We start from the raw sequence: 101,081 nt of genomic DNA on the forward strand, positions 1-101,081 counted from the left end.
CATGTGCTGTTTGCTCTGGCAACAGGAAGTACTGTAGTAGAGCTGCAGACCTAAAACCTGGAAACCAATGAGTCATTTTGAACAATAGGTTCCCCTGAGGAGTTTTGAATGGGTTTTTAGAATGCCATTATTATTTATTATTATTATTATTTTATTTAAGTAAGTAAAATTACCTTCACGTTTTGTTCTACAACATAGATTTCACTTAATGGAATCTTTCATGTGAATGAGTTTCATGACAAAACTTTGTATAGGCCTATGCATGGCTGTACATTTTTCCACATCTTCCACAATAAAAATAAAACATAATAATACTGACATTAAACAATTACAAATAATAACAATAAAAGAAAAAAAGAAAAGAAATGATATATAAATATACACTGCCCAGCCCAAAAAAGGTCGCTGTTTGGATTTAAATAGGCAAATGCTTAAGAGTCTATGATTGGATCATTATTGCAGTGATTATTATGTTTAGCATTTTATGTCTGGCAGCAGTTCTTCTAACCCTAACTGATGGAGTGTGTAGCTTTTCATTTCTTAAACAACCATGTAGGAAGACACATCATGGCCATATTCCAGGATGACAATGTCAAGATTCAATTCTTAAATTGTGAAAGAATGGTTGGGAGGAGCATGAAGGATCATTTTCACACATGAATCGGCACCTCTGAGTCCAGACCTTAAATTCATTGAAAGTGTTTGGGATGTGTTTGAGTAGACTTTACAGAGTGCTCGACTCTTGCGTTGTCAACACAAGATCTTGACCAAACATTTATGCATCTCTTGATGAAAATAACAGCACAAAATTTTCCAATTTAAATCCAAACAGCGACTTTTTTTTTTTTGGCCAGGCAGTGTATACACATTCAGTTGCTCATTTATGTAAATGTAACTTTAAATGTTAACGTTTTTAAAAATAAATTAAGCACACAGTGGATGTTTGTTAATGTTTGCAACTTCATATTTGAAGTGTGACTGTAGTTTATTTTATAGAGCAAAAAGCAAAAGTATCTTCAAGTAATGTGATCGGAATTGAATCACTGCAGTAAATCACTTTCTTAATCAGTATTACTCAAAACATTTTTAATGGGAAGCAAAATTAAATACATATTAAGACTGTTTTCAGATAATCTAAATAAATCTTTAAAATCTTTATTTTTCTTACTGCATAAGGCATTTTTTCATATTTTAAACAAATCTCTCTATATTTAGTCAGACTTGTGCTTAAAATAAGAAAGAAAACTACATATCTTATGGAATTTTGCTCACAAAAACAAAATCTTAATTTATGGATAATTAAATATTTGTGGTGTACAACAAGACAAAAATATGAATTAAGAAAATGTCACTGCGTAAGCTAGAACCCATTATGATTTAGAGTTCCAATTTGAATGAATCCACTGATCAGCACTACAAGAAAATTCACTCTTTCAACATTTGTGTGTAATTATAAATCATCCTGTATTCTTTGTAAGCACAGTGAGAACTTCGATTTTTCAATAAATACGAGGACACTGTGAAAAGCCAATAAGCAATCATGACAGATTGGACAGATCTGTTTATTCAGAACCAAATTGTTTGTTTGGAATCAAAGAGTCAACCTCAAAAGGGCTGACAGTTTGAAATATAGAAAACAGAGAAGTTCTCCTGTGAAACGGGAAGTCACGGTAAAGCCAAACCGGCTGGAGAAAAAGCAAAGATAAAGAAAAAAGGGGACAGTCCTTGCATAGTTCCCCACCCTTCATCAAAAGAGACATCCAAACGTAATATTTATCTAAGCGTCCTTCTTAGAAATGATTGTGTATGACTGGTGACCATCCAGATGCACAACTGACTTTATCTCAGAGATGAGGAGGGGTGGTGACACTTAACCCGAAGTGGATGCTATTTCCTTTTCAGGCTCCTCTGACCCCTAACTTAGGAGGAAAAAAAAGTTTTCTCCCCCTTCCTTCTCTCTCTCTCTCTCTCTCTTACACAATCTCATAGAGGGTGTCTGCAAACTACATGCAGACTTTTTGCATCAAGTGTCAAGCTAGCAAGAAGAAACCTCCTTCTCTCTGGGCTCCCAGCTGGACTCAGAGGATTCACGGTGCTCAGATGGAGTGAAAAGCGACTGGACAGCTTGGGAAAGCGTATGGATATGGCACACACGGTGAAAACTCCACTCAGGAGGTCTTTTAGCGAGCACGTGAAGGATTCCACTAACAAGGCTTGGGATACATTTTGGAAGAGCGCACGTGAGAAGCGTCTCTCAGGTAAAGAGTTTGTGGGTTTCTCTGTTGTGGTCAACAGACCGCCTTGGTGGTCCATTGACGTTCTTGCTGTATGATTTTCTCAGTGAACTTTGCATAACCGAGGTGTAATGACAAGCTAAACGTTTGTTTAAGCATACCAGGAGTGCACATTGGGAATTCTCCGGTTTCAGGGTTTATATGTGAACTGCAGCTAAATATGTATTTTAAAAGGTTGTTATATGAAACTGTGCCTTCAGGTAGAGTTTGATACACTTCACCTGAGTCATCATCTGTATCATCCACTTAACTTCTCAAAGTTTTCAGTGATGATGGCTTTCCAAATGTCTAAAATGGTTTGAAACATTTCCTTTAACTCTGATTGAAAAAAAACAACCCTGACATGTTAACACGAGCCAGTTAATTGCTCGGATATCCACATCTCTGGCACCCAAGAGCATGAAAGGCACCGCAGGAAATGGCCTTTGGTCGATAAGAGGGCTAAATCTTCCTTGATACATTACAAGCCTGTCCTAATATTTACGCCCTGACCCAGCTTGTCATAACTCGTTGTAAACACACACGGTCGTACGCGTGTAGATCACGATGTGCATCCAAGGACCTGTGTTGGCCAGATGCGGCCCATAAACGTGCGAGAACTCTGAAAAACGACATTAGTGGGAGAAAAGCTTTCTGAAAGCCAATTAAAACAGATTGTTGCCAAACACTAACGCACCCCAATTAAATGCGGCACGGCGCCAGGGACTTGCGTTTGTCGTGGCACTTCGAACGAAATCACGGCCAAGTAAAATACAATGCGGCACTTGCAAAAATGATGGTCTGGCATCTGGAGTAAACATCTGGCCTGGAAAGATTGGAGCTTTTATCGATGTGGGCTGATGTGTGAGGTATTGCGGTATCTGGGTTACGTCAAAGTCGGAATACAAGTGCCTGCGCAGCAAAAACAAAGATAATTGCTTTTCCTTCTTTTCTATTGTATTGCTTCACTTATTTTTTACCTGAGGTTTACACTGAACAGATTGTCCTCGCCATTCAGTACGGTCAGGTCTTGTTTCACCCTTGCCAAGAGGCATTACCTCATCGCAGGAACCGGAGCCACGTGTTTTTTGTGTGCCTGTCAGAGCAGTTGTTTGCATGTGTGAACGATAGAGGAACTGTGTATAAAGAGTTCTGAGCTCCATTATGATGCAGAGCAGACCTGTTAGCTCCAGAGATTACTGTGAGAAAGCCTCACCAGATGTTGCAATCTTGGAGAAAAAAAAAGGAAAAGAAAGAAGATTGGGGGGGAGAGAAAAGAAACATACACAGCTGGAAAAAAAAAGAAGGAAATGGGGTCAGATTCCACATTTTCCTAAGTTACAATAACAGAATCTCTGAAAAAAAGAAGAAGTTCTTCTTTTTACCACAGCCATGAATATTTTGCAAGTCGTTTTGAGGAATTGTTTGATTTTGAAACATCGCACATGGGGAATCATTGTTCTTCTGAATTCCTGATTTTAAAATATCATGACTGTTAAAAACAAAAACAAAAAGATTCTTTTTACAGACTCTTCTAAAACATAATTTGCAATATTCTGGGATCAAATTTGTTTTTGATACTGTGCCCTAACCAGAAGTGACAAGTGATTTTGGAGTGGACGTAGCATCACACAAGTGCAAAATTTTGGTTACCATTACCAATGTAGAAATATTATTCAATGACATATTTATCGCATATCATTCATTTATTCTGCCACCAAAACTATGCATCAATTGGGAGGGATGTCCATGTAGATATGAACAAAGAAATGTGAGATATAAAGATAGGAAGTCACAATTACAGGAAATAAATTCTCAATTATGAGATTATAAGTCACAATGAATCTTTCTTTTCTCTGAATAAGTAATGAGCTTCCCCAGCAAATCACAACACCTTTTTTTTTTACGCCCACATTTGGTTTTACTATATCATTTTCAGACCGGAATTCTTTTGAGTCTGTTAATGTTTTTCACAAGTGGCTTTGCTGGAATAACTGCAGGGCATCAGTAAGACTATAAATTCCACTGACTTGTTTTTCAGAATCTTTGCAGGTCTCCATTTCATAGGCTTTACCTAATACGCAAATGTTTCAAAGTATTAAAACATATTTTATAGCATCTTATATGTACAGCAGATTATTAAAGGTTTAGTTCACCGAAAAAATTGTAAGTATGTCACCCTCATGTTGTTCCAAACCTGAATGAGTTTCTTTCTTCTGTTGAACACAAAAGAAGATATTTTGAAGAATGTTGTTAACCAGACAGTTGATAGCACCTATTGACTTCCATAGTATTTTCCCCCCCACTATGGAAGTCAATGGCTAGGTTACCAACATTCTTCCAAATATCTTATTTTGTGTTCAACAGAAGTAAGAAACTCATACAGATTTGGGAAAACTTGTAAATGATGATAACATTTTCATTTTTTAATGGACTATTACTTTAAGAAAGACTAACATAAACAAACATAAACAACAGAAGTCAGCTGACTTCTCTGGGAAAAATACAGACGAACAGTCAGGAAGAAGTTGAGCTAAGTTCTGGGGTATCAGAATGATCATTTGAACTTCTTACAACTGGCTGCCCTGTATTAAACCAAACATTGAACAATCGATCGCATCTGTCAGCAATTTACCATAAAAAAATGCAAATAGCTGATTAGAGTAACAGATTTACGCGTGGACCTCTCTATAAATTGGGCTCAAAGGTTAGGTGGGCATGAGGTAGGCGTTCACACACCCTCATAACCATATATAATCTGGCTTCTCATTGCCGGCCAAGGCTCATTAAACCAGCTGCAACTCAGATTTACTGCTCAGTCTCCCTCTATTGTCCCATGTGACCAGGGGTTGATTGGACAACGGATGTGTTGGAATTTGTGCTGCTCCGGTCAATGGCAGTCTGTACAACTGTTAAGTGAATGAATGGTCTGTGCTAAATGACCATAGCTCATTTTGACAAAGACTTTTTCTAAATGCAGACTTACAATGCACAAGGTGTTGTAACCCCTCAATCGATTAATTGATTAAATAAATGGTTTATTAAATTAATAATTTTATTTAATCCATCCATCCATTCATCAATCAATCAAACAAACAATCAAATCAACCAACCAACCAACCAATCAATCAATCAATCAATCAACCAACCAACCAACCAACCAACCAATCAATCAATCAATCAATCAACCAATCAAATAATCAATCAATCAACCAACCAACCCATCAATCCATCAATCAATCCATATCCATCCAGAACCAGGATGTCTGGGAACCTGGAAAAATACTGATAAACCGGTAACACTTTACAATAAGTTTCATTAGTTAACATTAGTTAATGTATTAAATAACATCAACTAACAATGAGCAATACATGTGTTACTGTATTAGTTCATCTTTGTTATGTTAGTTAATAAAAATACAGCTGTTCATTGTTTGTTCATGTTAGTTCACAGTGCATTAACTAATGTTAACAAATACAACCTTTGACTTTAATAATGTATTAGTAAATGTTGAAATGAACATTAACTAAGAGTAATAAATGCTGTAGAAGTATTGTTCATTCACGTTAACTAAGGTAGTTTACTCATGTTAACTAATTAACCTTATTGTAAAGTGTTACCGATAAACCAATTAAAATTTGCTCGAAGTTCTATTTGAACTCCACTTGGGCCAATAATCGAAGGGTGCATGCCTTAAAACTTCTGCATTCAGAGGTTCGAGAAGCATGTTTCCTGTTTTTCATATCTCGTCAATCGTATATTATTGCCTCAAGACTCCAACAAGATATTTATGCTACATTTTATGAAAACAAGACCAATGCTGAGGATCAGTTTCCAACTTGAAAAATGCAATTCTGTTAATACAATAACATGTTTGCTGATAAAACATTTGAGAATACTGTGCAACCCCACAACTCATAAATTAAAGTTAACATGCTTAATGAGCGCTTAGAGGACTGACCTCTGTAACTGCCGAAATGTCCTCCATATGACTCTCAGGGCACCGTTTATGACTTTTCTCTCTCTAATGACCTCATTTTCCTCTCCTTAAATCGTTTTCAAAAAATATAGTCTCTTCAGCTTTTCCTCGTGTTTATCCAGTTCAAAAGGATCATCTGGAATTATGACCTAATCAAAAGTCTCTTCCCTGAAGGAAGGATCCAGATCCTTCATTACCTTTGATGATGCATAAAATTGTCATCTCTCAGTGCTTGCACAGCCAAGGCAACTGTCTCTACAGCCCCACAAGTTATTAAATCAATATTTTTCAGCTCCACTCTACACCGTTGAGCACATGCAAAATGACCGTCACAAATAAGAGTCTCGGAAAGTCAATCCGACTTTACAATGAAATGAAAAATATTCCTGCGTGCATGCACACTGTAAAGTGCTTCTTTTAACATTCCTTGCCACTTGAAGCCTACAGAGATATATTTTTTATGGAAATTACAGTGCCATGTTGAGATCACTTGTAAAGCTCTTTAGATGAATAGAAATGGTTATGCGAACTTGATCCTTTTGACGCACACCCACGACTTTATGAGATCATCTGACCATGAAAACACAACTTTCTCAAAGTAAACAATGAGCAAATCAGAATAAACAGCTTACATTAGCCAGTGTAGGAGGCAGTCAAACAGACTAGCCATGAGAGTGCACCGAAATTGAATGGCACTTTCCACAAACATGACTTTTTAACAGGGATATTTGGCACAAATCCCATGTTTGTTTGTTTTTATACATAAAATCATCCATCTGTATACTCATTTTGGCCTGTCTCACCTCAGAGGTCTTGTCCTTTTTGACTGCAACCAATAATAAAAATCATTCAACAATGTCATTATTTTCAATCACATAGTCAAAATGTACAATTTTGAAACTTTTGAGTTTATATTCGAAATAAAAAACCTCATTTAATGACCAAACCTTCTAAGTGCAGCTCTATTGATGCATCCTTTTTGTTTACACACTATTTGTTTGTTTCTGGATTGCAGGAAGTGACATTTCCCAGTAAATAATCTCATTCTATTTTCTCAAATGTTAATAATATTGTTGCATTGACATTTTATTGCTATGTATGAATGTCAAGCTCAACCATTACAAAATATTTATTTCATAGAAAATATTCGTTTTTCAGGCTGTATTTTGCACCATATACATTCTGATTATTATTACATAGTATAAAAAGAGCTGGCTGATCTTCAAAATAATGGCTCCTTTTCTTTACATTAAAATAGCGACATCGACATCTAAACCTTAACTTTCACTGTAAACAATCCCAAACTTTTATTACAGAGACATCCAGAAGAGAGCAGAACAGGCTAACCTTCCAAGTTGGGAATCAAGGCTATAGCTTAATTTGAGACCAGAGCTTTATCATTGCTCAATGTAGAGATTACTGGAAGCTGAAAAGTTTTGTCTCTTGTTTCAGGGGCACTGTTCTATTCTGGTTCAAAAGCCTGATAAGTAGCAGTCTTCTAAGACTTACAGAAGTTTGCGTCATCAGTATGAGTTCCAAAGGTGCTGGTTGCCTAATGGTTTTTCACACTGCAATCTGCACAGTGTTTTTAATAGTGTCACTTGGCAAGCATGTCTGTTATTAAAGGCCTGAGCTTCAGTGTCTTTCTCTTAAGCATGGAGAGTGTCATAGCCTTAAATGGCTAGACACCGTCTGGGTGAAATCCAAGAGCCTAGATGTGTAGACTGTTAACCTTCACCAATTTCCTCAAACTTTTTCTGTCTACTTCCTGCATTCACTTACAAAAACAAAATATTAAGCTGCTTTCAAGAGACATACTAAGCAGAAGCTCTGCAATGCTTTTAAAATGTTACAGAATGCAACTCCAACCTTCACCAAACTAAGAATGAGATATTTTTGTTCAGCATATTGAATGTACAGATGCTATGGAAGCTTGTTTCCGCCACAGAATAAAAAATAAGAAAGGTAATTGCGACTTTTTATACTGTATCACAATTCTGACTTTTTGTTTCACGATTGCGTGATATAAAGTCATAATTGTGTGTTATAAAGTCAGAATTGTGTGATATAAAGTCGCAATGGCGAGTTATAAGGTCAGGATTGCATGATATTCTTTCTCAGAATTGCATGTTTGTATTTCGCAATTCTGACTTCATAACACACAATTGGGAGATATAAAGTCAGAATTGGGAGATATAAACTTGCAATTCTGAGGAAAAAAACTGTCTTTTTTTCCTTAGAATTGGACTCTAAAACTCGCAATTGTGAGTTTATATCTCGCAATTCTGACTTTATAACATGCAATTGAGACTTTGGGCCCTATTTTAACGATCTGAAACGCAAGTATCAAACGCGAAACGCAAGTAAATTTGTGGGCAGACGCAAATCTAAAATGGGTTGGTCTGAAGTAGCTACATTACTCATAGGTGTGGTTTGGGTGTAACGTGAAATAAACCAATCAGAGCGTCATCTCACATTCCCTTTAAGAGCAGGCACGCTTGTTCCATGGCGGATTGCTATTATAACGCCGGATTTGCCAGGCGCGCGGAGAGCGACGTTCACAGCCGAGGAGACCGACGTTCTCGTCAAAAAGACAGAGGACTGACATTGTATGGGTTTGGGAGAAACCCACCCAAATAAGCTTTGGTTAAACAGCTGTATAATAATTTGGGTAAATGTGTAAGCTAGATTTATGCCTATTTTTTCACATCTTCATGGACACAACAATGATTTCCCTTGTGTGGTAATATTTTTCCTTGCAATCATGTATGGTTTGTAAAAATGGGAACTGCTGCCTGCGTCTGTGTGTAGATGAGAGAAGCAAAGTGTATGCGCGTTGTGCACACGCTACATTATGGCCAAGCATGCGCCCTTAAAATAGCATCTGAACGCGCCACTGACTTTAGACTAGGTTTTTCCTGGTCTGTGGCGGAATTGTTTTCTGGAACTGCAAAATAGCACCAGGGAACGTTTGTGCCGGAACACGCCTCCTCTTTTCGCTGAAACGCCCCCGGGAACGCAAGTTCATTCCCTAATTTACCGACGTGCGTCTGTCGAGGGAAAAGTCTGCTGTGTGTCAGGTGCAAAATAGGAATGATACATGCATCGGTGTACAAAGTCAATTGCGCTGGGTGCAAGATAGGGCCCTACATATCATACAATTCTGACTTTATATCTCCCAATTGCGTGTTATAAAGTCAGAATTGCGAGATATAAACATATAATTCTGAGAAAAAAAGTCAGAATTGCGAGATGTAAACTCGCAATTGTGAGATAAAAAGTCGCAATTATCTTTTAAAATGTTTTATTCCTTGGCGGAAACAAGCTTCTATAAGATGCAGATATTATTGACAGCAAAATGACTGAAATCAGTCATTGACAACTCTGGCTTTCCATTATTGTGTAGATCTACACTGTAAAAACAAAACATCTTTTGATTTTATTAAACTAATCTTAAAGCTGCAGTATGTAACTTTTTTTGGTTAAAAAGTAACAAAAATCAGTTATTGATTGTGTTCAAAACTGTCTCCCTACCTTATACAGTACTCTGATTCACAACCGTAAGCTCTTAAAAATGACTTATAATTTGAGCTGTCGGGTCTGATTTCTCTTTGCATGGTTATGTCACATCCGTAAACAGAAAAAAGAAAACCAGGCTAATATGACGTGTGCTTAGGATGCAGTTGCTTAGAAAGTTGGTTTCATATGGATTACATAATAAGATCATTTTTGTTTTAGATTTGATTGGTTTAATTTAAAGGTAGACATTTCACATATTTCTCATGTCTGTGTGGCAAGTATACGCTGGGTTGCTGTTAATTTTTGTGACACGCTCCAGAAAGAAGTTCACGGAGACCAAAACGAAAGCAGCAGATATGTGTTTCAGATGATTTTTTTTTTCAGATATATGCCTACAAGGACGTAGGCTACTTATTGTCAAGTCGATGTACAATGACAGTTCCACACTGATGTGGTGATCACATATTCATCCATGCAGAGAAGCAGTGCTGAAGCACAACCCACGTTAAAATAAAATCTCTACGAGCAACTTGCAATTTTATGTTTCAAACAGAGATGGCGACAGAGAGGCAACATTTCTTTACTGCAGCTTCAGAGTACGTTTACACGACAACGATTTGCTTAAAACGGAGAAGTTTTTCCTTTGAGTTTTCCGCTTAGAGACGATAACATTGTCAAAACGATCCCCATTCACACGGATCCGCAAAAACGACTAATAACGCTGTATTCTGCTGCCAGGCCATTAGATGGCGATGAAAGACTATAGACTGAACAAATAATACGCATGTGCATTACGTCAGCGTCTTCAGAGATTCACGTTTTTGTTGTTTACACAGAGACCGTTTTCAAAAGTTTGCGTTTTCAGGCACCCAAAACGGCGTTGTCGTGTAAACGAACGGCCAAAACACATAAAAGGTTTTACGTTTTCAGTTGAAAATGGTGTCGTGTAAACATCCCCTTAATTTACTGTGTTCGTCCAATTGATTTTTTATAAAATTGATTAAAAAAAGTTCTCAACTTTTGGGAGTAAGGAAAACTAAACAAAATGTTTTTTACAGTGTACAGTTCAATACACTTCTGCTCAGTGGGTTACTTCTACTGATGCTCTCTTCAGAAATAAAACTACCCCATTGTTTTGTTTTGTTGTTTTTTTTAGCTTATATAACTTTTATAGTGCCTTGTATTTATTCACTAGTGCTACAGGGCACACTCATAGTTTTCGTTATGTCGTCCTACTGATTGCTGATAACAGAATGTTAGACATCTAATCCCCATTGGTTCCTGAAGAACAACCAATTCTGAGACCAATTCATCTGCATGCCGGGCCGCATGTGGCGGGTGACAATAAAGGAGGAGCCGTTGAAACTGAATCATTGGCGCTTCCCAACGCCTCCTATTAGTTTTGATCTCAATCTAGTTTCACGCACAGCTGGAGAAAGATCGCAGATTATTTCCAGTAGACTCACGGAAAGTAGGAAGATAGCATCCCTTGATTATATTCTAATACTGGGCTTTATGTAAACCCTGAAGCACTATTGTGTGTGCAGAATGAACATGCAAACAGGAAGTGACAGTTGCGTTTTGAGCTCCTGAGCCATTTGACTAAGGCATACTTCCACTTTTGAGACCCAGAGAATATGTGAAACATGGCGTGTTTGTTATCTTGGGGAGTTTCACATAATCCATGAAATGGATTAACAGTATAATCTGGTTAGTAAGTAAAATAAGTCAAGTATCTATAAAATAACCTTCTGTTTATTGGTGATTTACTAATACTGTAAATCCGTAAAATTCATACAATCCTGGCACATTTATTTACAGCAGTGGGAGCTGAGAAGAAGGGCCTGAAACTGATGAAATTTTTTTTTTTTTTCAAAACAATGGTCAGTGAAAGGAACTGTTTGTTGTTGAAAGTCAGCCTGCAGTTATAATAAGTATACTGTACAGTAATAAAGTACTTACAAATCATTAACAGACTATTAGTTTAAAGTTATTTAATTAGTTAACATATTGGGATACTAGCACAGATACTACATTAATATATTAAAAGGCTATATATAAACAGTGAGTTCTTCATTCATTGTCACTGTAATTAACCAAATTATTATTGTTTAATTAGAGCTACTATTAATATTGTTGAAATATATATATTTAGGGGTAGGGTTAGTGTAAGGGGATAGAATATATATACAGTGTGTACAGAACGCCTAAACTTCCTGTGTGTGTGTGTGTGTGTGTGTGTGTGTGTGTGTGTGTGTGTGTGTGTGTGTGTGTGTGTGTAATGCATTTGTAAGCATTTAAAGAAACACTGAATATGAATGCAATTAATGTGCAATGAAGGTTGGTTTAAAGCACTTAATTACCGTAATTACATTTTCCCATTTCCCGTGACCTTATAGTGAGAACTATTTACTCATAAAAATGCCTTTACTACGAGCTAATTAAACACAGTTTAATGAATGAAGAACTCACTATTTGTATATAACCTATTAATATATTAACAATGTAGAGACTACAATATATAAACTATGAATAAACTATAAAGTTTGTTAATAATGTGTAGGTATCACTTGTTATAAAGTGTCACTAAATGTAGTAATAGAGGCACATTTTTCCTATGTTCTCAGGCCAAACATGAGGTTTGTGTCTCGGATGAATAAATGGAAAACCAGATGTACCATATTCATGGAAAGCACTGGAAATCATTTAAGCGTTACAAATAGAGAGCAGTAGCTTGGTGTCATACCTTCTATTGCCAAAATGATGCTGTATCACAGTATGTCTATCTGTGTTTCCTCAGCCTTGAGTCTTTGTGTGAGAGTGTGTCTGTATTAAATCACAGCCCCAGTAGGGAATGAACCTGCTGATTTACAGTACAGGTCCATAATGACTATAACTCACAAGATACGCCATCAAACTCTCATCAAATCTGTCTTTTAAAACCTTTGTTTGTGGGCTCAGGTGTGTGTGTGTTTGTTTGTTTGTGAGCCCTATTTGCCCTTCATGGGTCTCTGGTTAGATGTCTCTGTCAGCAGCGTCTAGACACCCAGTCGGACAAACAATAAAAACCCTATTGTGCGTTCAGCCTCTATGAATGAGGATGCAATGGTCAAGAACTACTTACAGCACTCACACACTAGTGTGTGTATCCACTTATTGATGTCATACAAACTCAGTCACACAGTCTTCAAACAACAGATGAAATGTCTCGCTCATACTCTTCGCACTTTTCTCCCGTTCCCCACATTCGGTTGTAACACCCCTGCTTTCACAAGTCATTCCCTTCACACTTTCTGTTGAACCCTCCTGTGTTTCTCTATTTATTACCTTAGGCACTCTGCAGTCTTATCAGAAAAATCGGTCTCTCCCGCCCGCGCTGTGCCGCTTCTCTTATCCGTGGCATCACACCTGCCGGCTCACTTCATCCCTCCCTCACACGCTCAATCCTTCTCCCTTTCCTCACTCTTATTCATCCGCTGAAAACCTGCCTCCATCTCTCCTCATCCTTCTTATGGAATAAAATAAAAAGAAGTGATTCGGGCCCCGGCTTGATTGATTCAGGCCGACATGAGACACTCTCATTTTGGGGTGAGACGAGGGCCGAATAATGCTGGATAAGCTGGCCTAAAGGAACAGGGCACGGATAGAGAAAACAGCTGACTATAAACACTATAAGGAAGAGAGAAGCCGGCGAGCTGTAAATCTACCCGATGAGAGAAAATAAGCTGCTGGTAAACTGGCAGGAAAAGGTCACTTTACACATTTGATCCTATTTGTAATATTGACATGGGATAAGACCTGGCAAACACTGAGCTGTCAGTCAAAAAGGAGAGATATTGACACTGAGTGTATAGGCTTAAGTTGAAATTAAAACCGAGAATTATGTAGGTGCCATTTTGATGTAGGTTTGATGTAACAAAATATGAACATTTAATATTACTTGGTTTATATATATATATATACATACATACAGTATATACATGGTTTGAAATGAACACCCGCCAAATGCGGGTATAAATCAACTGTGGTGGGTTACGCTATCAAATCACTAGCCAATTTGGTGAGTTACTTATTATGTATTGAGCTGGGGAAGTTCGTGTAAGCCAAATCTGCGCAGATTTAGCGCAAATACTCAACTCGTGAGTCATCATGATATATTAAATACAGCATATTGTGCATATCTGGCTTACTTGATCACACACGTCACTACGCAACAAATAACGGCGCTTGTTCATTTGCATTCAAGCAATAGCGAAGATTAAAAAGCATTTGGTTAACAGAAAAGACATTGTTATTTTCCAACATCCTAACATCCAACAACATAAATTAAATATTCTATGAACCTAAAAGAATTTGTAATAATTTGTTCATCAAGCTGTTCATACATAAATTGCTCTCAAAATGTAGATTCTCTCAATGTGTTTCATTGTCTATAAAAACATTAGAAAATGTGGTCTATATGCTAGAACCACACTTTAAATATGAATACCTGCAATTGCTAATAACATTACATAGGCTCCGCTTTAATGTATGGCTTCGGAATAAGTGGAATATAAAATTGGTCTTAAACTGAAACTTTTGATGTTGTTGGCAACTATTTTGTGTCTTCCGAAACTTTTTTTTCTTTTCTGTTACTTTGTTCAGTCAGTGCACCCTGTTTAAATTTAGTTCAAGAAATGGTGTGATCCTCCGTCAGAGAGTTGCTCATTTACAGAGCGAGGTCTCTTTCACTGCTCACGGCAATGAACAACTGCCACTTTCTTTGCCACTTGCTGCCAGGTGCAAAAATTCTTGAAAGAGCAGGGAAAAAAATGTCTACCACTCTGCAGGACACAAAGGCAAGAGTTAACCTTAAGGCCATGTAACAACAGGAATCAGAATCTTTCAGACTCAGCACAGCTTGAGTGTCATCCATGTACAAACTGTAGTGACCTGCCATGTGCTGGTGTGGCTTTTGCCTGCTAGCCACTGTCCAGAGCTTCTGAAGCATGACTTTCATAGCGTGAAACCTAAAGCTGATAGAACAGGGTTTATATACTGTACGCAGCAGTTAGAAGTAAAGTGGAGAGGTGATAAAATATTGTATAATTTGGATTTATAGTAATATTTAACATTTGGTTTCATAATAATATAAATCCAAATTTGGAAAGGCACGGAAAATGAATAACACTTTCTACGGAGGCCCTAAAGAGACATGGATGCTGCGGTACATTACAGTAGATCATATTTCACTTATCACGTCAAGATAGAGAGATGACAAATATGACCAATATAAAATGTGTGGTCAGTACCTCCATGCACGCGTGATGCGAATGTGAAAGTAAAAAACGAGTGTGCATTCAAAAGTGATTTCAATACCCAGCATATCGATAGTAGTGTTGTCACTATACTGGAATTTTCTAACTTCGGTACGATACCTTGAAAAATATCGATATTTGATACAATTTTCAATACCGTGGGGAAAACTATATATTATGCCATACAGATATTTTACAAAATGTTTTTTTCCATCAACATGTCCCTTTAGGGGATCCGTAGAATGGGTAATTTCCTTTCCTAACATAGTATCTGTCTTCATGCACATCCCTGGTATACAGAATGTTATATATTATTAGTATAAAACAGTGCGGTATCAAGAAATCATGAATAGATCTGAAATTGGAGAGTCAACTAGTCAACGTAGTGGTTTCGGGTTAACTTGACCACGATTGAATGCGTTTCTTAGGGGACATTTGCATGATGCGGTCTAGCGTTCATGAATTATTACTTAACAGGCAGTCAGCGTTATAATTTTTCAATTTAGAGATTTTAGGCTTTTCATAAAGTGTTTTTTTCAGATTAGTGGAAAGAAAACAAACTATCTTTTAGAGCACTTTATCTATTTGTGTCTTCAATTACAGTATCTTTAAAGGCCGTTTTCTTGGAGTTTTTCCTCCTACACTAAGCCAAAAATATCCACTTCAGTAACACTTACATACACCAAACTTTACAATTTTATTCTTATCTATATTCTGAAAGTTTTTACAGAGGGGTTTGTTCATATATAATTTTCCGGATTTTATACAACATTTTATTCCTAAAAAGAGGTCAAAAAATGTATTTATTTTTGGCTGTTGACAGAATTTTCTAATTTGTGGAGCGAATCCCCTCTGTAACAACCTTTGACTCTAATATATTAAACAAGAATTAAGAATTTTGCCTTCATCCAATGTTCAGATCTGTGTTCTAAAAATGTATGCAAATTATGGCATATTTAATTAGATAATGCCTCATTTGCATATTTAAACAATTTCAGAAAACGAAATACAATTATTATTTTTTTCAATTATTAATGAAATCAATCAACTGGTGATAGTATGGTGATATTTATTAGTTGTTGTTTTTTTACCCTATTCACCTGGGATGTCTCGCCTTTTGCAGAGTTTAAATTGTAATAACATTTCGCAATATTACTGTTTTTACTGTATTTTTTATCAAATAAATGCAGCCTTGATGAACATAAGACACTTCTTTCAAAATCTTACTGACCCCGAACTTTTAACCAGTAATGTGTATATTTATAATTGCACACGCTACAAAAAGTCTAGATAAACCAGGCAACCCTAACGACAGACTAGTTGGCCATCGTGGCTGATCCCTCTAATATTACAACACAATATTGTACAGATTAGATGACATTTCATTATTCAATCCATAGCTGAATGCATAATGTGCATGCTTTGTCCTACCTTGTCTGACTTCCTGAGCCAGGGGAGAGCAGTTCTACCCGCCACCTGCTCAGGCCTGATGTAGGGAACGCTCCTCTCGTTCAGCTTCACCATGACGGATGAGTAGTCTGCAGGGCCATGTTAACCATAATGGAAACCATGATCACGACCCAGCTTTGGCACTCCCATCCCAGAGTCCATAAAAAGCCCCCTAACCTTGAAATTTCAGTCAGCTCTGCTTAGTTTCCGAATCTATCACAGCGTGCTAAGGTACTCCGTAGTGCTACGCTATGACTGCAGGCTTGAATAAGTGATGAGAATAACAATAATGCTTAATAACTGATTCACCCGTTCAACATGATCGGTGGCCTTTCTGTTCGGATACTCTCTACAATGGTGATTGAGATCGATTCATACTGCGAGGGAGTTAAAAGTGGACCGTTTAATTCTGTATTAGTCTTCACAAAGAAAACTGATGATGTTGCTGAAGCTTTTCTGTGTGTTTTAAAATAACGGTATGTTTTCGAATCTTTCGTGAACAGAAATATCTGGGGGATTTTTGGATTGCATCTCTTGGAAAATACCCTTCACAGGGGAGTAATGTCAAGTCGGCAGGTGGTGGGAATCAAAGAGAACCTATTTATCAAGCTAAATGACTATGGCTTGGAGACCAGACCCAATCATTTGCTTTGTAACACTTCCAAATTTTTGTCTGTCCTGGATGTTGCCTGTCACGCTTGAGATCCTTATTGACTGGGAGTGCAAAGTTTAAGAGGACCATAACAAATCAGTTTCAAGAGAACATTGCCTTTCGATCTTAACCCAACAGGCCAATTTTAGAAAACAACTGAGAGAACAATTCCTAAATTAAACAACCAAACCAACTGCTGATCTTACAGTAACCGCGATACTTGCAAAAGCAATATTTATGCATGCATTCGTGTTCGGTCATTTATATGCAAACCAGGCTCATTGGAAAAACGTGGCTGTGGCGACATTTCTGCTAAATGAAATTACATTGCTTCTTGCGCATTTCACAACACTTTCAAAGTGAAATTTCCAGTGAGTGGGTGCTATATAATAGCATTCAGTTTTATTTGGAACAGATGAATCTGAAAACGTTTTATTTCTTTAGTTGTACTACAGGTCGGAAATAAAATGAACAGTGAGTGTTTTTAAAAGGTTAATGCTCTATCGTGTTCGGAAATTACATACTACCTACACTAAACTGTGTTAACAGAAGCAAACTTGAGATAAAAATGCATTTGCTGAAGCAATCATGCCATTTTAGCTTGCTTCCTTGTGTTTTTTTGCAGGACTAATGCTCTGCATTATAAGTAACTGAGCAAGTTTACTATATCAGAACAGCCATATATGTATATGGAGCTGCTTAAGCAATGCAAACATCAAAATGTATTGGTTTACAAATCATGCACTATGGTAAAAGTGTTTGAGGTCACAGCGTAATATTGTGCAAGGAACTGTGTGAAAATAAGTCTTTATTAATTGATAATCTGCCCTTGTAATCATCATCAGTGTGAAAAGGAATAAAAGTTGTAGGTTGTCTAGTGTTCATTTCAGCTGGAAACTGCAGTGAATTGTATGTATAGGTACGTTTTTGGAGATTTGCCAAAAAATGTAGGTAGAGGCACGATTTTAATGAGTCTATGTTGTTTGTTTGCCCAGACATCAACTTGACCCAGGCATGCAAGGATAACGCTGTAAAAAAAAAACTCTTGAGGAATAATTACGAGGAGAAACACGTTCAGAAACAAACCATGGAAAGTTCCACTGAGCCGTATCTCGCAGACTGAGAGGACTTCCAAAGACTGCATAACAAACGCATTACCATTCCTGCCATTTGTTTAGTCTCTTCAACCATTCACTTCATTTAACTGCTGCAAAGGACATCTCCTCTGCCCTTTCAGGCGTGACAAATCAACAACAACACTTCAAACTTTAGTTTCTCCACTGCCTCTGACCTGTACATGCAAATGGAAATATTCAGACTCATTGTGGGCTGGTGGGATTTAAAGCTTTACTGATTGACATTTGTCATATCAATAATCTGGGGTGTCAAAGGAAGAATAACAGTTGTGTAGCATCACCTACTATAAGAAAGCAATATAAGGTGCTTTGAAGCTTATGAGGACCATATTTCTGAATGTGCTATGAAATCCGCCAAGTCAAAATTATTGCCTTTTGTCTTTAACAGAGTAAGAAAAGGAAATGAAGGGGTGACATTGGTTTAAAACATGAGTCTTCAACCTATTTAAGGCCAAGGACCCCTTGTGGTGAGAGAAACCAGGCAGGGACCACTACATGTTTTCACATACATTGATACATTGCAAAACCATTCAAATAATCGGTAACATTACACTACGATTCAATTGGTAACACTTGACAATAAGGTTCCATTTGTTAACATTAGCTAACATGAATTTATAATGAAAAAGGCATTTATTAATCTTAGTTAATGTTAATATCAACACATATATACATACATACACATATGCATGTATGTATATACAGTTGTGGTCAGAATTAATGGCACCCCTGGTAAATATGATAAAAAATGGCTGTAAAAAATAAATCTGCATTGTTTATCCTTTTGATCTTTCATTCCAAAAATTTGCACAAATCTAACCTTTCACTGAAGTAAAAGATTTGAAAGTGGGGTGATTCATAATCACATTATGAAATAAATGTGTTTCTCCCAAAACATGTTGGCCACAATTAGTGGCACCCCTAGAATTTTTTATGAGTAAAATATCTCTGAAGTATATTCCCATTAATATTTACCTTTATTTAGCACACCAGGGTGACTAGGAACATGAAATTGTCTAGCTATGACTTCTTGTTTCACAGGAGTTTAAATATGAGGAAACACAAAGGCCAAATTCCCTTAATCATCCATCACAATGAGTAAAACCAAAGAATATAGTTCTGATGTGCATCAAAAGATGGTTGAGCATCACAAAATAGAAAGTGGCTGTAAGAAAATAGCTAAAGAATTAAAAATCCCCAGTTTGACCATCAGGGCAATAATTACGAAGTTCCAATCAACTAAAGATGTTACGAATCTGCCAGGAAGAGGACGTGTGTCTATATTTTCTTAATGCACGGTGAGGAGGATGGTTTGAGTGGCCAAAGGATCACAGATATTACTTGAGTCTTGGGGGTCAGAAAGCCTAACAAAATAATCAAACAACCCCTACATCACCACATGTTGTTTTAGAGGGTTTCAATAAAAATCCTCCTCGCTCGTCCAAAAACAAACTCCAGCATATTCAGTTGTCAGACACGACTGGAACTTCAAAAGAGACCGGATGCTATGGTCAGATGAAACTAAAAAAGAGCTTTTTGGCAGCAAACCCACCAGATGGGTTGGGTGCAAACAGGGATAAAAAGTGCCCCATGTCCACAGTTAAATATATTGCTAGATCTTTAATGTTGTGGGCCTATTTTTGTAGGTCCTGGACATCTTGTTCAGATACATGGTATCATGGATTCTATAAAATATCAACAGATAAAAAAAATCAAAACCTGACTGCCTATGCTAGAAATCTTATAATGGGCCGTGGTTGGATCTTCCATCAAAATACCGATCCAAAACAAACATCAAAATCAACACAAAAATGTGTCACTGAGCACAAAATGAAGCTTCTGCCATGACCGTCCCAGTCCCCTGACCTGAACCCTACAGAAAATGAGTGGGGTGAACTGAAGAGAAGATGCGTCAACATGGATCTGGGAATCTGGAGAGATTCTGTTCTGATCTCTTGTCAGGTGTTCTCCAAACTCATCAGGCATTATAGGAGAAAACTCAGAGCTGTTATCTCGGCAAAAGGAGGTTGCAAATAATTATGGGCAACGTGTTTTTGGAGAAAAGCATTTATTTCACAATGTGATTTACCCCCCACTTTCAATTATTTTACAAATCCATGCAATTCATCCTTTTTCTTACTAAGCAGAAGCCAACTAGAGATTTTCATCAGTTTTTTTTCTGAGTTGCCATATGGCTGGACATCCTACACAAGAGCTGAAAATAGGAACTGCACTAATTAATGTGGATGAGGAAACATTAAAAAGACAAATGATGCTGAAAATATGATATCAATAATATAATAATGATCGGTCTCTAGAACTGGTACAAAATAAATACTCTTTTTTTTTTTTTATCACACTCAAAGAGGACGACTTAAAAAAAAAAGTGGTTGTTGATGAAGCCATGACTGATGTGGTGTGACAGGAGCTTATTTAAATGTTATGCCATTTACCCTGGTCTGACAATTAATTTTGAAAATAAGCAGTTTTAAGATCGACTTGCCCTGAAATAATATTATAAATATTTGTTAATAATATCGTAAAAACACGCACCAAGGCAGTTGGCAGCCAATATTTTTTGTTTCTATGGAGAACCAGCAACTTCATGGAACAGACTCCATGATTAAGTCAGATTATGTCAGGGTTTGTTGGTAAAACACCAGACTGCACAAATATTCTATAATCTGACAAACACTGATTGAACATGTTCAGTCTGTAAAAACAAACACAGACACGATTAACACAACAATCTTTAGAAGATGGGGTTCGTTGGAGCGGCATGAACTAGCTTTACCTCTAAACATCGATGATCTGAAGAGAAGTTGCCCTCAAGAAGAATATGAGACTGCTGATTTATTATTACTTTAAGTTATTGCTGCTAAAGATAGTTGTACAATATGCAATATACATTACCAGTTTTTATTATCAGTAATACTTTTATACAGCAAGGATGCACTAAATTGATCAAATACTTTTATTTTGTTACATAAATACATTTTATATTGAGTCACCTGATTAACCTGGTAATGTCCTCTTATATAATTAGAGTTGAGGAAGTGTGTAATTTGTTTTCTACATGACCAAATAAGGTGACACTGAGCTTGCCAGACATTACATCAGATTTAAGTGACCTCTTATTTACCCTTTTAGCCACTAGGTGCCACATGAGTAATAAACTCATTATGATTATTCCAAAAACCCAAAAGCTACAGGAAAGCCAAAACGAGACCTAATTATTCACTCAAGGTTTTAAAGCAAGGGTGGGCAAAGTTTTAGGCACATGGGCCATACTGGACTTTAAATAGCAGCCTACATGAAAGGACACAAGGCATAATTCCCAGTGAGATATGATGTCTACGGGTACTTATGCAGCTGTGACTGATGGGACTGTTCATATATTGCTTGAAGTATTGCTCAACAGAGAGGTTTTTTAAAAAAAATAAAAAAATCCTGGAAAAATAGTGATTCCATGGCGAGATTATCATTTAAATCAACACTCTCTAGATTCATAATTCATATTGATCATGAATTACTGTCAAAGAATAGGACATCAATGGGGTCATGAATCAATATCTCGACAGCTCTTGTGAAATGTTGTCTCCTTAGCTGATGAATGGACATCCGGTCCATGACATTTTTCTCAGGCACCAATGGGGCAGCCACATTAGGACTCAGTGTTGGCCAGCGGGCATTTTTGCTTACTTGTACGATGTTTATGTACCTGGCTAGTTCCTTAATGTCATGATCTTTAAGGTGGTAATGATTTTCAATAAGAAAAGATGGTGTGACATTTTCATCAAAGCCTGACTCATCCAACAATTTGGGATAAAGGTTATGAGTATTGGCATATTACTTCCTCAACATATTTATTCTATCATCGCCATCCTTTCCTTCCAATTTAAACTGGTTTAAAGGATTCTACCTTATTAATGTGCCACTGTCTCATTAGTGTAAGAGTAAATACTGACTCAGAAGGTATACCATAAGAGAATGTTCAGACCAACACATGATAACGTTATGTTTATTAATGCGCGCTGCAGTTATGTTTTCTGCTGCTTTAAATGCTTCTGATTGGCTGCTAGTGTTTTTATCGTTCATGAAAGTGATTCCAACAATATCATTTTTCTGTCGTTATGGTGTGGACTTCCCTATTTTCATAGAAATAGAATTATTATAAACACTTTATAGTAATAGTCTTTTTCCGCGTTTTGGGCGTTCATTTACACGACAACAGCGTTTTGGGGCCATGAAAACGCAAACTTTGGAATACGGGTTTCAAAGCGCAGGTTTTTGAAAACAGTACCATTATCGTCTCCATGTAAACAACAAAAACACGGATTTGTGAAAATGGTGATGTCATGCGTATTACATGTTCAGTCTATAGGCATGTAGCGTTTCTTTTGACATCGCCAACTACTGGCCTGGCATGAGTAATACAACGTTTTTAGTCGTTTTCACATATCTGTATGAACAGGGAACGTTTTTGACAACGTTGTCGTCTGTACGCGAAAAAAAACAAAGGAAAAACCTTTCCATTTTTAGTACATAGTTGTTGTGTAAACATGCCATTTCACTAGTATTTTTGGCTAAATGCATTTAAAAGTATCCAAAAAACACAGATTCTCCATAGACATGCATTAGAAAAAGAGATGTTAGACGGGAACATTTGTAGGGTCAATGGTCAAGTTTCTTATGTGCAAGATCTTGAATCAGTCAGATTGCAAAAAATAACCTATTATAGATTTGATTTATTTAACGACTTTCAATTTCTCCTTTAAAGGGAAATATTTTACATATATCAAGCCATTTTTTATGCAACGTTACAAACAATAAGTCATATTCACTTATCACTACCTCATTACTAAATTAACTACGTTGTTTAGGTTTCAATATATCATTATTCAGGAATCTGACACTCTTAAAGGAGCTGGTTTATAATTACATCTGGGCTACACACTAAATTTTTCTTGTTCTCATTGCTTAAACAGTCAGTTAAACAAAAGTCAACCTAATGAAGACATACAGCTCTTGTTACTCAACTGCTTCTAAATGACTAAATCTTTTCAAGTTGGATATGATATTCTGGCATCTAGAGCACTAAATAGGCTACCTTAAAAGCACTGATTATGACAGATTTCATTTAACATGTTACTCAAAGTAAATAGTTGCACATTTCAGTACGACTTCCAAATTACACAAGAAAGCACTCAAAGATAATATATTGTTCTCGCACTTTTTATTTCAAGGAACTTAGCTGTCCTTGGGAGTTGGCCATGTACGTTCCTAAAATAAGCATTAAAGATTTAATATATCTGCTGGATGCGTGTATTAAATTTGGCCGTTTAAATATGGTTCTCCATTAACACTTCAAAACAGGATTATGAATGACCAATAACTATGAGGAGTAATTTTTCCTCTGAAATATCAGTCATCTTCCTATCAAAGGTTTATGGGGCCCATGAGGGTTTGGAAATATTATTTTGGAGCGCTGCTCTAGTCCTGTCAAACACAATTAGCGAGAGACGAGTCAGAGTGATTCAATAGGGCACAGTTGAGTTTCGTTGCCGTCCGGGATAATCAACGGCACGGGCACAACTCCTCGTATCTTCATCTCATGGACATCTATCCTTTCATAAAGCTCCTCATTCATTACTGTCCACATCCTCAGACGGTTACATATCCTTCTGTGTCTGTCTCTCTCTCACCTTGGGACTAAACAGGAAAGGGCTGGGCTCTGGGCCTGAGGGCAGGACTTGGTTAATCAGGCAAGGATTTCCTCTGGAGACAAACTTCTATAAACGGCAATATCACCGCTCAAGATCACAGAGTTCAGTTTCCATCATTACATCCTGAGAGTCACTGACCGATCTCTCCTCGTAAATCAACGGCTGAACGCTCAATGAGCGACGGAGCCATATTTGGCAAGCGCATTTTTACATGCAAACAGACCCAGACTTTTGTCCCCAGAATTTATAGAAGTTGAAAATACTTTAAAAAAATGAGGAAGTTTTATTAAAACGTACCTTTGTTTTAGATCCATTGTTATGGTTAAATTGTGGCTGACTTTTACATATGTTCCTTTTTCTTTTTTTTTTTGTTAAATCTTGGGAACTAATTAACACAATGTTCTAACTAATACAAAGGAACGATTTAATTCAAAGAGAACAACAATTTCTTAATTCATAGACTATATATATTTTTTGGCATGTCATGTGTAGGGCAATAGGGAATAGATGTATCAAAAAAAGTACAGATAACAAATAAAGTATGCACTTAGTATTAAATAGTAATTGACTCAATGTTCACATATAGAGAAATCCACCTTTTCTATTTTTTATTATTTTTTATTTTACAGCATAATGCACTTTAATGTGTAAAATCTAAAATACTGGCTAGTACTGAACAGTAAAAAAATAAGCACGCATCTAACACTGCCTTTACTGTAATATTTCACTGTATTTTGGTTACTGTATGCCAGTTCAATTCAGTGATTCATTTAGGTATCCAGAAGCTTTTATTTAGTTGGGATTATGAACTGTAACACTTCATATTCAGGCTTGTCATTTAACTTTCCCAAATATGCTGCCACTTTTGGATTCTTCCCAATTTAAGTAACTCCTCAACGATCAAACTCGGACTCATTGAACAGATGTCTGTCCTCTATGTTTCAGAAAAGTTGAAACATTCTTGATGTACTGTAGGGGATTTTCAAGGTGTAGCAGATGGAGCAGACTTGTAACCTTTCTGTAAATGACACTAAAGTACATCACTAATGGTTTATAAATGTACAGATACATTATAATTAAGTGATATGCTTTAAAAAAAAAAACATACGATTAGAGAACTTCAAAACTTACACTGCCGGCTGACTGTTTCTGGTCTGATTCTCTGGTCATGATGTTATTTGAGATTGTTTTGGCCATGTGCCTCATAGAGCACAAGGTGGTGCAAGTAGGACAGACAGAGGTGCAAAACACTCTCGCACTCATATGTCTGTCTCTTCAACCATGAACACTCTCTCTAAATGTCCATATGGCCAAAGGAGCCCTTTGGCCATATGGACATTTATAAAATAAACACTTTTAAAACAAGTTTTACTTTTTCACTAGTTCGTTTAATTTGTGTACTAACAATGTCCAGCACTGGACATTCCTGTAATTTCCTGCGTTCACACCATTTCATAATTGTTGTAATCTCGAGATACCAATGTGTGACATTGGAAATTAAAATTATTTTTGAAAATTCCAAGGACGTAAATGCTTTTTACAAGTCAAAATCTCATAATTACGGTAATTACGACATGGAGTGAATGCACCTCAAGCACACTAACACTAACGTTGTCATAATTTTTTTAAATTAAAATAAATATTGAAACTTGTCTAGATGGCCATAGTTATAAACTTGTAATGATTTTAAAAAAAACTTTAAAAAAAAAAACACTTTTTTTCCTAAAAACTTTTTTTTTTTCTTTTTTTTTTAATTTAACAAAAATAATTAAATCTGTTTTAATAAAACCACTAGGACATAAAACTGCCCAAAATTGAAGAAACACCCAATTGATGTGACCCGCAAAAAGTCTTTGCATTCTTAATCCACACCTATAAATTTAATTTCATTAAATAACAACCTAAAACAATAGTTTTTTTTTTTTTTTAACATACTTTCTCTTTCTCTCTCTCAGGTAACATTCTACATATATGCAGGGTATTAATGATATACATTTTTACCATCCCATACATCTATTTTGAAACTATTTTAAAGGAGAAGTTCACTTTTAAAATGAAAATTCTGTCATCATATAATCACCCTCATGTTGTTTCAAACCTGTATGAATTTCTTTCTTCTGCTGAACAGAAAGGAAGATATTTAGAAGAATGTCAGTAACCAGACAGTTTTTGGGTCCCATTGACTTCCATAGTATATTTTTTTCCTACTATGGAAGTCAATGGGACCCAAAAACCGCCTGGTTACTGATATTCTTCTAAATATCTTCCTTTCTGTTCAGCAGAAGAAAGAAATTCATACAGGTTTGAAACAACATGAGGGTGATTATATGATGACACAATTTTCATTTTAAAAGTGAACTTCTCCTTTAAGTGTAAGCATATTCAGATATCATCATTAAACCATTTCAATTACAAATGATGTGCTAACTTTTGATTTGGTATTAACACTAATGTGCTATTGCAATACAATATTGTCACACTATAGCAACACTCTCCCACATATTTTGCTACTATAACTGCGCTGTAGTGAAACCACCCTTTCATCACAAATTCAGAATTTGTTCTCTTGTTTTAGTAAATCTTGGCCACAATTTACTAATTTGTTGCCTTGTTTTAGTTTTAGACTTATGAACTTGTTCCCTCAGTTTAGTAAATCATGGCCTCATTGTACTAATTCATTCCCTTGTTTTAATTTAACTAAAACAAAGGAAACAAATTATTACAAAAGCCTGAGAAAATCTCCAGCATCATTTGATTGCAGATACACTTGGTTTTGATAGTTTGTCATCTAATCCAATGACATTCAACCAATTTTAAGTATGCAAGAACTTTTTGGGGCCATTGTATGCACATTATAATGCTTTCAATTCAGTGTTGTAGTGGTTAAAGATCTAGGCTGGTAACTGAACGCATACTTCAAGTTGCTTTGGATAAAAGCGTCAGCTACATAGTTTTAACAGTAAAGAGATGATGCATGGGCGCATGTACAGTATATGTAGGTGAATGAGTGTTTACAGCTTTGGCATTGCTGACTGAAGCCAGCAAGATATTACACAAAGTTGAATCTAAACAGTTTGCACACTGTGAACTCACGCTGTGCATACTGGCTCCAGGCCCCCTGAGATTCAGGCAGCTGGCATTACAACTCGAGAAGAGAAACAAACACGTACTCTCTCTTTCTCTCTCTGTGCTCTGTTTTACTGTGTGCAAACTGTTTGAACGCAGCCATCCTCTCAATTGCTGCAATTCTGCCATTTCCCTCTTATTTAGAATCAGACAGTTAAGCTGAATTTGTAATCTTGTTGTCTATGGGCCATTTTGATTCTCAAAAACATTGTGGGTGTCGCTGCATTTTCAGCTGGCATGAATGTAAAGTCATTCTGTATGACTTTGGGACCAAACAGCGGACTAGCTCACTCCCTACAAGGACATTCCTGCATCTTCATTTAAACGTATTAGAAAAACATTATGGGCTTGATGATCTTCACAACACTAAAACAATTATAATTCACATGGTAAAATTTCTAAGCGAAAAATAGAACTTTGAGGCCCTGTGCATGATCACTTCCTGTGATGGACAAGAGAATAAAAGCACTATTTTTGCCCCTGATACCAACAACAGGGCTGGCATGGGGATATCCTGATAGGAACACTCAATCCCTCATAAACAGAACACGGTGTCCTTCATGCCAACAAGGCTGAGTATTTTCCACTCCACAGACTGCAACAACAAGAACAACTGGATAACTTGTTAAAGCCATGTTTCTTGAACAGAAACAGATGCAGCCCGTTCGATCACCGTCAAATGATGCCTGATTGTGTTTTACTTACCAAGTCTAAAAAGATGAAAAGGTATTAGTAAATATATGGCAAGCCAACTTGGCTTTTAATATCCCCGTTTTAGTAGTAATTCAATTTAAACATTCATGGCTTTATCTACCCAAAAAGTGTAAACATTGAGCCTCCCAGGCAACTAGGGGAGTAACGCCCAATTTGTCCCCAACTAGGGGAGTAACGCCCAATATGTCCGCCCAATTTCAATATCATTCGAAACTTTAAAGGGTCTATTTTTATTTGTGTACACTCACAATTTGTAGAATAAAGAAAACAAACAGGATGCCTCTTTCTGCTGTGCTGGTTTCCTTTCCGTGAAGCTTGCGGAGCGAGTCACAAAAATGAATCAAAACTCTGCGTATAGGCTACAAGCAAGCTCTTGCGTGCCATTAGAATTCGCCATTCTTGTTTTAGGTTGGTGTATAGATCGTCTCTTCTTCTTGTGGCGGTTAGCATAAAGAGTTGCATTAGCGCACGTGCCCGCCCTTCTGGATTGGAGTGTGGATCGCCTGTGACTGACTGTATTCGTCGTCTGACTGTATGCACCGAACCTTGACGTCCATATCGTGATGGTTCGGGATGAATACATGAATACCGTTACACCCCTACAAGACACCAACTAAACGGTGAGAAATGTCCGCTCAGATCTGTCAATCTCTTTCCAGCACAACCTATAGCGTGAGTTTGGGGCGTGACTACTGTAGCAGGCGGTGCCAGAGGGTGTTTAGCCGGAGCGGGACCATGACCGATGCGTTACATGGGAAAAGACATTCAGCTTCGGTCACAGAAATGCAAACCAAAAAATTCGCTGCATTTATATCTTTAAAGATTAAACAGGTCATGAACAAGTTGAAGCGAATGGGGCATTGTAATGCAACGCACTACAATGGACGCTTCAGTCCCATACAGCATCGTCATGCAGCCTTTCAGAAAGACAATTTTTCCAGTTTAAATAGTTTAATTTCGCGTGCCCAATGTAGACTGCCTCAAACATCTGTGGCTCATCATGTCAAAAATGCAGTTGTTTAAAAATATGCATTATTTTTGTCATTTTGCTATGTGTCACTAGTGGCGCAGAAACTGCATACATCACCTTTAATATTATTCATACTTTTTTTGCATTTTCTCTCTATGTGTGTGTCACGGTTTGGGTTTTGTTTCTTGTCATTGTCATGTTTCTGTGTCGTGTCATGTCATTCCCTGTTTGTCATGTGATCCTGCCATGTGTCTTGTCATTGGTTAATTGTCTGATCATTGTTCACAGGTGTTCCTTGTCTTGTAATTAGTCTATGTATTTAAGCCCTCATGTTTGCCCTGTGTCCTTGTCGAGTATTGTTTGTTCTATGTCCCAGATCCGGTTTCTTGTTTTCTAGTCTTGGTTTTGTGTTCCTGTTTTAGTTTAGAGTTTTCCACGCCTGGTCATGCTTTTGTTTTGTGTTTGTTTTATGTTTGATAATTAAATTTGCATTTGGGTCCTCATCTCAACTTGCCTCCAGTGAATTCGTTACAGTGTGGAACTCAGAAGGAGGAAGTATACAGGACGTTGTCATCTGGAAGGGCATGAGTTATGATCAAGTAATGTGATTGACAGATCTAGAGCGAATGACAGCTCTATGACTCGAGTACCCGGTAGACACACAGTGCTCTGTACGCGCTCTTTCAAGCTCTTCAGGTCTCATAAATGAGTGGTAAAAGAATAGAAATGATATTCTGTATAAAGAAATATGAAGTAAACATGTGAGGATAAATCTGTTCTCAGACACCAATGATAACAAGAACTCAACATCCGTTCTCTTCTCTCTTCCGGAATACTTTGCGTTTACACTGGTTTTCAAAACATAGTCACCAATCTTGTCCTTTTGTGCAACAGCAGCGGCTCCAGGCACGTGACCTAAGGTACCCTTACACGTTTACACAACGACGATATTCTTAAAACGTTTTTTCCTTTGAGTTTTCTGCGTACAGACGACACCCTTGTCAAAGCGATCCCCATTCACACGGATCCGCGAAAACGACTAAAAGCGCTGTAATCTGCTGCCAGGCCATTAGATGGCAATGAAACACTATAGACTGAACACGTAATACGCATGAGCATGACGTCATCGTCTTCAGAGATTAGCGTTTTTGCTATTTACACAGAGTGCGTCTTCAAAAACGTGCAATTTGAAACCCGTTTTCAAAAGTTTGTTTTCAGGCACCCAAAACTCCATTGTCGTGTAAACGAACAGCCAAAACGCATAAAAAGTTTTACGTGTTTAGTTGAAAACGGTGTCGTGTAAACAGCCCCTGAAGCTCAAAACTAATTGGATGGCCTGTTTCATTGTGGGCCGACGGGAAACAAATCGGCACACTGGTTGAGAAAAAAATCTTACTTTGGTCGCGCCACGATTGATCGTCCCTGGTGGGAATATCTCCACAGGGATCTATTGTTTCGATTCAAGAGCGTCGTCACGTCGTACATTTGCGTCGCTTAACCGCATGAAAGGTACTTAATATGACATATTCTTTTTGCAAAGTTCTGACTGCAAAGTTCAGGACGTGCCTGATTTAGTGTCGCATAAAACCTGAGGGCCAGTTGGACTGAGTTTGACAGTAGATTGCCAGTTCTTCCAAGGCCACAGGAAACACTAAGTGCCACAGATCAGCTATGAGCGCTTGTTAATGTAATCTCTAATTATATTCACTCCTAATTGAATCTCATTCGAAAGCATCTGGACCCGAGCCCACTGCATCTCTTCTTGCCCCCGCACCAGATTGATTAGCTGGCTCTCTCAGCTCTGCAAGGCTATTACTTGGAGAAAAAGTCTCGAATAGTAGTCATCTCCACAGTCTGGATTATCTTGATAATGTATTTCACACTCTTAATTTCCTATCTCCACCGCCCCTCCGAGAAGGTCAAAGTCACAAAACCAGAGAAGATTATGACTGCACAACAGTCAGATCAGGGGCCGCACTGCCCCGGGCCCCATGGAAGTGGAGCCGATAGTCGCTGCTGCGATGACATAGTGTGTGCGTGTGTGCGTACAGGAAGGACAGCCAGTTCTTGGAGCAGAACGCTTACGGAAATATAGGAAATACCACTGGAGAGACTCAGAGGCAGCCACGGATTCAAGTTGGCCAGTTCTCAAAGCTCTTCCTCACATTTACAAAAGAACCCATCTATAAATATAACCAAAACACAAGGGGCTCACCCTTTAATAACATTGCACAAATATATTGTCCATTCCCTGTATTTGAGAAAAGGAAACGTGCTTGTGTAACCTCTGTAAAGGGTGACCAAGGGGTCAACAGAACGCCCAGACACAACTTTACAAATCACGCAAACAGCAGGGTCGCTTTGAAAGAATGTGGAAAAAAGCTGAGGTGTTCAAGGAAGACCATCAGCCGTCAGCCATCTGTCGCTTTGCATTCAATTGAACACATAAGTCCAAAACAAGGCCATTCATCTCCATTCGATTTGGAACACTATTTGTTAGTGCAAATCTCGACCACCGTTCTTTCACGGGCTCAGCACAGTTTGATCAAACAGATGTTTAAGTCTTTAATGAATGCGGAAGGCTGCCACCGGAGTAAAGTAGCATGTTGTGTTCTCTTGAAATGAAACACGCTGATAGTCATGCTACCGCTAGTTCACGTCAGCCCGTCCAAAAACACACAATTATGTGAGCAGAGCTGGAATGATTTATTTTCGCGGGGTACATTCACATCTGTGCCAGCTCCGCTCACCGAACGACTATTCTTCTCAGACGCTCTTCTTCGTGAAGGGATCTGACAAGTCTGTGACAATCCAAATGCCAGGCGGTACACAAAACAAATCTTAAATAGAGCTGTAATTGTCCCTGGTGTCAAAACAGCTCTTCCCAGAACAAGAGCAATTCTTTCACAGAAAAACTGGAAATAATTAAATGACTTTTTCAAGCGATTAATGTTGGGGATTGAGTGCGTCTTTTATGATATCCAAAGAGGCTAGATGCAAAAGCAATCTGCTTTTATATGGACTCTATATTTATAGTGCAGCAATCTGGACTTTATATTTGCTTCGTACTGTCAGTAAAGCTTTTGACCTTTTGACTTTGAATAGTATGGTTACAAAAGTGAGCATACTTCTATTCTGCCTGAATACATCTTTTTCCAGTCTCTTTCATTTTGTAGATAGTAATTGAGTTTTTTTAGATTGCAAAAATTGCCATGGAAACCAGGCAGTGTATGGTTTATATACTTATTATGAGAGTCATGTAAAATGTCAGCACTTGTCCTTATCAAATAAACATTATTAAGAATACTGACTCAATGTGTCGAAGGCATATTAAGAATCGTAATTCCCTGAAATTAAACAATTTTATAGTTTTTGTAAGAACACAAATGGAAAATAATACAAAAATAAAAGGCTAATGGGATCTAACCATATACGCACATGTAGATACTTCAATACATATTCAATACCTTTTAGATACTTGTATTTTCTCACATCATTTAGGGTGATTTTTTATATATTGTCAATCTAAACAATTTTTTTTCTTGCATTTTAAGTATTATAAGATTTCAAATGTACTTGTTTGCCCCTTGAAGTAAATTGTGGCGTATATTTCGCATTTAAAGTTTTAAAGGCCCCCTGAAATCAAAATGTACGTTTTTTTTAGCTTTTAATTATGAATATTTTAGCCTTAAGGTTATGAATAAGCTGGTGTGTTCCAAAACGATGACAAAATTCACATTTAGGAGATAAGCATTCAAAACTTACAGTCTCTCACTTCCGCTAAAATAGATCACAGATTTTTATGACATAACCGTGGACTTGTTCAATCAAATGCTCTCTAGAATCTTAAGCGTCCTGCCTCCTATGCTATAATACCACCTGGCCAAAGTGACCGTTGACAGGTCACGGAGCAATATGGGTTGAAGAATTCAGTTGCTCAAACGCTCAAGTTTTATGATGTTTTCCAACTGTACGTTGGTTAAGAATGAAATGGCAAGAATTTATTCACACCTCTACTATTGAATCCAACGTATCATCATGCGCTCGGATTCGCTTCCATGGTGCTTGCAGTCTGTGAGGTAAACTTAACTCTATTGGCTATTTGAAAGGGGTGAGGGGCTATTCAATATGTCCCGCCTTAGCTTCCTGTTTCAATGGAAATTACGTCAACGAATCATACAAAGCTGCGTGTTTCAAGGCGAATTAGTCTTAGGTTTATGGTATGGGTGGGTTTAGGGACTCAAAAACATGTACTTATATAAATATAATATATAATACAATTATAACATATAAGATTTTTACCTTTCTTAAACTATGCATACATTATTGCTTCATTTTTTTTAAGCTGTCGATATATCCATTTTGTACATTTCAGCATACACTCACCTAAAGGATTATTAGGAACACCATACTAATACTGTGTTTGACCTTTCGCCTCCAGAACTGCCTTAATTCTACGTGGCATTGATTCAACAAGGTGCTGAAAGCATTCTTTAGAAATGTTGGCCCATATTGATAGGATAGCATCTTGCAGTTGATGGAGATTTGTGGGATGCACATCCAGGGCACGAAGCTCCCGTTCCACCACATCCCAAAGATGCTCTATTGGGTTGAGATCTGGTGACTGTGGGGGCCATTTTAGTACAGTGAACTCATTGTCATGTTCAAGAAACCAATTTGAAATGATTCGAGCTTTGTGACATGGTGCATTATCCTGCTGGAAGTAGCCATCAGAGGATGGGTACATGGTGGTCATAAAGGGATGGACATGGTCAGAAACAATGCTCAGGTAGGCCGTGGCATTTAAACAATGCCCAATTGGCACTAAGGGGCCTAAAGTGTGCCAAGAAAACATCCCCCACACCATTACACCACCACCACCAGTTCTCATTCTGTTTACGCCAAATTCTGACTCTACCATCTGAATGTCTCAACAGAAATCGAGACTCATCAGACCAGGCAACATTTTTCCAGTCTTCAACTGTCCAATTTTGGTGAGCTTGTGCAAATTGTAGCCTCTTTTTCCTATTTGTAGTGGAGATGAGTGGTACCCGGTGGGGTCTTCTGCTGTTGTAGCCCATCCGCCTCAAGGTTGTGTGTGTTGTGGCTTCACAAATGCTTTGCTGCATACCTCGGTTGTAACGAGTGGTTATTTCAGTCAAAGTTGCTCTTCTATCAGCTTGAATCAGTCGGCCCATTCTCCTCTGACCTCTAGCATCAACAAGGCATTTTCGCCCACAGGACTGCCGCATACTGGATGTTTTTCCCTTTTCACACCATTCTTTGTAAACCCTAGAAATGGTTGTGCGTGAAAATCCCAGTAACTGAGCAGATTGTGAAATACTCAGACCGGCCCGTCTGGCACCAACAACCATGCCATGCTCAAAATTGCTTAAATCACCTTTCTTTCCCATTCTGACATTCAGTTTGGAGTTCAGGAGATTGTCTTGACCAGGACCACACCCCTAAATGCATTGAAACAACTGCCATGTGATTGGTTGATTAGATAATTGCATTAATGAGAAATTGAACAGGTGTTCCTAATAATCCTTTAGGTGAGTGTATATCCAAACATAAAAAAGATGTGTAAACGTAACATACCAATAGCTGAGAATACCAATAAGATCAAGCTGAACAGGCACTATAGTTTACATATAGAAGTACTCTATACAGTACTTCTACCTTTTTCCAATTGAACAGGCTTTTTAGTGACACTTTTGAAACAATTTGACTCAGAGCCAGAGAGGAAACTGCACTGTTACAGCATTGCGTGTCTTGCCGCCAAATGACTCCATGACTCGCTGAAGGGTGGGACAGGCTGGGGACACGGTGGAGCCAGGAACGCCTGTCATGCCTTCCGCTAACTTATCACATGCCTGGTTTGCTATTCCTTCCTCTTTCTTTCCGCTGGACACTGATATTTTTAATACAAAACAACAGATTTGTCTGCTCTTATAAGAAAACTGACAACTGCAGTAAACTGAAAAGGTCAGATAGATTTGCATAGCAGCGCATTTATTACAAAACACTCTCTTAGTTTTCTCTAGTCAAGTTTAGGAAATGTTTGCAGAAACAAAGTAAAAGTAAACCATCCTGTCCTCATCTGTACTTTCAATGTTCACTTAGGAGAGGATTTCGAACTGAGAACTTCAGGCTTTCTCGCTTAAGAGGATGTAATCAAACGGCGGTGTGTTTAATGAGAGCCATTAGTGCTAATGGGTTACTATGGAGTAAGTCCTGATGAAGCCTCAGAGTCAAAAACTATTAGCTGTGATGGGCTGTGTCGATATCCTTATGGGATTTAGGGCACTCATTAGCGTCATAGCTCTGCGTCTGTCCTTCGAAGACATGCAACAAAAGAGCAGATGTTCAAATCTAAAACCCTTTCACAAAACTTTCATTTAGGCATCAGTGAATTGGCATCTAGACATAATATCTCATGACTGAGTGCTGTTATAAGGGAAATTCCTAATAAAACTAAAAGGTTATACAGTGTAATGCCTTATATATTATACACATACATACAAGCCATTCAAAATACTTACTACATGAATGACCAGACATAATTTTCAATTCCAATATAATAATTCCAGGTATTCACTGTAAATAACCTAGACAAAAGTCATTGTTTACTTTGGGAACAACCCACCCAGTCAAAGTTGAGTTTGGTTTGGTCCAGTGAGGAAAGAGGGGAATGCCTTTCCTGTGATTTCATTATGGTGACCAGTGTGAATGAGAAGCCTAGCTTTCTCCAAAAAGTAGCAATACTTTGCATCCGTTAATTGGAATCTGGAAGCTTACTGCCTAGATAATTTTTTTGTGGTAATGTCTAAAACTCTTTACTACATTTAGTCAGTCTGAAGTTTTCTGTATGACATTTTTGCGTAAGAACCAAACGAACAACAATGCTCATTACAAGTAAGTACAAATCTTTATGTCTGCTAATTTTTATTTTAAAAGATTCTTAAGTTTTATGTCAAATGAATCTAAAGCTGATCTGAGCCATTTTATGACTAAAATTGACCATGGTAGATTTGAGTGGTTCCATATTCTAATAAATATGGCAGAACAGGCATGAGCATAATTTAATTGGATGAATCGATTGTAAATCAGTGAAGCCGGTGTAACATCTTAATGACTTCAAAGGGCCCACTTAGTAATCAAGAGTGAATACTTTGTCACAGAAAAACAAAAGTGAGTGTATTAGAGTTGTTGCATGTTATTATTGAGCTGAATACCTGTCTTTACCTGTCTATGCTTTATATTGAGCATTTAATTGATCAGCAATATATCTAACAATTTGCAAAGATTTGTACAAGCAGTAATGATCTCTGATTACTGGATAGCGGTAACTATAGCACTGAGGAGTTACAGAGTCTCTCTTTGCACTGGCACATCTGATCTATGAAAATATTGTTGTTAGCAACCAGGAGTAACAACAGCGTGTCTGAACAATTATCCCAATGACCTCATTTTTCTGTACCTGCCAAGATTTTCATCAAAATCAGTCCTGTCACTGATGAAATGGAGCATATTTGTCAGTCCGAAAACAGCTGTGCGAGTTCATAGTTATGGAAAATGGGTTTACATGACTCAAAAACCTTTTGTGCCACATCTGGAGATTATTACAAAGCCAGTGACTTGTCACTTTTACACTTGACGTATGAACGCAAAAACTCACAAGACTTGAGATAGGGAGCACCCTGTCTCTTTGTTTTTATGATGTACGTAATAGATACAAAACTATACTTAATTGTATGTTTGGTTAGATGCTAAATACACAGTAAAGTAAATATTGACTTAGTGGCAGCATTTAAAATCTAAGCAATAATACGCATTTACAGCTATAGAAATGTAAAATAATTACAAATTCTTTATATCACAAATATATTTATATAGTTTTTCAATATTTTTTAGATCTCTCTGATACCCTATCCCCAAACCTAAGATAACCACGTTTCAACAATATATTTAAAAAAAAAAACAGGCATAAAAATGTACAGTGACAATAATTTTAGTTTCAATATATAATTACTTAATCCCTCTCCTATCTCTAAACCTATCCCTATATACTATACAAATGTATAGCCTACATTTTAAAGAGAATTTGCAACAATTCATTTATTTAAAAAAAAAAAAAAAAAAAAAAAAAAAAAAAAAGCAGTACCAATGATGATATGTTGCATTCAAAAGTGCTCACTGATGGTGAAGAACACCAGTGGTGCTGTGTGGTTCAAAGTAAAAATTTGTCAATCAAATCTTATTCAAAACCACACATCAGAATAAGCAGAATGTGACAGTTGGTCAGTGCTGTTTTTGTCCCGCATTACCCTGGGTAACAAAGTAGACAGTGATGAGCGCTGCGTTTTACCAAAGCGGCAAACCTTCCTGTCTCTCTCTTGAAACCAATATGGAAGTGACTTAAACTGCAATTCATCGACTGGCCGCTAGAGACAGGCTGCAAAAGAGAGTCAATCCCATAGACCCCCATGATAAAATGCCCAAATTTACAGCAGAAAAAAATTGTTTACAGCCTGGTGCAAAAAGTGGTTTTGGTCTATATAGCTAATTTTGCCCTTCATGACAACTGTGAGGGGGTGAATTTTTTAATAACTCATCCGTTTAAATTTAATTAAGCCTTAAAGTTCTGCATAATTAAGGACGTTGCGACTTGAGTGACAGGTGGATTGTCTGCTGTCTGTTAGCCGTCACGTCACGTCACCTCAGCTGATCCCGCCTCTTTGCCCATTTTCGGTTATCACAACAGCAAAAAATGGCGCGCTACCAAGATGGCTCCGCCCACTTTGGGCTTCAAAAATGTTCTCCAGAAACCTACGGGTGACGTCACAGACACTACGTCCATATTTTTTTACAGTCTATGGTTTTACCCAAAGTTGAACATTCTTCAACTCTTCAAAATTGGAATACACTAGCATTGGGGAAAAATGCTTTGGTGGACACACAGCCTTATGGTCGCTATACTTATTCCGGACATAATGCAATCATACAGTTTTGTCAAATCAGAAAAATTGGATTACAGTGCAAGAATAAAATGGATTATGTTCATGATCATTTTATGGTGCATTTGTGGTGTATTTTATAGGTTCATATTTAGAAAACTGCCACATCCCAAGGAAAACAAAATAAATATTACATGCATAATTAATTTTAAATTGTAGCTTTGTTTACATGTCATACTTTGAATAGAGAGTTGTCTTGTAATAAAGTTGTTCATATGTAAATTATTTACATTTAGACACCAGCGTGCAGATAGCGTACATTTGATGTACGCTATCAATACATCAATATTTTACATATCAGTATCTGAGTAATGCAAGTAAATAGGCGTGTGGTTAAACCAAATTTTACATTAAATATATACAAATATTCATGAGAACACGTTGGAGCAGCAGACCTTCTCCCTGTGGGGCGTTTGACTTGCACTGCTGTCAAAACCCAATTTAAAAAGATTTAAAGGGAGTAAAAAATCCCCCATCGTCAAACTGGCTTATTTAAACCATGAATCTTGGTTATCTTTCACACATTCAATTTTACAGGTTTGTACCAACTCTACGAACGAAAATGAAGTGTGATCATCTTGGATGTGAATACAGGTTTTATAAAAGTACAATGACAATTCAAAACTATTAACACATTCAGTCCTAGAGAAAAAAAAAACATACTTCAACAACTGCTTCAACATTTTGAAATGAATGAGAATGAATGAAACCAGTATTTTATAGAACTGTACTTACACTGTAGTGTATTCTAATATTATCAGACATAAGTACATGCATGCAGACAATATATTGAATCTTAATGCAAATATGCTTCTTTAGACTTTGGGTGCCTTCACGAAACCTTTAGTTTCTCTTAAATCTCTTGAATTTCTTTCTGAACTTATGCAAAAGCTAAAGGTTGCTCTGCTTGAGCTCCGCCAAGACTCTCAAGGTTAGAACTGTTCAAGCTGTCAGCCAAACATGATGTTCACCACCCCTCAGGGGTCCCATAGATGCTTTTCTCATGTCAATCGACTCTCTGAGTGCTCTTCTGAAGACAGGTGTTTATGGCAGTTGCTGAATCCCCATGGGTCCTGCTGTAGCACTTTATTAGGTGGCTTCAACCTGGAGTGTCTATGTGCCTCCTTCAAGGAGGAAGGGAGGTATCAGCCAACAAATCTGACAGCGTTTTGTATTATTCATAGCTTACAGCCTGTGCAGCACGTAGCACCATTAGCCAAGACCCTCCCAGACCATTCAGATGCTTGTAGGATTCCTGAGAGCTCCGGGGTGGGTGGACAATCACAAGCCACATCTGTTATCAGCATCCAAACCCTAAAAGCACAACTTCCTGTAGGGCCTTCCTGAGGTATTTAGAAAAGGAAGTGCCTTTCCCTGCTCAGCTCTATTAAACAGTGGAGAGGCATGTGATACGATCACACTTATATAATTCCCATGCTAGAGTTCTAAGAAAATGGCTGGAACTGGGTAATTTGCAGAGGTAGCAGTTATTGCATCAGCTATCAGCATGAGTATGTACACATTTCCCACAAGTTGCCTTCCAGATTCACACCCACTGTGTGAGAAACTTCCGATCTGCAATGCTCATTTATTCAGACCAGAATTCAGCAGCCCAGATAAGCTACAGTAATGCAAGCTGACTGCAAGCCATGGTTTTAACCTACAGATTGTCTGCAACACAGCTACATGAGGCCATCGCATCCAGCACAGCCGTTTACAGGCCACTTCTGCATCAGAGCAGGGAGTGGCAGCATTAACTTGGTCCCTGTGTTTACATATCTGAGCCATCTGTTCTTTGTAGCACAGATCCAGCTGTCTTCCCCTGACCCCTTCGCCACTTATGGGAAAGATAGAATCCTATGCAAGGTTTTATGGATCGCCAGTCAGTGCAAAGAAAGGATTTGTTTCCACCATCTGTTCCTGGCAGTGTTCAGTTAGGAAAAATTTTAAAAAGGTGAAAGTAAATGAGTGACAGAGGAATAGAAGCAGCAAGCAAGGCTGAAATCATGTGTGCCTACTGCCTGTCTTCTTTTGGTCAACCATGTAAAAGCCAAAGACATTCAATTAGCAGCAAATTAGCCAGCCTCCACTTTTAATCCACATGAAATTAATGAAATGAGAGGATGGTTGATAAACTTGGGGTGGAATAAAATGGCTTTGTACAAAAAAAGCTCCACTTTCAGTGTTAATTAAAAAATAAATTGAATTAAGTGGTAATAGTTTGCTGAATTTGCCTCTGTTAGCCTAATAAAAGCTAAACCACCAGAAATTAAATACTTTATATGCACTGATTCTCTCTTGTAGAGATAGAAGCAAAGGGGGCTTGTGATTGGCTTCATGCAGCTGGTTTTCCTCAGTATGCACAGTTATTCACTGGTAAATATTTATTTTTATCATTTCTCATTGCATACTTTAACCATGTGTCCTAATAAATTGCAAATATTATTGTACTGCAATTCAATTTAATTTGTTTGCCTTCCAGATTGCTGTTTCCCTATTGACATAGACTGGGTGAAGAGTGATCATGCATTTCTGGATAAGGATGCCTTAGATTCTCTATGCAGGTAGTGCTTTTCACCCCTCGGCGGCATGAGCGTGTGCTATGCTGACATAGAATGGGCGCTTCTTGCTAATCACAGCGGGAGGAATTTGAGGGGAACATCATGCTGTCTTCCTGTTTGACATCAATGTTTTCTTTTGCTTTCAGGAGATTAAGTACATTAAACAAGTGCGTGGAGATGAAGCTGGAGTTGAGCCGGTCCAAAAGAAGGGTGAGTGTGAGAGAAAACTCTAGAGAAGATGCATGTAAACACAGTATATAAACAAAAGAAAGCCTGAGGAGAAATGTCCTTCTCGCCATCTTTCGCTGTGTATAACCCATTGATTTGTTCATGTAGGGAGATGAAGAGGAGGAAGAAGACCTCTATGCAATCAGCCCAAAATGGTCATTCAACAGGAAGAGCAGGCGATGGATACGTGTGGATGACGGGGAGCCACTGCACTCACTGAACAGCCCCATTTCAAGTTTTAGGAGATCGGGAAGCTGTGAGGCCTCTCTTTCTGATAGTGGTGAATGCCATGAGCTTTGTTCCACTCATAGCTCTAGTAATGCTGACAGTGATGGGGGAAGTGCTCCCAACACAATGGTAGACGAACCCGAAAAAAGTCGTAGCTCCTCCAGATGCTCCTCGAACTACAAACCCCAATCTCCCGACACTTCTTCCAGCAGACCTCCGTCCCCCAGTGAACATCACACTTTGAGCAGTGAAGAGTGCCTTGCTGAAAAGCCTCCAGTAAAAAAAGGAAAAAGCCTTCTCCGGAAGATGGAGAAACTCAGATTAACAGGAAGCACGCTACACCCACACACCAGAAGCGGGAAAGCAAGACTTGTCATAAGTGGACCGATTATCCAGGAAGGTTTTGGTGAGGAAAGGCTAAAGCATCTCCAATGTCTAGATCTAGCAAGGCTCCAAGACAAGACTGAAAGTCCTGCATCCAGCACACCGCCCTCTGGATCCAGTAGCAGTCCCTCGGAAAGCAGCAGTGCGGTCAGCACGCCAAGCCCAGTGACCAAGGTGCGCAGCAACTGCAAACGCCCTGGGCTGCCCAAACAAGAAGACAGCCAGAAGCAAATCAACGAGCAGCATTTCAACAACCAGCGCAACATTGACGAAAACCCCGTCTTTGAAATTCCCCATGGACACAAGCCAGGCACATTCCCAACTGTGCTCTCCCACAACAACGCCTTCTCACCTATAGACAACACTTCGGTCAACTGGAGGACTGGTAGCTTCCATGGCTACCGAGGTAAACAGTGTAGAAGTAGTAGCTCCAAGGACCAGGAAAAAGCATGCAGCCCACTGGCTACTTGTGATCACCGTGTCAGCATTTATGACAACGTCCCAGATCACATGCAGATTTTGGATGATGACGTCTTCTCTGCTTTGGACAGTGTAATGGAACGCATTTGTGGCCTGCAGCAGTTGGTAACCTCTTGGACAGATAAGTTGTCAGAGGACGGGGATTCAGATTTTTCCCACTCGGGTTCTCCCTCACCCTCCTCTCTGACTGACATCCACCTTGAGATCAAAGAACCAGAAGAGACAGATGAAGCTGCCCAAGAGGAGACATACAACAAGAACCCAGAAGCATTTGCACACACTGCTCAGCCTACAGAGCATAGTGATCGGTAAGAGACACAAACTACCATTTTATGAAGGCAGCTGGAACAAGAAGTGTCTGATTGAATTCATGCTACATGCTAGGGATCTAGTGTACACGCATTTAATAAAGAGCAAAGTGTATTTATACAAAAGTTGGTTCATTTCCTACATTTCAGAATTCAGAGGCCCCACTGGTCCAGTGCACAGATGCTTTCACTGAGTAACCCCAGCACAGGCATACAGGCAAAATCAGCACCACATGTCTCCATGCTGCAAAGACTGAGCCTTCTCAGGCTCACGGCTCTGATGGACAAGCACTCACCCTTCAGCAAACAAGGCTGGAACTGGTAAGATGGGGTGAGGATGAAAAGCAGGGGAGGGGATAGACACAATCTGGTAAAAGTAGCATGTTTAAAAAACACTGAGACAATGAGAGAGGAATAAAGATAGAGCGAGAGACCTGCTGCTTAGAGATTAATTCATTATTAATGCTGAGTTGCAACCTTGGAAAATCTCCCAGAAGACAAAATAGACAAGGTTTCAAGAGTAGTGAGTGAGTGAAAATGAGAGTGAACCCTCTCACACCATTGGTTGCATGACACAGCAGAGTCTTGCTCTTTTTTACCATTTTGGAAGACACTCTCACACTGCGATTCGGCCATGTGATAGCATGGGGAGATATAAATTTACAATGGAGATTTGTTCTTTGCGAAATTGAGTCCATTGATGTCCAATTCACGAGTAACTACGGGTTCTTAAGAATTATTTCCCCCCCCCCAACTCACTTCATCTTATTAAAAATTAAAGGTGACGTTTATTTTTTCGATGTCAAAATACTTTCTCCTATTACAGTTTAACAGGTCAAATTCAATATGTTTAAGGACTCTTTGATCAGATCATTAATAGGAAATATTTGCCTAGCATCATTAATATCATTTGCTAGCCTGATATTTTAACCCAAATCTGAGAACTAAGCTCCCCATGGAGCAATTAATAACATGTTTGAGATTACGCATTTGTGTAGTTAAAGGTGCTCTAAGCGATGTCACGCGTTTTTTAGGCTGAAACATTTTTTGTCACATACAGCAAACATCTCCTCACTATCCGCTAGCTGCCTGTCCCATGAACACACTGTAAAAAACATGGTTTCTGTAGACCGCCCAGGCTCCACAAATGGCAACAAAAACAAATTGGCCCAACCAGGACCACGAAACATAACAAACAGTGTTCCAGCCAATAACCGACAAGAATGATTTGGGGGTGGGGGTTAGTGCACGTGCACATGAAGGGGGGTGTGGGGAGTGGAGGAGAGAGAAGCATGAAGAGGGAAGTTAGCAAGAGGAGAGATGTCCTAGACAACGGCAACGACTAATGTTAGAATTATATTCTCTTGAATTTTGATATGGCCGACACACGACCAAAGAGACGATGAACAAATAGCAAAGAAGAGGGAAAAGGATGAGGAGGAGGGAGGGTCGAGCTAGCCTCCGTTTTGTTTGACAATACTTTGAACGTCAACAAGAAGTGACGTCATCCAACATCGCTTAGAGCACCTTTAACTGGACAAAAAAAAAAAGAACAATTGCTTAAGCTGAAGAGGAGAGGATAATTGACTTCTTGGGAGAGAAGTAATTGGGCTATTTGTTTTAACAACCATTGAGCTAACTACAAAAGAAACAACGCTTTTAATTCTACCCCCGCATTCATATTGATCGCTTGCTTGAGTATTCAGCATCTTAACTGCATGTCAGCTCACTTGATTTCAGATAATTCGTTCATTCAAAATCTTCAATGGTTCATTTATTTCCCCTCTCTTTTCTTCTACAATAATATATGAGACTGGTTATTGCAAATTTTTGTGGAATGCAGAGCCTCTTGAATCTAAACAATCACATTGAGACACTAGGAGTGTATATTGATATTGTCTTTAATTGAACAACCAAGCTTGATGTTGAGGAGAGTTAGGCTTGAAGATAAATGAAGGGGTAATTGAGGCTAATGCTATCAAGAGAAACTAGATTGTATGAAATTTTGAAAATCCAATTTTCTGACGAATTAGTTGGCTCCGGCAAAACCGAATTTAATTGGCTTTGAAGTTTTATCTCAAGGTCCCTGAACCTGATTTATATAGAAATAATGAGAAGCAAGACTTAAATTGCTGTCAGGTTATCTTCTCTACTACACAGCGTATAGTCATGGCAGCAAGTTCACCGTCTAATGAAAAAAGGCCTTTCATAATGTAAATCAATAAGGGCTTTGCTAAACGAAAAGGACAGTTCGAAATTCATCATAACCCTTTCGCCAGCAGGCCAAAATGTACTCAAAGATTAAAACCACTACATCCATTCTAATTGCTTTATTTCTTTACTGCTAGATTCCTCATGCTCATACAGAGAAAACAACAAGAAGCTTATTACGACAACCAAATGAAATGTCAGTTCAACCCATGCAAGCACTTATCACTGATGCTGATGTGCATGAGGGCCTCACAACACTGCTAATACGGTTAATGTGATCCGCTAAATATACGCTGCTACTTCTACTTTCAATTTAGCACAACACTTCATTATCTCAGACAAATGTAGGTGAGTAATGCAAGTGACCATCTAAAAATACATCATTGTGCACTTCTGCCTTTCTAGGACTGTGCCAAAAGTCTACCGAAAGGTTAAACCTTCAGAACATAAGAGCAGAAAGGTGTTTGAGGTGCCTTTGCTCCAGAGTGTCCAGCAATCGGGGAAACCTTTGCCACCAAGCATTTTGAGAGCAATGGAGTTCTTAAGGACAGAGTGCTTGGATCAGGTATGCCATCCAGTCACCAACCAAAAATAGAGGCTGTTTCAATAAAGCTAAATGTACAAAGTTAAATTTGCATTATCATCCAAAAATTAAGCTCATATTGAACAGCAGTTATTCTTGCTAAAGGGAAAAACATGACTCTACATCAGTATTATTCTCATAAAGAGAAATGGTCATTAACAACAAATAAATGCAAATAAAAAGTATTTCTCTGATATGTTTTTCAAAGAGAGCAAACATAGTACTTCAGAACCACTAGTAGACACTCTGCCAGGATACAGGAAATTTTACCTGAGACAGCGAATTTCAGATTGTGCATAAATGTACGTAGAGTCATGTTATTTCCCATGAGACTAGACGTGATTCATGACTGATGTGTTATTGACTGAGTTTCTACCCATGTATATATGAAAATTACAGTAGAATAAACAGCATCATTTTGGTACGTAACAGTTTGTTCCCTTCACCAACACATATCTCGTTGAACCTAACAGGTCGGGCTCTTCCGAAAGTCTGGGGTCAAATCCCGCATTCAAAATTTAAGGGACATGGTGGAGGCTGACCCCGATGGCGTGTCCTTTGAAAATCAGTCGGCTTTTGATGTGGCTGACATGGTGAAGCAGTATTTCAGAGACCTACCTGAACCCATCTTCTCCAGCAAACTGTGCGAAAGCTTCCTGCACATCTACCAATGTAAGCCAGCAGAAGTTGAAACCAAGCAAAACATTTAACTCAATCTACTGTAGTTACATCAAGAGTAACAAACTGTTGAATTTGATTGTTTTGAAACAAAGTGAAGCATCTGCTTCCAAGCATTTATTCTTGCATTATGATTTCCCTACAGACTTCCCCAAAGATCAACAGTTTGCGGGGGTTCAAGCAGCAATTTACCTCCTGCCTGATGAGAACAGGGAGGCTCTTCAGAGCCTCCTCCTTTTCCTCCAAGAGGTGGTCGCCTGCGTGGAGGAGAACCAGATGACCCCAACCAACATCGCTGTGTGCTTGGCGCCCTCTTTGTTCCACCTCAACTCTTTCAAAAGAGACAGAACCAGCATGAGGTAGGTTTAAGCAGTCAAAACTATAATCAGTTACATTGTAACGATTACATAACATTTTATATTTTAAATATAATATTGCATTGGTGCCCATAACTTTGTTCTGAACGTCCAATACGCATTTTTATTGTAACCAGCTCCAGATTGTATGCACTATTTTGGCAATACTTAAGGCTTGTCATCTTTCACAATAAAGATTACATCAATTTCAGTCGAAAAGTCGAAATCTTTTTTCACCGTTTTGTATGGCACAATTGTTGGGTCAGTTTTGTGGGAGAGCTGCTTATGTAACAGCGCAGTTCAACATCTGGCTTTAATTTCACAGATAAGGGAGATATTGTATCTGTAATACAGTTCAGCTGGTTAATGAAACGCTGGAAGAGAGAGAGAGAGAGAGAGAGAGAGAGAGAGAGAGAGAGAGAGAGAGAGAGAGAGAGAGAGAGAGAGAGAGAGGGAGAGAGGGAGAGAGAGGCAAGAACGTCTGAAAGATAGATTCTAGAGGAAATTGGGATTAATATTTCCAAATCTGGTTCCTTCAAACTTTATTTCTGAGAAGATAAGGACTAATGTTTGGCATATGTTCCACAACAAGTTATCTAATACTTTGGTTCTGAAGTATAGGGATGCTATAGACACTAGTTTGTTTTCTGGAGTGTCTTGAGGGTAAAGAGGAAACTGAGACAGTTTACGTCACAGTCCTGCCTGGGCAAACGCATCCAAGAGGCTGACTTGAAGGCAATTGAAGAAACTCCCCCTATTTCTGCAAGCCAGCTGCCATAGAGCCAACAAGCTTTCTTTGCCCTCCCGCTGAGCTGTGGATGTGCTGCTATGCACAGGCACTGCAGATAACTTTTCCATGCTTAGATTCAGCACACTGCTATAAAAAGAACCACTAGAAAACAAGCAAATTGACTAAATGTGTTGTGAAATGAAATGCCGGCTTTGTGTCAGCAACCCCATCCCTCATTTCAAATTTTCTAGACAAAAAACATAAGAGAACCCAAGTGTATTATCATATCAATACCCCTTATCCTTCTAGGTCCCTGGTAAAGCCTATACGAGAGAGTGTTACTAATTTGGATGGCTGCAAAGCTGTTTTAGTCAGCTCTGTGTGAAATTTGTGCTATTTTCTGCTTTTGGACACAGGTCTAGACAACGGAAATACAGCTTGGGGAGGCCGGACCAGAGAGATCTAAGCGAGAACCTGGCTGCAACACAGGGACTGTCGCACATGGTTACTGAATGCTCTCGCCTTTTCCAGGTACAAAGCATCAAGTGCATTGAGTTTAGTACTAATGACTATCAGCACTTCCAGCTGCATGAAATCTCAACATGCTTAGAGCTCTGTTGCACAATTGTTTTTTGTTTTGTTTTTGTTGTTGATTTTTAATCCCAGGTATTATAAGGGGGGGGGGGGGGGGGGAGTTCCAAAACAGGGGTATTACAAAATACACACACAAGCACTATTTCCTGTATTTATTTGATTAGTTATTCTGTTTTTATTCTGTATATAACCTGTATTTAGTTAAAATTATTGAATTACTCATTTAGCTGATCAGAAATTATGAAATTAATGTGCCACATTTTTTAATAATAAGAAATAAAAATTGTAATGTAGTTTTGGAAAAACAAAAACTACCACTTCTACTTTTACATTTAAAAAAATATATACTTTAAACAATTTATATATATATTTCACTTCATACTTTATTTTCTCTTCTGACCAACGTAATCAATCTCTCAATATTGTGGATTTTTTTATTTATTTTTTTGCTATTGGAGCAAGTGGGAACACAAAAAATATATTTCTTGTAGTATATATATGAAAAAACACTCACCAGCCACTTTATTCGATACACCTTACTAGTACTGGGATGGACCCTCTCTTGCCTTTAAAACTGCCTTAAAGCTGGCAGTTAAACATTTTTTTGATCATATTCAGTGAAATCAACACTATAATCCGACAGAACAACATAAATAAAGTGGTTTTAGAAAAAAACCCGAGCTTCTAACTCCACCTGGAGCGTGTTATTTGTTTTGCAAAAATGCACCGCTCCCGGATCATCGGGTCCAATCAGCGCTGGGGGGTGTGAGATCTGACTGTCAATCACAGGTCGTGCACACGCCACAGATCCCACTTCACCCTCGCGCTGAGTCGCGCACGTTAATATCACATGCACACACCTGAAGTTCGCAGGTGTGTTGGATTGTACGACGCGTGATGGCGGAGAGAAAATCTACTAACAAGCTTCCAATTCCTCAGTTATTGCTATCTATGGGTAAATTAGCCAGGGCAGCCTACCTCCGAGTCCATGGTGTTGATTGATGCTGAAGAGACGGACACGTTCACAGAAAACAAGGTGCACACGCATTGACGAGCACAAACTCGATGGGAGGGTGCTCGCTGGCAGTGGGGGAGGGGCATGAGAGTTGTAAACATTCAAAATTTTGGCTAAGTCGACTCAATCAGCCAGACTTGCCGATTGCAGCTTTAATACTTGGCAGATTCAACAAGGTGCTGGAAACATTCCTCAGTCTTTGGTCCATATTTGGTCCACATGATAGCGTCTTGCAGTTGCAGCAGATTTGTTGGCTGCACATCCACGTTGTGAATCTCCCCTTCCACCACATCCCAAACGTGCTCTATTGGATAGAGATGATTTGAGCTTTGTGACAAAGCGCATTATCCTGCTGTAAATAGCCATCAGAAGATGGGTACATTGTGGTCATACAGAGATGGACATGTTCAGAGACAACACTCAGGTAGGCTGTGGAGTTTAAACAATGCTTATTTGGTAATAAGGGGCCCAAAGTGTGCCAAAAAAATATCCCCCACACCATTACACAACCAGCAGCCTGAACCGTTGATAAAAGGCAGGATGGATCCAGGCTTTCATGTTGTTTACGCCAAATTCTGACCCTACCACCTGAATGTCGCAGCAGAAATCAAGACTCATCAAACCAGGCAACATTTTCCCAATCTTCTTGTCCAATTTTGGTGAGCCGGTCCAAATTGTACACAGTTTCCTGTTCTTTGTTGACAGGAGTGGCATCCAGTGTGGTATTCTGCTGCTGTAGCCCATCTGCTTCAAGGTTCAATGTGTTGTGCGTTCAGAGATTCTCTTCATGCAAGGTGTGATTATTCAAGTACTGTTGCCTTTCTATCAGCTCTAACCAGTCTGGCCATTCTTCTCTGACCTCTGGCATCAACAAGACATTTTTGCCCACAGAACTGCTGCTCACTGGATATTTTCTCTTTTTTTGGACCATTCTCTGTAAACCCAAGAGATGGTAGTGTGTGAAAATCCCAGTAGATCAGCAGTTTCTGAAATACTCAGACCAGCCTGTCATGCACCAACAACAACACGTTCAAAGTCACTTAAATCACCTTTCTACCCCATTCTAATGCTCAGTTTGAACCTCAGCAGATCGTCTTGACCATGTCTACATGCCTAAATGTATGGAGTTGCTGCCGTGTGATTGGCTGATTAGAAATTTCCGTTAACAAGCAGTTGAACAGGTGTACATAATAAAGTGGTCGGTGAGTGTATATAGCTGCCTATATGTTTTATCTAAAGGGGTCCCTCACAATGGGGTCCTTGGGATCAAAACAACTCGAAAGTTACTAGACTAGTCAAAACTATACCAAAGCTTCTTAAGGGGCTGGAAAATGTTATATGCAAGCATGTGTACTATATAAAACATATAACATTTATATCTTTCATCAATACAGATACCGAAATACTGGGAAGACCAGGGAGCAGGCAGTTTTACTGAAGATTCACAGCAAAAGGATGCAGGTCTAAGTTCTGTGTCTCACTGTGGAGAAAATGAACTTCCAGACCGTGCCAGGCTGTTTCTACTCACAGAAAAACTCTTGAAGGAGGTCAGAGACAAGTCTAAAGGCTGGATATCCTGCTCAAGCTGTGATCATGTGGATGTGGCGGTTAAAAAGGTTTGTATGTACTCCTTCAACTTATATCCTAATATCAATAATATCCTAATATCATCATAATATTGGGTTTAGAGACCCAAAGGACTTGCATTCCCGCCTCTACATTTACATTTTACATTTATGCATTTGGCAGACGCTTTTATCCAAAGCGACTTACATTGTATTCAAGGTACACATTTTACATTTTGTCAGTTCTTAGAGAAAGGAGTCCAAATATATTATGCGCACAAAGAATGACTTTGTGCCAAAGCCATAATCAGTTGCTATCAAACACGTAGTTTCAGTTTGCACTTGCAATTCATCTTCATAAACGTCCTGCAAACAAAGATAAGAAGGTGATGACTCTAATGCAATTTTTGAAGGTGGAGGATGGTTACCCTTTGAGGCTGTGGAGAGGAACGACGGAATTGGATGCTCCGCAGCAGGAAGTCTTCCACCACGTGTTACGAGAACAGAATCAGTGGCAAAGAGACATCTTGCACAGCGAGGTGGTGGAGACTCTGGACAAGAATAAAGATGTGTACCATTACATACTCCAGGCTGCAGGGGCCCGACCACCACTGCAGCATGTTCTGTTAAGGTAAAGAGTTACTGGAGAATTTGGGGTAACTTAGGGTGTACTCACACTAGGCGATCTGAACGATGCCCGAGAACGCTTGACCCCCAAAGTTAAGTTGTTTTGACTACTCAACCGTGCCAAGTGTGAGTACGCCCTTATTCTCAATGACTTTTATTTACAAATATATATGTAGTTTGTAGATTATTAGATATGCGTCTAATTTTTGTCACAAAGTGCTTTTAAAGTTTATAGGCCCTATCATACACCCGGCGCAATGCAGTGCCAGGCGCGACGCGAGTGTGTTTGGCTAGTTTCAGCCCGACGCAGTTATCATTTTCACGTTGTTTAAACAGCAAATGCATTTGTACCCATGGGCGTGCTTGTCTGAAAACGAGGCGCGTTTCTATTTTGAGGCAACTGAAACCTGGTCTAAAGTCTAAAATCAATGGCGCAATATTTTTTTTATTTAAATAGCGTTTTAGTAATGTGCGCCTATAGGCAGGTCCACAATGCGTCCCATACTTCGTCCCATAGATGGTCACCTCGCGCACCAGCAGATCCGTTTCCTCGCTAGAGAAGTGTTCAGTTTTTCTGCTTGCAAAATCCGCCATGTAAATAGCGAATCCGCCGTGGTGCGAGCGCAACTAGCTTTTAAAGGGAATGGGAGATGAACTCTGATTGGTTTATTGCACGTTACACCCAAAACATACCCATTACTCATTAAGATAATAGGGACAACCCTTTCAGACCATGCGCCGGGGGCGCCGACCATTTTTCCCATCGATAAACTAGCAAAAGTGGATTCGGACACGCCCTAAGTGCACTTGCGCCGTGCGCTTTAGACCATGTGGTGCTTAGATTGTTAAAATAGGGCCCTATATGTTATCCCTAATTATGACAATTCAATAACTGAAGGGAAATTGAAAACTATTACAACTGAAAACAAAGCAATATTTAGAAAATCAAGGTCAAACGTTAAACAGAACTTAAGGCTTATCACCCAAAGGCAATAAAGCACTTTGAAATGGGATGACGCTCACAGAATGAACTGAGAGCAAGAGCTTTGCACTTCATATTCAAAGGTGTTTCACCTTTGCATAATTCCCTGCATTAGCATCTGGGACAAATTATATTGTTTAAATTACCTTGCTGGAATGATAAGAGGTGAATCTGTCAGCAGAAAATTGAAACTTAACACGGGTTCCATCCTGGATTTAATTTAGCAAATTCGGTGACAAATTAGCACAGTAAAGAGTAAATCCCTTAACAACGGCACCTCATGACATGCACGCCACTGCACGTGTAATCCCGTTAACCGCTGCCATGGCTGTAATCCAGCCACCCCACATATCAATGCGCTTGCACTGCTGGTGTCACCCTACATGATCTTTCAATCTTTTCCATCCTTTTTCCTGCAGGATGTGGCAAACGGATCATCCCACAGGGTCTATGTTTGTGTCCTCCACCTCGGTCGAACATGCCGCTGTGGCTGTCAGAGGAGTGCGGGCGCAAGTTTTCTGCAGCTTCTTTTTAATCGAGGCGCTGGGGTCAAAAAAGTCAAGAGTCACGCACCTCTGCCGGACCGACACGAGGTGTGTATCTCAAACTAAACCGAGAACAGAGGTTATAAATCCAAACATACATAGCAAGAGCTTCAGGCTCCAAATTTTTGGTTGGCTCAAAGATTGTTACTTTTACAATCAATTTGTTCCCTGTTGGTCTACAAGAGCCCCTATAGATTCATATTTTAGACTCAATGAAACACAGGGATGTAATACAGAAAACAGTTGTCAATGAAAATTGAGATGCGTTCCTAGGGATGTGATGTGACAGCGCAAACATGCGGCACAATCATTGAGACATATTATATTACCTCCACAGGCTAGAACTTGTCTAGCTGGCATATTTGAGAGTGCAGGTGAGGGGAGACACTATACGTTATTGTGATTGCAGCATGTATTTGTCCTGTCAAAACAAAGTTAGCATTCTATTGCTGCATATTGATTGGTGGGTTGGGAGCAGGAATCTGTGTTTTCAATTAAGAAAGTAGGTAGGTAAGAAGTAGCTATATGGGCTTCATTTTCTAAAAGACTACACATTTTATCACTATTTTATAACTTTTCAGATGGCCACCAAGAACATTTTTACACTGTTATTTAACCTAAAATATAAACCACTAAGCTGCATTTTATTAATTTTTAAAGCAGTAAATGACCCCTTTCTCTTATTTATTTTTAAAATCACTTGAACATTCACAGTTCGATTTCTTATTAATGATTTCTTATATTATTGAAAGCTACTGGCAGTTTGTTTATTCATACATTCATATTCCTTTGTTCTCACAGGCAGCAAAAATTAGCAATGAGCGAGGGGCCGTTTACACAAAACTATTTCAACCAAAAATGGAAAACAGCATTTTGGTTCCCAAAAAAAAATGCGAACTTTTGAAAACGATACCATTAAACACCGTTTAAATGTGAAATTGTGAAATCAGTGACGTCATGCACATAAGTATAACGTGTTCAGTCTATAGGCACGTAGTGTTTCTTTACAAAGTGATATCGCCAACTACTGGCCTGGCAGCAGAATACAGTGTTTTAGTAGTTTTAGCGGAGCCGTCTGAACAGGAATCGTTTTCGCATTTCATTGTCGTCTGTACGTGAAAAACACAAAGGAAAACGTTTCCATTTTTTGGTACATTGTTGTCGTGTAAACGTACCCTTAGACAATATGAGGTCTGACATGATATGAGCAAATAAATAAATAATCTCACGTTGACAAACCTGCTACAAAAGAAAACCACATAATTATACATTACATTTTATTATTATATTATTTTACTATATTAAATAAGTTAATATGTTCATTATACATGCATACGTCTAAATATAAATGTGCTTTGAAAAATCATGCTACAGTAATGTTATAGACAGGCAGCAAAAATCCAATTTTTTTGTGTGGCAGATTCACAGGGGGAAAAACACATGAAAAATATTTACAAACCTGATTTAAAAGATATAGCTAAAAAAAAAAAAAGAAATACATTATAAAATTATATTATAAATACACTTTTTTGTATATACAAATATAAATTATGTAAAATATATTTATATTAAAATAATTGTATTTTTTTTAATATAGTTATAATGCAAATGTAAACAAACATGTAAATCAAATTCAATAGATTTTTGGAAATTTGTCTTCGTGTGAATGCAGTGTGCTTGTGACGTGCGTTGAATGCTGAATCAGCGGTTTCTGGCTTACACAATAGACCTGAATGTGAAGCAATGTCTGACATGCTAATGACAGAACCACAGCGAGACGTCATGAATGGACGTGACAAACGACAAAAGTTTCAGTTTTAGAATCTGATATTGACAAATAACAAGTGTGAACAAAGTCTTAAAGTAAACCTGTCTTACTCTTCAATCTTGAACCCCTATATTGACTTTTCACTCTTTTCTCTTTCATCAGAGGTCGATCTCCAGAGTGGCACCATAAAGTAGGAGGACACCTGGTTTCATCTGTGTTGAATGCCATGAGAGACTCTTTTAGACACAAAACAAAAGACTCAAAGCACAGCAAGGACTCCAAAGAGTAATTTGTTAAACCCCAGACAGCTTTACAATCCCTGAGCTATGAGTGAGCTAAAAAAAAACAAAGAAATAAAGTGCGTGTGAGCGAGCGAATGAGCTCCAAAGCTCTGAGATGATGAAGTGAAATCTTCAAAGTTGTTCCAGAATCTCAGTACCGTAGAGAGTTACGCGACCATTTCAATGCAAAGACAATTCAGTCTGCAGACAAGGAACAACAACAGTGTGATGAGGTGTTCCAAGAGAGCCGGTGCACTTTGCATTATCGAGACTGACAAGAGAGTGTCAGAGTAATGAAATGTCTCATCCTATTTAAAGGACCGTTCCACGGGATAATGCGTTGCAGTGGTTGACTCTCAAACTCTCAACTCCCGCTGTTTTTAAGCATTAAAGGATGGACTGGGTGACTTGATCTGGAACTATATCACTCTGAAGACTCGACTGCGGTGTCATTCTTGTGTACACCATCATAAACACGAGAAATACAAGGGCAGATTAGCCATGTTGTGTACAGAAGCCGAGACACTGATTCAAGCAGGCGTGTTTTTCAGTTGGAAGCTGCCATGTGCGCTTTTATTTATTTGAGAGCGTTAAAAGACTGTCTAATCGACCGTTTGGTGATATATGTGACCTGGCACATTATTGCATTATAATTATTTTGCATTTTACTATCATAGAGTTATGAAGTATATGATCAAATTGTGATGCTACACATTTGATAAATCAAAATATCATAATTACACTATAAATTTTGACTTTATAAGAGCAAGTTCTAATATAACTTATATTTTTGTGATTGTATTGTTGATATGTTACAGATTTTATTTAAATATATATATCATTGAAGTACACCGTGGCTTGACATGACTTATTTCTTGATGCTCTGATGAATTCTTATTTATTACACGACTATGGAATACTTGATTCTGATTGGTCAATCACTAGCCTGACTGCTTTTACATTGTAATAGACTATCTTAATTCTTATCTGATCTTTAAAGGGTTAGTTTACCCAAAAATGAAAATCATCCCATAATGTACTCACCCTACACCCATCCTATAGGGTGTATATGACTTTGCTATCTCACGACCAATTCGAACGAATTCGTACTATTTGTCTAAACCCCAGTGATAGGTAGGTTTAGGGGCGGGGTCAGGGGTGGGTCATTCGTACAAATTCATACGAATTGGGCAACTCGTAAAATATGTACGAATTTGTAAAATTTTTGCTAAATCATACGAGTGAGGTCGTATGAATTCGTTCGAACTAGCCACCTCGTAAAATTCGTAAAATTGGTCAAACAAAGAGTTGAAAATAAACCCATGAAGTATACGGATCTCCTTAGAGTATCTTAGAAGAAAACAAATGGATTCACCAAGACTCGACCAGGTAATTAAGTGTCCAGATCTTTAATTCTGATCTCAGACTAGAAATTATCAAGAAAATCCCAGTTGCAAAACATCCAAAGAGTAAATAACCACTGACCCTGCGAGTGAATTAAATCATTCCTCTTAATCTTCATACAGATTATCAGGTGCGGACGCTGCATTTATCACCCCCAACTAATTAAATCCTAATGGCAAGAGAAAAACAAACGCTGAACTCTATTAAAAATCTTAAATTAAATAAGTTATCATCTCAAACTGAATAATGCTCCGAAAGCCTCAAGCGAAAGCAGATACAGAAATACACCAGTGAATACAAACACATTACGAAATTGATTTATTGCATTACAATTCAAGGGAGAACAATATTTTATGCATATTGTGGAATGAAAAGTCCAAAAGCAAAATGAGCAAAGCTGCTGTTGTTCTAAAATCTTTAGGTCAGGGGTGTCCAATCCTGCTCCAACCCCAATTAAACACACCTGAACCAACTAATCAAGGTCTTACTAGGAATACTAGAAACTTCCAGGCAAGTGTGTAGAAGTTGGAAGCAAGTTGGAGCTAAACTCTCCACGGCTGTGTCCGAAATCGGAACTTGAAATTTAGCAAACTGGCATGGAAACCATGCATAAACCTTAATTAAACAATTTAATAATGAATTAAAAAAGGAATTTATACCTGTAAGATATTACGCTGTAGCCACATTGGACCAGTGGTTTTGGAAACCGGATAAACGGATGATTCAGCTGCGGTCGTCATCTTCTGTTTAGATGTCGGAATTCATTCGGCACGTGACTCTCACAGTGCATTCTGGGTATTCTCTAGCCGTTGAGCGTACATCAGTTGTACACTCGTTATTTCAGTGCATTGTGGGATTGAATGAGTGCACTCGATAACATCCACTATGGTTTTGGACACCACTACAAATGGCTGTCCCCTTAAATAGTGTCCTATTTAAGGGTATGGGGGCGGTTTCGGACACAGCGCAGGACAGTGGCCCTCCAGGACTGAGTTTGGACACCCCTGCTTTAGGTAAACCAAAATTAGGTGAGCTAATTCTTACTGCTAGACTAAAATAAGATTCAGACTTGTTATATAGAAGGGAAAGGTTGAACAGATTGACTTTTTGGCAGTTGTTAGGGTCCAGTTGGCTAATCTAACATTTACGTGAGGAGAAATGACCAGGAAAATCAAAGTTTTTTTTATGGACAGTCGAATGACTTTTATTTGGCATAACATAAGAATCCGTCAGGACATCAGTGTTTTTGAGAAAAAGGTCTTGTGTTCAGAGGAGGAAGGCATTGATCAATTCACATCCTCTGAACTGGATTGATACCCAGAATGTCAAAACCTTTGGCCATCACAGCTGCGGTGGCTTCACACAGGAGCATCCGCCACATGTTGACTTTGACCACTTCCCCTGAGGAGAATGATTTAGAGCAGTCATTAGTCAAACAGGCCATTTTCAAAGAGGCAGGTTCATTTCAAATCAAATCAATGACGTTTAGTCACGTCTTGGTCATTAAAGGTCATTTATTAAACTTGAAAAAAAAAAAAAAAAATCTCTTAAAATACTTTCCCCCCCTAAACTTAAAAAAAAATGGTCTAATGCACTTCCAAAAAAAAATAAGTTACAAAGCCTTCATTATAGTTTTGGCTGGTCACATTTGGACATTAAAATGTTTTATTTATTTATTGTGGAACTGAGCAGTTAATTGCACTTACACCCGTTACATTTTTGGTTTCTGACACAATCTGAGAAAGACTTTATGCCAAAATGCATCAATGTAAAAAAAAAATATTTTTTTTTACACATTTTCAATGCCCAAATGTGACCAACCAATTTCTGTTGTTTCAATAATTGTTCACGTCCTTCCAGCAAGTAGCATTCCAAGATGTTTCTTTTTTTTTACTAGTTTAAAGTGAGACGCATTAGTAACCTAAAATACACTGTTCGGGAAACTTGAAAATGGTTATTTTTTCATTTGGTGCCACAGAAATTACATTTTACCTTTAAATCCATGAGCTTTTAAAGCACTGTGCTTAAACAAAAGGAAACCCAAAAGTCCCACAATCAGAAATTTTTTTCAAACTCAGAGTACAGCTAATTTCATTAGTCTATAAAAGACTAAAGAAGCTGTACAATTCAAGAGACAGTAGCTTCATCAGTGCCTAAGTAACTAGTTTTTAATGAGGAGATTCAAATGGGAGTAAAAAACAACTAAGGGATTTTCTATCTGATATTATCCTAGATTAGATTTCCCTGTTCAAATGAATCATTTGTTGTTCATTAAAACATATTGCAACTGTGAAAAACAAAGTTATTAAATTACATCTAAATTAAAACTCCTCTATTTAGCATCTTTCATTGCAGTATAAAAGTTTATACTGGCCTATGAGTTGAAACTAAATACATTTCTGGACCAATTACACTCCTGACACATCTTCTAAAGAGCAAAAACCACATGCTCCAAGTACATGAATTTATTTAACCATTAAAACCTCAAGGTTTTGGGCACAGAGTATGTTTTTCTTTCTGGGCGAGCTACACTTATTTTCAGTCATCACTGTCAGTGAAAGCGTGGAGTATATAGATCCTGCTCACTTCTGGCTTCAGGGTACCCACCTGTCTGCCGGTCCTTCTCCACGCAGTAGCAGCTGTCGTAGAACTCTGTGAAGGTGGTGGCCAGCTCGTAGAGGTAGTCGCACAGTGTGTGAAGCAGCAGGTCGTCTGTGATCTTCTGCAGAATCTCTGGGAAGCGCAGGATGCACTTACCCAGTTTCCACTCTTTCTCATGGTCCAGTAAGACCTCTGTGGTCTCGGCTGCTTTGCGCAGGACGGACTCCTGGATGTTAGCCAGTCTAGCTATAGACCTGGAGGTAGACAGAAGAAGAATATGTCTTATAAAAGATAATATACATTTCTGCATGGTCAAACTTGGCACATCATGTTCGGTTGTGAGACATGAGTGAATTGACTTGAGCTCGGAGCAAATTTACTTTAATTTACTTTAGTTTTTGCTTGTTCATTGTTTTAGTTTTGATTATGTTTTATGAGTTTTTTTGGTTTCAGTTTATTTAATTTTTATTATAGCCAAAATTTACACTGCCTATACTGCGTATAATTTAAGAATGCTTAATGCCATTAATATTCTAAGTAATATGTGAGGGTATTTTAAAAATGTCTTTAACAATTTTGATGCCATGAAAATGTATTTTAGGGGCTGTTTACACGACACCGTTTTCAACTAAAAATGTAAAACTTTGTGTGTTTTGGCCGTTTATTTACACGACAATGGCGTTTTAGGGGCCTGAAAACGCAAACTTTTGAAAATGGGTTTCAAAGTGCAAGTTTTTGAAACCAATACCATTATCGTGCAACTGGCCTGGCAGCAGAATACAGCGTTTTTAGTCGTTTTCAGAATGTTATTGCCTGTACACGAAAACACAGTTTTTAGTACATCGTTGTTTTGTAAGAATACCCTTAGTTTTAGTTGTTCCTGGTTATACTAGTTTTAATTTCCGTTAACAACAACAACAAAAAAATACATGTAGTCATCAGCGATAACTATGCTGCCATGTGCAAATTACATTTTAGAGGTAGAGTGTATAAAAAGGTTTTTAGTGAATAATAATTTAAATTTAAATAATTTAAACGTCTGTTTCTCACTAATTTCATAAAAAAAGCCTTCACAAAACTTCAGAAAACAGCTCATAAGTCATGTGAAACACTTTTATGATGCTTTTTTGGGTTTTAAAGAACAACGATGACATCATTTTAATTTTCAAACAAGCTATTCTTTTAAATGGTCAACTATTGAGATCAACACAGGATGACATCAATGCAAATGGCCAAACAAAAGTGCACAAAAGAAAAAAAAAAGAAAAGAAGAAGTGACATTTAAGTGTAGCAACAGCTCACATAAATAAGAAAACATGTTACAAGTTACTAAGTGTCTAAAAGGCCTTTCTGCCAGAGAAATAGAGGATCATGTTTTATTGGATGCATTCTGAGAAACAAAACACTGAAATCCCCATCAACTGCTGCCATGGCCAATTATAATTTTTTTGGCTCCTTCTTCTGTCATTGGCTCTGATTTCTACCTTCACTTCTCCCAAATATGATTTTCTGTTACCAATTGTTTTGAACAGCTAATTAAAGACAGGAAAAAGCTCTCCAAATACACGAGAGCCATGAGAGGGATTGTGGTACCCTATGCTTCTGACAGCAGGTCAACAGCACTACTGAGACAGAAGAGCAAACACAAGGTGATAAAGAGTGAGAATAATTAGAGATGTTCCGATACCCTTTTTTCCTCCCCGATACCTGGACTCAGGGTATCAGCCGATACCGAGTACTAATCCGATACCTGGGTGTGTATACAGCTGCAATTCATACTAGCCCTGTATGAATTGATAGAATTATTTTGTAAAAGGTATTTTAGTTTTACAATATAACTGTATAAAAAAGTGCAACAAATAAATCTAGGAATCTAAAAAATGATATATGAATAATAGGGGTGTAACGGTCCACAAAATTCACGGTTCGGTTCGATACCATACACTGGTGTCACGGTTCGGTACGTTTTCAATACAGCAAAAAGAAAGAAATGCCAGAGAAATTTCCTTGATTTACATTTTTTATTTTTTTATTAACATCATAAAGTATGATCATTTTTTACTTTGAGCAATGATGGAGCTATAATTGACATATAAAACAAAAACAGCTCCTTATAAAAAAAATGAAATGTAATATTGTAGAAGTTAAGTTATAAACAAAGGTTTATTTTATTTCAGATTAACATTTGAGGGCAGCAATTTTATTCATAATGTCAAAATAAAACCAACGTAACGTTACTTGAAAGCACAATGTTCCTGATTTCCACGTCAGCGCTGTTTGATCCATTAATAACGGAGAATGTGAACGCTTCTCACTAACGTAGATCTTGCAGCGATGTTATTACTTCAGTGGCGAATTCAAATGCTTTCTATACTGGATCTCTTAGCGCTGTGTAGCAACAGTGTAACAGTTAGCTTGATCAAGATCGGCTCGCGCTGCATTGTTCCAAACTGTTTAATGGTCCGTGAAGCACAAAATAACAAGTAGCGCAGTTTTGTTCCGTTTTCATTACGTTTGCCATTTGATGTTGGGCGCCAGCGTCTCTTACATTATGCGCTTGCCGCGCGCCTGCATTTGAAAATTTGCGTTTTCATTTCTTCTTCGCTGCTCTAAACAGTGGTTGCTTGTGGCAACAGCACAACTTCTTGTGTTGCCACAAGCAACCACTGTTTAGAGCAGCGAAGAAGAATTGATCTCCGATTTGCAGCATAAAGCAAAGCTAGCGTGCATAACTAGGTATTGTTTAATAAAATGGTATCGGATCGGTACATGGGTAGATGTACTCGCCGATACCGATGCCAGAATTTTTATTGGTATCGGCGGCATTTCCGATACTAGTATCGGAATCGGAACAACCCTAAGAATAATAGAGCACTCGTGCCGAGCATCCACTCGGGGGACAGCAGAAGTAGATCTGTCACAAACACACACATTTCAGCCAGAAAACACACTGACTGTGCAGCAGATGCATGCATTCTTTCATGTGCACAAGGGCCCCGATTCCCACACACATACCATTTCCACACAGCGGCACGGTTAAAACTGCCAGGAATGAACATGAAGGGCCATTCAACAGTGTTGGTGAGCTCTTTCTCAACATCCATGTGGGAATCATTCAGGCCAACGTTTCCAGCACAGACCCACATAAAGATATCCCAGAAGGGGTATATCAAAGCCCAGAAGGCCTCACCTGAAACAGGCAAAGATGGCTCAATACTGTAGAAGACAATACAGGACATAAGAAAGCCATTCAATGTCCATAGCTTGTTAGTCAACTAGAAAAAAAGAATAACTTTGCTCAAAACAGTGGAGATGATTGTGGACTTTAGTGACTTCAGTGGAGTCATTCAGGTTCCAAGGCATCACCATTTCTCAGGACCTGAAGTGGGACAATCATATTTGCAATATTGCAAAAAAGGCCCTGCAAAGGTTGTAGTTCCTTCGCTAACCTGCCACAGGAGCTGCTGATGCACTTCTACTCTGCAGTGATTTGAGTAGGTCCTCTGCACTTCCATAACTGTCTGGTTTGGCTCAGCCTCAAAATCAGACATCAGAAGACCTCAGAGGACGGTTTCGGACTGCTGAGAGGATTACTGGTGCTCCCCTGCCCACCCTCCAAGAACTGTATACATCCATGGGTGAGGAAAAGGGCTCAGAAAAATCACTCTGGATTCCTCACACACCTCTGGCCGGAGCTACAGAGCAATGAGCACCAGAACAGCCAGGCACAAGTTAAGTTACTTCCCTCAGGCAATCTACATCATGAACAGTTAAATGTTCTCCCCACTGTACAATGATAAATATGTGCATTACCACTTACATTTATTTGACAACATCCTGTCCATACAAGTTTGTCTATTTTTGTTTAATAATTTTTGTTGTGTGTGTGTGTGTGTGTGTGTCTATCTGTACTATCTGTGTATTGGAAGCTTCTTCTATCACCAAAACAAATTCCTAATAAACAAAGCTCTTTAAGAGTGTCCATGATAAAGAAAGAGGAAGTGTCATCTTGTATATTTGTTTTATATGGTAAAAAAAAAAAAAAATCAAAAGGCAAAAAGTATTATTTATTTATATTTATATTATATATATATATATATATATATATATATATATATATATATATATATATGTGTGTGTATGTATGTATGTATGTATGTATATTTATTTATATATATATATATATATACACACACATATACATATATACAGTGAGGAAAATAAGTATTTGAACACCCTGCTATTTTGCAACTTCTCCCACTTGGAAATCATGGAGGGGTCTGAAATTGTCATCGTAGGTGCATATCCATTGTGAGAGACATAATCTAAAAAAAAATTTTATGATATTTGTATGATACAGCTGCAAATAAGTATTTGAACACCTGTCTATCAGCTAGAATTCTGACCCTCAAAGACCTGTTAGTCTGCCTTTAAAATGTCCACCTCCACTCCATTTATTATCCTAAATTAGATGCACCTGTTTGAGGTCGTTAGCTGCATAAAGACACCTGTCCACCCCATACAATCAGTAAGAATCCAACTACTAACATGGCCAAGACCAAAGAACTGTCCAAAGACACTAGAGACAAAATTGTACACCTCCACAAGGCTGGAAAGGGCTACGGGGAAATTGCCAAGCAGCTTGGTGAAAAAAGGTCCACTGTTGGAGCAATCATTAGAAAATGGAAGAAGCTAAACATGACTGTCAATCTCCCTCGGACTGGGGCTCCATGCAAGATCTCACCTCGTGGGGTCTCAATGATCCTAAGAAAGGTGAGAAATCAGCCCAGAACTACACGGGAGGAGCTGGTCAATGACCTGAAAAGAGCTGGGACCACCGTTTCCAAGGTTACTGTTGGTAATACACTAAGACGTCATGGTTTGAAATCATGCAAGGCACGGAAGGTTCCCTGCTTAAACCAGCACATGTCAAGGCCCGTCTTAAGTTTGCCAATGACCATTTGGATGATCCAGACGAGTCATGGGAGAAAGTCATGTGGTCAGATGAGACCAAAATAGAACTTTTTGGTCATAATTCCACTAAACGTGTTGAGTGATGAGTACCATCCCAAGAACACCATCCCTACTGTGAAGCATGGGGGTGGTAGCATCATGCTTTGGGGGTGTTTTTCTGCACATGGGACAGGGCGACTGCACTGTATTAAGGAGAGGATGACCGGGGCCATGTATTGCGAGATTTTGGGGAACAACCTCCTTCCCTCAGTTAGAGCATTGAAGATGGGTCGAGGCTGGGTCTTCCAACATGACAATGACCCGAAGCACACAGCCAGGATAACCAAGGAGTGGCTCTGTAAGAAGCATATCAAGGTTCTGGCGTGGCCTAGCCAGTCTCCAGACCTAAACCCAATAGAGAATCTTTGGAGGGAGCTCAAACTCCGTGTTTCTCAGCGACAGCCCAGAAACCTGACTGATCTAGAGAAGATCTGTGTGGAGGAGTGGGCCAAAATCCCTCCTGCAGTGTGTGCAAACCTGGTGAAAAACTACAGGAAACATTTGACCTCTGTAATTGCAAACAAAGGCTACTGTACCAAATATTAACATTGATTTTCTCAGGTGTTCAAATACTTATTTGCAGCTGTATCATACAAATAAATAGTTAAAAAATCATACATTGTGATTTCTGGATTTTTTTTTTAGATTATGTCTCTCACAGTGGACATGCACCTACGATGACAATTTCAGACCCCTCCATGATTTCTAAGTGGGAGAACTGGCAAAATAGCAGGGTGTTCAAATACTTATTTTCCTCACTGTATGTATATATATATATATATATATATATATATATATATATATATATATATATATATATATATATATATATATATATATATGTGTGTATGTATGTATGTATATATATATATATATATATATATATATATATATATATATAAATATAAAAGTTACAAAGCACAGTCACCCCACAGCGAGCTATTCTTCTTATCGGTGCGCACTGTTTCTGAACTCCCTGAAACGCCTCCAATGTAAAGGGACGAGGCCTGGTTGAGTTGCGCTAGTAGTGTGTTGAAACTCGTGGTTATGTTAAGGGGACAGACATACAGACTGGGAAAAGAGGTGCTGCACCAATGTCAAAAATGTGAAACATAATATTTTCTGAACATTCAAGCATGAAAACCTATTCTAATAGACCCAAAAAACAAAATCAAGACTTTGAAAAAGGGCATAATAGGTCCCCTTGAAAATACTTAAAAACCAAATGAATAGAAACGAAAAAAATAAAAAAAAAAAAAGTAGTACCACATTGATGCAGATCAATACCCAGCGGGGCTCATTTGATGCGGTTAAAGATATCCATCGCATTGAGTGCTTACCTGATGCGTGTGAAGGCGTAGAGGAGGTAGGCTGCGGTGTTGCCCCTGTCATCCAGCATCTTGTCGAAGGAAAAGACGTAGTCATTGATGCGGTTGTGCGAAAGGTCTGCATATTTAATGCAGCCAAAGGCCACGGCACGCTGAGCCTTTACCAGCTCCTCCGGGGTCAGCACCTGCAACACAAACACACACGCTTTCAAAATGTTGATGATCCCCCCGTGAGGTTGAAGCAGCCAAGACCTTTTGCCACCTTCAGAAAAATAAGTTACCCAGTATGTGCCGAATAGGCAATGAGTTTTCGACTAAAGATTTTTCTAGTCGACTAGTAGTTGTTTATTTAAGCGATTAGTCGACTAATTGCGCGTTTATATTAAAGCTGCAGTCCGTAGTTTTTCCTCTTTGTCGCCATCTCTGTTCGAAATCTGCAATTGCAGTTTTTCGCGGAGTTATCAACTTTACGTGGGTTGTGCCTCGGCACGGTACGGCACGGTGAATCCAATGTTTTGAGGAGAATGTGCGGCTGTCAGTCGCCGCGCCGGTGTGGATACTGTCATTCGCAATCACAGATTCTACTTTTTGGAACTGTGACCAACATAAGAATTTTCACTGGAAAATGTAATCTGAACAAGTAAGTAACATCCACTTTTGTTCTGACCGAGGACTTAAGGTCCGAGGGCCGAGGATCCAGAACCTTTCTGGATCCGCAATCAAAACTCATAAGTTTAATTATATCAAGTGCTGTGAGAAAAGGCCATAAATCTCCACCACCAACATCCTCACACGCAACATAGCCTACTAGCCGAGACTCCTTCTTTATGTGTACAGATGTGACGTAATGACGCAAAAACATGCTCGAATTTCCCGTGGAAACCCACCAGTACCACTGGAGTTAAAAACATTATTACAAGCTTACTATTTTGAATCGAGCTAAGGCAAGCAGATAGTTTTGAACAATGGCTGGTTATGTACTTGCTCAAATTTATTTGGGATCATTTTTAACCCAAAAATGTTACGGACTGCAGTTTTAATAAACCATAAATCATAATAATGAGCCTTTAATTGCCAGTAATACATAGCCTACTCAGCGCTCAAACGCACGATTAACTATGCTGCGAAGCAGGGGGGTCTGAAGAGAAGAGAGGTTGTCCCGGTATATTTTTCTGTTGATATGAAAAATCAGGTACTTTTAGCAATATAACAAGTGAATTATGTATATGATGTATATTACGATGTTATGATGAACAATATGCCTTTCTCCACTGACAATTTTTTATTCAAAGCATTTCTAAGGATGCTGATTTTTAGAAGGCAGCTGTCTGACTCTGAGATAGCAAACGGGAACATGGTTTGTGTAACATTAGTAACACATTATTAGCTGTTAACACATTACTAGTTAATAATGTACTCAAGCAAAAGGCTAATCATATTAATTACTGTTATGTGTCCGACATTGTAGATAGCGATACATAAAACGTGTTACCGATGTGTATACATCGACTTGCAGATGAGTCTGTATAATTCACTCTTCCACTTCTTCTGAATCAGTTTCTGGTTCAAACATATATGGCTGAATTAAACCAGTATTTCCACTTGCCATCGTGCAGCGTTTACTACAGTAAAGTTGACAGAGTGGATCAGGTATTCTGTGAGTGAGTAGGAAAGAAAAATACTATGGAAGTCAATGGGGTCCATCAACTGTTTGGTTACCGACATTTTTCAAAATATCTTCTTTTGTGTTCAGCAGAAAAAAGAAATTCATACAGGTTTGAAACAACTTAAGGGTGAGTAAATGATGACAGAATTTTCATTTTTGGGCGAACTATCCCTTTAACTGTGTGTTTGCCTTTAACGTTTCCAAGTAAGGCTATTCGAGGACGCTTACTTGCGTCTGAAACTATATAATTGTCTTTTTTCAAACTCCTTTACTGTCAGAAGCTCACTCGTTTGCGAGATATCAATCAAGTGAGTGAGGCATTAGGATGCTCTTCATTTCTGAGCACAAAGGAGTTGTGAGAAATATAGGCAGTAATTGTCATTAGCACATCTGGGTCTCATTTGAGATCCATTGATCACCTTCTGACTCGAGCTGAAGCACTCAGGCACACAGAAGGAGTTGGATGGAAGCGTTCAGGCTGAGAAACATAAGAAGGTGCTAGTTTCCTCTTACCGGTAGTTTTAGGGGCTCACCTTATCTCTCTCCTTCTCCTTCAGTTTGTCCATGGATCTTTTCAGACCCTCCTCCAGAAGGTCCATTAATCGCACTGTGTCCCCTGAACGAGTCTTAAACTTTTTCCTGGGATGGAAATTCCATGTTTATTAAAAAAAGACTCATGGAAATCAGTGCTCTTCAAATACATCATTCAATACAATATTTCTATGACAGCTAAAACTAGTGCTACATGAGCCAATAGGTGATTACTAGACGACAACTGATTAATCGGTCAATTATTTCTTTGATAAATCGTACATTAAATATTCTATTGGGTACCTTGCAAAGGTTTCTCCTTCAAACAATGCTATGGTTTAAAATGTAAAAATGACAAAATAAAGTAATTGAAAAAAAAGACTTTTCAGCAGAAACCACCAATGCTAGCATACACATTATCTCCTCTGAACACCCACGTGTTATTATTTTTCATTAATCTTGCCGTAATCCAGTTATCGTTCATATAAAAATAAAAATAAAAATAAATGTATTTCATCAAATCTGATGCTGAAAAGCAAATATTGCTTTAATCAAAAATTCATTCCATTAATGCTGCGCTCCATGTAACTAAGTATTCAAAGTTTCGCACTGACGATGACATTTAATTACACTTTTTGTTCAACAAGGCTGCATTTGTTTGATCACATATACAATAAAAACAGTTTTCTATCTGAATATATTTTAAAATTTAATTTATTCCTGTGCAGAATGCCTTCAGTGTCACATGATCCTTCAGAAATCATTCTAATACGCTGCTAAACACTTTCAGTGTTTGAAAACATTTCAAAAGAACTGTCACTTTTTTTTACTGTCACTTTTGATCAATTTAATGCGATCTTGCTGAATAAAAGAATTTGAAAGTAAATCTTTTGAACCGCAGTTTGTGTACAAGTTTTGTTTTTCATAGAAATACATTTAAACTACTATAGGGTCACGCCACAGGTTCGTTGTGGTCACGCACAAAGACTCAGCTAATCAATAATGAAATTTGTTGATTATTTTCCTTATCCATTATAATGAATTTCATTGATTACTAGTTGTTGCAGCACTATGGGTCATCCTGGTGAAAACATGATGCTGACAAAAGGTGACTTCCATACTGATCAATACACTTACTTGTCCTCCCCGAGCACCACGCCAAAACCTGCATGTTCTACCCGTGTGACCTTGGGATCATACCAGCCTATCAACTGAGCAGCAGCAAAGACCACCTGGAAGTGCATTGCCTGCCGTACATCGTAAAAAAACCCACAGAGAACATTTAGTTACATGACCATCAATACAAATAACACACCAAACAAAAAGTTCGACAAAGTTTGGCTCAATATCCTCCTGGTAAATCCTTAAATCAATTTTAACCAAAGAAAGCATATTTCTTATCTAAACAAAGCAGAATTGTAAACTAGCAGTGTTGATGGTGATGCTAGCAGACCGCGTTCCTGACCTATGCCGCATTAATATTTGAACAGGTGAGGAGTCTGTTGCACACATCCATAAACATACAGAAATTTGAATTCTGTGTCTCGCCAAGCGCCCTCGACATCAGCTTCATGTGTCCTCGTGCACATCAGATAACTTTGGGAATGTTTGTGTCGTTCAAGATTTCCCCAACACTCTCCATTACAAACCCATACACCCACACACCTGGCCGCTGTCAGTTACGTAGATGATGATGTCAGCTTTCTCGTCAAACAGACGATTTTTGATGGCAGCCAGATCGGAGGTATCATAAGTATAGCCTCCGTCCGACTTGACAACCGTCAGGGGAATAGACTGGCCCGGAGCAAAAACTATCTTCCTGCCCTCGTCCAACTCCACCAGTCCTGATGAGAGAGAAGAGCATCAGCAGGGAATGTGAAATTGGATGTATAGTAAAGCTAGAGTCTAAAAATCAATCTTGGAACAACACTGCCCCCCCCTGGACATGTGCGGATAGACATGCAATGCTTTTTTTTAAAGGGATGTTCCGGGTCAATCAATTTTTGTGATTGGCACAGAAAAGACTTGTTTTTGTAAAAACAAACAAAAATTGTGTTTACAGTATTGTACTTACGGTTGCACTGCACCAGAGTAAACATTAAACACTGTTTTGGAAGAACAGCCACTAGTACATGACACCAGTGCAATAAAATTACATAACCTTGCCTGTACAACGTTATATGCAATCTTAAAATCATGATGTCAATGTAAATCTTCACAAGGATAACTGGGACTGTTCAATTGTCAATTATTCTTTAGAACAAACACTCAAACAAATATTAAGCAATTAAAAAATAATAAATGAACAAAAAACTAAATAAAATGGAAATAAATATTTAAAAAATAAAATAAAAAAATAACTGATACAAATAAAAAAGTAAAGTAATACATTTAAAAGTAATAAAAAAAATACAAATTGAAAAAAAGATTAATAAATGTTAATCAACTAAAAAATAATAAATAAAACAAAGATACAAAAAAATAAAAATCAATCAAAATAAATATGAATAAAATAAAATTAATAAAAACAAACTAAAATAATGTTTAACTAAAATAACAAAATAATTAAAATAAATAATTAAAACACAAAAAAACTTTATTTTATCTCATCTTAAAAGTGAAGTCCATTATTGTCTGAACAACAAAATATTTGAGAAATTATTGATGCAAAAAATGTATGCACTTCCTATTCAAAATAGGAGTTTTGTGGCTCCAGATCCATGTGTGTTAGCTTTGAGCCCATCAGTATTATGGTGTATCCCAAAAAGTTCCCAAAATAAACTTTTAACCCTTTGATATGTCCCACCCACACTTCCCGTTTCAATTAGAAACACAAAAACACAGGAAATAAAGCAACATATTAATATCTATTCAAATGTCAATAAACTATGATATCTGTTCTCAAAGCAAGCAAACAATATATTTTTATATCAAAGTTTACTATTAGTGACTAAGACAACAGACTAAAGAAAGAGTCAGAGAACTCTCCACCTGTACCTTTTCCCTCAAACTCTTTCACCACGGCTGTCATCATGTCCTGGTAGAAGGACTCTCCTCTCTCTTGTATGCGAATTTCCAGGCAGTCGTAAATCTTTTGAAACTCTGCATCAGCAAAGCAGACAGAAGCGGAAGGGACAAGACGGTTTAATTACAACAGTCACACCACAGGGAAATCAAATGCAGCACCCTCCTGGTTTAGCAAAGCCTGATTGGACAGCATCAGCAGAAAAAAACACACTAATTGACCTTCATTAGGCAAGCCTCAGTGGGGGAACGAGGTTTGATTAAAGGGTAAAGGTAGATGCTGTCACATCAGAGTCTAGAGATGGTGTCGCCGGATGCTGGTGAAGGGCATCGGTGTGTTCCAACTGGTTTTAACAAACGTTTTGCAATAAATATAGAAATTGCAGAATAAATGTGTGAGTAATGTCTCAGCTTATAAATGTTGGACGTATTATAGAATTAAATCAAAATGACAGATAAAGTGACTAAAAATGATAACATTTCTGACATGAAAGCTCTTAAATGAATTACAATATTTAGAACAGAAGCTGCACTACTTTAGAAAAACACATAATCCTGTCTGGAATTAATGATGACTTTCATTTTCGGCAGTATTTTTTTTCTAGTTACTGGTATGAACTATATAGACACTGAGTCCACGCTTATGTTAACTTACTACTAAGATGCAGTTATATACTGACCTCTACTGTCCTTATAAAATATATAGGCAACACTTTAGAATAATGGTCCGTCATTGGGTAATGCAGGACATGAGAAGCACTACATTAACACTTCAGTTAGCCTACTACTATTAACTAACATGGAAACAAGATTAACTAATCAGTAAGTAATATTACATTTAAGACTGAGATTGTTCCTTATTAGGTCTTCAATAATTACTGAATGAAATTAGCCTCATTATGACAAATTATAAAGAATTACTAATTAAGGTCACACTTCAGATTAGGGTCCAATTCTCATTAACTAACTATAAACTACGATTTTTGCCCCAATAAACTCCTAATTACTGTTTATTAAAACAAAGGCAGTTGTTAAGTTTAGCTATTGGGTGGATTAAGGGATGCAGAATATGGTTATGCAGAATAAGGCATTAATATGTGCTTTATAAGTACTAATAAACAGCCAATATATCCTAGTAATATGAATGCTATTAAGCATCTAGTTAATAGTGAGAATTAAACCCTAAACTAAAGTGTTACCCTAATCAATTACATTATCATGTGTCTGAGACGTAATTAATCATATTTTTTACTCTGAATATAGTCATGAAATGCATCAGAATTACTCAAGTGCAGGAACTATTAGTGATCCGATAAAATAATGGTCCAGATCACCAGTAGTTCAGAGTAAAAAAAGATGATTGATTGCCTCAGACACATGATAATGTTGTAATTAGTTATTAATTGGTAATTCTTAATAATTTGTCAGTTCGTAATTAGTTCTTAATGAGGCCATTCTCATTCAGTAATTATTGATTACATAATAAGGAACTATCTCAGTCCTAAATTTGATATTACTTACTGATTAGTTAAGCTTGTTTCCATATTAGTTAATAGTAGTAGCTAAAGTGTTGATGTAGTCCCACTCATTTGTCCTGCATAGTTAGCTATTAATGACGGACCATTTATTCCAGTGTTACCAAATGTTACTTAAAAGAGTCTAAACCCTGGTGATGTCAAAAGTGATGTCATTGTTCGGTCTCGCGTGGCATGCTAAATTTGGTCAAAGTGCACTTTTAGGCTTCATTCCCATTGGAGGAATATGAGTAGATGCTGCAGTTTGCATGCTACTTTGAGAAGAAAATAATGTTTTTATCCTTTAAAAATCTTGTACAGCACTTTTAAAACATAAAATTAAATGCAAATTTTCATAATGCATTATCATAAAAAATTAACTTAGATTAATATAAGTATTTTTAATTATTAATATAGTTTTCAATTGTGAATGCAATAAATAAAAATGTATTACATTATAAATATAAAACCTAAAATATAAGACTGCAGTTGGCAATATATTTTAAAGTCTAACCGAGGCATCATTTAATTGATCAAAAATACAGTACAATGCCATACCGTGAAATATTATTACAATTTAAAGTAACCATTATCAATTTTAATACATTTTCAAATGCATTTTATTCCTTTGAAGGCAGATATGAATTGCTCCAGTCTTTAGTCACATGATCCTTCAGAAATCATTCTAATACGCTGATTTGCTGCTCAAGAAACATTCCTGACTATTATAAATGTTGAAAAGGTTCATATTTCTGCGGAAACTGCGATACTTTTTGTTCAAGATTCCTTTATGAATAGTAAAATCAAAAGAACAGCATTTATTTGAAATCTTTTGAAACACAATAAACGTCTTTAATGTCACTTTTGAACAATTGAATACATCCTTGCTGAATAAAAATATGAATTACAAAAGAAAAAGTTAAAGGTTGTGCAGTTGTTTGCATCTTTGATATTTTGACTGCTTCCTTTACCAGTTAACAATTCACATTATCCTTAGATAAATAAAGTAGGGCGAACTACATCTTATTGCCATTTCATGCTGGTTCAGCTGATATTCTCTCCACACTGCGGGCTGTTGTTTCAGAGAATAATGTAACGCAGAGCGTGTCGGCTGTAAATGCCTCTAGAGGGCACATGCTGTCTGTGGAGGTTTGTACTAGCATTAATGTGGCAAGGCTTTAGTCTATTCAATACCTGATAAAGTGAGAATGACATTCTTAGTGTGCCTCGCACGTACCGTTCCGGGAAACGTCACAGATTAGGTTCCAGGCTTTGATGAAGTCTGTCTCTTTGCTCTGGAGTTTAACCACACACTGGTAGGCCCTCTTCTTAAACTCTTCATCCTCATCAAACCTCTTCTTAGACTCCTGATAGAGTTGAGAGAAGAAACGAGTTGAACAGCTTTGAAAAGTAAAACATTCAGCTGAACAGGGTGAAAGCTCTTAGTGAAACCAAGAATCCTTCAAAGCCTCCTGCAGAAAGACTATATTGCAGGGTACCATAAAAAACTCTACATTTTTGTGGAGATAAAATGCAAATAATACAACCACAAATCTAAGTTAAAGAATAACTCAATCAGTATAGTACCCCATGTAAAAAAAATTATAATAAAAGAGGGTAAAGGTTGTCACACTTCACTTTCATTTTTTCTCTCAACTGTGTAACACAGCAGTTTAGCAACCAAACATTCTGTTGGGTAAGCAAAATGTCTATGTAAGCAATAAGAAGAACATCAAATGCATCACAACAAATGAAAAGCACAACGTGTTCGGACAGACCTGTAGAAAACAGCTGATTCTTGCAGTTTGTGTGCATTTTTTTGAGAATTTTGACTATTTTTATGACAGAGCCAGTTTAGAAGGAAAAGGAAATTATAGGAGTTGTGTAACTTTTTATTTTAAGGGTCCATAACTATGCAGTAGTTAAGCATTAACACACCGCTAGTTCATGATTTACTGAACATATAGTTAAAGCGTATTAGCTATTATTTATGCAGTAGTTAAACTTTTACATAATTAACTGAACATATATTAAGGGCATATTAGCATTATTTGATTAAACATTTGAAGGATAAATAAGCAGAAATAATTAATGGTTAACTACATACAATAAATGCCTTTTATCGTTTGATTTACACAATGTTATATTTCAGCAGTCAATACCCAATTTTAAACACATCCCTTCAGGTTGTATTATAACATGTACTCACTTTGTAGAAAGACTGAAGGTCACTAATAGGTGGGGAAACACTGAGATAATTTGGGAACTTGTCTTTCAAATGAGCAATGAGCATCCCAAACTGTGTCCCCCAGTCTCCAACATGGTTCAACCTGACAGACAGAGATAGAGGACGAAAGGATTAAAGAGATGCACTCAAACACTAATGAACACACAGATTACTGCTGGCCAATTCATTCCCATGTGTTACGCAGCACGTTTGAGCTTCAGCAAGAGCCAATGAGGTTCATTCTCGTGTTACGCAGCACGTTTGAGCTTCTGCAAGAGCCAATGAGGTTCATTCTCGTGTTACGCAGCACGTTTGAGCTTCTGCAAGAGCCAATGAGGTTCATTCTCGTGTTACGCAGCACGTTTGAGCTTCAGCAAGAGCCAATGAGGTTCATTCTCGTGTTACGCAGCACGTTTGAGCTTCAGCAAGAGCCAATGAGGTTCATTCTCGTGTTACGCAGCACGTTTGAGCTTCTGCAAGAACCAATGAGGTTCATTCTCGTGTTACGCAGCACGTTTGAGCTTCAGCAAGAGCCAATGAGGTTCATTCTCGTGTTACGCAGCACGTTTGAGCTTCTGCAAGAGCCAATGAGGTTCATTCTCGTGTTACGCAGCACGTTTGAGCTTCAGCAAGAGCCAATGAGGTTCATTCTCGTGTTACGCAGCACGTTTGAGCTTCTGCAAGAACCAATGAGGTTCATTCTCGTGTTACGCAGCACGTTTGAGCTTCAGCAAGAGCCAATGAGGTTCATTCTCATGTTACGCAGCACGTTTGAGCTTCAGCAAGAACCAATGAGGTTCATTCTCGTGTTACAAGTGAAAACGTGACGTAGTGGACTGACTGACTGCAGCCGCTCTAATGACGAACACAACATTCACTGAACAAAAACTTCCTAACTTCATTTGACCTTGATTTTGGTAAAGTGTTAATAATGACACATGCAAGTATATGAACACATATAAAGCCACAATATCAAATTTGGTCTTATGTCACAATATGAGGTAAATCCAGCCCTGGTTGCAGCCACTGGGCTATAATAATATTCATAGATCTAGCCTATGTGACATGGTTGTGTAAGATTTGGCAATAGTGGACAGCCTATACACTAGTCAAAAAGTCGACTAAGTCGATAGTTCTTTAAACTCGGGCTCGTCTCTTAATTCCTCTCACACAACGCGAGCCGCGACCATACGAGCATCAACGATTTCCACGCAATTTCTCCAGCAAAAAGAATCGCAGCGGGTGCGCCAGTTTTTCCAGCAATCAGTTATCGGTTCCGATCACTTGGATGACCTCTAAACCAGATATTTAGATTTTATGAAAGCTCACAGTTGAGCTTCACAACTAATACACACCAACCTTAGCACATCATAACCCAGGAACTCAAAGAGTCGACACATGCTGTCTCCAATAATGGTGGAGCGCAGGTGACCAACATGCATCTCTTTGGCAATGTTAGGTGAGGAGAAGTCCACAATAACCTGAAAAACAGCAATAAGGGTAAAGACCACTTGATAACACACTGCTTTACAGAACTACTTTGTGATGCATTTCATCACTACAATGAAACTCCTACCTTCTTTTTCTTCACCAGTGGTGGAGGCTGAACTCCATTCACAAGCAGGTTTGAGAGAAGTTTAGAGACAAACATTCTCTTGAGATGAATGTTGATAAACCCTACAATGCAATATGTACTTGGTTAATTATAATAAATCTTTAAAATGATGGAGAAAAAAAGATCCTGGTGATAATGATGATCTGAACAAACCTGGTCCTGCGATTTCTGTTCTCTCAATGAACTCATTGTTGGGAATGTTTTGGATAACCTTCTCTGCTATCTCCCTGGGGCTGACCTTCTGTCCTTTAGCTTTCATCATCTTAAAACATACATTTACAAATATAATTCCATACAAATGGACAAAAGAATCAATTCACATCAACATTCTTCAAAACTTTTTCTTTCGACAAAAAGTTTGGAATGACATTAAAGGGGAGCATCAGAACGCTTGATGAAAATGTGGACATCATATAAAGAAAACTGACCTGAGACATTGCCATGGCACTGTTACACTGATAATCGCCAAACTTGGCCTGCTGGTTGGGGGAGACCGAAAGTGGCGGGTTCTCTAGGTCAGGGTAGGCAATACTGATGGCCTTCCCAAAGATCTGCTGCAAACACTGGTTGATGTTCAACATCGCCTTGCCGTTTTGGCTCATCTCCTCCTGTAAACTCTGAGGAAACACAGTGGCAACAGATTTAATTTGTGAATTGCAGTGTTATTTTAGTATATACTATGTATATGTTCACAGCAGCACAATATGGTTGTCAGTCCTGTATTTAATTCCTTAATACAGTTACGTTCACACACAGTTCAGTTATTTACGAGAGTGACAATCGCATTCTATAACCGAAATCACAACCGCATTCTCCGTGTGAACAGAACTGGACTGGATAACTAGTTTTCTGTCACATCATACAGTGCGAGAGACGCTGCGCTGCACAGATACATGTCTACCGTGTGTTGAGGGTTTTCATGTTTGGTTTCAGTAATTTACAATGATGGAGATATGAGCTGTGTGTTATCTGAAGGTTTTAGATCCAGTTTGCTCTGCTCTTCACCCAGATGTAAAAGCTGCTGTCGGTTAATGAAGATTTGACTGATGAACTCGCAGCTCGATTGGATTGTCGTGTCAAACGTGATGAGGCTTTTCAGTTTTATAGATATCACCGTCTTTGATATCACTTTGGTCACTGTCACTTTGGTTTACTGAAAAGAGAAAACGGGCTTGACTCCTGTTGCACCTTCATACAGATAGTATTCCAGACGCTACTGTAAGTTGATATGTGAACGGGACATTTTGATATATAATGTATTTCATATAGTATTTAATCATATTTAGAATTAGCTTTTAATTGTTTTCAGTTTTCATTTTCTTTTTTTATAATAATTCTATTTATCTTATAAACTAAGTATAATAATGTTATAATAACTGTGGTTGCAATTATCCATGAGATCATGTATTGCATTATAAGGTGCATTGCAAGGTATAAATAATGCATTAAGAATAGTTTGATATTAATGCATTATGTATACAGGCAAGTGTAACCTAATTTTGAATCCTTTAAGTTTTAGTTAACAATAACAGCACTGCTAAATTGTTTCATCAAATCCCTAATTCAATGTAAAAAAAGACACGTTTACATTATTTATAATTGTATTAGATTCAGGCAATGTAACAAACAAGTCACGGAGAAACTGATTATCCTTTTGTGAACGTCACATTGTGGCTTTTACAACCCAAAACTATTTAATATGAATGCACAGATTCAAATTTTGGCCATTACTGATAAGCTGATAATTATTTTCATGTTATGGTTGATAACCTATAAATGGCAGACTATACTTTTTATAATTTTTGCCTTAATAAATCTAGTTCAAATTAAAACTAAAAACTAAAATCAATCCTTTTAGTTGTTACAAGTGAATTTAGGCATGTCATGTAGCATATGAGGTAACACTTTATTTTAATAGTCTACTTTAGACATTGCACTAACTATAAGTAACATTGCAACTACATGTCAACTAGCAGTCATAAGAGTATCAGTCTCAGTATAATTTTATGTAATGCCATGTTAACATCTGTGGCTATCTTCATGGCAAAAACTAAATTACAAAAACACAAGAGTTACATATATGCAATAAAAATAAAAACCAAGCAAGCTGAAAAAATACAGCAATTAATATTATACAAGATTTTTTACATTAACGTATCTGTGATAAAAATTCTAAAACATTAAATGGTAAAATCTTACTAAAGTCCTTAAGTGAGGGTAACACTTTATAATAACGTTCAGTTGTAAGGCATTTATAAGTGGTTGGTTAATGATGAACTAATCATTTACAGAACATTCATAAATGATTAGCAAGTGATATACTAATATTTTATGTATGTTTTGTAAATTCCGTTACAAGTCATTTACAATTGATTAGTTAATAATTAACTAATTTACAAAACATGACTATGCGTTTCATAAATGTTTAATAAATTATGTTACTTTTTTTTTATTTTATGTTTTGCTCACATCAGGTGCACAGTGGTTAAAGACTCCATGTGTTTCAGAGAAGACAGCTGTCTATACCCTCACCAGTCAGCACTTACACTGCAGTGCACACTACACTACACTACACTACACACTACACTACAGAAGACAGCTGTCTATACCCTCACCAGTCAGCACTTACACTGCAGTGCACACTACACTACACACTACACTACAGAAGACAGCTGTCTATACTCTCACCAGTCAGCACTTACACTGCAGTGCACACTACACTACACACTACACACTACACTACACACTACACTACACTACACACTACACTACAGAAGACAGCTGTCTATACCCTCACCAGTCAGCACTTACACTGCAGTGCACACTACACTACACACTACACTACAGAAGACAGCTGTCTATACCCTCACCAGTCAGCACTTACACTGCAGTGCACACTACACACTACACTACAGAAGACAGCTGTCTATACTCTCACCAGTCAGCACTTACACTGCAGTGCACACTACACACTACACTACAGAAGACAGCTGTCTATACTCTCACCAGTCAGCACTTACACTGCAGTACACACTACACTACACTACACACTAGTGTTCAACACCTGTTATAGATGTGTAAACGCATGAATAAATCATTTACAACCCTTTCTGCATCCCCTAATCTAAAGTGTAAACTATTCATCACTTATAAATGTGTTACACATCATTCGTAGATTACCACTTCAAGAATCAAAAAGGCATAAGATCAACGAATCGAATCTACGAATGTTACAAATGATCTGTACATGTATTCAAGGCATTTACAGCACTTTTTGCACCATCTAATTGCTACATACATACAAAAAATACATTATTTATTAAACATTTGTATATGATTAGTTAATCATTTACTAATCAATTGTAAATGACTTCTAACTGAATCTACAAAATATACATACAATAATTAATATATCACTTATTAATCATTTATGAATGCATAGTCATGTTTCGTAAATAATTAATTAATCATTTACTAATCACTAGTAAATGACTTGTAACGGAATTTACAAAACATACATAAAATGTTAGTATATCACTTGCTAATCATTTATGAATGTTCTGTAAATGATTAGTTCATCATTAACTAACCACTTATAAATGCCTTACAACTGAACGTTATTATAAAGTGTTACCGAAAAAATGCATGTGTCTATTCTTGTATGACCAATACGACATCTGGTGAACACCACTTGATCAAATCTTGTTTTAAGGGAGATTAAAAGTCAGATTTTAGGATGGATTTCATGTCATTTATTGTTTGTACACGTATCCCACTTTTCTTGCCACTTAATAATTAATGATTGACAGCAGGTCTAAGGAATTTGACATTTTTCTTCATCCTACAGTCATTAGAGTATTAGTAGACTGTCTGCTTATTATCTAACAGTTTATTTTGATGCTCCCCAAGTTACAGACATTCTACTGACTATATGTAACTTCGCAACAACATGTAAACTTATTCTAATACTAACCCAACAGTCTACTAACACTCTGAGTTTACATGTTAATTGACATATAGTTGCAAATGAATGAGGGTTAGTTGACATGTAGTTGCAAAGTTACTTGGTTAGTAGAATGTCTAAAGTGGACTATCAAAATAAAGCATAACGAAGTATGAAAACATTTTTCATTTTGAGATTTGTTAGAGATTACATTAAATAGAAGATTCACTTTAAGTGAGTGTAAGATGAGGACAAAACGTTTATAATTGTGATAATTAGCCGGGAAATCAGAATGCACAATAAAATATCCAATATTGACGGATACTGATCTTTTTTTTTTTTATCTGATAATCGATATGTACGGAGCCCCACTAGTCCCACTTTGGCAAAAAAATTAATTATAACTATCTCGTGGCCTCAAGATACTAACTCGTGGCCTCAAGATAGTAACTCGTGGCCTCAAGATAGTAACTCGTGGCCTCAAGATAGTAACTCGTGGCCTCAAGATACTAACTCGTGGCCTCAAGATACTAACTCGTGGTACTAACTCGTGGCCTCAAGATACTAACTCGTGGCCTCAAGATACTAACTCGTGGCCTCAAGATACTAACTCGTGGCCTCAAGATACTAACTCGTGGTACTAACTCGTGGCCTCAAGATACTAACTCGTGGCCTCAAGATACTAACTCGTGGCCTCAAGATACTAACTCGTGGCCTCAAGATACTAACTCGTGGCCTCAAGATACTAACTCGTGGCCTCAAGATACTAACTCGTGGCCTCAAGATACTAACTCGTGGCCTCAAGATAGTAACTCGTGGCCTCAAATTACTAACTCGTGGCCTCAAAATACTAACTCGTGGCCTCAAGATAGTAACTCGTGCTATTGATAACCACGAGATAGTATCTTGAGGCCACGAGTTAGTATCTTGAGGCCACGAGTTAGTATCTTGAGGCCACGAGATAGTTATAATTATTTTTTTTGCCAAAGTGGGACTAGGGGGGCTCCGTAGATATGCCATAATGCATAATTACAGTGCAGATTGCTTTGTGATCCTGTTACAATGTACTAAAGCTTTGCAAATACAAGTTTTACAGAACATGACATAGGAATTAACTAGAAATTTCCACAAACAGCGACATTTTTCAATAAAATGTGCTCATGACGAGTCCAAATTATTGGTTTTTATTCTTACATTAGCTGCTGACACATAATTGAATGTGTGAAATGTATGTAATTGCACAGAACATGCACTGAACATTCGCAGTGAAGGTCAAACTGTCGCGCTACAAAGATTACAATCATCTCATTTAAAGGAAGAGCACATCACACTCACTGCTTTCAGGATGTTGAGGCGGTACTTCAGACGGGAGTTCTCCTCTCGTAACTCATCCAGCTGTGAAGAAGTGAAGTTCAGCTGCTGTGGATCTCTCAGCCTCTCGATTTCGTCCTGGAGTAACTTGATTTCTCTTTCCTGCATGGCATATTGAAAACACAGGAAATCTCAGGAAGGCAAGGGACAAAGATCACAACCATCAGATACCACATATCTCTGTTATAAGAAGTACTTCAAAGTGCAAGCTGATTGTGCCAGTAAAATTGAGACACGTGACGTCACTAATATAGTTTATTATGCCACACAGTTCTATTTCAGTTTCACTTTGACTGGGAATCTGGTTACTTTCCCATAGGCTTTCTGTTCAAAGTAAGCACAAAAAACACCACATTCACAAGCATACGTCTTTGCATTTAAGCATTAGCTGTGGACTTCAGTTTCATGATGCTCATATTGTTAATGTACATACAATAACCCTCAACGCATCCTAGCTCTGCAGCTCACTAGATATTAAGGCACCCTCAGTACAGTATGTCATGATTTATTCTCTTCATATTTAAATGAAACAGCTAGACTAATGTATTTGACATCCCATCAGAGCCGAAAGTGCGTACGTTGTACGTTGACAGTCAGACTTGCATGCGTGTTTCAGTCTCTTACGTCAGAACGCGAGAAACACATGGAAACATGAACACAACTTTTCAATGTACAAAACTTTTAGCGTTTTAATGCAAAGCTGACCTGTCGCTGAAGTCGGGACGTGTGCTCGCCAACGGGGTCGCCCATTCTTTTCCGATAAAGTTAGGTAAAAACACCCACAATTCTACAAATGTGCACTTCTCCAACGTGAAGAATCGCCTTCACCGGCTTCGCCGCGTCACTTCCGTTTACCAGCGAATGGTGAATCAGTTGGACGAGTTCATAAAACTGGTCTGAACCTCTGGTCTGAACGATTCGTGGTCCCATATGAGTGCAGCAGTCGTGTTCCGGAAGTAAAAAAAAAAAAATAACCATAATTTTCTCCTTAGAGGAATTGATTTTGAATTATAACTTACAAACCTTTAAAGCATCAAATCATGGTGAGAAACTACATTACCCATGATTCTGCAGATGCTATCTCCACCAATCAGAGCATCAAACAAGCAAATCGCGTCAGCTATACACGCTCTCAAAATACTTAAATATTTGTACGTGTGCAATTTTGCAATACATTTTTACATATACAAATAAATGGGGTACATACTGAAAACGTGAAAAATTGGGCGGGCACTGTTACAATCAAAACAATCGAGTTGCTTTTTAATCGGTTCTTTTAAATGAACTGCTTCAAAGAACCGAGTCGTGGAGTCGAACTCACTACCGCTCACACACCAAAAAAAAAAAAACCTTCCCGAAAATGCGTTTATTTAGTCGCCAGATTGTCCTAAACGCTAAACACAAATAATGTCCAAAGTATTTTTTTAAATTATTATTATTATTATTATTTTTAAGAATTACATTATTAGAGAAAGCAAAAAATAGCGTTCAATCTACTTTTTAACAGCAGGTGGCAGTAGGCGCAGCAGTCAGGGCCATCATAAGCAAACTCAAAGAGAAGAAGAACAAAGCAAATCTAGCGGTGCTTGCAGTAGTCAGCTTGAGCTTTGAATGAACTGGATCGTATGTACGTGAGAACCCTTTCCCTATTCTTTTTGTCTGTTTAGCATAGATGTTTTTGATTCAGTTATGTAGAAGTGAATGGCGTGATCACGAATATCAGATCAGATCTCATTACATGCAAAACAACTTAATGAGTTAAAAGCTAATGAAGCTAATGCATGCTTGTTCACTAATGCAATTTGCCAGATCCATCCATCCCTTGATCGAGGTCTTTGAGATCTAGAATTGCAAAACAAATACATCAACTAGTTAGTTACACTTTTTTTACAAACACTTAAATGTAATAATGCTCTGTGTGATCATCATGCCATAGGCTTAGCTTGTATTTTATTAGATTTTTTTTAATGAGGTTGTTGTTGTTTTTTACAGTGATGTAGCACCTGACCCATTTGTCTTGTGTACTGAACTGTGGAAATCTTCTGTTGCTGATGTTGGTGTAGCGTTTCCAAGGTAACATCTCCAGGGGTTAGACAATGAAACTGAAACACTGGCCATTATAGCGTTAGAGGTTTCATGCCTATATATATATATATCCCATCAGTAAGATCTGAGAGTCAAGGTTGAATCAGCAGAGCAATAGCACAGCTGCACATTCAATTTTGCCATCCACACAACATAATGGGAGAGTTCAAAAGAGGACAACTGTTAGTGAGCATCTCGCTGGCTCATCTGTGACCAGGACAGCGAGTCTTTTTGGTGTATCGTAATTCGTGAGCTACTCTATCCAGGGTAATTTCAGTATACCACAACTAGAGGTCGACCGATAGTGGATTCTACCGACACGGATATTCAAGTTTGACCGTACGTGCCGATAACGATTAATACACTCCAAGTAAAACAGTGCTGAACTGAAATGTGCTAAATGAAAGAAATATATAAATATGAATATATTAAAGGGGTCATATAATGGTACATGCACTTTTACAAGTTGGTTGTACTGAAATGTGTGTTGGCAGTGCCTGTACACAACCATCATAAAATGATAAAAATCCATCCAGTGTTTTTTTTTTAAATCTTCTTTTATGTTTTCCAATCTCTCAAATCAAGCCGTTCGACCTAGTGACGTCACACGGTCGAACGCCCCTCCCACGATTGTTGATTGACAGCAGCGTTTCAACACAGACCCGCCCTCGCTCGTGAGCGAGCTGTCTGTCATCATAGTCAGCGCGTCATTGTTGATACTGGAGCACTGTCTATGAGCAGAATGGCGTGTCTAAGCGATTGTGGTGTTCTGTTCTTGGGTGTAATAAGGAACACAGCAGTCATTTTGATGTTCCTAAATCCGAACCGCTGAAGACGCAGAGGCTGAGTTTGTTTTCGAAGGGAATATTCCCCACGATCAACGTCAATGCTTTCATGTTTGCGCAAATCATTTCACACACCAGACTGCTTTACAAACGAGGGTCAGTATAAAGCTGGTTTTCTATGTACGAAGTTCTCAATATAATTCATAATCCCACGTTTATAATGAACAACGCGTTATGGTTATTGTGTTATTATTACAAACGGTGTATGCACAGAACAGAGGGGCGGGGTGGGCAAAGCTCATTATCATTTAAAGACACATGCACTTAAACGGCGTGCTGAAAACAGAGCTGTTTTTGACCAGGTAAAATGAGTGTTTTCTTACAATACTAATGAGAATTTTTAATTAAAGTATATTACAAACTTTTAATTTAGACCCTAAAGAATCATATTAGCTTGTACAAAAAATGGCATTATATGACCCCTTTAAAATATAAATTATAAAATAATTTAAACATTAAAATATTACAGGTTTCTTTAGCTGTAAGAAACATACGTAGATTTCATAGGTAACACTGCAAATCCCACTTGTTAACAAGGATGTATTAGCTAGCTTTCATGAACTATATGCATTGTGCATTTTTTTTTTTTTTACAGCATGTATTAATATTTGAGCAAGACAATTGTACCTTGATCATTCATGTTAGTTCATAGTACATTAACTAAGGTTAGCAGATAAAATAAAAATTAAAACTCAATTTAAAATGTATTAGTAAATGTTGAACAAACTAACAATGGACAATACTACAACATTTATTAACCTTAGTTAATGCTAAAAATGTAATCATGTAAACTGTTAACCACTTCATATAAATCTAAAGAGTCTGCTTTGCTTAAAGATGGCCGTCTTTAAATATCTGCAAAGGCCAGAGCATTAAAATTACATAAATGTATAGTCTCTCACTTTATTTGTTTCTATATTAGAACACTTGATGATTAGGCTATCTAATCAAAATAACAATATGTATTGCAGTGATAAAAATAATTGAATCAAATGCGTTTCTGATTTGTTTGTTTCTGTCAGCTACATGAAACATATCAGCAAACATGCTGAGAAAGCAATCGCGTCACTAGCTTTAAATATGCAACTTCGCCGGCTAATGAATGCATAAAAGTGAATGCACCAGCTGGATATAAACTAATGCATATAGATGGTAACAACTGCAACATTAAACATTTGGGTCAGGTTTGCGTGTGTTTTTGTCACATTGTTTTTTAACCGCTTGAGGTACTAATGTTAGAGTCCTCACAGCCTCGACGGTTCTTTCTCTGCTAATGCAGAATCTATTCAACAAATTAATTACTTTATAATGATATGGCAACATGGACTGTAGTGTTCTGTATTCATACCGTTCCGCTGTCGGTGTTTTAAATGCACATCTGAAGTGTCAGCGCTCTCCGTGCAGTGTGAAAATAAACACCTCGAGGTGTCAGTGATAGTTTGTTATTTGTCCTCTAGAGGGCGCTCTCGCTCTGTATAATGCCAGCACTCTCTTCTCAGCGCTCTTGTACTGTCTAGTAACCAAGGGGGTAATCTATCAGCCGGAAACTGAAGCTTCCCCGGGGGCCGCCATTGATTAGCAGACCATCACCTGCTGTTGGCAACCCATTGACTCCCATTCATTTTGGTGTCACTTTGACAGCGAATAACTTTACATCTGAGGCGTTTAAAGACTCCATTTGTCCATTATTTATTTCTAAAGAAACATGAAAATGTATAAAAGGCTCCATTACCTTGTATCTTACGTTATGGCCCCGTAGAAGCAGTTTTTGTAAAAATAGGCTAACGATTGCGTCATAACCACACGACTCTGTCGCACAGTAGAGAGATTACCGTATGGACAGGAGGAGAAGTTCGCGGGCAATCGGGGGGACGTGGAGGCAAAATGACAAAATTATTAATCAGAATACTTAGCAAAAGTTGCTCCTGCTCCTAGCTCATGGACACCTCCTACTCATGCTCTCCGTCTCTGCAAGTTTCGGAAGGGAATGATTCAGATTTCTCTTGGCACAGCTACTAGAAGACAGACGGGTTGCTCACGTCACATCTACGTCGTCCAGCTCAGTTTGAGTCTGCGCAGTACGCTCAGCCATCAGGAAGTGAGTGCTTCTAATTGACTTCACTTGTCTCCGTTGAAGTCTATGGGGTCGCTGTGTCCATTTCTTTTACTGTCTATGGTAATGACAGCGCACACTTCTCAGCTGCTCCAGCAACGGACGCAACACGGAAGAACGGCATGGATTTTTGCCGATAACGATAGTTCCACCAATCAACTATCAGCACCGATATATCTGCAAAACCGATGAATCGGTCGACCTCTAACCACAACGTTGGACGAACCACATCCAACAGGAGTAACTGTCGACGCAAGTGGAAACTCTATGCCCATGAACTAACCCGTATTGTATCCAAAAAGACATAAAACCACCGCTGCCCAACTCACTGCAGAATTCGCACTTCGACTCTCCTGTTTCCACACTACAATTGTTTGTCAGGAGTCAATATTCATGGTCGGCTGCTATAGCCAAACCTTTGGTCACTTGTACCAATGTCAAATGTCGGTTTCATTGGTGCCAACAGTGCAAATTTTGGCCTGTGGACACTGTGAAACATGTATTGTTCTCTGATAAGTCCACCTTCACTGTCTTTCCCACATCCGTGGGAGTTTCGGTGAGGAGAAGCCCAAAATAGGCTTAACCCGGACTGTTGCTGCCCAGAGTGAAGCACAGCGGTGGATCAGTGATGGTTTGAGCTGCAATATCATGCCGTTCACTACTGCGCTTGATGCCAAGGACTACTGAACCATTCTGGAGGACCGTGAGCACCTAATGGATCAAACATTGTGCCCTAAAGGGACTGCCGTGTATCAGGATGATAATGCATCAATACACACAGCAAGACTTGTGATAGAAACAGATAGTTTGACGAACATGAAAGTGAAGTTAAACATCTCCCATGGCCTGAACAGTCACCACTCACCAGATCTAAATATTTCTGAGCCACTTTAAGGGGTATTTTGGTAAATACCAGCGTCACCGTGACCTTACCACTGTTCTGGAAGAGGAATGGCTTAAAATCCCTCTGGTCACTATGAAGAACTTGTATCTGTCATTCTCAAGACGAATTGATGCTATAGCCTATTTGCTGCAAAAGGAAGCCCTGTACCATAATATATTATTGTGGTCTAAAACTAGGTGTTTTCGTTTCATTATCCAACCCCATGTATATGCTGATGAACTCCATGAAGTATTCATTGTGTTTTTGGCAGTTGATTTAATATCAAAAATCATTCCTATGATGTGCAAATAACACAAAACTGCCTTTGACAGCTCATCCACCAGCATGTCTGTTTCGGTTATTATCAAGTGGGGTGGGCAGGAGTACTCCATTAGTACACTGTCTGAGGAGGACACTGTGTTGGATCTGAAACAGTCCATTAAATCACTCACAGGAGTTCTCCCAGAACGACAGAAGCTGCTGGGGTTGAAAGTGAAAGGTGAGTGGTATTAAAAACACACGCTATTTCTGATACACGATATGCAAAGTAAAAACAGAAGCGTTGTGTAACTTTATACTTTCGTCAGGTAAACCAGCAGATGATGAAGTCAAACTGGGTGACTTGAAATTGAAGCCCAATACCAAAATTATGATGATGGGCACCAGAGAGGAAAGTTTGGTTGGTAATATTATTGAGTTTAATTGTATTTATTTCTAAAAGCTTCCAAGTGATTTATATACATGTGTGTGTTAATGTATATGTATATGTGTAATTTGTGGTGGTTATGTAATTCTGTTGCACATTTCTCTTCACATTTATTAGACTTTATGGAAATTCAGGTATGTTTTGCTCTTCATACAATGCAAGATCTCATAACCTTTGAGTTTCCTTTCCATAGGAAGATGTTTTGGCGCCTCCACCAGAAAATGATGATGTGGTCAATGACTTTGACATTGAAGAAGAGGTGACTGAAGTTGAAAACAGGCCAGTGAAACTCTATTATTTATTCCATATTCAAGAGTTTGGGGTCAGTGAGATATTATATATATATTATATAATAATTATTATATAATAAACACTTTTATTCAGTAAGTATGCATTAAATTGATCAAAAAGGCAGTAAATAAATTTTGAATGTTACAAAATTTCAAATAAATGCTGTTTATTTGAGGCTTTTTTATGAAAGAATCCTGTAAAAGTAGTATCATGGTTTCCATAAAAATATTAAGCATCACAACTCAACATTGATGATAATAAGAAATGTTTCTTGAGCAGCAAATCAGTATATTAGAATGATTTGTGAAGGATCATGTGACTCTGAAGACTGGATGAATGATGCAGAAAAGTCAGCTCTGCATCACAGGAATAAATTTTATATTTTATATTTAATTAAATATACAAATAGGAAACTGTTTTTACTGTATGTTAGATCAAATAAACTACACTTTTTGTGAGAATAAGAGACTCAAAAACATTTAAAACAATCTTACAGACCCCAAACTTTTGAACAGTATTTTGTATTTTAAATATAGGCTAAATAATTGTCAATTTACTTGTATATATTTACTAATGAAGTACCAGAGTTAAATTAACTTTTTCTTTTGCCGCTATCATACATTTGGAAACAAGATTATTCAGCCCATTATTCTGAATTAACATTTTATATTTGTTTTGTTTTTATACAGAGAGGAGAATTTGGCCAAGATAGCTCGTCGAGTGAAAGATTATAAAGTTGACGAGTTAAATCCCCCAAGACCAGGAAAAAGATTGCTTGTTCTAGATATTGACTATACGCTCTTTGGTGAGTCTTTGAAACCCAAACCACATGCTTCTGATAATATTGCACTGAGTAAATCCGTCTAGCCAATAGCAAAGTCGTCATGAAATCAAAACTGACATTTCTTTTGTTGTTGTGTTTTTTATTTTATGGAATATTGTGGTATTTCTTATAAATCCATGAACCCTCGTAATCTTGAATCAAATTAACCCCCCCCTCTCCCCCCCCCCTCTCCCCTCTTGCAACAACATCTTCTCTCTTCTTTGATGACATTACTGGTGTAAGGGTGGGACAACCTGTCACTCACATGACATCACACCAATAACAAACCACAACCATCCAATCAATTCCAGATGGACAAAATCAAGTCCCGCCCTACATTTTGTCTAGTTTGAGAAGTTGTTTCACTTGAATATTCGTCACAATCGGGAAGAAAAGACTATCGCAACTTCCATTTCATGCCGCCTTTACATTGAAATACAAAGATCTGCTCTGCTTGAATTCTTTAGTGTCCCTTGATAGAAAAATCAACTATGTTTTGACCTTATATACATACACACATATACATCAGTGGTGTGCGGTCCATATAAGCTGCGAATGCTCTGCACACTCAAGCCATTCGTGGACTCGCTGATTAGCATTAACACTATAAATTCCCTTGTTTGAGGTGTACCATGAAGCTTACATGATAGGACTTTGGTAATACGTATGTATGTTACTGTCTGTCATTTATTTATTTGCCAAGCTATGGTAATTTTCTTCAAATCTGGCAGTTACGGAGGGTTTCGGGTGAGCGGATCCACAATAGCTTTGGCGCCTACGCTCCATTGTTATGTATCGTCATCATTGTCCCGTCTCATTGGTTTGCTGCCATATGAGGGATTTCATGCGCAGGGAAAGCTGTCCGCGAATCGCTCGCCCAAGCGGAAAAATGTGCTGTTGCTGCCAGATCTCGATCAACGAAAATCACATTGTATTTGATACAAAACTAAATGGACTAAATCAACTGAAAAAAAGTTCTCCATTGGGAAATTAATTTTTTACGAAAACAAATAAATTGTTAAAGACAGGCCTACTGTAAGTAGACCTACTGTTACTATTTAAGGTTGTTAATGCGTTAGTCTATGCGTTTGTTAAAGTCATTGCATTATTTCAACTTGTTTTTAAAGAATACTTCTATTTTTATTTATTATACTTATGTATTATAATTATATTTTACTTATTTTATTAATAATAGGCTACTAATATTTATTATATTGTACTATTTTTTTAATTCTTAATTAAAAAAATATATACCTCCGGCATATTTAAATTGACACCTGTCATGGGGTTTCTTGTTAGTCTTTTTTTTTTTTCTAAAAACGCAAAAACGTCTATGCGTTTTGGCCATCAACGGTGTTTCGGGTGCAATTTTTTTGCATTTTCGGGTGAAAATTTTTTAAAACATGTTTCATAGTGCAAGTTTTTGCCTTACTGTTTTAGACGGAAGTTTATAGTTTCAGCGACACTAGTGACACTTGCAATATATTATATACACTGCTCAAAAAAATTAAAGGAACACTTTGAAAACACATCAGATCTCAATGGGGAAAAATATCATGCTGGATATCTATACTAATATGGACTGGGTAATGTGTTATGAACGAAAGGATGCCACATCGTTTGATGGAAATGAAAATAATCAACCTACAGAGGATTGAATTCAAAGACACCCCGGAAATCTAAGTGAAAAACTGATTCAGCAGGCTTGTCAATTTTGCTGAAATTTCATTGCAGCAACTCAAAATGGTTCTCAGTAGTTTGTATGGCCCCCACGTGCTTGTATGCATGCCTGACAACATCGGGACATGCTCCTACTGAGACGACGGATGGTGTCCTGGGGTATTTCCTCCCAGATCTGGACCAGCGCATCACTGAGCTCCTGGACAGTCTGAGGTGCAACCAGGTGATGTCAGATGGACCGAAACACAATGTCCCAGAGGTGTTCTATTGGATGTAGGTCAGGTGAGCGTGGTGGCCCTTCAATGGTATCATTCCTTCATCCTCCAGGAACTGCCTGCATGCTCTCGCCACATGAGGCCGGGCATTGTTGTGCACCAGGAGGAACCCAGGACCCACTGCACCAGCATAGGGTCTGACAATGGATCCAAGGATTTCATCCCAATACTTAATGGCAGTCAGGGTGCCATTGTCTAGCCTGCAGAGGTCTGTGCGTCCCTCCATGGATATGCCTCCCCAGACCCTCACTGACCCACCACCAAACCGGTCATGCTGAACGATGTTACAGGCAGCATAACATTCTCCACGGCTTCTCCAGACCCTTTCCTGTCTGTCACGTGCTCAGGGTGAACCTGCTCTCATTTGTGAAAACCACAGGGCACCAGTGGCGGACCTGCCAATTCTGGTGTTCAATGGGAAATGCCAGTCGAGCTCCCTGGTGCTGGGCAGTGAGCACAGGGCCCACTAGAAGACGTGGGGCCCTCAGGCCACCCTCATGAAGTCTGTTTCTGATTGTTTGGTCAGAGACATTCACACCAGTGGCCTGCTGGAGGTCATTTTGTAGGGTTCTGGCAGTGCTCATCATGTTCCTCCTCGCACAAAGGAGCAGATACCGGTCCTGCTGATGGGTTAAGCACCTTCTACGGCCCTGTCCAGCTCTCCTAGAGTAGCTGTCTGTCTTCCTGGAATCTCCTCCATGCTCTTGAGACTGTGCTGGGAGACACAGCAAACCTTCTGGCAATGGCACGTATTGATGAGCCATCCTGAAGGAGCTGGACTGCCTGCGCAACCTCTGTAGGGTCCAGGTATCGCCTCATGCTACCAGTAGTGACACTGACCCTAGCCAAATGCAAAACTGGTGAAAAACAGTCTGAAAAGATGAGTAGGGAAAAAAATGTCAGTGGCCTCCACCTGTAAAACCATTCCTGTTTTGGGGGTTGTCTCACTGTTGCCCATCTAGTGCACCTGCTGTTTATTTCATTAACACTAAAGCAGCTGAAACTGATTACCAACCCCCTCTGTTACTTAACTGACCAGATCAATATCCCAGGAGTTTAACTGGCTTGATGCTATTCTCTGATTAAAAAGTGTTCCCTTTATTTTTTTGAGCAGTGTATATATTACCTATCCAGTGCATCGGGCACTTTTTTGACATTACGCACAACCCAGCATACCTGGTTAAAGAAGTCACCGCTTGCCACTGATATATATATATGTATATACCGGTACATGTATATGTGTGTGTGTGTACGTACTGTATATGCATATGTTTTTTTTCTTCTTTAAATGTAGATCATAAGTCCTGTGCAGAGACGGGTCAGGAGCTGATGAGACCATACTTACACGAGTTTCTTACATCAGCATATGAGGACTATGATATTGTCATCTGGTGTAAGTATCCATCTAGATAATCAAGCTTTGCAGACTCTTCAAGATGCTCAGGGACTCAGATCTATTGTTTCTCTTTCATGCCTTTTTAGCTGCAACAAGTATGAAGTGGATTGATGCTAAAATGAAGGTAGGTCCTTGTTTTGTTTTCCACATTAGAAAGGAAGACTTCATCATAATGCTTTTATATATGCTGATGTGCTAAAAGTGTATTCCACCAAAATTAACAGTTTTCCCTCAAGCCTTTGGTTATGATGGTACTCTGGTGATAAATAAAGTCCCTCTGTGGTTAAAATCAAGCTTTTAATATTGTTTATGTCTGGTGTTTTTAATATGCTTTAAGACAAACCATGTGTAAATTCATAAGACAGCACCATTGCTGAGTATTTTCTCCTTAAAACGGCAGTGAACCAAAGACGGTCTCAAAAACTTGGTTTGAAATCGCTGGTGTTTCTGACGTCACAAACTACCTTGTAACCAATCAGGTTAACCTGTGATCGACAACAAGTGGATCTCTGAGCTGGTGTGAGTGAGTGAGTGGAGGCGGGGCTCATTTGCATAGAACCACATAAACTAAATGAAGCAAGGGTGTAGAGTTATATTCAAGCTATTTTAAGGCATAATGATTTTTTTCCAAGGAAAAAAACGCTTAAATATGTAATTTTGGTGATCAAATATGAGTTTTAAGGGATAAAATTATTGACTACAGGGGGACTTTAAGTAAACCCTATGGTCTCCATTACTGACATTAACATAATGCTGTACCTGTGGTCTTTTAGGAACTGGGGGTGACGGACAACCCAAACTACAAGATCACCTTCATGTTGGACAGTGCAGCTATGATCACTGTGCACACACCTAAAAGAGGAGTCGTAGAGGTCAGACATATTCTAGTAAAAAAACATGTAATTGTCTCTACATTTCATTAGCATGATGCATAATGTCTGCATGTCATGTTTCAGGTGAAGCCTTTGGGAGTCATATGGGGTAAATATAGTGAGTTCTACGACAGGAAGAACACGGTTATGTTTGATGACATCGGAAGAAACTTCCTCATGAATCCACAGAATGGACTGAAGGTATGCTGGAGTCTATGTTCACAGTTTATTTCTGATTTAAGTTGGGAATTAATAAGGAATTAGGAAGGCACATCGTGATGCAGGACACTATAGTTCATTTATATAAGTGAGGATGGCAAAATAAAGAAAACTGTGACATATTATACCCAAAAATTCTTCATACAGTGTAAATATTATAAAAATGTGGGACCAAACATTATTCAGACACTTTGACCTTTTAAGTGTTTTTTCTTTAATTGCTTATGCGACCTTTTTACACCACAGACTGAACAAAATTAAGCATTGCTTGGTAATTTGTGGAACTAAATTGGTATTATCTAATTGTGAACTTAAATATAACAGCTATTCAACCCAATTCATTTGAGACAGTCTAACAGAAGGATGGCCAAAACCAGTGAAATATCAACTGATTTGATAACTCATAAGTCCTTGTCATATTTTATTACCATTTTCTAAACTATAGCGAATAAACTGTGATAATGTGAGAAATGTTGAAGGTGTCTGAATAAATTGTGGGTTGACTGTAAATGCATAAGAGACTTTTTCAAAAATCTCAGAGACCCCAAATGTGTGAACGCCAGTGTAGCCTCACAACGTTCAATCATAGCCGGCTATAATTACATGGAAAATTGAGAGGCCACAAAGCATTTGACCACTGAATTTATAGAAATCATTTCACTTTTAAGGAGTGTTTTCTCAACATTGCAACATCGAATGAACTCCTGACTAACAAATTATCACTCAGTGATTCATTTAACTATGTATTGCTCTGACTTTGGAAGGCTTTTGTCTTTCAAACACATTTTTATTATAATTTGTATTATTTTAATTTAAAATCTTTGATTTAATTACTTAATAGCTTTTCATTAAACTCTCACACCTCTGCAGTTCCTTCACGAACCCTAACCTGGGAAACCCTGACCTGATGTAATGTTTAATGCATGTTGTTGATAAAAGAATGGAATATATTTTCTTTCTCTTTGTATTTTTATATCAGTGTGGTAGAAGATTATTCGATTCAATTTAATGTGATAAACGAGTCACGTCAAAAGTAATCTAAAAGTAATCTGATTATATTACCTAAAATGTGCAATGTAATGGATTTCAATGGATAGATAGTTACTAACTACGATTTGTCGTGTAATTTGTAATCAGTAAGTAATTTACCCAGCACTTTATAAGTGGCAGCTGCAGTTATAAACTAAACATGAAACGTGAAATTCTTCAGAATCATTTCAGTATCAGAGAATCTGTTTTTTTTGTTTGTTTGTTTTCTTGTGTCAAATAATTGTCTCTGTTGTTTTTGCATCTGCTTTATAAGAAACTGTATTAAATGGTTTTAAACATGTATTCTTCTCCATGTATTGGTCACAGATCAGACCGTTCATGAAGGCACACTTAAACCGTGAGAAAGACAAAGAGCTCTACAAGCTGTCTCTGTATCTGAAGGAAATCGCTAAACTGGAAGACTTCTCGGGTCTCAACCACAAGCACTGGGAAAGGTGAAGTGAATAAAATACTCTACTCACTCTATAACTAATTCACAGACACAGAAAATAAAAGCTACAATTTAGATAAAGATAAAAAATAAATATATATATATGTATATGTATATATATGTATGTATATATATATGTGTGTGTATGTGTATATATATGTATGTATATATATATGTGTGTGTATGTGTATATATATGTATGTATATATATATATATATATATATATATATATATATATATATATATATATATATATATATATATATATATATATATAATGGCAAGCCGTTCAGGAAATAATTATATTTATAATATGAAGTCTGAATAGATAGAATGAAAGTCTGAATATATAAAACGAATGTCTGAATATATATGGAATGAAAATCTGAATATATATAGAATGAAAGTCTGAATATATATAGAATGTAAGATATAGAATGAAAGTCTGAATATATATAGAATGAAAGTGAATATATAGAATGAATGTCTGAATATATAAAATGAAAGTCTGAATATATATAGAATGAATGTCTGAATATATAGAATGAAAGTCTGAATATATATATAGAATGAATGTCTGAATATATAGAATGAAAGTCTGAATATATATATAGAATGAAAGTCTGACTATATATAGAATGAAAGTCTGAATATATAGAATGAAAGTCTGAATATATAGAATGAAAGTCTGAATATATATAGAATGAAAGTCTGAATATATATATATAGAATGAAAGTCTGAATATATGTATAGAATGAAAGTCTGAATATATATATATAGAATGAAAGTCTGAATATATGTATAGAATGAATGTCTGAATATATAGAATGAAAGTCTGAATATATATATAGAATGAATGTCTGAATATATAGAATGAAAGTCTGAATATATAGAATGAAAGTCTGAATATATATAGAATGAAAGTCTGACTATATATAGAATGAAAGTCTGAATATATAGAATGAAAGTCTGAATATATAGAATGAAAGTCTGAATATATAGAATGAAAGTCTGAATATATATATAGAATGAATGTCTGAATATATAGAATGAAATTCTGAATATATATATAGAATGAAAGTCTGACTATATATAGTCTGACGTTTTATATATTCAGACTTTCATTCTATATATATTCAGACTTTCATTCTATATATATTCAGACTTTCATTCTATATATATTCAGACTTTCATTCCATATATATTCAGACATTCGTTTTATATATTCAGACTTTCATTCTATATATTCAGACTTCTTCATGCCTTATAACACCCTTTCCTCATTTAGTATACGCAAAACCATGAATATGCTAATTAGCCCCGCCTCCGTTCACTCACATCAGCTCAGGGACTTGGTTTGATTGGTTACAAGGTAGTTTGTGACGTCAGAAACACCAGCGATTTCAAACCACGTTTTTGAGACTGTCTTTTTATACATAGACATATAAACAATATTAAATAGTTGATTTTCACCTCAGGGGGACTTTAAAGTTTTAAATGATATGTATTTAATGTATTTAACACGGTTCTCCGCTAAAAACTGAACTTTTTTTATGCGTTTAGCTGTTCATTTAGACGACAACAGCATTTTGGGGGGCTGAAAACTGGTTTCAAAGTGCACGTTTTTGAAAACGATACCCTTATTGTATACGTGTAAACTACGCGCCAATAGACCGTTTTCACAATTTCACATTTTTATAGTTTTTCTTTACAAAGTGACATCGCCAACTACTGACCTCGCAGCAGAATACAGCGATTTTAGTCGTTTTCATGGATCCATGTGAACTGGGATTGTTTTGTTGTCAGCTGTACGCAAAAAACGCAAAGAAACAAAAGTTTTTTTGTTTTTACATTATTGTCATGTAAACAAACCCTTAATGTGGTGCGAATTAATTATAGAAAAGTGACAATTTAAAAATAATTTGATCAAAAATAGTCTATATTTTGGACAGATTGACAGACTTTATTTTAAAATGGGTCATTAACTAAATCTAAAACCATAAAAAAATTAAACGAAACAAAAATTAACAGAAAAAATAAATTAATATATAAATAATGTAAGCTTATTTTATTTAAGCTATTTGCCAAGGCAACATTTTCTATTTTCATTTAGTTTAATGTGAAGTACTAAAATATATAGACATACTAAAAAACTTAAGTTTACTAAAAGAAAAGAAAATGCATTATATAGTTCAAAATATGAACAAAAGCTATATCAAGTATATCAGTGATACTAAAACAGCACTGCTAGAGACTTGTTTAATAATATGGAAATAAAACACATTTTGTCTCTTCAATGCTGTTGTCTTCCACAATAAATGTAATGTATTTTCCAGAATAAAAGCCCCCAAAAGAAGATATGCGACTATCAATTTGACTCCGTAATAAGCATATCGTGTAATGAATTCATTAATGCAATGTAATGAATGATTTTTACAACCCTAATGATTTTGTCTCCTTGTCCAACAGGTACCTCTCAAAGAGGCAGAATCAATGACATCTTCAGCACTGAGTCCAGGAAGGTACCTCACCAAACAACTGCTGCTCCACATGTCATCAGCTTCTCTGTATCTCGCGTCGTTCGTCTTACATCTCTTTATAGTCGGTCGTTACCAGAGGACAAAAAATATTCTAGCATTTGTACTCCTCAAAACACTATTTACCTCAACAGGTCAATGAAAAGCATTCAACAATTAATAGCATCGACTGCATTTAATGCAAGCATGACGGTACTTTTACCCCCTGCCTGACACACTCTTCTTCCTATAATTCACTTTTTTTTTTTTGTTGTTGGTGGGAATATGGAAATTTGGACATTCTGTTAATACTGTATCTGATTGAAAGAGGATATGAAGCAAATGCAATTTAGTTTTTTGCAAAATCATAGTCCATGGAAAGAATGAAGTGTTTACTGGAAGGTGTAAACACTGGCCATGTCTTTAAAAGAAGCAATATTTCTGGACTGGCTGCAAAATTCTTTGTCTGAATGGCTCTAAATTCCAAAGAGATGTTATAGCAGATAAAAACACTTCTCCAAATGAACAATGAACATTTGTCATGTTTACATGCATGTTTTTCTTTTTCTAAATACAAATGATGTATGTTTTATGTTCATAAAGCTGTCACATGATAATAAGGAGAAAGAGGTCATATCAAACCAGGTCATAACTCATAACATTGAAGCTTGTTGGTATTCCTTCTGTTTTAAACACTAAGTATGTGTTGTCATCAATTTCGGTAGATATTAACTTATGTAAACAGTATTGCATTTTGTGTAACTGCATTTCATCCGGTGCTCAGATGTGGGTATTGGATTTATGGTTGTAACCTAAATGTAAATTAAACTTAAATGGTTTTACAGTAGTTTGTGTGTAGTTTGTCAGATGCTTAATAAGTTTATATATCAGTTAAGATTTTATACACGTTATTCTTTTTCACGTCTAAGTCCTCTTTTATAAATATGAACGTTGCTGTGTATTTGCGCACGTTTTATAAATTAGGCCAATGGACTAGGCTTGAACTGTAGTCACATCATAAATAATGCTATGTACAGTATATGATGTAAAGATAATATAACCGTTTTCATTAAGGTTCCATTTGGTTCAAAATTAGTTAACATTAACTATACTTCTAAAACATTTACTAATCTTAGTTGATGTTAATTTTATTATTAATTTTATTGATTATTCAAATCAAAAGTTGATATTTATTGGATCTGAGCTAACATGTGCAAAAACTAACAATAATCAGTTGAATACTTATTTGCAGCTGTATCATACAAATAAATAGTTAAAAAATCATATATTGTGATTTCTGGATTTTTTTTTTTTGATTATGTCTCTCACAGTGGACATGCACCTACGATGACAACTTCAGACCCCTCCATGATTTCCAAGTGGGAGAACTTGCAAAATAGCAGGGTGTTCAAATACTTATTTTCCTCACTGTATATTATATCTCCAACATTAGCTATGTATTATATTATATTATATTGTATTATATTAAATCTCCAACATTAGCTATATTATATTATATTAAATCTCCAACATTAGCTATATTATATTATATTATATTAAATCTCCAACATAAGCTTTATTATATTATATTATATCTCCAACATTAGCTATATTATATTATATTAAATCTCCAACATTAGCTATATTATATTATATTATATTAAATCTCCAACATAAGCTTTATTATATTATATTATATCTCCAACATTAGCTATATTATATTATATTAAATCTCCAACATAAGCTTTATTATATCTCCAACATTAGCTATATTATATTATATTAAATCTCCAACATTAGCTATATTATATTATATTATATTAAAGCTCCAACATTAGCTTTATTATATTAAATCTCCAACATAAGCTTTATTATATTATATCTCCAACATTAGCTATATTATATTATATTAAATCTCCAACATTAGCTATATTATATTATATTAAAGCTCCAACATTAGCTTTATTATATTAAATCTCCAACATAAGCTTTATTATATTATATCTCCAACATTAGCTATATTATATTATATTAAATCTCTAACACTAGCTATATTATATTATATTAAATCTCCAACATTAGCTATATATTATATTATATTATATTATATTATATTATATTATATTATATTATATTATAAACACATTATTGCATGTAAATAAGACAAATCACACAAGCAGGAATGACACTCTCAGTCCTTGACTAACACAAACCCCATTGCATAACAACATAAAATGAAATATACCTATAAAATATAGAAAAGCTGTGAAATTTGAAGACATTGAGTATTTGAATGATCTGGAAAATTTATTGCACAAATCAATTGTACAGTGGCACATATAATATAAATATGAATAGCTGCAATATTTTGTGCGCAGTAGAAAGCAGATGATCGAGCAGAGTGATGTGTCCCCTGAGACCTGCATTCATAAAACAAAGAATTGAAAAATGTCACAATAACATCAACTAAAAATGATCAATATGGCCATTAAAAGACAAATCAACACACCTTTTATTGTTCCGAAGTGTGCCGGTGTTTTCTTCTGTTACACAATAGATACCGAATGTTAAGCTGAATATTTTCATAAAATATAAAATACTACTGCAGGTCAAACTTTACTTACATATGATGGTGACTCCAGTCACTCCAAAGTGTTTTAGTAAATGTGTCCTGAGCTCGAACGCAGAAAGTATATGGTTTTTTGCTGTTCACCTTGTAATGTGTCTCGTTGGTTTCCATTTTCTGTGTCACCAGAAATCAACATCTTTAATATTTTCGATCTTAATAAACTGATCTTGAAAATTAAAAAAAAAAAATCAAGGAAATTGGCTTACTTCAACACGACTTCCTGTGTGGTTACAGTTTTGATTGTTGGGAACCACTTTCACTTCGTAGGACAGGGGAAAGAAACTGCAGGGGAAACTCCACGTCCCAGGGGGGCGCCACTCAAACACATCATCCTGGATCTTGGTGATGTTAACTTTATCTGGTTGGACTGAGAGTTTGAGTTAGAGTTAGGACAGAAGTAATAGTTTAATGGAAATCAGCAGTTCAGTACAGTGGTTCTCAACCAGGGGCCCGGGGCCCATTAGGAGGCCTCAAGATGACTTAAAAAGATTTAAAATAAGAATCAAATCAAATCTTACAACGTCGTCATGGGCATTTTTTACTATTTATTCCAAACTCGAAAATATTAAACCGGTTATATCTTTTTTTTAAATCCTGTAAATTTAAAAAAAAAAATTAAACATTTTTTTAATTATAGATATATTTAAATACATGACACACAAGTTTCAATAGAAAGGAAATTCATGTAACTTTAGTTTACCATAATTGAAGGAAATATAATTATAAAATTACATGTAAAAATCCTACTTAAGCACTTCTACTAAGTGTCTGAAAGCACTTTCTTGTCTGAAAGTATATTCTTTTAAAGTATATTATTTCTGTAATATTCCATAATTCTTTTTTTTCTTTTTTTTCGCAGCCCTCAAAAACGATTTGGTCACAATTCTTGGCTTCCAATACTAAATCAATAGATATACTCTTCAAAATGAATACCAAAAAGTCTTCAAGTTCAGTATCATGTATTTGTGTTCATATAAATTATGGGTCTACACGGTAACGGACCCCAAATCTGAAGTCCATTACACGTAATGACCACCCGGGGGCACAAAAGCTCTTACCAATGTCTCGGATGAAGAAAGTCCTCTGGTGCTCCTCCAGTCGATACAGGTTTCTGACGAACAGAGTGAGATTGATGCTCCTAGGCTCTTCAGAGTACGGACAGTAATCCTCGTCGATACACGTCAGTCCCGAGATATCAGAGTCCAGAGTGCAGTTGAGCAAACTAGAGTTCCTGTATAAACACATGCCCAGTTTAGCTCTGATTTGCTCTTTCAACATAAGCCTAGCCTAATTGTTTTCACTTTATTTTGATGGTCCCTTTAACACATTGTGTTGACTATAAGTAACGTTGCACCTACATGTCTACTAACTGTCATTAGAGTGTTAGTAGAGTTTTAGAAGACTGGTAGGGTTGTTGGGTAGCATCACAATAAAGAGTTAGCTTTAACCTGTTAAGCTGTAACCCCACTTTTGAAAAATCCCAAGAAATGACATACCCAAACTGAAACAGATACAGTTCATGAACCCTTTGTACTAAAAGCACAAGTATGATCTCATTTGAAAGCTGACACCTGGCAGTTTATTGTAAATGTAGAATTAATTATTGTCATAATGACAAAAATTGTTATAAATAGCTTCAAAGTTTTGTAAAGTTATTAGAAATTATTTTTTATGAAACATCCTCATGAAAAAAAAATTGAAGTTGGCACTGGAGCAATCTAGAAATGCACTACAGCTAATGCCACATGTCTAAACATTTTATGTTTAAAATCTTAAGATAATAAGTCCAAAACTCTGTATTTAGTGAAATGTTTTTCAAGACCATGTCATGTGACTTTATTTTGATTTGACGCTAAAATGCTACTGATGTTTATTGTCATCTTCTAACCATCTATCCAGTATATTGTCTTTATTGTTTTGTGGTGCAAACGAGCCCCATTCAGTCTCAGTCTCCCCCTGCACACATTCACACCTCTCCAGCCTAGTTATGGCTCTAAATATGCATTTCTTTTGTCTGCATTATAGTTACTAACGACTGGCTAT

The 101,081-nt window shown here is 37.5% G+C and overlaps 4 protein-coding genes across 7 annotated transcripts in view; 2 read left to right on the forward strand and 2 right to left on the reverse strand.

Moving 5' to 3' along the window:
- The first annotated feature begins 1,704 nt into the window (after positions 1 to 1,704).
- Positions 1,705 to 54,835, forward strand: LOC311097453 (rho GTPase-activating protein 7). 2 transcript variants are annotated; one of them, XM_084137126.1, is made up of 14 exons: positions 1,705 to 2,258; positions 40,167 to 40,238; positions 40,345 to 40,426; positions 40,570 to 40,633; positions 40,760 to 42,051; positions 42,202 to 42,372; positions 44,668 to 44,827; positions 45,319 to 45,517; positions 45,669 to 45,882; positions 47,026 to 47,140; positions 49,613 to 49,834; positions 50,197 to 50,414; positions 51,812 to 51,985; positions 53,868 to 54,835. In XM_084137126.1, the coding sequence occupies exons 1-14, from the start codon at positions 2,138 to 2,140 to the stop codon at positions 53,992 to 53,994; spliced, it is 3,231 nt and encodes a 1,076-aa protein (XP_083993252.1). In that variant the 5' UTR covers positions 1,705 to 2,137; the 3' UTR covers positions 53,995 to 54,835. The 2 variants fall into 2 exon arrangements, with proteins under 2 accessions (XP_083993252.1, XP_083993253.1); XM_084137127.1 differs by lacking the exon at positions 1,705 to 2,258 and adding an exon at positions 35,533 to 35,760.
- Positions 54,836 to 55,691: 856 nt separating this feature from the next.
- Positions 55,692 to 81,428, reverse strand: rars1 (arginyl-tRNA synthetase 1). Its single transcript, XM_084137128.1, has 15 exons — positions 80,929 to 81,428; positions 80,188 to 80,325; positions 75,338 to 75,526; positions 75,063 to 75,171; positions 74,871 to 74,971; positions 74,654 to 74,775; positions 73,277 to 73,397; positions 72,305 to 72,434; positions 69,527 to 69,631; positions 68,195 to 68,373; positions 67,667 to 67,776; positions 66,532 to 66,637; positions 64,345 to 64,517; positions 57,998 to 58,245; positions 55,692 to 56,791 (listed from the first exon to the last, which is right to left on the reverse strand). The coding sequence occupies exons 1-15, from the start codon at positions 80,971 to 80,973 to the stop codon at positions 56,682 to 56,684; spliced, it is 1,986 nt and encodes a 661-aa protein (XP_083993254.1). The 5' UTR covers positions 80,974 to 81,428; the 3' UTR covers positions 55,692 to 56,681.
- Positions 81,429 to 81,763: 335 nt separating this feature from the next.
- Positions 81,764 to 97,256, forward strand: ublcp1 (ubiquitin-like domain containing CTD phosphatase 1). Of its 2 annotated transcripts, none has more exons than XM_084137129.1 (12): positions 81,764 to 81,850; positions 82,216 to 82,296; positions 86,482 to 86,648; positions 86,737 to 86,828; positions 87,049 to 87,134; positions 87,836 to 87,951; positions 91,219 to 91,317; positions 91,407 to 91,444; positions 92,094 to 92,192; positions 92,277 to 92,393; positions 93,768 to 93,895; positions 96,363 to 97,256. In XM_084137129.1, the coding sequence occupies exons 3-12, from the start codon at positions 86,495 to 86,497 to the stop codon at positions 96,388 to 96,390; spliced, it is 957 nt and encodes a 318-aa protein (XP_083993255.1). In that variant the 5' UTR covers positions 81,764 to 81,850; positions 82,216 to 82,296; positions 86,482 to 86,494; the 3' UTR covers positions 96,391 to 97,256. The 2 variants fall into 2 exon arrangements, with proteins under 2 accessions (XP_083993255.1, XP_083993256.1); XM_084137130.1 differs by having other exon boundaries at positions 86,737 to 86,823; positions 87,053 to 87,134.
- A 1,440-nt stretch (positions 97,257 to 98,696) lies between these two features.
- il12bb (interleukin 12B, b) overlaps positions 98,697 to 101,081 on the reverse strand; it is an 11,468-nt gene continuing 9,083 nt past the window's right edge. For both annotated transcript variants that reach the window (XM_084136367.1, XM_084136368.1), the window contains 5 exons: positions 100,097 to 100,269; positions 99,245 to 99,405; positions 99,034 to 99,152; positions 98,919 to 98,952; positions 98,697 to 98,829 (listed from right to left, as the gene is read on the reverse strand). In XM_084136367.1, coding sequence (XP_083992493.1) covers positions 98,922 to 98,952; positions 99,034 to 99,152; positions 99,245 to 99,405; positions 100,097 to 100,269 — 484 coding nt within the window. In that variant the 3' untranslated portion in view covers positions 98,697 to 98,829; positions 98,919 to 98,921. The remainder of the gene's footprint in view (positions 98,830 to 98,918; positions 98,953 to 99,033; positions 99,153 to 99,244; positions 99,406 to 100,096; positions 100,270 to 101,081) is intronic.

This window comes from Abramis brama (genome assembly GCF_963993115.1).
Source record: "Abramis brama genome assembly, chromosome: 15".
Taxonomy (NCBI): domain Eukaryota; kingdom Metazoa; phylum Chordata; class Actinopteri; order Cypriniformes; family Leuciscidae; genus Abramis; species Abramis brama.

What these genes read in the sequence shown, in the direction of transcription:
- rars1 (XM_084137128.1), bottom strand. Translation starts at nt 80,973, where the DNA reads ATGGGCGACCCCGTTGGCGAGCACACGTCCCGACTTCAGCGACAG. An exon ending in ACCTTCAGTCTTTCTACAAA is followed by an intron (nt 72,435 to 73,276) that starts GTGAGTACATGT and finishes CAACTCTATCAG; the next exon opens with GAGTCTAAGAAGAGGTTTGA. An exon ending in CTGTGACGTTTCCCGGAACG is followed by an intron (nt 69,632 to 72,304) that starts GTACGTGCGAGG and finishes TTGCTGATGCAG; the next exon opens with AGTTTCAAAAGATTTACGAC.
- LOC311097453 (XM_084137126.1), top strand. Translation starts at nt 2,138, where the DNA reads ATGGATATGGCACACACGGTGAAAACTCCACTCAGGAGGTCTTTTAGC. An exon ending in GGACAGAGTGCTTGGATCAG is followed by an intron (nt 44,828 to 45,318) that starts GTATGCCATCCA and finishes TGAACCTAACAG; the next exon opens with GTCGGGCTCTTCCGAAAGTC. An exon ending in TGGATGTGGCGGTTAAAAAG is followed by an intron (nt 49,835 to 50,196) that starts GTTTGTATGTAC and finishes CAATTTTTGAAG; the next exon opens with GTGGAGGATGGTTACCCTTT.
- ublcp1 (XM_084137129.1), top strand. Translation starts at nt 86,495, where the DNA reads ATGTCTGTTTCGGTTATTATCAAGTGGGGTGGGCAGGAGTACTCCATT. An exon ending in TATTGACTATACGCTCTTTG is followed by an intron (nt 87,952 to 91,218) that starts GTGAGTCTTTGA and finishes CTTTAAATGTAG; the next exon opens with ATCATAAGTCCTGTGCAGAG. An exon ending in CTATGATATTGTCATCTGGT is followed by an intron (nt 91,318 to 91,406) that starts GTAAGTATCCAT and finishes ATGCCTTTTTAG; the next exon opens with CTGCAACAAGTATGAAGTGG.